The sequence below is a fragment of the Alosa pseudoharengus genome, unplaced genomic scaffold (assembly GCF_046254945.1).
Source record: "Alosa pseudoharengus isolate Yale_2024_CS ecotype anadromous, Long Island Sound unplaced genomic scaffold, YU_APseudo_1.1 YU_APseudo_1.1_scf_2, whole genome shotgun sequence".
In the NCBI taxonomy this organism is placed as follows: Eukaryota; Metazoa; Chordata; class Actinopteri; order Clupeiformes; family Clupeidae; genus Alosa; species Alosa pseudoharengus.
The window spans coordinates 30,466,489-30,610,667 of NW_027468663.1; the positions used below are offsets into that span (position 1 = coordinate 30,466,489).

At 43.2% G+C, this 144,179-nt stretch overlaps 7 protein-coding genes and 1 long non-coding RNA gene across 9 annotated transcripts in view; 3 read left to right on the forward strand and 5 right to left on the reverse strand.

The window, feature by feature from the left end:
* Positions 1–4,257: 4,257 nt before the first annotated feature.
* exoc3 (exocyst complex component 3) lies at positions 4,258–13,207 on the reverse strand. Its single transcript, XM_076294465.1, has 14 exons — positions 13,089–13,207; positions 12,292–12,449; positions 11,929–12,148; positions 10,947–11,332; positions 10,507–10,802; positions 8,980–9,094; positions 8,350–8,475; positions 7,974–8,074; positions 7,231–7,341; positions 6,876–7,017; positions 6,036–6,158; positions 5,733–5,894; positions 5,251–5,372; positions 4,258–5,026 (listed from the first exon to the last, which is right to left on the reverse strand). Exons 2-14 carry the CDS (start codon positions 12,433–12,435, stop codon positions 4,831–4,833), a joined length of 2,244 nt encoding a protein of 747 aa, XP_076150580.1. The 5' UTR covers positions 12,436–12,449; positions 13,089–13,207; the 3' UTR covers positions 4,258–4,830.
* Positions 13,208–14,654: 1,447 nt separating this feature from the next.
* ahrrb (aryl-hydrocarbon receptor repressor b) lies at positions 14,655–41,662 on the reverse strand. The gene is made up of 8 exons (XM_076293214.1): positions 41,601–41,662; positions 40,463–40,644; positions 21,632–21,750; positions 20,030–20,119; positions 17,905–18,028; positions 17,249–17,382; positions 16,080–16,258; positions 14,655–15,699 (listed from the first exon to the last, which is right to left on the reverse strand). The coding sequence occupies exons 1-8, from the start codon at positions 41,660–41,662 to the stop codon at positions 14,655–14,657; spliced, it is 1,935 nt and encodes a 644-aa protein (XP_076149329.1).
* Positions 41,663–43,222: 1,560 nt separating this feature from the next.
* On the reverse strand, positions 43,223–49,811 carry mcm6l (MCM6 minichromosome maintenance deficient 6, like). Its single transcript, XM_076294466.1, has 17 exons — positions 49,717–49,811; positions 49,478–49,624; positions 49,255–49,365; positions 48,837–49,086; positions 48,429–48,594; positions 47,767–47,912; positions 47,298–47,448; positions 46,778–46,919; positions 46,477–46,618; positions 46,106–46,213; positions 45,745–45,900; positions 45,523–45,651; positions 44,637–44,798; positions 44,284–44,392; positions 43,787–43,978; positions 43,475–43,614; positions 43,223–43,345 (listed from the first exon to the last, which is right to left on the reverse strand). Exons 1-17 carry the CDS (start codon positions 49,809–49,811, stop codon positions 43,223–43,225), a joined length of 2,469 nt encoding a protein of 822 aa, XP_076150581.1.
* Positions 49,812–50,803: 992 nt separating this feature from the next.
* On the reverse strand, positions 50,804–63,336 carry cul1a (cullin 1a). Of its 2 annotated transcripts, none has more exons than XM_076294468.1 (22): positions 63,119–63,336; positions 59,922–60,337; positions 59,266–59,443; positions 58,716–58,883; positions 58,556–58,606; positions 58,261–58,351; positions 57,536–57,699; positions 57,179–57,341; positions 56,783–56,913; positions 56,370–56,477; positions 56,004–56,110; positions 55,676–55,724; positions 55,295–55,426; positions 54,768–54,885; positions 54,049–54,125; positions 53,562–53,693; positions 53,217–53,309; positions 53,029–53,076; positions 52,838–52,920; positions 52,542–52,647; positions 51,878–51,991; positions 50,804–51,572 (listed from the first exon to the last, which is right to left on the reverse strand). In XM_076294468.1, the coding sequence occupies exons 2-22, from the start codon at positions 60,059–60,061 to the stop codon at positions 51,492–51,494; spliced, it is 2,334 nt and encodes a 777-aa protein (XP_076150583.1). In that variant the 5' UTR covers positions 60,062–60,337; positions 63,119–63,336; the 3' UTR covers positions 50,804–51,491. The 2 variants fall into 2 exon arrangements, with proteins under 2 accessions (XP_076150583.1, XP_076150582.1); XM_076294467.1 differs by having other exon boundaries at positions 53,023–53,076.
* A 2,898-nt stretch (positions 63,337–66,234) lies between these two features.
* cntnap2b (contactin associated protein 2b) lies at positions 66,235–89,863 on the reverse strand. Its single transcript, XM_076293215.1, has 24 exons — positions 89,689–89,863; positions 88,516–88,709; positions 86,921–87,068; positions 86,222–86,425; positions 85,537–85,721; positions 84,506–84,649; positions 83,956–84,214; positions 83,078–83,227; positions 82,099–82,261; positions 80,472–80,578; positions 79,305–79,424; positions 78,778–78,890; positions 78,101–78,185; positions 76,375–76,531; positions 75,437–75,564; positions 74,881–75,051; positions 73,409–73,627; positions 72,908–73,144; positions 72,340–72,570; positions 72,057–72,190; positions 70,721–70,814; positions 68,650–68,880; positions 66,532–66,606; positions 66,235–66,434 (listed from the first exon to the last, which is right to left on the reverse strand). The coding sequence occupies exons 1-24, from the start codon at positions 89,861–89,863 to the stop codon at positions 66,235–66,237; spliced, it is 3,924 nt and encodes a 1,307-aa protein (XP_076149330.1).
* Positions 89,864–123,900: 34,037 nt separating this feature from the next.
* On the forward strand, positions 123,901–132,169 carry viml (vimentin like). The gene is made up of 9 exons (XM_076295917.1): positions 123,901–124,538; positions 124,867–124,927; positions 128,381–128,476; positions 128,839–129,000; positions 129,896–130,021; positions 130,847–131,067; positions 131,290–131,333; positions 131,471–131,559; positions 131,662–132,169. Exons 1-9 carry the CDS (start codon positions 124,024–124,026, stop codon positions 131,701–131,703), a joined length of 1,356 nt encoding a protein of 451 aa, XP_076152032.1. The 5' UTR covers positions 123,901–124,023; the 3' UTR covers positions 131,704–132,169.
* A 1,317-nt stretch (positions 132,170–133,486) lies between these two features.
* The window catches only part of pde1cb (phosphodiesterase 1C, calmodulin-dependent b), a 105,476-nt gene continuing 94,783 nt past the window's right edge, over positions 133,487–144,179 (forward strand). Inside the window, exon 1 of the mRNA XM_076293217.1 lies at positions 133,487–133,745. Within this exon, the coding sequence (XP_076149332.1) occupies positions 133,487–133,745 (259 nt within the window). The remainder of the gene's footprint in view (positions 133,746–144,179) is intronic.
* Positions 141,998–143,177, forward strand: LOC143134258 (uncharacterized). The gene is made up of 2 exons (XR_012988630.1): positions 141,998–142,329; positions 142,825–143,177. It is a non-coding gene; the product is annotated as an uncharacterized LOC143134258 (long non-coding RNA).

The following is a 144,179-nucleotide window of genomic DNA, read 5'->3' on the forward strand; positions in this document are numbered from 1 at the left end:
TGCGTGCTGGATTCGGCTGCAGCCCTGCATGGCCTGGATCATAGTCACAGCATGGAGTTTGATAACCGGGTGGGGGCGGGTGGGGGTTCTGTTGTAGAGACGATGACGAGCTGCTCTTTCTCTCATCGCACTGCATTGCACCTCTCCCATCTTCTATCTTCCCCCTTCTCATCCCTCCATCCCCTTCACAACTCTCTCTTCCCCTGACATCCCTTCTGTCCTCCTCTCCTCTCATCCAGACAACCCCACTAGAACCACACGTGTTCCTTCATTCCCTTCAAGAACCAGGAAAAAAAGGCAGTGGTTATGTGGAACCATCTGCCACACATAACACAGAGGGCAGCAGCGCCGAGACGGAGGGGACCGTTCTAGTGCAGGGATCTGGAAATGCAGCATCAGCTCACCTGTCTATGGCAGCTGTGAGACTACATACACAACTAACCGCTGTGAGGACTGGGCCGTATCTTTAGCTGTCGTCATGCTCTACCCAGGGAACCGAGATGCGTGTCTGACCTAATGAAACCTCCTGGAGTGTGCTTAGGTGGCACACAGGTACGAGGCCCACAGCGAAGCTAAGCACACTCACTGACCTGAACCTTTAAGCCCACCACCAATTAAACGCTTCCCTCTAAGAGAGAGAGAGAGAGATACTCTGAATCAGTTTTATACCAGGCAGGACAGTGAGAGGTGAGTACAATTATGAATTGTCACGCAACGGATTGCTACAAGCTTACTGTCACCACGGAAATGCCGCAGCCCCCTGGCATCTGTCGGTATGCATCAGCGAATCCCCCCCACCCCCAATCTGGCATGGCCTCAGCCTGAGGTCATGAATCTGCGCAAATGACTGAAAGACCTGGAGTAGTCACAACCCTGATGACTACTTTCAGCCTATTTCAATGTTATGATGAAACTCAAGGTGCTTTCTATATGTTGTCCTCTACCGCTAATGAAGGTTCTGCTGCCATGTTTTTGTCCATGAGGATTGCTTTGGAGATTGCCAAATGACTCCGAGAAAAACCAAACTCATTTTAACTGTGTGCTTTGGTTTCTTCAGGCCTCACCCATCTCATGTCTCTCTTGAGAGGACACACAATACACTATGCAATTTAAACTCCATCTTAAGTCTGTCCTAAGCAGAACTGGCATTCCTCTCTGTCTCCATACATCGTGTGTCTAAAATACTCCAGGGGAGAGAGGCAGATGGTGCCATCAGGTTCAAGTGAAGCCGCGCAGCATGGGGTCCCCAAAAGCAGCTAAGGCACTAACAGGTCCACAGCAGATGAGTGAAAAATGGTATAGAAAATGGGCCACATCGGTAATCCATTAGTATATATAATCACTGCACCAGGAGTGGAAAGATGCACAGCTTATGTGGAAGACGCCCAGCATGGGGTCCCAGACAGTAGCTCACCAATGGCCGGGTCTTGCACTGATCGAGGCCTCTGTCCCCTCCAGGGAGTCCTGTTGACCATGGGAGAGTTGTGACCCATTTTCGCTGTATGTTACTAACTGTGCTGTTCCTGAACCAGTATTCATTTAGCATGCAAAAATATCCTAGACTAATATCTTTATGTATGTATTTTTATAGTACATATCAGACAAAAGCTTAATGATCTTAATGATCTGATGTACAACAGCATTTGCGGTCTGTAAACAATGTAAGTTAATGCACAAACAAGCATAAGAAAATTACCACCAAAATATGCAGAAGACTGTAATAAATACATCACTCAAAAAGACAAGTTTAACAAATTCCTATTTCCAAAGATAAGCTGGGTAATGTGTGGGTGACAATGTATAGAAGAAATGAGAAATGAAGGATTTTAGTAATGGAACATCCCACTTGCTCCACTCTGTCCTGATATATAGTGGTACCCTAAATATTTATCCAATTAAGGGAAATGAGAGGCCAGCGGCTCACCACTGCCAAACCTGGTCAGACCAATTAGAGTGGAGCAGAATGTCATATGACTAATATTATACATGGATGGAAAACAGCTGCATGTGTTGACAGACAGAGAAAAGGCAGAGAGAGTGTGTTCACATATGTGCGTATAGAGGTCTGAGACATGCACAGGGTGTGCAACCAAATAAAGACATTTTATGAGTCTAACAAATGAATCCATGTACACTGTGTGTTCAGGGTTGTTCTGGGGGTGAAGTTTTTCTTTTCATGCGTGTGTGTGCGTATGCATGTGTGTGTGTGTGTGAGTGTGAATGCAGAGCCAAGCTCTTTGTGTACTTGCTAGCACACAGAGGGCCAGTGTGCATTAATCTCTCTCCACAGTTCTGGCTGTGCACGCAATGTGCTGTGCTGTTTCTGCAGTATACTGTATGCACTGGCTGGAGTAGCAGCACACCAGTAGCAGCACACCAGCACTGCTAGCTAAACCCCTAAACACTCCCCTCCCTACTTCTCCTCTCCTATCGTGCCACAGGGCAGCTCCGCTTTAAATATTGAGTTAATTGCTCTTCACTGTTCCCACATCTGCCATCACAGAAAGCAGAGACAATGTAAATGTAGAGGATGTGCCATTCATTGTGGTAATAAGATCAGCACTTAACAGATGCCATCTTTTACTGAGTGCTTGCAGCAACACATGTCACTTAAGTGACAATGAGGTAGTGGCTTTTACCAGTTTTGTCATGTGAATTTTACAAGCATCTGTCTGATACATACAGCATCATATAATGAGGATGGATACTAAAATCATAAATCTATCAAAAGCATAAATCTAGAGATCATTCAGCCCACGTTTAAGAACTTCGTACTGTGGATTCTACATTATAATGGTTCAAATCCTATCTCAGGAGTATCTTCTGTGTTGTGCAAAGTTGACAAGTATTGAAGCAAAAATCTGATATACCGCAGCAGCGATCAAGTTTTGGACCTCTTTACTCTGTACGCCAGGTTTATTCACAGTCTAGTAGCTTCTCTTACAACTACCAAGCCATGAAGCAGATGATGCCAAATTCTTCCTTTTCTCCACTTAGAGGGTACCATAGTCTCTGTGTGTTTCTTCATGCAAGTAATTTAACACTGGGCAAATTGTACAGACTACCATGACCGGAGTTAAAAGTCAACCTATAGGCCTCACATCCTACATCGGTGTGGACTACGTTCTCATCACATGGAGCACCATCTTGTTTGGAGCTGTTCAGAGAGCATTTGATCATTTGGTATTCCTGGGCATTTTGGTGAAAAAGGTTAGTTGGATACAAAATAATATATTGAAATAATAAAAATGAATTTATGTTTCATTAAACCCCACTCTACACTTCAGGATTGCTTAATGCATACCCCACAACACAGTGCTATGTCCCCTGGCTCATTAACTCAGTGAGCATCTCTCAGCACTCATATTCATCTAAGCTGAAAAAAACCCCCCAGCCTGATCAGCTTAAGGTGGTTTGCTGGCTGACCAGCTTGTTTGACCACCCTATGATGGTTGACCAGCTAGACCAGCAAAACTCTTGCATAAACATACTTTCAGCTGGTTTACCCAGTTTTCGATAGTAATTCATCTGATTTTGCTTGTCGGACCACCTCAAGCTGGTCACTTTAGCTGGTGTTGCTGGTCTTACATTGCTAGTTTAACTGGCCATGCCAGCTTATGTTGGTCATTCTAGCAAACCAGCATGACCATCTTACACCAACAATGTCAAGCTTGGCAGGCTGGTCACCAGCATGACCAGTGTCCTCAGATGGTCACGCCAGCCATTTCATATTGAGGCTTGATGGGTCTACAGTTAAATCTCTGAGGATCCTAAAGTTCAGGCTAATCATAAGTACTCTTGTGGTCTAACTGTGACTTCCCAGTTGCCACCATTGTGCCCCTAAGGCACTTAACCCTGAGTTGCTCCACGGGAATGGCCCCTGTAAGTGGTCTCTGTAAGTCACTCTGGCTAGGAGCATCAACTAAATGCATAGTAAACAACAGTACAACACTAACATAAGGTTTATGGTCTTCACACCCCAGGGCAGACACCCTATGGAAATGCATCAATCTAGACAACCTTGTATGGTCCTTTGGGTTCAAATGAAGCTGCAGTAAGGGGCTGTGCTCAAGCACTACCAATCAAACTACCTACTGTACCTAACTAATGGGAAGAATAATAAACAAATGTGTGCAAAAGCTTTTCTTACACTTTGCTGGGTGGCTCAGCCTAGATCACATAACCAAAGTGCATTTAGTTGGAATGGCAGATGTGTTTATGTCATGATATGGGATATGAAAGGCAAGGAGCAGAAGATCAGGGCAAAAGAGATCACTTTTAATAGACACTTATGGACAAAAGCAATGAGTGAGAATCTCACACTCACACACACACACACACACACACACACACACACACACACACACACACACACACACACACACACACACACACACACACACACACACACACACACACACACACACACACACACACACACACACACACACACACACACACACACACACACACACACACACACACAAACAAACAATTTCGATCGCTTCGGTTTATCTTACACATGTGAGAGATCAGAAGAGTGAGCAATTGGTTGCCAAGATTAAAAAAAAGCAAGGAAACTAAGAGCAAAAGAAACATTTTAGGGGTGCGCATTTAGTGTTCTCAGTCCAGAAGTCAAGTAATCATTCATGATCGTTTTGACAAATAGTTCAAGGCAGCCTCCAGCGCATGGGGCTTTACCCTCCAATAACAGACTGCATCTGTGGCAACAACTCTCCTTTTTCCCCTCAAAGTGCATATGAAAGGAACGGTGGTGTTCCTTCTTCCTGAAGCACCCCAGACTGGATCGCTTGGCCTGGCTCCACTGAGCTACTTCAGCAGTTTAGGCACAGTCATGGAGGTCATGGATGTCATGGACATGGATGGCACGGTGATGTCCTTGAAGATGGGCTGGGTGACCATGCTGCTCGAGGGCCTGGTCTGGTTGAAGGTCTCGATCACCTTCTGCTTGGTGTCCCGACTGGCGTCCCCGCGCACCGCCAGCAAGGCCACTATGTGATCCTCCCTGAAGAGGGGCAGTCACAGGGTGGACACACGGGGTCAGGACAACAATAGACTGAGAGACTATATAACTACAGAAGAAAGAGTACATCTAAAGAGGCTGCAATAGAACATGCAAATATAAACAGTGTCCAAACAGAGTGATATTAATAATGTGTGTGTGTGTTGTGTGTGACTTGTGTTTGTGTGTGTGTGTGTGTGTGTGTGTGTGTGGTAAGCATGACTGACCTGATATCAGGGTATTTGGAGACCAGCGTGGACACTTCCAGAGAGAGCATGGTGGTGTCGCTCAGCTTGAACACCTCCGCTATGGCAGAGATGGCCTCACACAGACGGTCTGCCTCCTCAGTCTGCACCACACAGAAAAAAAGAAAACACACATCTCTACTAACTACAGAAACATAACTGGTTCAAATTATGCATTGGTATAATTCACAATAAGAAATACAAATATGACTCGCAATCCCACTTATCCAGTAATTCACAATTCCCTTAGGAGAATAGTTACATGTGACCATTCTAATTCTGAAGAAACAAACAGACACTAGCCATAGTTGGATGGGAACATTTGGAGGATCCCTAAAACATGAAATACATGAAATAAATAATAAAAAAGTGCATTAACATTTGAAGAGAAGTTCAATGAATATCTGCTACAGGGGTTGTACAGTAAGCGGGTCACTACAGCAGTATGTGTCTGTGGTACATACGCCGGAGAGTTTCCTGAAGAGCATTTTGAACTGGTCAGCCTCCTTGATCATGCGGTCAGCGCCCTCCTTGCGCTCCTCAGGATTGCGGAAGTTGATGCGCTTCTGCATGACGGCTTTCATGTACTCCACCACCACACGCCGGTGCGCCTCGCTGGTCATCTCCTGAAACGTCAGCGTGGACACACACACACACACACACACACACACACACACACACACACACACGCACACAGGTCAGCATGGGAATCAATAATTTGCCGCTCTTAAAGATAACCGTGATTGCCCAGAAAAATAGTTAAGCACCTGATTATAAGGCTTCTTGATCTTGGCAAAGTCACAGAAGTAGTCCTCCACCGTGACACAGATGGTGTCTACTGCATGGGAACCAGTCAACCATTTCCTGGTAAGCAGCTCATACAGATGATGCTGTTAAAAACAGTACAACGTTATGGCTGTTTGTTAAAGCCTATGACAATCATCTTATGGAACTAAAAACAGTTTGGTAATTAACTTGGACCCACTACTTTTTCTTTTTGTTCTCTGACGTAGTGGCTAAAATATATGCTTTAAGAATGCCTCATATACCACAACACACATAAATCTCCCTTCATTGTTGAGAGGGTTGGTTAAAGCGAAAATGTTTTTAGACAGCCAAAAGCTACTGTATCTCCAAGCCAGACTAGTTAGCATGCTAGCAAGTTTTTAATCAGTGCGGACTGTGATGCCCCTGATGTTTGCTAAAGTTTTGCAACTTTAAGCTTGTTAGTTTAAGAAAAACTCTACGGCTGCAACGGACGATTGTTTTTATGATGAATCAATCTGTTGATTATTTTTTTCAATGAATCAATTAGTTCTTTGGAAAATGGTGAATAGTTAAAAAAATGTTGACCAGTGTTGCCCAAAGCCCAAGACGACGTCCTCAAATGCTTTGTTTTTGTGAAACGTCTCAATTACCAAAATAGTTGGTGATTAATCTTGACTTCTGAATTGATCAAACTTCTCAACTGGTAAAAAAAAATAGTTGCTGACTAATAGTTGACAACTAATAAATTAATCGATTAATTAATGCAGCCCTACTCCTTGATGCTGCTCCAAACACTAATCCCCAGAGGTGATTAAAGCAGAACTAGCGATGGCTCCCACCTCTAAGTCTAGGAAGACCTCATCCAGCAGGAACTGGCAACCCTCTCTGGCCACCTCATTGAGGGTCCTCTCGATGGGCTCGTCATACTGGCTGGCCACGGGAGACTTGGAGTACTTATTCTTCAGACTGTTAATGGACTCCCTAAGGAGAGGCAGATCACATCCACTTTACAATGCCATTACTCCATTAGCAGAAGCTTCTGCTCTATCCAAACCTACTGACCAAACAACGAAGTGTACTGTATTACTGTATCTATTAGAAGTATGTGAAGTGATCTTCAAAATTACTAAATGGAACTGATGCAGAATAGAACAAAGGCCAAGCCAGTACATAGATTTCATTGCTGACACTCACTTGAACGTTTGGCAGTTGTTGATGATGGCAATCATGTACTGGACATAGTTCTGTGGAAGCTGGCGATCTTTCAAGTGCTCCTCTTTGTAGTTGATCGCCTCTTCTTTGTACCTATAAAAGTGAAAATAAAAGTATGTGAATTATTTACTATAAATTTATCTAGGACAGAGGACTTCACATTAGTATTATATACTAGTATTATATACTAGTATTATAATTTAGTATTTTCAATATTAGTATTTGTATGTAATGTCTCGTATGCAGTATGGATGTCCTTATCTCTGCCTGTATAAAACACTAGGAGGAGCTATCACATTGTACCAAAGATCCTTCACTTCAACCCTCTGATTGTACTGACTATTACAGCTGCTCTCCAGAGTAATGAAATGAAAACCATCAGTGACAAGTTTGATGGCATGTTTTTGAACACTGAGAAGGTGCCAACAGGCTGAGGCCTGGGGGCACGAGGATGAGGGAGCATTAAACGGGCTTATCTGTGGCAGGGACAGGCAAGTCCTCATAGCCTATTCATTTACAATAAAAACACTCCACACGCCACTCATCCAAACTCCAGTGAGAAAAAAAAAAAAGTGGATTTCACCTCAATGGAAGCCAATATGAGTTTGTACAACATTTATATCTGATAATTTTGAACAGTTATTATTATGCTAAAATGACCAAAATATTGCACATGTAAAGACTAATGTAAAAGAACAGGTAGTGAAATGGGTTGTATCTCTCACCTGTTTAGAAAAGAGCACATCTGTTTCAAACACTGATCCAAAACCTTCTCTTTGAACGTATCATCGACCTGGGCAGCAACCTGCAGATTCTGCTCAAACATCTGGATAGAGAGAGGGAGAGGGAGGACCAGAGGCAAAGACTGTTCAAGCTTCTAAGAATAACTCAATGCTAAATATATACAGTACATATGCAATATGTGTATATCTATATAGCTTGTAGCACTGTAGTTCGGTTGGCGTTCCTGAGTCGCCAGTTGCTTTGGATAAAAACATCTGCCTAATTCATAAATGTAAAATAAAAGCTATTAAGTTATCCTTTATATAAACACTATGAGAGAGTCCTTGTGCTTGACTGAAATCAGTGCGGCTGTCCCACCTGGAAGACGATGGCAGGGAGTGTGGTCTGATAGTAGCCGTCCTGGTCAGCCTCGGGCTCCGACTCCTTCAGCCAGTCCTTCTTATCGGTCTCCAGGGCCTTACGCAGCCAGCCAGTGATGTTGGACTGAGGAAGGTGGAGAGAAAGGGACACGTCGTCAGCTCATATGAATGAGTAGTGCACAGTATAGTATTAAAGTTTAGCCCTATACAATTGCAATAACCTTTTTAATTGGGCACATTTGTATTTGGGTTTGTCTCATCAAAATAGCAGGAGAGACCAATATGGCTATGTTCGGCAGCTGCTCGTCAAACCAAACTGCACGCCTATTTCCTGCACTTCACAAGCAAACTGCACGCCTATTTCCTGCACTTCACAAGCAAACTGCACGCCCATGTTAATTACAAATGAAGTTTCTTATTCCAATTTCCCTTTTTTCGTTTCTTACATCCTTATGACAGGAAGCATATGTGATGTTTACCAGCCTATTTAAAACATTAAAAGTCACTGTTGCAAGTAGTGCGTGTTACCAAGTGATTGATGCAGATCACACAGATATAGGAAGATCCACATCTGCCTAACAGTGAATGTTCCTAATTCTGAAGGGAGTAGTGGGTCCTATGTACTCACGGTAAAGGTCTGGATGTATTTGCTGAGGAGTTCATCAATCACGTCCTGGGTGAGCAGAGGTTCCAACTGAGTTACATCACACTCCTTCAGCTCAGGGTGGCCCATCATGTCCACACTGCGCGCACACACACACACGAGGAAATACATTTTTACATTCTTACGACTTGTGAACATGAACGACTCCCCCTCACAATACAATGTGAAACTGTATACTGTACTCCTGAATATGAAGTATGCTTTGCTGATTATACCCCCTGATTTTGTGTGTGCGTGTGTGTGTGTGTGTGTGTGTTGCAGTGTAGCACATTCGTGTTTATATCTGTTTCTCTTTTTGTGTGTGTTGATCTGTGTGCATCAACCTCTCTCCTCTCTCGATCCCTCTCCACAGTTCTGGCTGTGCACGCAATGTGCTGTGCTGTTTCTGCAGTATACTGTATGCACTGGCTGGAGTAGCAGCACACCAGTAGCAGCACACCAGCACTGCTAGCTAAACCCCTAAACACTCCCCTCCCTACTTCTCCCCTCCTATCGTGCCACAGGGCAGCTCCGCTTTAAATATTGAGTTAATTGCTCTTCACTGTGCTTGGAAAGTCTGTTGCAATGAAAGAGGAGACAATGGAAATGTCCCTCATGACAGATCAGAGTAGCACGGCCTTGCATGCAAGCATGGCCTTTTATTAGTGCTCAGGAGTAGCCACGAAGTTACTGGTGCAAGCATGGCCTTTTATTAGTGCTCAGGAGTAGCCATGAAGTTACTGGTGCAGGCATGGAGACCACTGGCAAAATATTCATTACACATTAGTTAATACATAAATACATTTGTACAGTTTCTTACAGTGCAGTTGTAACAGTGTAGTAATAATTGTATTTCCCTCAAAACAGGTGACCTTTACTTTCCTAGAAAATCCAAACCCCACCCTTTGCAACCTCCTCTCACAGCTGGTACAGGTGTAATGATTATTAAACTCATCAAAAGGATAAATAAGTCTTTTACAGTGCAAACTCTAGCAAAGTCTAGTAATAATTTGTTTGACGTTGAGACAGAATAAAATCCAAACATGACCTTCACTGTCCAATCGTCTATATGCCACGGAAGGCTCTCAACCAGCTCAAATTTTCAATGGAGCTTCAGCTGTGTTGTAGTGGCTATGTTGTTTTAATTTGTCGCCTCTTTTAGACAAATAATGTGCCATAAAGACGTCTCTTCTCCCTGTGAATATTGCATGATTTCTATATAAAAAAACGCCTTTAGTGTAGGCTACCTGTTTACACAGACCTGGTTGGGTGTTGCACCTAGTCAATGAGCACGTTAATATGGTGAAGGATTTATGCATTTATGTGTTCAGTTGAATAAAGAGTCGCCCTGTTGGGCATAAACAAGATTGTCAATGTCCGAGTGAACACAAAAGAGCATAAAAGATGCTGTTACAACCCAGCTGACGCTCCAGCGGAAATTTGGGAGAGCCCTCCGTGGCATACAGTCAATTACCCAAATCCCAGCCACCCTTTATACCCCTCTCATCTCACCTGCTATAGGTGTTGAGGACCCAGGTGAGGAGCGAGACGATCTCGTTAGCCTCGAGGTCGCCAGCAGCCAGCTCGCGCACGTTGGCGGCCACGGCGTCGTGGTAGTTGTGGAAGAAGCTGGTGAAGGTGTTGTAGTGCGGCGGGAAGCACTGCACCATCAGGTTGCTCACCACTATCAGGTCGTCCAGCACGTACTTGCGCGTGAGCTCCAGCTGACGCACCAGCCACATCTTGTCCGAGTCGCGCGTCTCAGACTGCGTGCCCTCGATGCGTCTACTCACCGTCTCCTTCAACTCCTATCGGAGACACAGTTTGCTTGTAATATCAGCCAAGCAAATGGCCATTGATGCTATAATGCACTGACAAGACATAAGTGCAGGGTGGATGGCTGGAGAGTTATACTACCGTGAAATGAAATCAAAAAAATAGTGGGCTCTGACCTCGAACATGCGCTCCTTCCACCTCTTGGGCCGGCCTGGCGGGATGAAGGTGGTCTGCTTCTGCCGGTCCAGCATGCGGTTGTCGATGATCTTCTCGCGCTCAATGATGCGCACCACCGATACCAGCATGGTGGGGTCACGGCGCACCGTCACCATGGCTCGCTGCAGCACCATCCACAGCTGCTTGGCCAGCTCGTCGGACAGCGACTGCACCTGGCCGAAGTAGCGGCGGATCAGCTCCATGTCGTGCGTGTTGCGGCTGTCCATGCGGTACTGCTCGTACATCAGGTCGTCACGCGAGCGCTCCAGGTCCATCAGCTTGCGGTGGGCCTGGAGCAATTCCCCCTGCTCGATCAGGTCCTGGGTGTCCTGCACAATCTCTGGAACTGCAGGGATGGGATCATATATGCATGAGCACCAATATAACAACAAGGTTATCTTCTTAATTGGGGTTTCATCAACAAGTCAATTAGTCGACTATCAAAGTCACCTGTAAGAGCGGCAGGGAGCAGTCAACTAGTTGTGAACAAAACAGCTAAAGGCCTAACAGGTTAGACATCCCTATGGAAGAACTTGACCTGTTCTACAGTGATATGTAAGTTGTGTACAGCTTACAGCTTAAAACAACAGGGCTGCCATGGATAACCAGCTAAAGATGAAACTGTACTGGTACATCAACTATTTATGAAAAACATAAACTAGTAAAAATCAGTAGTTGTTACCCTATGCCATCAAAGAGCTGTAGTGCTCCAATATTGTCTTGCCTTTCTGGATGAGGTATGCACAATCACAGGAAGTAATGTTTGTGTATGTTGGCAAAGAGGGGTACACATAAATTATTACATAGTATGACAGCATGGACATCCTTGCAGTAATTGCACAGGCTTGTGAGGTGAGAAGTGATTTTGACAACATAGCAAACAAGCTTATATAGAAGTCAATGTTACCGTGCTATAACTTCACAACTGGCAATCGTGCTTACCTGAGAAAATATTCTTCAGGTTCTCTACAGCAGAGGCCAGTTGGCTGTGCTGTACCACTGCATCCTTCACATCCTTTAGGTTCTCTATGGTGTTTATGCTCTGCCTCCAGTCCTTACTGACATCTGCTAGGGAGTTCTGGATGTCTTTCACGTCGCACAGAGCATTGTGAAGCTGCAGTAGTCCAGTACGGACGCCATCCAACTGGGACTGAATGGCAGCCTGGGGAATAGTTTTAAGTGTTTTATACATCCAGAAGAGAACCTATTGGCAAGCATATTAAGAGAGAGCACACCACGCTATCAAGTGCAGATATACAGGACAAGACACCGGTCTGTGTGCAGAGCAGGTTGAATTTTATTTACCTTCAGACGGGCCTCTACGGATGCTTTCTTGCGGGCTTCTCTACGTCGGTACTGCTCGACCTTGTCCAGCTGATCTGCCCGCTGCAGCATCCCTGCAACTCTCTGCACGGCCGTGGCCACGGCTTCTCGGTTAGTTTCTTCCATGGCTAGGACGCGCTCTGGTGTGGCAACAACAGTTGATTAACCCTGACGGAATTTCACAATCTACAGTTGGGACTGTCTGGATTGTCTGACGAATGTTTTCTCGATATAGGACCGAGTTTATGCGTTTTGCCAAGTTAACCATTCATCGATGTATTACGGTGCATTTCAACAATTGTCACGAATAACAGCCGACTCCAACCTCTCTTGGTAGCAAGCAGATGTGATCAGATTAGCTGCATATCAATGCGGGGACCCTGGAAGCTAAACATTAAATGCTGGTATCAACCAAAACATGATCGACAAGAGTTAGCCGCCCCTTTGCTTGGCCATCACTGCTGAACGTTTACAGTAAGCTAGACAGTTAGCATCGCCAGCTAAGTAGCATAACAAGCTAACGTTAACCTTACGATAACGTTACACCCCACAACACAGCTCTTTTTGAGAACTGAAAATTGAAGATGTAAAGCGTCTTTAGCAGATTGCTTAAAGGCAAATAGACAATTTCCCATGTCCGCCGTGTGGTAAAAATCCCCATCGACATTAGATAGCATAAGCTAACGTTTTGCTAGCGAGTGTAACTTATAACGTACAGTCCATAACAAGTGACAACCGATCACAAACTAGTACATGTAAAGTCGTCGCTGTATGCTCACCAACACAGGGTGTATCCTCCTATTTCAAAAACTCAGTGAAATTCATTGATTAAAATGATTTCATGGCTTATAAAGCTTCACTTCGACAATTCCTTCTTGTTCCTGGATCCTGCTGCACCGCCTTCACAGAGCAGCTGACAACACTGCTGACAACTCGACGTCAGAGATGCGCAGGGTTTGCGCACGAGCGCCACTGATTTCATAGCCTACTAGAGTGCAAGTGAATTCAGTTGAATTTAAAAAAAGACACATTTTTGTTAGAGCATCATCATTTATTAATGAACACATTTGAAATTATGTGTGGAATTACTATACTGAACAAAATGGCTGCTCAGCAGCATAACAGAATACAAAATAGATTCCTTTAATGGTTGAAACATTTCAGTGTTGAAAAAAGATGAAACAGTGTAGTCTCTTGATTTTGTTAAATACACACGATGCCACTACACATGAAAACATCAATAATAAATACACAGAATCACAAAAATATACATAGAAAATACAAATCCTACATTTAAGCCTAAGTGAAAGTAAACATGGGGATAAAAAAACTGCACTAGCATTTAACACAAAACTGACAGAATGACACTAAAATTTTAGCAGGCTTTGATGCACAAGTGCAGCCTGGTCAAAGTCTAAATCAACTCAATTACAACTGAACATTTTGGTGAAGACATGTTGCCATGTTAAGTCATAAAATGTTAAGAAATGTCAAAGTCATGTACATTTTCTTATTTATACAGAATAAATTCGAATCCCACAAGATTTAGTCATATTTTTTTCTTAACAATTAACAAGTTAAAACATGTTGAAGTCTGCACTAAATGAGTTAGTCAGGAACATCAGACTAATTAAGTCCGAACATTTGAAAATCACTTGTAAATTATTAAACATTATTGAGAAATGAATATTATAAAAAAAGTTATAACTACCATATTATTACATTAGATTTTACTACATTAAATACAAAAGCCATTTTTTCCATTTTTTATTCAAAACATAGGCTACCATTTCAAATTAGATAGCATGAAAACACACAATTTTTATTGTTCTTCATATCATTAGAGGAAATGGCAGTAAAGTGAAAGGTAAAACAAATAACAAAGCACACAGCTTTATTGGTATCTGAAGTTGTAAATTCCTCTGAAGAGTTACTCTTACAATGTCTGGTTCAGATTAACACACTTTGCCCAGATTAGCCTACAATGTTGTGATCTAAAAATCACAATAATACAGAAATCTAAACTGGAACACACTAGAAATATGCTGAAAGACATGGGATTCACTCTGTATCTTTCACAATTTCATACAGCATTTGAGGTAACGTTTAAGGTCAATTTAACCACTCAAAATACACAAAAAATCTAAAAATATTGCTAAATCATGTAAAAAGTGCCTCTTTATAAAAATGTAATCACTGAAAAAATGAAATGAAAATCCCATTTCACTGTCAAATTGAGGTAATCCTGAGTTTAAGTGGAAGAATTGTTTGAAGAACAAAACAACACAAAATCACTGCAAATAAAAGACTGCAAAAAAGAGAGATTATTGGCCCCCAGCTGAAGTTTACTGCATGTATATGTAGGGATTTGACTTGTGTGCAATAGCATTCATTGTGCAGTTCGCCATGATGTTCCTCTGAGCATGTATCTGGCTCAGGTCATGGCTGCCCTCCGACCAGGGGGGAGAGTCCATGGGCTCCCGCTTGATGGTGTGCACCAGGCCACGACCTCTGAACTCGTAGAGCTTGTAGTCCTGCTGCATGTAAGCCTTGTGCTCCGCCACGCCGTTGGCATACATGTGCTCGTCCACGCAGTTGCCACCCTGACTGCTGCCGAGCGGATCTGCGGTGTCTTTGTTCAGGACGCACTTCAGGTGCTTGCTGCTGCCACTGCTGCTGCTGCTGCCACTGGCATACAGGTACTTGTGGTGCCCGTTGAGGGGTGGGCTAATGGCAGCCTTGCTACGCTGGCACGCGGTGTAGTGGTCGTAGAAGCTGGACTCGTTTTTCACCTGTGGGCTGTCTGGGTACGCGAGTCCGACTCCGTAGCGTCTCTCGCTGACGGGCCAGGCGCCGCTGTGGTGCGGGCCAGTGTACGTGTGGCAACCATTCTCCGAGTCCGAGTCCTGCTCCGTCTTGATGGCCGTCTCAGGGAGCAGCATGCCGTTGTAGCACTCCCCGTGCGCCATGTAGCGGCCCTCCACCTTCTCCGCGTCTCCGCAGTAGTCCTCGAGGCCGGGGGCATGGAGGCTCTCGTACAACTTGCTGTGGGACGCCTCGCCCCTGTGGCTGTGAGTACCGTGGGGGAACGCATACTTGCCATACTTGCCAAGCTTCCCTGGAAGGTAACCAGCACCAGGACCAACGCGAAGGCCCGCGCCAGAGCACATGTCCCAGGGGCCGTCCACGTGCTGGACCTTTGGGCCGCCAAGCGAGGACAGGCAGAAGTTGAGCGGCTCGTCCTGGGAGGAGAGGTAGCCCTCACCCTTGTACTTGAGGGCCTCTTTGGAGAGCGATCGCCACGGGCTGTGGCTGGAAGAGCTGCTGCCTGGCCAGTTCAGCAGCAACAGGTCACCGCTCTCTCCTCTGGACACACGGGGTCTCTTATCACTGCCCAGTGCAATACAGGATAAAAGGACCGATTAGTTGCAAAATACAACCATACTCTTGGGTAACTGTGTAAGAGGAGGCAGGGCACTGTTTTCAGTTTATATTGTAGTATTTGGAATGTAATGTTCATTATTTAAATTTAAAGCCTTAATCAGGATACTCATACATGAGTCAGTATTTACATTTGATCTAACTGACTTAAAAACTCCATTGGGGGGATTGGAAGGGTTTGGACGGTACTATACAAATGACTGAAATGCAATTGCATTCAATTGAAATTAATATGCAAAGCAGTTAACACATCTGAACCTACATATGCCAGAGCCCTTAGAATAAAAGCCATTTTCTGCTGGTCAGAGTGGTTGTTTGAGTTTACTCACCAGTTGCCCTTCTGCTTGTTCTTGACCATCATGTTCTTCATCTTGAGCTCGTTGATGGAGGGCAGCACCAGGGGCGTGGCCACGCAGAAGAGGGCCATCTGGGGCGGCAGCAGGGCCCCGGACTCAGTCTTCCGCTTCTGGCCCTGCAGGAACTTCAGGCTGCCCTGGAACTGCAAACTCTGGGGAACACACAGACATGGGAACGAAGAAAAGAAACGAAAAGAAGAGATGAGACAATGGTGAATCCAGAGTGCTGGCTTTCCAAAGAGTGGCAGTCTAATCGTCACTGAGGTTCTACAGCAGATTTAACAGGCATATAACATCCCCAGAGCGACCCAAAACCACATCAGAGAAAAAATTAAGAGACCACTGCACATTTTCTGATCATCTTATCATCCCACGGCTGCTGAGTGACATTCGAATGAGTTGACAGTCATTTTTAAATTTGCAACCGTAGGATATGTATGTATGTTATGTATGTATGTATATACTGTGTACACACACAGAAACACACACACACACACACACATATATATATATATATATATATACAGTACAGGCCAAAAGTTTGGACACACCTTCTCATTTCAATGTGTTTTCTTTATTTTCATGACTATTTACATTGTGGATTCTCACTGAAGGCATCAAAACTATTAATGAATGCAAAGTTATTTGGCCCACAGATGAATATTTGTCAAGGTATGGCTTGCTGAATATGGTATTAAATAAAAAAAAAAATAGCAACTTTGAAGAAACTAGAATATAAGACATGTTTTCAGTTATTTCACTCTTTTTTGTTAAGTACATAATTCCACAATTCCACAAAACACATTAATAGTTTTGATGAATCTACAATGTAAATAGTCATGAAAATAAAGGAAACGCATTGAATGAGAAGGTGTGTCCAAAACTTTTGGCCTGTACTGTATATTATACATAAATATGATTAATACTGTATTTCCCTCACGGGATCAAAAGAGTATATATACTATACTTATACTTATATACGTATACGTAATACATAATACTATATTACTTCTAACTTTGTGAAATGCCACACTTATTAATCAAAGATGAAATGAATAGTTGATAAGCACATATGAAAGTGTGTGTGTGTGTGTGTGTGTGTGTGTGTGTGTGTGTGTGTGAGTGTGTGTTTCCTCACTGACCAAAAAGCCTGAGGTGCTGTCGAGCAGGCAGCGGAGCCTTGAGATGAAGCAACGCGTGAGGAATGGGACGAGTTCAGGAGGGACGCCGTCTGGCTCCTGGGCGTTGAACAGACTGCCCACCACAAAGTCCTCTCCTGCAAAAAATGACCACCAAAATCAAAGCTGCTATGCGTGACCCACCAAGGCCACCATACACCACAGGCGCAAATACATAAACTACCATTCCTGCCTACAAAAGCTCCCATTCACACGCAATCAGAGTCACCGAGGCCCTCTGATGAGGGCACACTAATTCACACACATAATCAGGCACATTTACTTGGCAATAACAGACAAACAGTCTGGGACAAACAATCAACAGACATTGACACAGTTCTGACATAATTGCTCTAAAAGACACTCGCATTAAATCAAAACCATCTGTGTCAAAACAATAGTCTCCATTAAAACTCACGCTCTCAAATTACTTTGGTAACCCAACCCTTCTACCATCCAATCCTTTACACACACATTCACTCTCTCACTCTCTCTCTCTCTCTCTACACACACAAGCAGTCACTCAACAGCGCCATCTGCAGGCTGCGTCCCTGTGGTAACATGGCCTGGTTCCCCCCGGCCGCTGTGAGGGCCTGTGTGGACGGTAATTATACACACACCGGTTCCTGAGGCTGCGTGGTGCTCCTGCTGGGCAGGGTTCATGGCCCAGTGGAGCTGTCTTCTGAACTCCTGCCGCTCGTCCACATGGATATAATCAAAGACGTTCTGGTGCATCACGTCCGTCTGTGTAAGGACAGATAACACACACACAAACACACACACACACACACACACACACAAAATGCCTTGAACTGGTGCACTCGCTTAACCCCCTCACCAGAGGGCCTCTTTGTGTTGGGTAACTGCAGTGACCCCTCCACTTAACCCCGCACACGGTCGGCTGAACCGCACACAATGGTCAGACACGCTGGAGGTATCTGGGCCGACACCGCAAGTGTTGGTCTGCAGGAGACCCGCTGAGCTTTTTGGCGCTTCTGTTCGGACGGGTCGCCCCTTCGCTCCCCCTGACGCCGCACCCCTGCCTGCCTGAGAGGGGAGGGGGTTTGTGGGGGTTTGCGGCTGTGGGGTTTGGGTTCGTGTTCGTGCAGTCGCCTCAACTGAGCTCACCCCAAATCCTCGCAGGAAAGCGCAGATTACTGCTTAATACACCCATCAACACATCGAAAACATTCCTTTTGAAAATAAGGCAGGGGATTACCAGGGCATTTCTTGGAGATACACAGCGCTCTAAAGTGGAAACACGTTTTCATCAGGACATTGGTTTAATTATTCATTTGTTAGGACACTGCAACTAGTAATGATGGGCCACTGCATTTTACATTCGGTAGGTATAGTTTAAGTGACAAAAAATCAATAGTATAATAATATGACATCAAATCAGTCTAGTGACAATTCTTCACAGACAATGCAAATGTCTAATTTTCTAAAACAATCCCTTGATAGTATACACCCTTATTAGTAATTTGGATGACCACTCACAATGTAAAAAAAAAGATATGTGTCATTGTGAACTCTATACAAAACTATAACAAATCAAAGCAATCTGAAACAGACAACCAATTCTAAGTTTCGAACAACTCAAACTGGAATGGTTCTATCAAAGGAACCGAGCTCCCTGCGCTCGCCCCCTTTCAGTGATCTGGACATGCGAGAAAGCGTGAGAGGTCCTCTTTGGCTGTTTAATCAGTGTAGTTTATGATAAGTGCCCTCTTGGGGCCCTGGGGGCTCTTTGGTCCCACTCCCTCTCCTCTCCTCTCCTCCTCTCCCTCCCTCCCTCTCTCCCTCCCTGCCTGCCTGCTATGCCAGTGTGAGCTGCTGGGACTCCAGTGTGTGCTGGCTGGCTTGTTTGCGAGTTGAGTTTGCGTGACACCAGGGCTGCTCGCATGAGGACTGAGCTGATGGAAAAAAAAAACTCCCAACGCCTGCCCACACTCGTAATTCCTCGCCCCCCCCCCCCCTCCCTCCTCCTCCTCCTCACCAGCTTCAGCTATACCCTCTGTTCATAAAACGACAAACTCCCTCTAAAATATTCAACCTTCCCATAATATCTGGGTCCGAGGCACGCAATGCAACGCTTCGCTTCGCCTCACGGAGACGCCGGCTCGCATGCTCGCAACACGCACCAATGGCATCGCAGTTCTCCCTTCAGAGGGGAGGGGGGTCTGATGACTTCTTTGTCAGATGCTCTTGTCAGGACACCAGCGGTTAATGTTCGCTAGAGAGATGAGGCTCGGGAAGGTCTGTTCGCGAGTCGTAAACTAAGTGAGGGGTGAACAATCGGACTCTATTTTTAAACCAAAGGGTGGGGATGGTGGGAATCTACTTGCGTAGATTTTCTGTCATCAACCACTACTGTCGTGAGAGAGAGTTTAACAATGTTTGGATTTCTTTCTTTCAAAGTAACTAAATGAGGCCTTACTGTATGTTTGTGCTGTATTTGATTGCTACACTGAACAAACACAATTTGTTCCTACTTATTACGTGATGCAGACCTTCTGATGTTACACACTGATACATATGTGATGGATGAATGTACATCTTCCTTGCTAAGGTGTTTAGACACATACTCTGTTAATTATGTTCCTGCAATTTCCAGACAAATTCATTTTTAATGGCCATTATAATTCATTTTTTATTCTAAAACACAACTAATCAAATGCCAACCAAATTACATAGAAATATCATGAATTGACGATTTAAAAACAGAGAAAGGCTGGAGCCTACCTGATGGAAGCCCAAGTAGTCGACAATAGACGATGAGGCGTAGAAGATTATGCCATCAGAGCTCACAACCAAAGCAAAGCCTGTGAGAGACTGAGGAACAAGACAACAACAAACCAAAAAATAAACATGTATTATACCACATACAAGCTCATGAATGTTTAAGCTTTTATTTACATTACTCTTAAAATTATAATTCTGAAATGAAACTTGTAATTATTCTCTGCATGTGCTTCTCATTATATGAATACATTTGAGATGGCATATGAACTGGGCCAAGCAGCAGTCATTTGAGCAGGCCACAGAGAACACAGTTTACTCCTGACTGGGCTGGAGGTTTAGATCTTTACCACCACTGCTCATATCTCCCTCTGTGTGGTTCGTGTGTAGGTTGTGTATGGTGGGTGGGTGTTACTGTGTAGTGTTTTTTTGACCCGTCTTCTGTATGTTCTTTGTTTTTGTGTCGATGGTTACGCTTTGTTAGTCTGCGTAATCTTTGCGCGTTGTTGAGCCATATGTTTCTGCCTACATGTACTGTATGTGCCTGTGTGTGTGTGTGCTAAGCACATGATTGGATAGTGAGCGTTTTGCTTTTTTTTGTTGCTGTTGCTGACATTTGCGTGACTCCGGCATGCTCCTTGCCCGGCTCCGTCACCCTGGGGTCAGCTGGGGCCCCCGCCCGCTCTCTTCGCTGTGACACTGACCTAACAGTGTCACGATCAGTACACCGCACCCTGCCCCAATGCTCCTCCCCGATCCTCTCAACTGTCACGCCAACAAGGGTGTGTGTGTGTGTGTGTGTGTGTGTGTGTGTGTGTGTATGTGTGTGTGTCTGTGTGTGTGAGACAATCAAGCTGTTTACGTGGCAGAGACAGGGAGGGAAAGAACGCAGGAGGAGGATGAGAGGGGGGAAAAAAAAAAACAATAAAAGAAAACAACAAAAAGGAGACGGATGGTGGGAAAGATGGAGGGAGCCAGCGAATGAGGGAAGAGGAGAGAGGTTAGATGAGAGGAATGCAAGAGGCAAGGAGAGACGGGGGGGAAGGGGGGAGGAAAAGGGGTGTTGGTCTGACGCCGCGCCACACCATGTCCCGCCCTGCAGGCCTTTTAATGGAGAGGATCGTCTGTATTCCCCAATAAATATTTATCGTCCTCGCGAGCCTGTGCTTTACTGAGCTTTGCTGGGCTCATCCCTCTCGCATGATCTGATGTGAGCGCTGCGCCATGAGTGTTTGACAGCCGGGTGGTGTGAACCAGCGGGAGTGACCGCCGACCGCTCCGGGGGGAGGTGACTCAGTGTCCAAACAGTCCTCCTTAACTGGCCAGTATCGCCGGCAAAACTCGTGTGAAATATCCAGTGGGAGTTTAATGATGACCTTGCTTGTGGTCTGGAGGGGGTGGGGGTGGGGGGGTTGGATGGCTCTTTGATTCATTCTCAGAATCTATTGTGTTTCATGGCTGTCCAAAAGCACACATGTGAACGCACACATGTGAACGCACACAGACACAAACAGACACAATACACACACAAGTACACACACACACCCTTCCATGCATTTGCACATGCACACATAAAGAGATCTGACCCCTCCATGGTTTTCTCACCTCCAGTAGGAGGTCGCTCTCCACCACACCGCACCCCGCCGGAAAGGCCTCCTTCCTGGGGTCGGTCATAGCACTGGGGGGCTCACTGCTGTGCTTGCTGCAAGGCTTCTCCTGAATAGCTGTGTGTGTGAGAGAGAGAGAGAGAGAGAGAAAGAGAGAGAGAGAGAGAGAGAGAGAGTAGAGAAAGGAAAAGCAGACAAAGAGGGAGGGAGAGAAGGAAAGAAAGAAAGAAAGAACGACAGAGAGGGGTAGAGATCAGATGAGTACACTTGGCACTTGAGTAAGGTCACCCCATTTAGAATGATACAATTATGAGACGTGACTTCATGCATGAACATAACACCTACACTGTAAGCTCAGATGACACCTACGCATCCACAAATTCACACACTCAATGCTGAACCCTGCAGAGATTTCTGAGTTATTAATGCCGTACACTTTGGATACCACAGTCCATCTCTACAGTTCAGTGGTGTGTCATCTTGGACACCTCTCTTTTGAAGGCAGCTGTGAGGACCAGGTGTCAGCCTTCTCTCCTCTACTACGTTCTGAGTCATGGCCCTTCAACAGCAGAGAGTGTGTGTGTGTGTGTGTGTGTGTGTGTGTGTCCATTCGATCATCTCTGCCATGGTACACACATCTCATGTGCACAAACTGCCACACCACACCACGCCACACCACGCGGCACGCCATGGCACACACACGCAGCCAGTCACTCGGTCCACACGCTGTCACACACAGGGTAATCCATGGGCGTGAGGGCGCTGCACGGCACTCAAATGAGATCAGGAGCAGCACACCCACCAAAACAAAGGGCTCCATCGGGCCAGTCACGAAACGGCCCTCGACGGCACACAAACACACACACACACACACACACACACACACACACACACACACACACACACACACACACACACACGCATACACCCCCCACAACCAAACTAAACACACAGACAAACACACAAATATAAGCGCATATACACACATACATGTACACACACTTGCACACATCCTTTATTCAATACAGATATAAACATACAAAGAAACACTACCCAACTGACACACTTAACCACCGTATTTTTCCCACAGACCATCAGGAGCCTGCGTGCGAAGCCCCAGAAAGCAAACATCACACACCCCTCAAAGGCCGGCGCAGACAGCTTTCGTGCCGACAGCAAGGTTTTTGTTCCTCATTTGCCGCTCCACAGATATTTGGTTTCTGATGACTTTCTCAGAAACTTTCCCCTGAGCCACTAGAGCCGCTGGACCTGCCTGAGACTGAGTCAGGAGGGGAGGACGAGGAGACGGAGCGGCCAGTCTCTCCACGACACCACAAACTCCTCACCGATTAACACAAAAGAAACTATTTTTAAATGCCTTTCTTCCTTATATTTCTATGATGTGTTCAAATTGGATTGTAGATTGGAGTTGTTCATGCAGGCCAGATGGTATTGCCTTGGAGATTTCAATGGTGTGTGTTTGTGTGTGTGTGTGTGTGTGTGTAGGTGGGGGGGTATGAGTTTATTTTATAAGGTGTATACTTCTTTTCACAAGGATCATCTCCAACCAGGAGACAATGAGATTCACTTCATCCACACTCTGTGATCAGCCCCAGTGTACTTTGTGGCGCCCTCTGTTGGACAGTGCGAGGAAGCGCGTACACCCGGTGATGGCACTCCTGAACTCTCGGCTACCCCACACCACCACACACCAACCCCCACCCCCTGTGGCAGCCCTTGCGTGTTCACAGCAGAGATATATTCACAACCAACTCAGGGGGAGGGGGGGGCTGGCCCAAAGCCATCTTATTAGCCTATCCCCGCCTCTACCCCCACCCCTCATGCTTAACCAGGAAATACGAGAGAGAGAGCGAGAGAGAGAGAGAGAGAGAGAGAGAGAGAGAGAGGGAGAGAGAGAGAGAGAGGGAGAGAGAGAGCGCATGTTGGCTGACTGACTGAGGCTCCACAGTCACGCAAGCCAACCGTCTGTCAATCTTCCCTCTTCCAGGCAGTACGGGTGGAGTGTGTGTGTGTGTGGGGGGGGGGGGGGTTAGTGTGTGCATGAGGGGGGTTGGTGGAGCTAGAGGGCTTGCGTGCAAGCTGGCAGGCAACATTAGCCAATGAAGTAATCATAATAACAACAGCTGTGAAATATTGATGACTGCGGGATAATGCAGACAGAATAAACACAAACCCCTGTGACAAGTCAAAAAACAGCTTACTTCATCGCTCAACATTCAAATTGCCAGTGCTCAAGCAGCTTTTGACACTTCCTGTGTGTAAAACCATACCAAATAATATACACACAGCACACACGCAATGTCTTTACAAAAATGAGGAGTAGTGGCCAAATATTACACACCAAAATAAACAAATAAATGACATTAACTGTTGTGACACTAACTCTAGCCCTATCACCGGAAGCTCTCAAGCCCAAGACCCCATAACGTGTGTGGTTCTCCCTCAATCAATGCTGTTTCATACTTAAACAAAGAATTATAAACCAGGAGTTAAAACTAGAAGCACACACATATGAATATGTAACAGTAATGTGCTTCAGGCATGCTATGAAAAAAGACAGTAATTACAATCAAGCTTTTGAAAATCGTGCTACAAACTGCACTCTTGGTCACGCATGTTAAGCCAAGCCCGATTGGAGGGAGTTTAAAAAAAAAAAAAAAAAAAAGCAGGCAGGAAACAAATCTGTTGCTAAGGATTACTCACTACCAAGTGACTTTCATAGAAAGAAAGCCCATAGTACCAGACACTTGAGTTTCTCTCCTCTTTTTTATTCTTGTTTGACAAAGCATAAAAGTGATGTCAAACTCGTGCTCAGGGGATAGGAAGTGGAGAGTGATATTAATAATCCAGCCTCCTACTTCTGGAAAAACCGCACCATTGCATCCCCTCATCCAGGCTATTGTAGATTGAGAAGAAAGCCCTGTACGTCCATGGAGCGGCTCAAGTGGCTGATACTGTTCAGGCATGAGCGCAGACATGAGTCTGTGTCTGTGGAGGAGCCAGGCACATTATCTCTGTGTTCCTGCTGCAGAGTGGGCTTGGGAGATGGCATTGTTACAGATAGGGAAAGTATTGTCTGACACAACATGCAAGTCAATGCTAATGGAAATCTCCAGCAAGAGTCAGAAGAATGGCCATGCAGGAGAGTTCCTCTTTAGAGTCGACTGCTGTGGAACCAGCTGTTTCCTGGAGTGAAGTGAAGCATATTTTTAGGTACTTGAGTAGTTGAGTAGATGTGAGGAGGATTAAAAATTCCCTTTTAGAATGGACAGATGCATATATACATCTTCACCCCAAACACACACACACAAACACACGCACACACACACACACAATATATGTAGGTAACAGGTTCTCTAACTTTTTTGTCTTGTTCCTCCCTCGTCCCATCCTTCCTAAAATTCCCTGTGTAGCCAGGTGCCCGTGATGCGGCTCCCGTTCCCGTTCCCCGGTGCTGCGTGATTGTTCATGAGATCGGTGGCAGCGGGAATCGTCACGCTAATCCACCGCATGAGCTCATTACCACATGCTCCAGTTGGAGGTCCTCTCCTCGCCTCCGTTCTCCTCCACCAACGCCAGCTCCCGTCACGCGAGCCCGTGGGGGGCCCAGGGCTCAGGGATGCGGCTGGAGGTTTGGTTGGGAGGGGGGAGGGCTGTTGGAGGGGGAAGGACAGGAACGATAGGGGGTGGGGGGGTTGGAGAGATGAGGTGAGGGGTATGGAGGTCCTCCTCCAGCTGATCACGCACCCCTGGGGGCGGGGCGGGGCGGGGCGGGGCGGGGCGGGGCAGGGCAGTGGTCTTTGGAAGCGGAAGGTTCGGCGAGATCTCGTGAGAATCGGGCAGAAAACCGGCCAAATGTGGGCCAAAGCTGCCCCGGAGCCAGCTGCCACTCGGGGAGAGCTCGCCTCTGCCCTGAGGGCACTAATGCAGGAAGCACACCACCCCCAAAACTCCTGGACTGGCCATTTTAAAGTAACAACATGTAGGAATTCCTCTTTTTGTCAATTGTTTATGTACCGAGTACCCATTTAGCACTAATGGGGTATTATATCCAATTGGTCTAAAACTGACGAAAAGGCTCATGCACACTGGGACAACAACATTACCTAGTGCATTACCAGGCCTTCTGGGTAAACATCAGCAATGCCAGACTCCAGTCTCCTTATTTCAAGTGTGGCATCAAAATGTTTGAAACCATTATTTCAAGGCAGAACTACACCGTGTGGCTTTATAGTATCCATTTTCAACTGTAAAACAGAGACACTGAACCAGATAGGGCTTAGAGAACTGAACAAAAGTAGTGAGAAAAAGTTAGGGATCATAACAGGGAACATCATCTACTTCCACCTGAGATCTTTCCAGTCTTCTGCAATAGTCCCTGAGAATAAACAATACTGTTAAAGTGACGATAGATGGGACAACGTTTTAAGCAATGTTACTTGGCAAACACATCACCAGTTCCATTTATTTTGTTTGGATGGTCATGACTATTTGCCTGCTGATGATAAAAGTTCTCCAGAAAATAAATTGTTGCCCAATATCAACATCTCAGAACCACAATAATGAGGAACATTGCCCAAGAAGTTGCCTCATATATCATTAGTTTTACTCTGAAAATCACCGGCATCTGCATGCCTTTCCCCAATCGTACCTCACTGATAAACTGGGAGGATGGTGGAAATGGAACGTCCTGACTAAATATGAAACTTCCACAGAGAACAATGAAAAGAAGAATGAAAAGAACTAAACGCTAATATTGGTAGAATGTCAAGAAGAAGGTCTAAATAGGAGGGCAGAGTGGTTTGAGTTGCACAAGCCACAGGGCTGACTGACACCCCGACGTTGCATGACTCATGAGCAGTTCATCAGGGCTAAGTGGAGCACCACTGAGTTCACCTGATTCATGTTAGCTGAGACAGCTCTCCATCAGGGCATGCAGGAGGAAGGGGGGGGGGGGTGGAGGGCAGAGAGAGAGAGAGGGGGGGGAGAAGGAGAAGAGAGGGAAGGGGAGTACAGAAGAGTGTGGAGGAGGGATTTCCAAAGTGTACTGCTGAGTAAATCCTCAACCTGCACGGACTCCCTGTTGCGTGTGGGCACAGCACAGCACACACACACAAAATCACTCTCACACGCACATGGACACACACACACACACACACACACACACACACACACACACACACACACACACACACACACACACACACACACACACACACACACACACACACACACACACACACACACACACACACACACACACACACACACACATTAATTTGCAGACAATGAAGACAAGTATTCCTATAATTCTGCATACACTTTGCATGATGTATCACAAACACACTCCTGTGTAAACACACATTATGTGAACACACACACACACACACACACACACACACACACACACAATATAAAGTGACAACTAATCCCTATCAGATCACTGAAAGTACAGTGCACCTGCTGTTAACAGCAGACAGGTGAGCTAGCACGGCGTCTGCCCAGTCCGCTCTGGAGAGAGCACCAGGGGAGGAGGAATGTGGGGTGAGTCAGCCAGGCCGGAATTTCACTGCTGACTTGTTTTGATGAGAGGCCTTAAATAAGAAGCAGACCCTCGCCTCTCTCCTGACAGTCAGCGGCCCCCGCTTTATGACCAGATGTGTGTTTATACCCCTGGGACTATCCTGTTTGAAGGGAATGGAATGGAGTGACTGACTGTGTGTGTGTGTGTGTGTGTGTGTGTGTGTGTGTGTGTGTGTGTGTGTGTGTGTGTGTGTATGTATGTATGAACCTAACACTGTGGTTTAGGCCATTATTCCTTCCTTGTAAAAAAAATAATAAACAGAGAGAAAAAATGCTCTCTGCCACATGCGATCGAATTCTCTCAGGTCCAACCAAAACAGACAGGCATTTAAGACGTGCTGAAGCACCATTCAAGAACAGTCATAACACCAGCCAACTGAGGACTCCACCAGACCTGACAAAACAACACTATTTGGAACACACACACACACAGTACACGCACGCGCACACACGCACACACACAAAGGCCTAAACCACACACACAAACACACACAATGGCCTAAACCACCCACCCACCCACACACACACACACACACACACACACACACACACACAATTACAAATACACCCACTCACATTCTCAGAAAATAAGAAAAACCCATCCAAAACCACAAGTGTCATAAGACAGCTGCCTGCAGATACTAGGCGGAGTGTGTGTGTGTAAATCAGTCACGAACATAGTGATTTATGAGCTCCGGATGTAGATAATGACACACAGCACGTCTTTGGGATTACGGCCAGATAAAAGGCTAAAATAGGTTAAGGCTAACATTAGTATATTATTAAGGTGGATCTACAAAGGTGACTATAAATCATGACGTGTTGACTGCTGAGGCTGAGAGTTAGTTTTCATCACGGAGCTGCCTTATGGACGACATCGTCAGAGGATGGTGGGGGGGGGGGTCAAGGGAAATGATGTGCGGTCAACCCCCGTTCCTGCATCAGGACATGGGGACAGTGCAACATTATATGAGATGTAGTCCTTTGGAACAGATTCAGACATCTCCAGAGGGGCAAACGTGGATTAAAACAAGGCATCTATGGGCTACCTGGAGAGAGGGAGAGAGACAAACAGAGCCTCTAAACCTGTAAAATGTTGTTAGCAGATGTTTGTGAAGACCGGGCAGTTCTGTTTGTTGTTTGTGGTTGTTGAGTTTGTGTTTGTGTGAAAATGTTTGTGGGGACAGGTTAAGGAGGTAGAGGGCACGTACACATGATTCAGTCTCTTACAATTACTCTGCTTCACTGGAATTCCAGTTTAAAAAAAAAAAGAAGACTGTTGTGAAACGGGATGGTTATTCGAAGTAACGATGAAGAGCTTTGGCTATCAACATGGGAGGCCCATCTCAAACTGCCAAACATACCAGCACATTCATGCTTCTCCCTAAATGACACATGGCCAAAAATCTAAACAATTTTACTCTCCATCCTCCGTCTTTGATAAACGCACACACGCACACGGATGTGCACACACACTCTCCCACACACACGCACACACACACAAACAGTTCATCCATGGCATCCTATTTCCCCCCACCCTGCTTGTCCTTAAAAGGCATTCAGACAAGCGAAGCTGTCCAAAACAATGGGAGGCATGAGGAGTCCGCCCTCACCCTGGCCACCCCTGGCTGGCCTGATGCTGCAGATAAATAATTGAAATAAGAGGGGGGATAAATGGATGCGACTGAGCTGGCAGTCAGGCACTCACTCACCCAGGCGCTCTACTGCCCCAGGGACTCGCACTCTCTGATTGTGGATGTCCCCACAGGGGGGGTCTGTGCAGGGGCCAACCTTGTCACAGGGCATCAAGCTCACACAGGTCAGGTGGTGTGTGCGTGTGTGCTTCTGTGTATTAGTGTGTGTGTGTGTGTGTGTGTGTTTGTGTACCCACTTTCTGCTTTTGTGCATGCATATTTGTGTGTGTGTGTGTGTGTGTGTGCGTGCACGTGTGTGTTCATATCTGTTTGCACACATGTTGTACACAGCATCTGAGCTCTGACAAACCTGGTCAACAAGGTAGCCTGAAGCATAAACAATACTGATGCTGAACTATAGTGAACCTCTGATTAACAAAGACCTGCACACTGGAGCTCCGCTCCGCAACCAGAGGACATCTAACATTGGAATAGGACGAATACGACAGAAACTCCAGCAAGTGCTTGAATTAGAAACCTCACAGAGATAAGCCTGGCTCTGGCCAAGCGCAGTGTCTAAATGGCCATTTAAGACAAGTGCTCCGAAGAGGCCTAGCGCTTTCTGAGGTGCATTACATGGTAACTTGGCTCATCGTCTCAAGTGGCCTCCCAGAGTAGCTCAGCAAAAGTGGAAGCACTCCATATGACTGAGCTTTTTCTCCACCAGACAGTAAGGAGAGAGAGAGACAGACAGAGAGTGTGTGTACTGAGACTAACGCACTGGGGGACGAGGGTGATAATGGAGGTGTTACGCTCCGATCGCACTGGGATCTAATGGAGGTGTCAGTGGACCCCGGGGTGGGATAACGAGAATGTTCCCACTCCAGGGAACATACCAGACAAGGGAGAGGAGGAGGAGAGGAGAGGAGAGGAGAGGAGAGAAGATAAGAGGAGGAGGGGGAGCAATGAGGAGGAGGAGGGGAGCGTGTCCGGGTACACTTAACATCCAGGGGTGTGAATGTGTGAGGCGTGTCTCGAAACGTGTGTGAAAATGAGCGTGAGCGGAGTGGCCCCTGTAAGCTGTGCGTGCTACGGCAGTGTTAGGCTGGCCTAGGAGGGAGCGGAAGGCTCAGGGTAGTGGTGGAGGGAGCGAGAGGAAGAGAGAGAGAGGGAGAGAGAGAGAGAGAAGAGAAAGACCAAAAGATTGAAAGAGAGACAGCAACCTGCTCTGTGTTTTTTATGTGATTATGAATTTGTGTGTGTATGTGTGAGTATGTGAATGTGTGTGTTGTGTGAGTGCATGTGTTTACATAATGTGTGTGTATAATGTGTATGTATGTGTGTGTGTGCGCGTGTGTGTGTACGTGTGTGTGTACGTGTGTGTGTGTGTGTGTGTGTGTGTGTGTGTGTGTGTACGTGTGTGTGTGTGTGTGTGTGGTGTGTGTGTGTACGTGTGTGTGTGTGTGTGTGTGGTGTGTGTGTGTACGTGTGTGTGTGTGTGTGTGTGTGTGTGTGTGTGTACGTGTGTGTGTGTGTGTGTGTGTGTGTGTGTGTGTGTACGTGTGTGTGTGTGTGTGTGTGGTGTGTGTGTGTACGTGTGTGTGTGTGTGTGTGTGTGTGTGTGTGTGTGTGTGTGTGTGTGTGTGGTGTGTGTGGTGTGTGTGTGCATTTGTGTGGTGCTTGGGCAGCTCTGCTGGTTTGCTGTACTGGGCGCTGCTCTGCTCCGTAGCTGATGGACAGATCGTTTTCATAAGCATCTCTCTGAGGTCAGGGCCTGGTCTGGAGAAGTCACGCAAGCCTTTACTACATCGGAGCCACACGAACACCCTCTTAAAGGGCCAGTACAAGCCTTTACTACAGCCAGCATTACACGAACACCCTCTTAAAGGGCCAGTACAAGCCTTTACTACAGCCAGCATTACACGAAGACCCTCTTAAAGGGACAGTGCAAGCCTTCACTACAGCAACGTTACACGAACACCATCTTAAAGCGTAACTCTGGTAGTTAGTTAACAAGTTCAAACTTTTGATTGAGAGCACAATACGTTAATTGGTGGAGTTTTGAGCAAAACCGTTTGTTGCAATATCACTGAATGGGCTCATAGTGAAGGCTAAAGGGGCAACTAGCATGTCAAAAAACAAACGTTATTTTATACCACTGACGATGCTCAAAATATAATTAAGCTTCCGTGGTAGTATGGTTATGGTCCCTACACACAAGCAATATAAAAGGTATAAGCTATGTGTTTTATAACATTTATAACAAATAAATATGAATCATTCTAACAGATTAGCTTATTATTTATTTATTATTAATATATTTTTGTTTTTCATCTTTTTATCCTATCATGTATCATTATTATTAAATTCAGAATAAATATTCCATATGATGTAGTGACCCTATCTTACCCTTTTTTTGACAAAAAAAATAAAATAACGGGCTTCCATAGGTATAAAATTAGGTCTTACACCAAACTTCATTCTACATACTATCTTTGTGTCTGGTACTATCAATTTAACAGACCATACATGGAAAAATATTTCATCAATGGATGTTTGGGCATGGGTAAGAAAAAGAGCGTGTGAGTGAAAAAGTGAGTTTGTCTTTACTTGCCTGTGCTGTGTTTGTGTCTGTTTGTGAATACACTTGTGTATGCATTTATTTGTGCATAAATGCATGTGAATATGTGTGTATATGTGCATGTGTGTGTACTGTATGTGATTATGTATACATGCAGTGTTGTTGTTGGTGGTGGTGGTGGCGGTTGTGTGTGTGTGTGTGTGCCTGCACACTCTTGAATCTATGCTTGTGTGTATACTATATATAAGTGTGCAAAGTCATTCATTTGACTGGTCAGCCAGTGGCGGTGGCGGCAGCAGCAGGTTTCTGCTTGAGCTGACAGTGCAGTGCAGCGGGAGCTGACAGGGGGTCAAACAGAGGTGGTGCCCGACTGTGTGTAATCCCCAGCAGGACCTGCTCCCGCCCGCCAGTGCTACTGAAGTGGACAATCACAACACGTCATGTCTCAGATACACACACCCACATTCATACACCCACACACAGACACACACACACACTCTCTCTCTCCAGGGACGCTACAGAGAACACACGTACACACATAAACATACACAAACAAACACTAACATAAACAATTACACACATGAACATACACATAAACAGGTAAAAACACACTGAGGCACAGTTACACCCATAGACACACACACACATACAGACTCACACATAAACAATGGGACATCTGGCACCTTTCCAATTGTACCTCTTCCAGCCTCAATTACTGTAGGTTTAAGGCCCGTTTGACATGTAAGCTGATGGAGGATCACTGAGGGTGAATCTGTCAGGGAACGAAAGCTGATGATGTTTTTACCCAAACAGATCGGCCATAATTATGGGGTGGGTCAGGCGGGGTAAGGGTGAAGGGATCGGGGGGTGGTGTTGGGGGGGAGGGGGGCGGGGGGCAAAGGGGCATCAAAAAGCAGAGGGGTCGATCGATACACCCCTTAAGTTCTCTAATTGAGAGGAGTTGAGCTCACGCTCTGTTTTGTGACATAAGATAATATTCACTCCAACAATCCATAGCTGCAAAGCTCTAGTCTATACAAGCTCTGATAGCGCTGTCGTAGTATTGACTTGTCATGTCCGAAACTTAGAAGAGCCCAGCGATGAAACACACACAAATACCGGTATATAACAAATCTGACAATATCTCAATATTAAATATGAAATCATTCACACATGGACTAAAAAATGCAAGGTCATTTTTGGAGGTTTTTTCTCAAAAAAATCAATACAGGCACTGTTGTCAAAGCTGCCTATGAGAAAAGAACTCCGGAGTGATCATCTGCTAATCCACCCGAGGAGATAATAACGACCACAGAGAAGAAACAGACACACACACACACACACGTTTTAACCATTTATTTATGTCCACATGAAGAAAATGGTACAGGGACACAAATATTAAGGATGCCGTAGAATGCATACGCAACACACACACACACACACACACACACACACACACACACACACACACACACACCTGAATCACAAGCCCAGATTCTTACGGTGATGGCTGTTCACAGAAAAGGTACCATGTTCGTGACATTACATCACAGTGACAAGGTACCAGTGCATGAAGAGCTCTTTGCTTATGGGGAGGAGGAGAGAAGAGAGGAGGAAAGGGAGAGAGAAAAACAGCTTCGGCAAAATGACACACCATGTCAGGCGGACATTATTGCAGTTGTCACGCAATGCTACAGAGCTTAACGCCAAACTCCTTTATGACATATTCGGGTCATTTACCGCCGGTTCGCACGGCATTGCGTGCAGATGAATTGGTTTCCAGTTGCTTGCGGAGGCAGACCCTCACATATCAATGAATGTTGTCTTTGAGGCAATCTGAATGCTCTCACACTCACTGTTAACAATGCATGTGTCAAACTTGAGTCTGATGCATTTGGATGATGCAGTACATCTATATATTTCTCTGGATTTTCGCATGCTTTGCATGTGCATTTACATGCTTGTGGAGATGGGAGGGCTTCCACATAACCACAGTGCATATTCTTTTGTAATTATCTGACCTTCGCCTTGACATGAAAGAATGTTTCATCCAGAAATTCAAAATAGAATTTCTGGACATGATGTTTTTTCCTCTGAGACACAACTACAAATGAAAACAGCTTTCAGATGGAGAAGCTGTGATTTTCTTTCAGCAGTAATGCTTAGGAAATTACTAAAAGAGTTCCTTCATGACAACAGTCTAAGAAAAAGCTTTTAATCACATGCAGAGGTGCTGAATATGTCTAAAAGAGGAATCAAATTTCCTACATCTGCTTTGATAAACATTCATTCAGGACCAAGTAGCCTTGCATACTTGAATGAGAGAAGAAAACTCAGGAAGAACTGAAACAGCCTGCTGAAAGGATGAAGGAGAGGGAGAGAGAGGGAGAGAGAGAAAAAAATAGGAAAAAAATCTGCGGTGCTCTCCAGAGAGGACAGACCAGATGTAGGGGATCTGGGGATAGACTGGCCAGAGTTGCTGCTTTCTTGGACGGAGGGAGGGACAGGGGTCAAACCGTTTCTTAGTCTTGCAGCCGATGTATTCACAGATGATGAAAACAAACACTTGAGCATTTATTGGAGGGAGGTGGAGGAGCCAGGGCCAGGGGTGGGGGTGGTGGGGGTAGAACAGAGGGGTGGAGGGAGCGACAGGAGGGTGGCGGGGGGGGGGGTGGTTTGGCTAATGGAATTTCCCTGTTCTGCACGCAATCCCGGGGAGAATCTGCCAAGAAGGGTTTAGCGGCTGCCAAACGCCAGAGGAGCTCCCTGCGCTTCAGGGGCCAATTTGAGCATGATACTGAGAAGAGAGAGAGAGAGCCTTCCGTGGCATGGCACATCTCCCCCACTGAACCACATCACACGGTGCTGGTACCATTGGCTCCAGTGCCAGTCACAGTGCCCCCCTTATGCCAGCTTCCCCTCTCTCTCTCTCTCTCTCTCTCTCTCTCTCTCTCTCTCTCTCTCTCTGGCCCCCTAAAACAGGGAAGAGACAGATGAGCCGAGTGTGGCCCTTCTGTCCCGCTGCACAGCTCTGCAGCCTCTGCCTGCTCCACTGCTGCTGGCCCCAGGGCCAGGGCCAGGGCCAGTGCCACCACGCCGGGTCAGCAGGACGAGCTGTGGGGCACTGCACAGTCCCTGGTTGGCTGGCAGTGCTCCTCCTCGGGTTTCCATTAACCCAGTGCTGCTTGCTCTGAGTGCCTGGACAGTGTGACTCATCCGCTGGACTATCATGTCGGCTTTCGGGAGCAATAAATCACAGCCTTCAACGTCATGCACCTGCAGCCGCGGGCAAAATGTCAAACAACGTGGTCGAGAGACAGAGAGAGAAAAGAGACAGAGAGACAGACAGAGAGAGAGAGAGAGAGAGAGGGAGAGAGAGAAAGAAACTTGAGCTCCATTAATCTGCCATGAAATCACAAATGAGAGCAACTGGGTAGAAGTGCATCATAGCCTAAGAATGCAACTGCTAAAAGATCTGAGGGGGAACACAAAAACACTAAAGGCGAATGGGGCTCAGATGAACTTCCTTCACACATGTCTGCAATCACAGCCAAGGTGCAGCTTTTACTGCCCTCACTGGACTAGCTGCTTTGTACACCAACGCAATGAATTGATTCCAGTGATCAAACACTCCAGTTCAACACAGTATCATGACTTACCATGGGCAAAAAAAAAACAAAAATCACAGAATTGGCCGCAGCTCTGATTCATTGCAGAAGCTTTGCATTCGAGTTCATTCATTTATTTACCAATATTTAGATTGGGGTAGCATTGCAACACTGCCCCATGTGCAGGAACCAGTGGGGAAATGGCTGAGGTGATTATAGGGAAGTGTGCTATGTTATGCTGTGATGTGCTGTGCGGTGATGTGATCTACATCATGAGGCTGCGGTGTTTTATTACACATTCCACTTCCCTTTTTTATTTGGGCTTGTTTCCGATTTGACTCATGGTCATTCACAGAAATCTGATCAGAGAGGCAGAACAAAAAAAAAGAATCCGAAAAGGAACAGTGGAAAAATCACACCTCACCACTTACTACGATAATGCCAGCAATTTCCTCTCCCTCTATCCCATTCTCCCTCTATCCCACTCTCTATCACATTCTCTCTATCCCTCTATCCCATTTTCTGTCTATCCCATTCTCTCTATCCATCTATCCCATTCTCTCTATCTCTCTATCCCTCTCATGTCCTGCTACATGAAGCCCAGCGTCTGCCACCAGCGCGGCGCATACTTGTGCATCGTGTGGTCATCAAAAGCAGACTCCAGTGTGTGTGTGTGTGTGAGGTGCCGGCAACAGGACGACTTGGGGTGTGTGTAGAACACTTGCCACACGGCGCACGCCTGGGGGGAATGAGTGCAGCTCTGCCAGGGTTTCAGTCACGCAACGTTCGCCAAAGGCTCATTGGAGCATTCATTACCCATGAGCCTCTGCTCTGTTGTCTCTCTCTCTCTCTCCTACTCTCTAGTTCAGTCTCTCTCCCTTTCTCGCTCTCTGACTATCTCTCTCTTTCCCACTCATCCACCCCTCCCTCTCTCTCTCTCTCTCTCTCTCTCTCTCTCTCTCTCTCTCCCTCTCTCCTCCAACCCCTTCAGCTCAGAGGCTCAATCACTCCCTCATGTGCTGGAGCGAGTTACAGCTTCCCACAGTCACTCCCTCCACACCAACTGGGGCTTCTCTCTCTCTCTCCCATCCTCTACTACTCAATTGCTCTCCTCTACCCTCTATGCTCTCCACGCTGTCCTCATAAGGCTCATAAAAGGTCAACACATTCAGCAGATCATCCCTCCTGGTTCCTAAGAGAAAAGAAAAAAAATCAAGATGGGTAGTGCTAACTTCTTCTACTCAACGCTGATAAATTATTCAGGGGTGGCATATGATAGAATTTTCCACTGGGATCATTGCTATGTATTCATGAGAACTGACAAAGCATGAAAGGTGAGGTGTAGGGATTTCTTTCAGGTCACAGCCCTACATCATTCAATCAGCAGCACCCTCATTACCATAATGAATGCTCGTGCACAGCTGACACTTGGCTTGGTCGACTCGCTATTGTTCTTGGACAGTGTTGTTGATGTATATCGCACAGGTGTAGTATTGAGCGTCTCTCCACATACTTAATGTCTGTATGCTATGCTATGCTATGCTATGCTAAACTAATCTCTAGACACAGTTCATAAACTGGCGGGTGGTGGATTTCAGCTGTCCTCCTGCTGGGTCCTATGTTCACTTGGCACAGTTGGCCCAGTGACACCTCTTGGCATCCCGCTAGGAGAATACTTCAGCACCTGCATGCGGCCAGGAGCATCCGATTCTGGCATGGTCTCACTCGCTGCTCTCCCGAAGACCTCTGCACTCATCTTTCACTCGCCTCATTTATTTTTGAAACAAGGTCATCCAGCGAGATCAAACCTATGCAGCACAGCACCGCTACACACCGTATGCACGCCCCAATCCTATTAGCCGTCATTCTAAGCCTATTGTGAGTGGCTGCTTGAAGGCTACGTGTGTGCGTGATGGCTAAGTGCTTCCCGTAGTGAGGAGGCTGGCAACGTAGAAGCACGGCCGTTGGCAATGAAAAGGAGGTGCACGTGGCACAGGGGTGATCGACTTCACTGGAGGTCCACCAAGGTCAGGGGACAGCAATGGCATGGACCCTACTTCATGCCACTCTAGTCTGCCAAGGAGAACAATTCAGCAACATCACTGATCATTGCCATTTGTATGCATTTTAATGTTTCTGTGCAACCCTTTGGACTAACTGGAGGGATAGCATCACACCATATACTTACTGTAGAGCTTGTATTTTAAACAGCAGCTGTACCACTTAAATGAATTAGATTTAAGTCACAATGTCCCAGAATAACCTCAGTGTCACAGTTATTGGGAAACTATCACTAAAAGTAAAATTGGAAATGCAAAAGGGGCATTTCTCCTTACATCTGTTTTTGGTCTAGAGGAAGTTAATGGTGGCATTTGTGTCTCCTGTCGTTTTTCTGCTTCCACAAGTGCTGATATTGTCAAGGCAGAGTGTGTACATGGGTATGTGTTTGGGAATATCTAGGTGTGTGTGTGCTTGGGAGTATATAGGGGTGTTTGTGTGTGTGTGTTTGCCTGATTGCGGTAGCATCTGACTTTGAGTGTAATTGGCCCGGACAGAGACTCAACAATGGTGTTGGGCCAACAAAAGGACTTCACAGGACCTCACGCTGGGTTCTCAGCTCCGACGTGCCGAGGCAAAATACTTTGTGTCGCGACCAGACACGATTTGGGGTCAGTCACTTACGGCCTTTGTCATGCAGGACCAATCTATGCAATTACTCATGTGAGACCACAGCACAAAGGCCTCTGTGAAGGCGACGCATTGAGGCTAAATGTCCTAATCCATACTCTAGAACCAATGAATTCTCCATCTCTCTGCCATGTTTCGAGATTGAGAGATTTAGCAAATCAAGCCTTTTATTCACATTTCCTATATCCCTGACCAAGCAATGTATGTCAGTTTAAGTTCATTTATAAAGCACATCAAAGTGGGTGGTAAATATGCAGAGAAAAGACCAAACAAACATAAGGACACCCAAAAGTAAGCAGTGATGACCCCTGTCCATCTATACTGTATGACCCAGAGTCACCTGATCTGAATCTCAAACCAACCTGTCACGGCTCCTCATACATCAGCTGTCTTGACATGATATATTTCATGGATTACAAGGTGACAGGATATGGAACTGAAAAGTGAGGAAAAACACACACACACACACACACACACACACACACACACACACACACACACACACACACACACACACACACGCACACCACAGGGACATACAGACATGCATACACATACAAAAACAAACACACATACAAAATACACACACCCAACCCCCACATGGCCATGCACAGAAGGCCACAGCAAGATGAATTTCAGGAAAAGGTGAGGTCTATTTGAGAAGTTCAAATCTCCAACGCCTGTATTAATCACATATCTGTTGAGGGATCAAGGCTGTGACAGAGATAATATCTACACTCAGCCAGGAGCCGAACCTCTACCAGGTCCATACCACATCTGCACCGCACCCACTGAGGTTGAGCCGTAATAATGTCGTTTTGAGTAGCAAGGGTCACATATACAAACTGCTGAAACATCTCACAACACACTGACAGTTAATCTGCTGCAATTATTTACAGGAGGAACGGGGCAAAAACCAGAGCAGACCAACAGCAAACTGCAGCGGAGGGCCACTGTGCTAAGGCGTAGGTGTGTAGAATGTCAACACAGACCCATGGCCCATCGTGGGAGTGATAAACTATGTCTGAACTAAGAGTCGCAAATTAGAGATTAGGCATAAATCATCCACCAACTAAACTATGAACACACACACACACAAACACACACACACACAGAGACACACACAGAGACACACACACACACACACAGCAGGGTTAGGATGGAGGTTTTCCTTTAAGATGTAGAAACAACTTCCCTTTGAGTGATTTTAAAGAAAGTAATTTTTAAACTTATTTCCTCTCACTCACTCTCTCTAACACACACACACACATACACACACACACACACACACACACACACACACAGACACTCACACACACACACACACACACACACACACACACACACACACACACACACACACACACAGACACTCATACACACACACACACACACACACACACAGCAAAGTGCGTGCAAGCTCTTGGCACTTGCGTTGTCCCCCTAGTGGTGTGAGTGTGGTGCTGAGCTGGAGGAGCACCTGCGTGCCACGCATACAGATCCGGGTTCCGCTCCCCTGACCCGTTCCTGCTTTAAAGTCCACTCCATGGTGGCTCCCCTGACCCATTCCTGCTTTAAAGTCCACTCCATGGTGGCTCCACACGCCACACTACTCCACACAGCATACACACAACACACACGCCATGTGTCCATGTGCATATCTAAAAACACCCAGAACACAGAAAAGAAAACATCCTTTGCCGGACAAAACTTTGAGTTGAACTGGTGAATTACTCACAGTTTTCATACACGGCTCCTGTCTCTTCCAGGAGTTGGATCTCATTTAGGCCAAGTTGCATCTTATTCGGGTCACAAATATCAAGAAACCATTTGGTTGTATTCCAAAAAATATACAAATGTAGCAAATGAGGACTTCATTCATGAGTAGGCACTAGATTGAGGTTCCAAGAGTGAAATAGTTTCTTTTCTTGGTCTTATTAATAATTGAGAGTTAATTAAAGGAGTCTTATGAAGACTTGAAATACATAGTAGACTAAGGAAAGACGACACTAAGTGGGAAAAATGATTCAGCAAATGGAGTCATTCAGCCTAGTTCCACGCCACATGAGGACATCACGAGAAATAAGAATGCACAGTAGTTTAAGGGGGTGATGACCTTTTTATATAATACCACATTAGAGAATCTCATAGAAGAGTGAGCACTTTATACAGCCTGAAGCAAAAGCATCTACCCTTCAAAACAGACAAACAAACCAAAAAACTCAGCAACAAATTTCTAAAATATCTCCTCAAGACCATTTACAAAAAGTCATTAAAGATACTTATTATGATTTGATTAAATATGAACTCACTGCAAAACAGTATACACTTCTATACACTGCATTCATGATGGATATGTTTTATGGAACATATCCACTCAGGCCCCAAAACTCTGACCAGGGATACCGTTCACATGTTCATTGTCCATCCTTAATAAACAAAGACCCCCATCAAATGCTGTTCACTTAAAGGGGCAGAATGAATGAACCCACTCACACATTTGAGTTCTTTATTTCATCAGATCTCATCTGAATAACGCTTCACATCTCCGCAGCATGGAGCGAGCGTGATATTGATTGGGCAGAGTGGGGTGGACCCGGGGTTTTGTTTGGCTGGCGAGGGTTCCCACCAAAAAATCTAACGGACTTATGCAAATGACCGAAATTCCCACGCAGCAGTTTGAGGAGAAAAAGGGAGCCCGTGGCGGCCCTTACCTTGGAAGAAGCTCTTGACACGCAGGTAGCTGACACTCAGGCGTAGCACGGAGAGTTTGTCCAGTTTGGAGATGACGTCGGGGGTGAAGGGCAGCAGACTGGCCAGCCGGTCCAGCTCTGCGTTCAGCCGGTCGCGGTGCCGCTTGGACGGGTTGGACTTCTGGTTGGCCGAGGCTGGTTTTCTGTTAAGGCAGTTCACAGATGTCAAAAATGAGGGCCTGGAGTTAGTCAACTGTGCCGTGGAATACAGATCTAATAAGGTTTCAACAAGTTTCTACTTTAAATTAAAATACAGACATACATTGGTATATACTGCTTTGGTATAAGTATAATCACAAGTTCTGATGGTTTGCGCTACCTGTGGACTTTTATGTTTTTAATCTTTTGGTTGACTGATGTTCCATTTGATTTTATGGAATGTTCAACATCAAAAGTCAGAGCTTAAAACAAACTTTTTAAAGTGAAGAACTGAACTTGGTGCCAATAAATGGACAAAGAGGAATGTGTTTAGCAGTTCTCTAGTGTTTCCGTGACTCTTCTGAAAACTGGTCTGTGTAATTCATGAGGAAGTTCAAATCTATGGAGTAAACAAGTGCCTGAATTCACACTGAGGAAAGTTTCACAAGTGTCTCTAAACCCTTTAGGCTCTCCATATTGATGCTGATGTAATACACAAATTTGCAGAATAAATTAAAGTAGTTTATGAGTAAAACTTACAAATCATCAAATCAGGAGGCCTATTTACTCGGAAATAAATGTATATAATGAATGAAACTTGAACCATGTCTGAAATAATAATAATAATAATAATAATAATAATTAAATAATCAAATATATAAATTAACAAAATGAAGAACAACAACTGGAATGAAAAAAAGACAGCCAGAATAACAAGTGAAAAGATATAGCCTACATTGTAAAGTAAACTTTTCCTGACATACATTTTAAATGGTATAAATCATTTCAGTGCATTTCACGTATTTATTTACTTAGTTATGGCACATACTGAAACTAACAATCCAGTTCAAGATATTAAAATGAAATGCATTGGTATCCACACAGTATTTCCAAAATAATAATTATTCTGTACACAATAACTAAATAATTATGTAAAAAAGAAATCAGGATAAAACTTAACTGCTTTTGGACAGGCTTTCTCCTCTTCCTCCCGGCATATAAACAGTCCCCCGGCGGAATCATGGTACTAGAATAATATCAATCAACCTTGTCAAAAACTCTCAAAATCTTATCACACAATTAATAGTTGAAGCTTATTTTCTAAAAAGCTTTGAGACTTAAGTGTGTGAGTGTAAACTAAGATAATGACATTACATTCTAGGGAAGACTATCCGGATTACATCGTGCTGCTGTGCTATTGTTTGACAACAAAGGAGCGCATGGCACTATAGGTAAATTGACAATGTCAAAACATAATTTCAAAGTTTTGAATTACACAGAAACAGAGTTTAACAAACTAGTAATAACTATTACTGAATAACTCACCACAGAACCCGGTCAGACAGCTTGATATTCCTTTCCACAAAAGTACAATAGCTGTAGTAGACAAGATCCTGAAGCTATGAAAAGAACCGGTCGCAACTGTTGACAGTTTGCATTAGTGTAATAAATCACTTCTTTGAGAGCTAATGAATCGTTTGCATTAGGTTTTCACATTCGTCTATTTCCCAACTGAACTCATGGGTTGTGTGTACATGAGTGGGCAGCCCGTTGGCAGATGTGGTGAATGCTTTATACGCGATTGGGTGGCGTTCACATCCTCGTGTTTCAGGTGGCGGATTCCTCTCAATGACAAGGCTCGCGCTTCGCACGCAACGGCTCATGGATTTACACATCCTCTCGAGCTCACTCACGCACACGCTCGTAGCTCGTTGGAAGCTACACACACACATACACACCCTTGCACACTGGGAAGCATGCAGTCGTGAACGTTAAAAAGAATTGGCGCATACTTACACTAGCCTATATTGTCTTTTTGGAATAATTTTTCGTAGCGAGGTCGCCTTTTTGGGGAACGAAAGACGTGGAAATTAATTTTTAAACAACACCGGGAGATGAATCATTTTGGGGGAATGGTGAATGGTACGGATATTTATGATTTACATCTCTTGACACATTCAAATTCTTATTTTGTCTCTAGTAGCCAATTGTTCTGGGTAGCCTATTATATCTCTGCGCATTTAGGGTAGCCTAAATGCCACTTTGAATTCTATTTAGTAAACATTTGTTTTTATGCTAGCTTGTCAGGGGTAGCATACCAATATAATAATATAATTTATATAATTACTCATAGTTTTGTTATTATTGTGTAAGCATACCTGTGAAATACAATGAGAATATGGCATAAGAGGAAGCAAGCGTTATATAATTTGACCAGGCTGTGTTAAAACTAGGTATCCCTACTTTTATTGTTTTGGTTAAGGATGAAAAAACGGGCATGCTTTCATGAGGAAAATGTATTGCATGGAAGTATGGTATTTAAAACATCTTGTGCTCAGCAACACCAATGTAACCAAAACGCATTTCCTAAAAACTCTGATCGCGGTTTACATTAGGTGCCAACCTCTCCATGCGCCTCACTCCTCAATGCGCATACAAAGGGCGCCATCTTGTGTAAAGAACTCGTAAAAACAGGCACCTGCAAAATAATCTTTATTATGTTGACAAACTCCACATATTTACAGACAGTGCATCTCCAAAAGATGACTTATATAAATTATGAGAATGAATCACAACTATGATTTAATCCTCCAAAACATAGTTTGGATTCACAACAAGATAAGGGTCTTCCTCTGTCACAGGTTCTTCTCCTTTGTCCCCAACTTTCTTCAGTCCAGTTTTTGTCAGTTCTATAATGATATGGTCCTGTACACGGAAGACAAAAAATAATAAAGCATTCAACAAAACAAATAATTTTTATTTCTATGTTTTTCCTCTCAATGTTCCTCTCAAGCTTTAAATGGAAACTGTCCAATGAGCAGGAATGTCCCTCACATAATGAATGAGTCTGTGGATCACCCGCTCAATCAAGCTCTTCTTGGCAATGAGCTCAGCCTCTGAGTCAATCTCACTCTCCAGCTCTTTCAGATACCAGTTGATCAGCTCACTCTTCTTCAGCGAGGCCTCCTCATCCACTGACACAAAGGGAGACAGAAAGGCACACAGACACAAATGTCTTAAAGTGCTATTTATAAGTGATTAAATCATAAATGGCAACAACAACTAATGGCAATTCAATTTAATAAACAATTATGTAATGTCATAAATATGGTAGTCATAGTATTCCAACAGGTGCATGGGTCTTACACTGCTCCATCTTCTGCATGTGGAGGACCAGTAGATTGGACACCCTCCGGTACTCTGAGAAGGACATGCGGAGCGCAGGCTTGGCAGCTGCAGGCTTGTCCTCACCAGGCTGCTCTGTTTCCATGGTGTGACCATTTGTTCCATTGGTGCCATTCTGTTTTTGGTGAGCCTCATTCATCACGTCGTTCTGATCTGTGGGGCAGTCACTTAAAATGATATATTTTCTGACAGAATGCTTTAAACATTTTGCAATCAATTTCTATCGAGATTAATGTCATAACAGTCACAAGAGAATATATTTTCTCAAAAGCATACATGCACACAACAAAATGTTGCCAACTCACTATCAATACACCGTGATAACTTTCACAGGGTCAGTTTATATCCAATAACAGACAATAACTAAAATGTCTAAAGCTTTGAAATGGCATCAATTGAATTGTTTCGTCAATATCAGTTGGCAGAAAAATGTCAGAGAATAATAACAAGAACTTTACCATCAAGATCCTCATTATCCTCTTGATCAAAATTGATGTCGGGGGAGTCAACACGGATGATGGACTTGTTAAGTAACCGGAAGGCTTCTTTTACATGTTTGGGTTGAACCTTAAAGTTTGGAAGTCAAGTCTCAGATTTAGATAAGTGAACACCACCATTTACATAACCTCTTGTGGCTACAGTATTGATGAAAGTGCCTTTAAGTATCTTAAATAAAGACAAAACTTTGGGCCTGGAGTCTAGCCAGTTTTTTTTACAGAAAACTGTGTCAAACGCAGTTGCAGTGTTATGTAAATGATGTGTGCCTAGACAGACTGTGGCGAAAGGTTAAAGACCGTCACCAGCTCCTGACCTCATCGGAGCAGTAGAGTCTGGCCATGGCCTCGGACAGTCTGAGCATGCTCTCCAGCTGCCTAACGGTGATGCGCCAGGATGACCTGGCCGTGCCGCTGCTGTCTCTCTGGCGCAGACGCTTGTACTGGTCCACAATAAACTCCTGGGCCTCTGACACAATCTGCGCACGCACGCACGCACGCACACACACACACACACACACACACACACACACACACACACACACACACACACACACACACACACACACACACACACACACACACACACACACACACACACACACACACACACACACACACACACACAGACACAGACACAGACACAGACACAGACACAGACACAGACACAGACACAGACACACACAGACACAGACACAGACACAGACACAGACACAGACACACACACACACACACACACACACACACACAGACACAGACACAGACACAGACACAGACACAGACACACACACAGACACACACACACACACACACACACACACACAGACACACATGCACACACACACACACACACACACACACACACACACACACACACGCACACGCACACGCACACGCACACGCACACGCACACGCACACACACACACACACACACACAGACACAGACACAGACACAGACACAGACACAGACACACACACACACACAGACACACACACACACACACACACACACACACAGACACACACAGACACACACAGACACACACAGACACACACACACACACAGGTTTTGGGTCATTTGCAGTCGCTGAGCATATCAATTAGTCAGTTCTCAGTTGCCAAGAAAAGACAGCAACAAAATACACAGAAGTAAATGGTAACAAAAAAAGTGCAGAGAGGTGTAAAAGTGTCCCCATCCTTACCTTTGGCTGGAACTGACGTGCAAAGAGAATATATCTCTGGATCTCGTCTGTTTCGTAGATCCTCTCCACTGACTCCACATTTCGAGCATGCAGGTCCACAATGCGCCTAGCGATAGCATAGTCAGTCACCTAAAGGGTTAAAGACCAATCGAGGTTATAGGTATGGGCGATGCCCTCCATACTGGAAATAATAGTGCATGTCAGTGGCGTCTCCACTCCAACCTCATTGCACTCATCCACCAGAATGAAGAACAAGTCGAATCTGGACATGATGGGAGCAGACATGTTGACATTCTGCTTCAGGGACTTGGAACGGTTGTACCGGCCATCAATGGGATTCGCTGCAGCCAAGATGGAAGTGCGGGCATTCAGGGTGGCCTACTCCAAAAGTTAAATACATATTCAAGTGTTAATCAATACCAATGATTTTACATGTTTAAGCTCCAGGGTTAGTGGATTAACTGCAAAACCTTTACAGAAAAAAACATCCCAAATACAGCTATACTAGTCACAACTGAAAAAATATATCTATATACAAAGAAGTAAATTCTCTACATATTATTGTGGATAAGGAGCACAGCACCTTGACTCCAGCCTTGGTGATTGAAATGGTCTGCTGCTCCATAGCTTCATGGATAGCAACCTGATCCTTTAGGTCCATTTTATCAAACTCATCAATACAGCACACACCCTACAGAAACAGCAAAGCCAACAAAGACCAATCTGTTTGAGGGCATACGCTCTGTCAAAGTCAAGGTCAATAAAACATTTACATATTCAAGCTTTTTAAATTAATCTGCATGAAGATTATGATTGGTCATCACCAAGACAGGATACACAGATATACAAATGAGCAGGCCATGCCAAATCCAGTATGTCCACACATCATATCAATATGGTCAATGTTATAATATGTAAGATGGATCAAAGTTGATTTGAAGCGTGTGTGAGTACATTGTCCGCCAGCATGAGAGCCCCAGCCTCGATAACAAACTCGTGCGACTCCTCATCTTTCACCACAGCGGCAGTCAGACCAGCGGCGCTACTCGCCTTCCCACTTGTGTAGACAGCACGGGGAGCAAAATCCTCAACGTGCCTATGAGATGCAAAAATAAATTATACACATCAAATAATTGCCCAGTTGAAATTCACTAAATTACAATTTCTCTATATTGCATCATAACTTAAAGTCTATACAATATTCTAATAATGATGGCGATAGCACAGCTTGAAGGAGAAGGAAACGGTAGTTTACTTGAGAAACTGGCTCTTGGATGTACTGGGGTCTCCAACAATGCACACATTAATATCCCCTCTCAGTGAAGTTCCCTCCATGGTGGTTTTGGCAACACCTCCAAAGAGCATCAGCAATATTCCTCTCTTAATCTCATCATTACCTAGTGAGTGTACAGAGAGAGAGAGAGCGAGGGAGAGAAGGAAAGAGGGCATTGGAAAATAGAAATGAAAGGTCCAGTTGTCCCATTTTATTAATTTGAAAGCTAAAAGCTTGGAAAATATCTGTGCCTGAAGAGATCAGAAACTTTCAAAGTTGTTGTACTTGTACATAATGATCCATTTTCAAATGTTGAATGGCCTGGCCCAGACTTAATTCAGGCACAGTGACTGAGAACTTTTTATCCCAGTAAATTATTTACAATAACATAAAACAGCCGCTACATAGGAAAGAATTTTTCTAATTGGCATTTTCACATCTTTCCAAAAACTGAGCGTCGATTTCTAGACTTAAAATCCTGTTCCACAGTGCCAGCAAGTACCATGAATGGTGGGGAAGAGGCTGCTGCAGAGGTTGTGGTAGAGGTTTTTGTCCTGGCTCATCTCAAACACCTTCTCCCACTCCTGAACGGTCATCTGGTTCTTCACACTCTCTGCGGTCTGGTCCTCCTGACGAAGCTCTTTACCACCAAACTAGACATGTTAAACAAACAAGGGCCTTAGGAAAACTTAACACTGCAAAAATGGGTCCAAATGTGTCAGACTTCAAAATACCTGTTCCAAATACAAAGATGTATTCCAAAATAGACAAAAGAAAAACAAACAAATGATCTTTTCATGAATATAAGTCCCCATCTGCATGAATCATTCAACTGTGTAATGATTAAACCAAATCAAAGAAAAAATAAAACAAAGAAATCTATCTATTTAACCAAATGGGGAAAGCAGCCATATTTACAATGGTTCAGTCTCTGTGTGTGTGTGTGTGTGTGTGTGTGTGTTTCACTTCACCCTGGGGTTAGTGGGGCCAACATGGCAGGCTAAGAAGGCCAGTCTGTATGACAGCTCCCTCACGCCCAGAGCCTTCAGCCCCTGGATCCCTTCCTGGTCAAAGCCCTCCTTACCAGTCACCCTGCTGCTGGTCTCAGCCCTGGTGCCTAGAGACACAGAGAACACAGAGCACAAGAGATGGGACCCATCCAGTAGCTGTGTGGACTGAGTGGGCTTAGTGTGATGCAATAGAAACTGGGATGTGTAAGAACAGGTCTCATTTTTGTTGCTACTTCTTTTCTGATATTACTGTAACTGCTTGGAGGCATGAAAATAGTCTTCAGCAATTCAGCTCCACTCATGTGATGACACTGACAGAGTCCGTGTCCATGCATTATATTCTTGGCAACATCACATACAGAATTACAAAGTGAAGATGCAGCAGATGCATCTCCTCACACAATGTAAGGCAGATTGGCCAACATCGAAACATATGGCACAGCAATGTTTAAAGCATAGGGCCAGGCTCCTAGCTGCTAGGGGATGGGACTCTGCACTGTATTGCACTGGATGCAATCAACACGATTGAGATGAGGATGCAAGTTGTACTTCATAAAAACAAATGTGACATAGCACAGCATAGAACAGATAAATCTGGCTCAGTTCCCCCCCCCCCACTTCACCTGACAATGCCATCGCAGAGACGTCCGGCACAACGATGAGGGTGCCGGTGAAGTCACAGCGGTCGCCGGCTTGGGCAGTCTCCACCGCCTCAGCCCTCAGCACCACCTCCATGCTGCGGGGGATGGAGCCTCGCGGCAGCTCTGCCTGCGTCTCCTGGATACGAACCTGTCGGGAAAGGTGAGCTCTTTCTCTCAATACCAGTACTATATTTTGAGGACACTCGATACTATACTGTAAGATTATGAAGACAGTGTTTGTGTTACTTAAAAAAAAGGATGATGGAAGCATGAAATTACAATCAGGTAAAGTGTGAAGTTACAATTATGTTAGTTCTTTCAAAGCAACATTGTTTAGTGATGCTTTACCCAAGTAGGGCTTCAAGTCAACTCTCATTTGTTCTGATATACCTTTTGGAAGTCAACAAATCGTGACTTGTTTGTGTCCAGCATGAACCTCTTGCGGTTGGCACACACCGGATTCTTGCAGATGGAGGGCTGGGTGTACTTAAACTGCTGCTCCACGTCCTTGACAACCGACTGGCAATCAAGACACAGGAAGGTGCCACTGACCAGCTCTGGATGCACAGGGTGGGTACGCACCACCTGCCCACTGATGCGTATCAAGGTGCCTATCCGAGTAGAGGTGAGTTCTCGGATCCTAAAGGACAAGTAAAAAAACTGGCCAGGTGGACTTGATAATCAACAACACAATCCCAAAGTGAACTTCAAACATTAAACAAAACAGGCATCTAGGTACTATAGGAGCGGACAACTATGTGAATGTAAAACAGACAGTTTGTTGATTAAGGCTTATAGTAATATTAACTTCAATCGAGATGGGAAATCTGAGAAGGACACATAAAATTCTTTAGATGGTGGTATGTTCCCATGGTCACGGGCAAAATGGCGCACAGCTCTGCAGAGGTATGGGTACACCCTAGAAAAAAACAAGGATTTGACTGTTAGGCTATCCCAAAAACGTTGTAAACCTAATGTGCATTGCAAAAATAAACTGCTTATCAATTAGCACGACTTTGTAATAGACTTACCTGTAGTACTCCTCTTGTATGGTGGTAGCTAACTGCTGATTATAATGCTCGATGTTGGTAAAGCTGACAGTAAGAGTATTTCTCTCAGGTCGAATCAGCTCTTGGGCGTCAGGCAGGTATAAAATCTCCCCACTTTTATCCTGAAACCTGAGAATTAGAGTTTAGACTACTGTTTAACGCGTAGCCGATATTTTACAGAAATGCAGTCAATCGAATTAAATGTTAACAAACTAACTTACTCCTCCAAGAACTCAAGGAATAATTTCTGACATTTTTCAGAGAGATCATCTTTTACTTGTACACCAGCGGCAGTCGTTTCAACAGTAGGATCCATTTGAGAAAGTCAAACAATTTGCTTACAGATACGACCAAGCTTAGAGATTGTAACCAGAGAGAGTTAAAGCGTAGTAGGCTAATCAAGTATCTTGTTGTAACTCATGCACACCTGCAACAGGTGGGCCGTGATATAGGCTAAATAGTCTCCTAGTCTGGAGCACGTGGTGACGGAAGGATGCTGTAGGCCTAGGCTAGAGCATGATGTGATTGGGATTTTCTTTTTCATAATATGTTCTTCTAAATATGAAGTATAAAAGTATGGCTAAATATAATTCTCGCCCCAAAGGCGTAAGCCCTGAACCTTCATAACTGATTGAGTTTGAGAGGCTGTAAAGGTTCAAATGCTATTAACAGGAATGGGACAGCACCTGTGACTTTGACAAAAGTAATTGGGGAAAAAAAACACGTTAAAAACTCGGTTCGAGTTTTTTTAACTGATGATTTTTAAAAAAATATACAGGCTTCCCATATGGGCAACCCTGTAGCCTAGCCTATTTTACGTTCTCAAGGCCTATGCCTAAGTCCTCACCGCAAACGCGCATCAAAGTCTGAGTTTGTCGAATGAGACTGGGCCTAGGGGAGGACTGTGTAAAATGAGCATAGGGGTGAGCTACCCCCTTTTTTTCTTCTAGGAAACCGTATACAAATTTTAGCATGTGACTGTATTAAGGACGGGGGAATTATTCCTTACAATCTGTAGAAAAGGTACAGAACATAGGGCAAATGTGGTAAAACTGTGTAAAATAAGATGTTTTGCTCTCCAAGTGGATTCCATTCATGTCGAGTTATGGCGATTTAAGAGTGTTAGCCTCACAGGTTAGAATACATGTGTGTAAGGAAAGTGTCTCCTTGATATTAGAAGAATCCAAATGAACTGTCTTGTCTAACTTTGGAAAGCTTATTAAGGAAGAACATGTACTCAACATCCATAGTTCATCTATTTTATAATTTCAAGTGTCTTTCTTAAGGAATCCACACTCACAGAAGGCATACAGAAACCTTTAATTTTTATTTACCACACATTTAAAAAAGTGAAACACACTATACAAATGATCTTCCGATAGCAGATAACAATGCAGAATACACTTCTAATGATCTGGCCAGACACGCTACCGCTCCAGAAGTGCAGCTCAAATTGCACCCATTTATTTTTATTTATCATTATTCTCCTCCTCATACTTAATTTCTGTAAACTATCGCTGCTGAACTCAGCAACAATGATGCTTAATACCCTCATCTAATATCTGACTTTTTACTTTTTGAACTTTTATTTCTTGCTTAAATGTATATAGGCAGTAGCATGCAACCCTCAGCGTGAAAGGTGTTTGATTGTTTTTATTTTTCTTGTACGTTTTTTCTTTATTTATTTTACTGCTCAGGGGTCAGGGGATTAAGGTCTCTGTCCAGTATTTACAAATCAAAGTGAAGCAATCCATCCTGTGTGATCTCCCACTGGCTGACCACTCGCTTCAGTCTCGGAGTATTGAGGTCCAGCTTGGCGGCCAACTGCCTCTCATGATGTACATGTCCTCCTCTTCCAGTTTTTTTTTTTTCCTTTTCCTTCTCCCTCTGTGTGTTCACATTCCCAACAACATAGGCCGGATGTCAAAAGGAATGATGTTTATTAAGCAAGAGACAACTTCTTAAAAAAAAAGAGGAAAATAAAAATGACAAATGTTTAGGCCAAGTAGCTGTAGGTATCCTTCTCCCCGTCCACCCTCTCCAGGTATTCCTTCTCTATGAGAATATCAATGCATTTCTGAAGAGACAAACAGCACAGGCACAATATTAATTCACATGTATTTCACCACCAGCAATTGTCCAATATCAATCAATGAGTAACAGAAACCCCCCAATCGGTAAAAATAAACAAACCCCTTGTGACAAGTTTGGATTGTTCCCGTTAAGGAAAGAAATCACAGAAGAAAAATCTGTAGAATTCTAGACTGATGCTGATAGTGTTCCCAAACCCTGTCAGATTTGCACTCATATCCTTTGTGACAGCCCTGTGGTTCACATGAACCCTCACAGCAAAGTGTATCTACAGAGAGAGGGAGAACTCACCTTGATGACTGGGACTCTGGGCTTGAACCTGGAAGAGAGTTGGTTGAGGACTTCCGCCAGGAGCTGCTGGTGCTTCAGGACTTTCCGCATCTTCATGATTCTCACGATGGCCGCCTGAGGATAGAGATAAAGAGAGAGACCAATAGGGTGGTTACAGAAGGGCCTGAAGACACTAACAGCGTGGTGACACAAAGACCCATACATACTGCATTCAATGAGATAAATGGAGTGGTGTAATCTAATGAGTTATGGTTTGTATATTATAGTATTTGTTTTGTCATCATGCTATTGATTGAATTGACATTATTGTTTATTATTGCTATTCTCCTTAATGTAGTGTTACCAACATTTTAAATTGTTCACTGTTAAATTTAACTATTGTATTGGTTTTATTTGTATGTCGCTTTGGACAAAAGCATCTGCCAAATCCCATAACCATAACCATAACCATAGGATTGGCCTGGGAGTAAGAGTTAGTGTAAGGCCATGCCAACTCAACATCAGATTCTTTCCTACAGTAAGCTGCCATCTTGGTTGTGACAATAACTATTCCGACTGCAATAAATCTGCTGCACATCTCCCATCTGCTGCATCTGAGAAACTAATCTGAATTGGCTTTTCATTATGCAGATTAGAGAGGGTTGTGATTGAGTGTGTGGTGTACTTGTATCAGTAGTTTCCGGTCCTCCTCGATGTTCTTGTGGGTTGTTTCCTGTTCCTGTTTTTGTTCTGTCTTCATGGGGACGTTGATGTTGACACGGAGCTTCTTACTATTGGGATGGCAAACATTAGAAATGATATCAGAGTCTCTTGACTCAACGCAATAATAGTTCCCCAACTTTGTAACCAATAGGCTTCTTGCACCACACAAGGGTAAATATAATCTAGTGTGAACATGACTCACATCTTAAATGAAAATTGTCCTGTCCTACTGTAACCAGGGGTGCAAAATAAACTTACTTCTTGTAGCCAAGAAACAGCTTTATCAAGGTGTCTGGTTTGAACTCGACTTCATCCACATTGGCGTTCTCATCTTCAAGGACCTGAGACAGACATTGAACAGAAGTTAATTGGGGGACGAGGAGAAATACTTATTTTTATTATGTTTTTAATAAACCAACTAATAGAAAAAAAGATACACTTACACTTACCAGCAATTTGGATTTCAATAGGATTTGTAGAACCTGCACCAATATGTCCTAAGAGGCAGATAAGGTAAACAAATTGATTAAAAAAAAAAATATATATATATCAATGTCAACATCAATCACCTTACTAGGACCAAAAACAGCACAGCTAGCATAAATAAAAGCTAGCTAATTGGTTAGTGTCAACTCACTATTTTGATCTGTGTGCTGTCTGTCAGTTGTTGGACCGTGTAGACATCCTCTGTGTTGTACTGCAGTAAAATGGCCATCTGAAAGGTGGAGGCCTGGAGGGAGCAAATAAGACATAATAATAATGATAATAATAATGCCATCAAACGACTGGAAACACATGCTTTCAAACCAGTAGTGCTCAACTATGTCAAAGCACTTCTCCAAAATGGCTTTGTTATTGCCGTAAGTATGCTGTGATGTGATGTTGCCAACATTAGTGCTTGTAGGGTGGCCTATATGTGAACTATAACAGCAGGTGTACGGCAAGAGAGGAAGTGATGGATGATGAGAGGCTGTCTGCTCACCTGTAAGGTGTATCTATTCTTGAAGCAGTTGGTGACCAGCTCTCCTTTGGACAGGTGGTAGAGCCAGGTGAGCTTGCGGCCGCTGTGTCTGCTGGCGTAGAATGCCGTGAACCTTTGGTAGCTTCTCTCCAGCTGCAACACACAGGCATAACCATGCACAAAATCAAAACATGTCCGATCTTTACCACTACCATTAAAATAACAAATATTAATTTCTGTTTATGGAGCTCAAAGGTAGAGCAAAGAGTAAACACCACCAATGTTATGGGATTGTCTAAAAAGCAACCGACTATTAAATTAATTAAACCCTCACATCTACTGTCTGCTGCTTTGAATAAAGCTGTCAACTAAAATAAATATAAAAACGAATAAATGTAAATGTATGCAAATATTGCTTCTGTTCATTTTCAGGACAAACACACTTGTCAAAGCATAGCAGGCAAGTATGCCTGCATAGGTTTTAAATTGGGGGTCTGCGTGGGCTCACCTCAGATGGCAGGGCGAATGTGCAGGACTGCTGGAAGGGCCAGGAACCTGAACTCAGCACCTGGATACTGAAGTCCACTGGATAGAGAAACACAGCACAGTTAGAGACAGTCACATCACACATGCACACACACAATTCCCTTTACTCTAATTATACAGTGCAGCCATCTGCAAAGTAAGAATTATTCATTGACACTGAATAATATTATGGCCTTGTTCCCCTATATATCCGCATATAGTACATCTTGGCTGGTTTCACCGCATTGCATTGTATGCAACATATCCTTTTGTGAATATGGAATATAGCTGCATGCAATTTTGCTACATATTCCCAACTTTAAACAGATGCAATACTCCTTTGAGAAAATGAAATGTAAGATGACCAAACAAAAGTCAATGTTTCTGAAATAGACTTTTAAAGGCACATCATTCCTTAAATAGCAAAAGATAGTCTCTGGAACAACAATTTCCTGGAGAGTGTTTTTGAACATCTGGCCTGTCTGTGAAGCACAACAGCAGCACATTTTGTTTGCCGCTTTTAACTCACTGACTGAATGTACCAAAGGAGAACTATAATAGGCTCTCGCTCTCATCACCAAGCAAGGGGAAATTGTATTTATAGAGCACATTACAACATTGTGGGCCAAAGTACCAAGAAATTATTATTATAGCACCATTGGGGCACTAATTGGGTTTATAATACTGATGTAGCATACTTACAGTCCAGGGGTTCGGAGTTTGTTAGGTGCTTCTTGAACTGCTCGTTCAAGTCTTTGCTGACGCCGATGTCCTGGAACATGCGCTGCAGCTTGGAGGTGTACTCAAAGCCACATGCTTGCTGCAGGCGACAAGAACAGTATGGTTACAGCACAGACATTTTTCTGTGTTCACAACTTTTAGCTTTGATAGGCTGACTATGCTTTCTGTTAATAATACTGTTTAATGCTCTTGTCAGTGCACAGATACTAGGTAATCTACAGATAATTAAGTATTAGAACAGATCAAAGCATAAAACTCAGAGCAATAGCGCCCCATACCTTGAGTTTGTTTTTAGTTGTTTGTTTGTTTAATTTAAAGCCATTTCAGCAACTAATGGCCAGAGCATTGTGTGTTAGAGAAGTTTAAATATGTTTTTTTTTTTTTTATCTATACTAGCAAGAAATTCTGAAACTTTCAAAGTTGGGAGTAAAGTGGGACCTTACTAAAAACATCAACCACAGAATTTTGCTGATAAAATTGCCGTCTACCTTGAGTTTGGAGATCATGCTGGCTTCAGCGTCATCACTGGCACTGTTCTGGTGGACCAGCCTCTTGGCCAGCATCTTGGCGTAAAACTTCTGGAACACGTCTTTGTCCTCAATGTACTTGAATACTACCATCTGGGAGAAAACAACCATTAGGTCTCAAAATAAGGGCAGCAACTACTGGCATTTGTTTCTATATAATAATAATTAAAGGCTAATAATCATAACACTGGCACATTTACAGAAATGTTAATGAATGTACGCCGTCATTATAAATAAATAAATGAATGAATGAATGAATGAATAACAAAATTGCATTGTATGAGATTTATATTTCTCTCGGTGCATGTGTGTTTGTGTAATGTGTATGAGGTGTGAACTGACCACTTGGTTGAGGGTGTCTTCCAGCTCAGCCTCCTCAGGGTTCTTGGAGCTGTGGGGGGTGAAGAGAGAAGACAAACTGAGCAACACAGTACCCCTAACTAGGTGCTCGTGCACACATACACAGTTACGAACACACACACAATCAAGTGCTACAATACTAACCACCCGCTCTTAATACACAGCTGAGAGAATAAGTAGTGTCAGGACATAGATGGTGCCTGGAGCAGATTGAAAATGCACACACGCACACACTTTCCTGGAAGACACACTTTCCTGGAAGACACACTTTCTAATAAGCAGACAGAAGTGTACACAGATAAACCCTCACCTCTTCTTGAGAAGAGAGTCACAGTATCTGGCCAGCAGCTCTGGTGACTTGCTGGATGACTGCACCATCTTAGTCACAGCGTTGTTGTTGATGAAGCGTCCACAGGCCTGCCACCAGAGATGGAACGGTTATTATAATTATTATTTTAGGCAGATACTGTATTCAAAGACATTGTTTTTAAATATGTATACTTTGGCAACACTGCTTTTAAAAAGCTGTGGATTGCTTGCAATGGATGGGATGGATTCATGCCAGGTCTGTTGCATAGTATGAGGCAGCTGTGATACAGGCGCTTACACGTTTCAGGCATGTCCATTATTCAGACAGGTATTCAGACCATCAAGGGTCTGAGGAAGAGTTACACACCTTATCCAGTGCCGCCACGAATCCAGCATCGTTGTTGAAGGCAGACATCACTAAAGCATTGTATTTCTTATGAACGTCCAAGATGGTCTGTACATACATTTTGGGATCCTGGCAAAGAACAAGGATGTGAATGTGAGAATACAATAAAATAAAAATAAAAAATGTAAAAAACCAAGACCACTCATTGCTGTACATAAACAGTGTTATTTGTGGGGTAGTATTTTTCCAAGGTCATAGGAGGCCTGTGTAACTCGCCTAAATAGGCTGGAATATTTAGGTCGAACACGCCACAAGGTTCAAATCACTCCCCCTTTACCCGAGCTGACCATATTGGTCCCTTTACAGGCCTGGCATATGAGCCTGTGTCTATCTTTAGCCTGGTGCAGGTTGGGCAGGGTAAAGGCACGACTCACGTTGAGGGCAGCCTCTCCACACTTCTCGATGGCGGCCAGGCCCTGGTTGTAGATGTGCGTCTCCAGCAGCTTCTTCAGCTCTCCCAAACCGTCTGTGATGCGGGACACTAGGTTGTACATCCTGCCCAGATCTGAGAGATGGGGGAGGGGGCAAACGATGAATGGAAAAAAAAGGGCACAACAGAACAGAGGAAAGGGGAGAATGATTGCAGCCAATTTATTTATATTTATTAATTAGTTATTTCATTTTTTGTGTTGGCTGCCCACTTTTATTCTTCTAGGCTTGCAACTCAGGGGCAATACAATTAAACCACCAATAGAGAATTGGATTGCTTTGCTTCCATTCCTGAAACAACATAATTCAGCACAGCATACTCATTAAGCAGGCTTCCATACCCTCATTCTTGTCAGCGTCCAGAAGGTTCTGGAACTCTGTGTGGAAGATCTCCAAGTGCTTCTCGATGAGAACCTGCTCACACTTCCTGGCGAGCTCATCCTGCGTGCTCTCGTGAAGGTAGACCTGCACCCTCCTTTTCTCCTCCAGCAGACGAGTTTCCGCCTGTATGAACACAAACAATAAACTCTATACTGATACAGTACAGTAGCACACGTTATAATTCAATACAGTAACACTTGACATTTTAAATAGAAACAACCGAATGTAGACATCTACAACCTGCACAATTAAAGCACACAAGCAGGGCTACACATCTCTCCAGGTCTGTGATCTGGGTTTGCGTAATCCCAACCTACCTTTTTCATGTACTCTGTAACAGGATTCTGTTGTAAGAACTCTGTGCTTTCCCTGGTGTAGAAGCGTTCCGTGTCAGCGAGGAACTGCGTCTCGAAGTACTCCTTGTAGACGGACAGAGTGGGGCCCTTGGCAAAGGCGTCATCCTCGTTCAGACCCAGCTCAACTGGAAGAACACAAACCTCTCATTTAACACTCTCCCCTAAGAGACTGAATAATGTGGTAACGGTCGCTACTCTCACTCTCTCTAGAAAATGTCTGTTAATGGATTGCCTGCAGAGGTTGATTTCAGATGTAGCCATATGCATTACCAGCAGAGAATGATCTTCTATGCATGCAGTGAGGAAAAATACTTATATACATCAAATATAGATATTACCTACATTATCAACACACTATACTTATTCACTTGATTATATATAAAATCTTTCACATCTTTTTACGTATTTTAGATATTGGGTGTTTTTTATTTTTTATTTCCTCGATGTCTCTAGTCTATGCATTTTCAGACTGCATTTCATACTTTTGTCAACATTAACCTTAGTGTATGAAATGTGCTAAACTCACACATTTGATTTGGCAATAAACACGCACAGAATAGCACACAACTGCTCTGCACATCATTGTGCACTGAGAGTGTGGAAATGACACATCGCTACACAGAGACTGAAGAGGCATTATCAAAAGATGAAACAAACAAACAAACAAACAAAACACAGTGACCCACCGTAGGACTGGACCACTCCGCTGATGAGTCTGGTATTGATGGGCTCGCCATTTCGCTCCTTCTCAATCAGCTTCAGCACTGCGTTAGTCACCTGCACAGGAGCCGAGTGTTAGGGAACCCACCATAGGGACATTCCTTCATGAGTCCAAACCACTATCTACCCAAGCTTGTGTGTCTAGAGCAAGCCACTAACAACATACAACGAAGACAGTGTTATGTACAAAACAAAAATACGTTCTCAATGTACGTTATGTTCAGATCAATCTGTCCGTCTCGACGGATAAAGAACCCTCACCTGTTTGTTTAAAGGCCTGAATAAGCAGTCTCTCCATGTAACAAGTGCAAGCTGTAAACAGAGACAAGGAAAGACTTTAGCAATTGTCCAAAAGATTGACAAAAAGCAAAGTTCCAGCCCAGTCTGTGAAGAGAAGACTGGAGGACAGCGGGGGCCTTACGGAGTAGATTTCGTAGATGCCTTTCCTGCCCTCGTCACACTCGCGCCGGACCCAGTGGCGGTTGAGGTAGGCACAGATACCATTCAGAACCTTACTGGAGAACCGATAGTCCTCCCACTGCTGGGTGTAGAACGTCAACACACTCTCATCCATCAGGTCCTCTCCATCCTGAGGGAAGTGGGCGGACATACATTTGTATGCATGAGTGTGCGTGCGCGTGTGTGCGTGTGTGTGTGTGTGTATGTATGTAACAGAACGGTGACTCTCTATTATCTTGTACTAGATTGATATTTTTTTGACGAATCATTACATATTATTATCTAATTGAGTTTCCATACTAAGTCCATTTTGGGAAATTTGAACTCAATGCAATGGCTGTAAATGAGATTGACTTGAATTGCATCGGCTACAACCCAACAAACCATCCATAATAAGCTTTATATAATAAGCTGTATATTATATTATTATTACAAACCATCTAAGCATCGTAAACTAGACTATATCGTAAACACAAGGGGCACTTTTCAAGAGGTCAGAAAGTGTGCATTACCTTCAAAAGATTTGTCAGGTAGTTTTTGAGGAACTCTTTGAGTCTCTTGTAAAGCTCCAGGCCCACAAACTGTGCACCACCTGGAGTAGGGGCCTTCTTGGAAGGCTTGGAGGGGGGCACACCTGCCCCACGGGCTTGGTTGGACTGGTGCACACTGGTGCAGTAATTATACACATGTCTGAGGGAGAGGGGAGTTAAGGCCAGAAACACAAACACACACACACACACACACACACACACACACACACACACACACACACACACACACACACACACACACACACACACACACACACACACACACACACACACACACACACACACACACACACACACACACACACACACACACACACACACACACACACACACACACACACACACACACACACAAAGGAGAGAAACATCGGCCATACACACATCAATAACTAAACAGGTGACGACCTGCTTGAAAAAATGAATTGAAATTAAATACATTTCTGCTTTATTTCCCTATAAAATGTACTTATGTCTTCAAATTCATCAGTTAAAAAACAGCTAACATCTAATGATTAATTCATAACCCAATAACTATGCTTCAGCGTCCAGCTCCTTTGCAAAACCCAGAGAGCAGGCAGCTGTATCAGCAGTAAGTGCACTGCTGCATAGCAGGATACGTGTAGAGCTCCATGTATCGAGACTTGGCCATGCTCTGTCTGGTGTAGACCTGCTGGATGCCGGCGCGCAGGTCGTCCCATATCTGGTCCAGCCCGATCTGCTTGAGGCCGTGAGGGTTCTGGCCGCGGTTGGACGACATGGTTCTCTTGCCGTCTCTTCCTCTCTCTGCTCGTTCTCCGTAAGATTACTCCTCTCCCTCACGTTCGGCGTTTGTCTCTGGCTGTGTCCACAGGGGAGGCGTGCGAGGGGTCACTCCTCCATAGGGTGCAGAGACGAGAGTGTGTGGTCAGGCGGAAAACGGTGGGCACAGACACAGGAACACACACAGGCAGAGAGGCCGGGTCCTCTTAAGAGAAGCGGGCAACCTCTGTAGACCCTCTCAGGTGGCGCTCACTAGAACAACTCTCCAAGAGACCTGGGTAAAGCACACACACACACACACACCATCAAGAGCGCTCAGTAAGGAGATCTGTCTAAATTCCACATTCCACTGTTCAATACCAAGATGTATATCAAATATCAAGGAACAGATTGCTTCACAGTTTTTCATTCTTCCTTTTAAATGAACTGATGCATTGCAAGCAGAGAATAAGGAAGGGCAATAGCTAATATACATTTACAGTGACAACCCCCACAGCTGATATTCAACTCAGTGGTAAAACAGTAAAAAGTGCAATACATGTAAAGTATGGTTACAATAAACAAACTAAAGTTCTGGTCTCCAGTACTTCATCTACCAATGCTGAGTAACCCAACCCCTGTGCGCCATTATTGAATTCCTGAATAATTCCGGCTTTTTCTAAGGAAAACAATGTCACAATAGAAAAAAGCAAAAGGGACAGAAACGATTGTGAAACAATAATTGCCTAACTAATTAAGATCACGGCACCATTCAGTGCACCGATGATGACCAGAGAGCCAGGCATAATGGAGGAACTGTTGCTTTCTCTTCCCAGCTTCAATCGCTTAGGTAGGCTTTCCCCAGGACAATCGTTCCTGCTACGGAAGCCCTCCTATTCATTCATTATGTCCTGGGGTTCCCTACACGTAACCATGGCAACAGATTCAGAGCACAGGCATGTAACTTGACATAGGTAGGCCGAGCAGCTGGGAGAGGAGTGGGCTGTTGCTAGGCTGGTGCACATCTTATTTCTGGTCAAATACAAGCCATGGTTCATAACATTTACATGATTGCAAATAGGATTTTGTCTGAAATATGCTCAAAGGCACATTTTTATATGGAAGAATAGCTCAAGCTGGCCCAGGACGGTATCATTTCTATGTTTTAGCAAACCACTGTCTTGAACCAATCAGGAGCTAGCAGATGTTCAAAGTGATATAATGGGCCTCTAAGATGTCAGTGAAATCACAGAATAAAAGTGATGAGCAAAGAGCAAAGACTGTGCATGTGTGAGAGAAGGGGGGGGAATCAGTTTGCTTTGCAACCCTCTGACTATCACCCCTAACATGCCACACACTGTGCCATTTACAAGACTCTCATCACCATCTAAGACATTATGACAAATAGGCTATGGTGAGTTTGTTTTTCGGAACAGTAAACTGCCCTTGATATTCACATATCAGCATAAAGAAAATGGTTTACATTGTCACTCAATCATGCTCCACTCCACAACAAGTTCTTCATTTAAACATGCTTCTAATTACATCGTGAAAAGCATAAGGCAGAGGCTGACAAGACAACTCAAGTTCTGAGTGCACACTTCATTCCGACAGTCAGGCTTAAGCACAACATGAACATCACTGGTTTCAGGGCCTCGAAATGAGTTGAAAGCAAAATGAGGTCTGTATACAAGTAAAGCAATGTTACCTCATCACAATAGTGCTATTCGCTCTGAGCAATATAGGAATGACAGGCAGATAAACTTTCCTTACAATACGTGGCTACTGGTACTGGAGTGTTCCACGTATGCCACACACTCCGATGTGGAAGCGCATCAACATTACCATCAAGCTGAACATGTAAGTCCACTGACATTAACACACAAGGAGTCGACATTAAATTGGTATTGCTATGTGGTAGGACAAAGCGACGGGTGATTAGTCAACTCTCGTCAAATATCTGACTACAACTAGTAAATAGTAATTTGGCAGATATGCCAACTGTGCATGGCCTCAGGAGGCGGATTCCCAAACATAGTATCATACTACTATACTCTACTACGTTACCCAAATTTGAGTCTGAATTCACTATACCACTATGGCATGGTTTTAAACCAAAAGATAGAGTCCATAAAAATGTGTTAAACCTAAAGGTAGCACTGAGGCCCTCTTGACAGCAGTGTGTGAATATACAGTAGGAAGTGATTTGCAAACGAATTTGGCTAGCCGCCTCACTTTCTAGCCAAATGCTACCAAGCTACGTAGTTAACGCCAGCACGATAACTAGAGAAGTGTCCGAGTAGACCACATCACCACCAGATAGTTAACGACTAGTTGAGCCAATAGTCAGTATAAAATCGTGAAAGTGTGCTGTAAAATTAGTTACAGTTCAGTGATCGGGGTAGTCTTCGTAGGAGGCTTGGCGTCTGTCTTAGCCTGTCAATGTTAGCTGAGTCAGGCAAGGAGAGATCATCCCTCATTGCTAACCTCCGGTAACGTTACAACCAAGCCATTAATGTTGATAAATAAACATCTTCCAAAAAGACTGGCACCGTGTTACATTGGTAACATTAGAACCAACAACGCATATTAAATAAACGCAGGTGTTAATGAGTTGGCACACAGGGTGACAACTAGCCGTGACGGCTAGCAAGCAATCTTTTTTAATGTTAAGCTAGCTAACAAATAACTTGTAATGTTAACGTTACCGATTATCTGCGTGCTAGCTAACAGAGCACACAGCCAAAAGTGGCACTATATTAATGTTGTACGGGAGAGAGGCCCAGCTCTCTTAGACATATTCTATAGATTGTAGCCAATATTAAACACTACATGTCCAATTTAAGTGGATACTTTCGCCATGATTTTCGTATAAAATGCGTTATCCAGACTAACTCTAGATGCGAACAAACGTAACATGCTATTCGTAAAACAGGAACGTTAGGTCCTAGCTAGCTTGCTAACAATACTAGCATCATTCCGTTAGCAAGTTGACTGTGAGAAGCTTGGTTATTGCTAGTGGTCTGAGCTAATTTTTGGAGATGTCTGATCTGTATAGCTCCGTTAGCGGTCTTACCATTGTCCAGCAATGTTCGTCTCAAACTCCAGATCATACATATGTTAAACAAACTTAAAAAAATGACCATATAATTAATCCTGAATATACATCTGAAGCTCCTTTTTCACGAGACGAACCGTCACCATGTACGGAATAACCCCAACAAAGCAGTTACGTTAGCTAGATAGCTAACAACACTGCTGCAGTAAATGGAAAAATAACATTCGTCTCCGCCAGGTTGTGCTCCGACAAAAAAATCTCCCCTTACACACATCAATACACTAATATGGTTCCGCCTGATTTCAAAGGCGTCTGTAGACAAGTTTGTTTACTGTAGCCTAGTTCTATGCTTTAAAATGCCGTTATCAGACAATTAGGCGACCTCACAATAGGCTACGACTGGTAAACGGGACATACTTTATAACATTGTAGTCTAATCTACCCACGTTAGTTTGACGTTATTGGGTTAGCCTCGAATCGAACCAATTGTGCACATGCAAGCAAACAAAATTCTCTTTCTTTCTTTCTTTCTTTCTTTTTTTCTTTCTGCTTGTCTGTCTGCGGAAATCATAGAGGCATGTATGTGTTAATTACCAGAAATACAGTTTCTTATCAAAACAGAAAGAGTTCTGATATTTATTGATGTGTGTTATGGTTTCATTATAGTGGCTTATTCACATTCACACAATAAAAGAAAGGAACAAACAAACAAACAAACAAACAAACAGCATCAGTAATACTCTCACTGTGGATCTCAATCCATCTTCTATTATCAATGACAGCCATATCCCATTTCAATGAGCTTATGAAAAACAATTGTGATTTTAAAATAATACTGACAAGTTTACAATTTTTGTAGGCTATGCTCTGAATACATGTGGGGATTTTTTTAAAAATGGTTTGCTATTCATTGTTGGTGTTACTTGCCAAAATAATAATAAAAAAACACTACTAAATCGGAGCAGGCAAATGCAGCAGCCATAGAGCATCAAAGAGAAATATTATATTAAAGATAAAGACAATGTTCCAAAAATAATTGGTCACGACAATAGCACAAAAATTGAAGGCATTGTGTAAATTAACTGCATGAGCCTTTTTTAGCAAATTAAGATGACCTTCAACTATACTGTAGCAGTACATTCAACTGAAACACAATAAAAGTATAGCTGATAACTCTCTCCCTTTAAATTGGTTAAGACGGAAACCTGGATAACTTAAACAACTTATCCTGAATTTCAACCACAGAATTTGTTACAAAACATGTCAATGTTTTTGTCATTATTATGCTAAATCCCAGAGGCACTTTAAAAGGATTTAGTCAGACAATGTATTTTGTTTTGTCAGTTGCTGGTCAGGTTACGCAACTAAAGCAAGTGTTGGATGTTGGTGTCTAATAATGCATGACAGTGATTTGTTTTGTCAGACAATTCAATGAGAGTTTTAATGAAATAAATTAAATTTATACTGTCTGAGTCTGACAAGCATAATGTTGAATATGACCAATGTAGTTCTGTTGTGTATTATGTGCTTTTGAATTACAACCACTGCAGTTCATATTTGTTGTTGTTGACAGCTATTGTTTTAAGAGCCTTAGAACTGAAGCCAGTCAGTGAATAATGTATTATCCCCAACTAAGAGTGGAACAGATATCCTTTATTGCAGTTTCCCTGAATGTTAGCCAATATTTTACATAACTGCATCAAAAACCTCATTGCTGAGTCTCTACTCTACATTATAACTCGAGTGACTCCTTTGGACTTGATTGTATAGATTATGTTACGTTTAGAATATGTATGTCAACAGCAAACTTTTTAAAGATTAAAATTGTGCTTTTAGTTTAAGAAGATTAGGGTGCTGAAAAATGATAATTGTACAACAAATATTCTGACTGAAACCTAATATCTATACATGTGCTGTCAGTACAGTGCAAAGGCACTGTACATGTATTTTTCATTGTCAAACTGGACATTTCAAGTAAAGATGTGCTGTAAACCTTTCTCTTTCAAAGAGCATAAATTGTATAAGTCTCAAATGAATTCAGTTATGTTAAATTGTTGTAATGTTGAAATCCTTTTTTGAAAATTGCTGACCAGTAAATGGCACCCTTTTGAGCACATCATTGTATCAAAAAGGGCAGTGGAGCTGGAATGCTAATTTGTGTCTTCAGTATAATGTGATTGTGCTCAGTCATACACAAATGTGTTTGTTCAATTAAGTTGAAGCACATGGTCTATAGATTTGGCGGGTGGTATATAGATGCAAAGAAGACATAGCTATATTATTATTATTATTATTATTGTTATTATGTATTGGTTTAATAACAAATGCTGTGTGGAATGTTTAAAGTATGGTATTAAATTGAATTGACACTGCTCCAGACTGTTCACATAGGCACCAACATCTAACACTACGTCTTACGTACCTGAAGAGCGGTTATAGTTTTGTTGAAAAGGTATTTTTAATGAAATTGTCACTTGAATGTTGTCTATGTAGTCATGGTGATATCAGTACAATCCCCAGTACAACTGTTCAAAACATGTACAACAATCATGGACTAGAGAACACTGAACTTTGGTAACTTGAAAAGGGAGTATCTTAAAATGTATGATATAAAAATGAAATACTATTGTCTTTTTAAAATGACATTCGATCTTCCTGGAGATATTAGCTACAGGGCCCATTATAAATACAATCAAATGTCATTGTCTGTAACATAAATAAACATAATTTGTTTGCATTATGCTAATTCTCACATAGGCAATGTGGCGCATTTATGTCTGTAAAGCAATTGCAATGCTCTATCAAAAGTGTCTTGTTGATCTTAAACACAGATAGTTCCACAATCAAATATGAGATAAATGCACAATGTATTTGGATGTAAGTCTGTGGTTTTAGGAAAAACAAAAACAAAATAAACATATGCCCTCCTGGGTGCATGTAATGGTTTAGTGGAGTAGACTGAACTCCTTGTACTTGCACACAACATAATTACATTATAGACATGCCAGCCTGTACCCAGACCAAGTCCCCAAGCCGACTGCACAGCTCCTCTGATCATTCATTGAGTAGACTTTATTATTAGGCCTGCCCTTGTGGGCAGTCCTGCTCTGCTCAGAAACTCCAGAAACCTCTGCCTAGATGAACCATTCTTTCTTGCTCTCCTCAATAGTCTCTGTGAAGGCGGGGTCATTGACTATGATGGCTGCGTCGGCACAGTCCGCCGACTCGGCTCCTTTGGCCTCGTTGGTATGGTAGGAGCCCTTGTGGCGGAACATGTGGCGGACCAGGAACACCAGGGTGCATAAGATGGTGAAGATCACCACGGCGATGATACCTGCATGTCAAATAGGCACAGTTACATTACAAGCGAACAGAAGGCAGTGATGCTAATGGCTATTGCTGCAGGATTGGTGTTGCAGCAGGATTCTTACCCCCGATGATCGCAGAGTCACGATTCAGCCCATCTCGGCCCACCCTCTCTTCATTGAAAGGGAACTGGGCACCAGCTGAAATAAAACAATTTTGTTTTGTGGTCATGTTTTGAGGAATATGACAGAGCAGATTAACCTAAAAATCTTCTATCATATATAAAAAAATCTTCTATCATATATAACAACCACCACTACTAAAAAACATCAGTCTCCCAAATGCAATACTAATTTGATATACTGTAAGTATTGATTCATAGACTGAGCCTGACATATCATGTAAAAGAAACTGTTACTATGAAATGACTATGCATGCCTACGCTTTTTACTTGGGTTTTGAGATAGTTAGATAGACAGTTTAGCCGTGTCATGGTGGGTGTACTGCATATAAATAGATGCAGTGGCTGTGTGTGTATCCCTGAACACAGGGGGTCACTGTAGAGCTCAGAGGGTGGAGGAAGGGGAGAGAGGAGGCTTGAGTGAACCCGTCTGCTCTCTTCAGCTGCCAGCTCTGTGGGCTCGCTACTGTACATGCGACAAGATGATGGGATAACCATATGAACCTTGCAATAAGGGCACACACACACACACACACACACACACACACACAGGCACACACACACTAATTTTCTCTCCTCCCTCCCTCCCTCTCTCTCTCTCTCTTTCTCTCTCTGACACACAGGCATTGCTCCGCCCTCCTACACACACACAATAACACACAAACACTCTTATTGTCTCTGTCCCACACTCCCTCTCTTATAAACACACACACACACACACACACACACACACACACACACACACACACACACACACACACACACACACACAAAGCCCAGGACATGATGCCTTTGCCAGGCCCTGAACTAATCCACTCCGCAGGCCAGTGACAGTGATCACAGATGTCTTTCACTGAGAGCAACCGTCACCAAATCTGCCACTTTTGGAAAGCAGCACAAGGAAGAAGGATCCTCATTCTAAAAGTGCTTACGTCCTCTCCAAGAACCGAGCTAGATTTCTGCCCAATCTCACTGTTTTCTGGCACACGGGAGCCGTAAACATATGTGGACCCTTTGTAAAGCTCTGCTCGTTCTCAGTGAGGTCCTTGCAGGCATTACAAGCCCCAAATGAATCGGTTTCAGGAACTTAGCAAGAACAGAGATGTACACAATTTACGTTGTGGCTGAAGCCAGAATGAAGGCTATAGATTATGGTATCCTTCCCCTGTGGTCTGTGTGGGTGTACCTTGTAAATAGGGCTTGGATCAATACCCTGACCTTTTCAGTGCCCACACAGCAATCAAACCCTCCAGGGTGGACAGCTGTTTCTGGCAAATATTTGTGAATGGGTTTCAAACAGTTTTTTTGGCTTAAGAAAAAAGAATTTGCAGAGGCACTCTGACGTTGAAAAAGTATAAAAAGCCTTTAAAATAAGTCTTTGATTCTCACTCCCGTCGCAGAAGACCACCTGAGCAAGGAATTATCTGAAGTCTCCTGAGCACTCTAAGCGCCTTTGTGTCTTCTCAGTTTTTTGGCTTATTTTGAGTTTGCTGCAAGCATCTTGTCTGTGAACACACACACTTTTTGGAATGTTTACAGAAATACATTCAAATTTGAAACTTCAATTTAATAATGCATTTGTCAAATTTGAATGCACATCTTCAGCTGACTTGAAGTGGATAATGGTGACATTTCCCAAATTAGGTGAAATTTACCTCCACTTCACAGAGAGAGAGAGAGAAAGAAAGAGAGAGAGAGAGAGAGAGAGAGAGAGAGAGAGAGAGAGAGAGAGAGAGAGAGAGAGAGAGTGGCGGTAGCATCTGTGACCTCAGTTCAGGGAGCCTGTGAATGAGCTACAGATCAGTCCTCTGATGTTGACAATAAAAATAGGCAGGACTCTCAGTTTGAACAAAAGAAGACACCTGCAGAGTTTCACTGCATTGATGCACAAGCATTGACCACTGACCATTGACCACTACTTGACAAGGAATCTGTGAAACATTCATTACATCGCATCTCATTACATTGCTACCATTATGATCAACACCATCATCACCATAATTATCTTCATAATAATCATCATCATTATCATCATCACCACCCAGCTCAGTGAGTTACTGACCTGATTCTGGGTGCCAGGGGTCGAAGGCAGCAGACATGGGTGAAATAGTGAGAGGAGACGCCCCACAGTTAGACTCCACGAGGACCCCCTGCACTGAGGCGGTCGAGGAGATGCTTGATCGCAGTGCTGCCTTCAGAGGGGCGATGCGGTTGAATTGCACTCGGGAGAGACAGCCCATGAAGCCCGGGGTGTTGTACTTCTCGATGATCACAGGGTCGATCTGACCCGTCTCTGTGAAACACATAGGAAGGAGGGTTTGGGGAACAAATATGAACTAATCAACAACCAATCCTGCAGCTTCTGTCTTTTTCTCCAGGGGGAGAGATCTTGTTGTTGGACTAAAGATTTTTGGGATGGATGCTCCATGGGAACTATGGAAATATTGAAAGAGCATTCACAAATGCATGCATAAAAAGTGATGGTGGTAGTGGAGTGGAAAAGGGTTACTATATAAAAAAAATTATATCCTAAAGGAGAAAAATGTTCAGAATGACAGTTATCTAAAATAATCACATACAAGTTTTTAAAAGTTGCAGAATCTCAGATTGAGGAGCTATCACATACGCGTCTGTCATGGAGCATTTGGCACATAAAACTGGGATTAATAGTTAAACCTTTGAGTTTCTCTAAGAGCAAAACAAATGCACACTAAGTGAGCAAATATCCACAGCTGGAGCTAGATTAAATGTTTTCCACGCAGCAGTGAAGAGACAAAACAATCACAGCATCTGTCATTAAATCTGACAAAAGCACTTCATCAGTTTACAGTAATAGTAGATGCCTATGTTGTGCTTGTGTTGTGTAACAAGGCTGCATGAATACAAAGCCTAGCCTTCAAAGTCTGCATCATGCATAGCCTACTACACGCTGTAGGCATTCACTGGCAACAAGTTAATGCATTGTTGCACAAATGCTTTGTTCTGAAAAAGACAATTTCCCTCTGGCTGCATTCTCCTTGTCCTGCTCTTCCTTGTCCTCACCTCACTAGTGCCACCTCATTACCGCGGTAACACCCATGACACACTCTAATAGCCTTGATCTGGTGCCAACACAGACTTCAAGACATACAACACCTACACAAGAAACAAAGTACAAATTGCATACAGATAGGATGCAGGATACAAATAGGACTAATGCAGCAGTGCATGCATAACATACTGTACGTCAATGACAGTCTCATTTATCTAAAACACATCAGTAATACATGCTAACTGAATGCTAGTCCTAGCCTTGTAACAGACAGTGGAACTGCACAGCGATACCTGCAGGTTGGAGAAGCTGAAGAAAACTGAAGGTTCTCTCTCTCGTACGCAGCAGAGTAGCTCTTCTGCAAGGTCTGTGGCACTTTGTGCCTTGCACCGATCTTGCCTGTCTCACTGCCTGTCTGTTGTGTGTGTGTGTGTGTGTGTGTGTGTGCGTGTGTGTGTGCCTGCAGAAATGTCTATGTGGCTCTCCCTACCTGCTGCTCCCCTCACTTCCAGCACCCTTTGAGATGCCAGCCTTATTTGTGTACCCACGTTCAGCCTGTCCCTGTCTCTAGCTGTGCCTGCCAGCCTGTCTGTGTATCTGTGTGTGCGGGATGCTCAGTTATGTTTCAGCTCTTTATGCTGCTGTGGGCGTATCGGCATGTCGCTCCTGGCAGCTCTGCTGCAGTTGGAGGAAAACCTGGACACTGGAGCTGGACCAGGAGCCTGGCCACTTCATAAGATGATGTCAGGGTTTTTAGTCAGCTAGTGGATAATAAGGGAATACAACACTGGGGAGATCTGGACAGCTGGACTGGTGCGGACCTGGGATTTATTACAGCAGAAACAGCTGAAGCAACCATTATAAAGACTCTTGTATGGTTTTTCACGACTTTTTAGAGGCACTGTGCACTGTGATTTCATTCACTGACTGACTTTTTTGAGACTATTCACAATTTTAAATCAAGTTTGCAACTAAGCAACAGTATCACTGATTTGGCACCTAGTCAAATATAGGAATATCTGTATACAGAAAGGGGAATCATCCTCAAAAGCTTTACACAGTGACACTGTAAAAAAATATTGTACAATAACATGCAGCTTACCGAAAACCTTTCCAAGGAATATTGTCTTGACAAGATTGAACTCCGTGTCTGAGGCTTCTGGTAAGATGTAACTCACTGATGGATAGTGATCCAGCTGTAAGAGAGGTGAAACATATACTAAGTCACCATTTCATCCTTTGATGGTTACAGTGCACCTAGCTATAGGTATCGTACTTCCTTCTGCCATACATGATAGAACCACCTAGTGTTTCTAGTTGTTTACCACCATCTAGTGGTGTCCTAAAGAGAGACCACTTTATCTCCACATTACACACACCGCCCCATTTTTTAAAATCATAAATCACCAGTGGCATGAAACAGCTTTTTCATCCCTTCCTGTATTTTTCTGATGTAATTAACTAAGGATGATAAGCAGAGCCTATGCACCATTGAGAGCATCCTCTCCAGCTGTATCGCTGTGTGGGGCGGAAGCTGCACTGAATACAACAGGAAAGCCCTGCAGCGCATAGTGAACACAGCTGGAAGGATTATTGGTGCTTCACTCCCCTCCCTGAAGGACATTTACACCACCCACCTCACCCGCAAGGCGACCAAAATTGTGAGTGATGCAAGTCACCCCGCTCACAATCTGTTTGATCTACTGCCCTCTGGAAAGAGGTACAGAAGCCTGCGCTCCCGCACTACCAGACTCACCAACAGCTTCATACACCAAGCTGTTAGGATGCTGAACTCTCTCCCTCCTCTCCCCCCTCCACCCTCAGCTACATAACATCCTGGACATTGGACCCACAATGGCCGCCTGCACCACTCCACTTGCACACTTGTACACTTTGCAACTTGTTGCTGTTGTCCTGAAAACACAACACTTCTGCTGCTCTTACATAACTTGCACCACTATGCCACTTTATTTCTTACTTAGGTCAAACAGAACTACCTCAGCCTCTTATTGGCCTGACTTTGCACTAGTATTTTATTTTATTGACTGTCTATGCACAATTTCAACCAAATTTTGCTGCTCTTATTTTTTCATTATATGTGCCCTCTTATTTACTTATTTACTTACTTTTTTGTTTACTTGAATGTTATGTTTGTCTGTGGACTTAAAATTGGTAAAATATGTCTTGTCTCCACCGTGGGATAGTGAGAAACGTAATTTCGATCTCTTTGTATGTCTGGAACATGTGAAGAAATTGACAATAAAGCTGACTTTGACTTTGACTTTGACTATGCAGCAACAACTGTATTGCTCGCAACTAAACTATGAAATCAGTGCAACTGTGAAAAACAAAGAATATAAAACAATTTAAAAGACTCATGAGGACACAATGGCAATATAAATATACTGTATATCTAATTGTGAGCTAGTAGTCCCTACCTGTAGGTGGATGACCCTGTCCTGTCTGGAGATGTTGACGCTGTGGGGCTGCCCGTTGGCCATGTTCCGCTGGTCCAGACTGATGGTGAAAGGCTCCCTGAGTCCCCCAAGGTTATAACGGATCTGAAGGGTACCTAGATCAAAACATGTCTCCGTTAAACACCACATGAACACCTTTACCACAATTATCTGAAAGAATAGCAGTCAGAATGAAATTCAGAATAACAAACAAATTAGTGATCTGTGATCAGGGTAAACCGTAAACCGTAAACCAGGGTCTCACCGTTGTGGCGCAGCACCACTGCCAGGTAGTCCTGTGTCCTGGAGCTGACGTAGATGAGCACGCTGGGGGAGTTGGAGGTGCTGAAGCTGAAGGTGAGCTCCTCCTGGGTCAGGTTGGCCTCGGCGGTCAGTGGAGACAGGGATCCCCTGCCTTCCCTCAGAGAAGAGGCCCCAGAGTCGGACATCAGGTCGTAACGCACCACAGTACCTGTTTCGAAGTAGCCACCAACATCTAGCAGAGGGAAAGGATGTCGAGAACAGACTTGGTCAGAGTTTAGGCAGCTAAGGTAGCTAAGCTAAGGACGCAATCACAGGCTGTCCTTAAAATGTCACACAAACAAATATAGCTCGTAGGGCCTTTTTAATGGTACTATTATTTTTAGGAACTGACATCAGTTATCCAGAGCTCTAATGAGAGTGAGCTAACAGGATATATGGCTTGACACGTCTATCTGCATCATAATTTGACTACTCAACATCAAGTCTGTTACAGCAGCATGGTTAGATGATCACCATTCCATTGTCTATGGCACTGAAACAACACATTAAGTCCAAGTTGACTATGCTACCTTCAGTGCAGAAAGGGCCATCAAATGCGGTGAGGGAGCAGTCACAGGAGTAGCCGTTGTACTTCTCCAGGCACTTTCCCCCATTCTGGCAGTGCATGCCGTAACTGCTGCAGTGTCCCGAACAGCCAGGCTTCACCCCCGGCGTGACCTCAGCCCTCCCCTCAAGGTCAAGGGTCACACCATTCATCTTCAGGGATCGAATGCATCCTAGGAAACCTCTTTGACCCCCTGATGCACCTGCGATGTTACAGCAGCAGCAGCAGTAATGTTAAACAAGAGGGTCCAATATGAGAGCGCATCCACTATTTTCATGTCAGTGGACTAACTCAGAATACTGATCAAAATAAGTAGAGTATTGCTTGGTGAATAAGGCCTGTAGTGGATAATATCTATTAGAAAGAGGAGTCATGAGTCCAGGTTTTTGGGATAACCACATTGGTTGACAGTAAGAGCACATACGGTATACAGTATAACCACAGTAAGACCATCCATCTCACGTACCCACGAAGAGCTGGCTGAAGAGCTGGAGGCGGGTGTGTCCCTGGGGTGGAGCCAGGCGCACCTCCCTGTGCCGTCCGTCCAGCTGTAGCACCGCCTCCTTGACGTTGCGCTCGGCCTCCACCCTGTGCCACTGGTCGTCGTTGAGTGGCCCGGCCGAGTTCACGGTCAGCTCCACCGGCCCGTTGCCCACGTCGAAGGAGAACGAGACAGTCGTGGGTGCTGAAGGCGAGAGAGGGGATGAGAGGGAGATGCACAGGCGGGAACGTGTATCTGCTGCACAGTTATGACCTCACCTACCCTAGTCTTACTTGTCTTGCAGTCTTACCATCTTTTGACTTGGTGTCACTGAGTCACCCAGTTCACAAATCTCAGTGAAAGACCATTCAAGTCAGTTGGAGAGCTAAGATCCACTCCTAACATCTGCACACTAGTGTGCTTTTCCTCAGTACCTTCAAAAGGCATTTGGATAGGTATAGAAATGTCTCATGTTTTAATGGGGAGCGTTCCTATGTTCCCGCTTTGTATGGGACCGGGGAACATAGGACCCACTAACCCTAGCCCTAACCCCGTGTGGGGAACATACAGTAGGACCCGGGGAACAAAGGGATGACCCCTTTAAATGCTACAATGGCTTTTCTAAGCCAGACAGTACCATGTCATTCTCCAGATGGATATATTAATAGACCTTATGCACATAAAGCTCTTAAATCAGCTCATTTATTTCTGGTGAAGTGTTAGCTGTCTTGTAACAGCATCCTCAGTTATATTCTGCATATGTTCACTCCGACACTGAATATCTTGTGTGCCCAATAATAACAATTTTAACACATGCATAAATCCTTCTACATTGTAACATGCTGATTTACTAGGTGCAACACCCAACCGGGTCCGTGTAGACCTAATTAACAATAGTGACGGCTACTGTACCTGGCTCCGAACACACCTGGCTCCCCCTGAAACAAATGAGCTGCCTAAAGAGAGCCTTCCCTGCATAAAGTCCATTCCTCTCCAGATATAGCATATGCTAATACATGGTAATGTATGGACATGGTGCAGATGTAAAATGGCTGGCTGGGTGGGCCAGATCTGGTACTTATCTGGCCCATAATGCATTCCAGCTGTAATGTGGTAGTCCAATTCCCTGCCAATTTTGAAATTCAAGATTGAATTGATCTCAGTACGATTGATTTGCAAACCTCTTGTGAGCAATGGCATATTTACTTCCATTGAATCCCCAGTAAAAGAATGACCTCATTATTTTTCAACAGTCAGTTAAAACCCCTGCTCAGTAATAACAATTCATATCTAGCATTCATGTGACTGCTTGTCAAATAAAGAATCAAGAATGACCTCATTATTTTTCAACAGTCAGTTAAAACCCCTGCTCAGAAATAACAATTCATATCTAGCATTCATGTGACTGCTTGTCAAATAAGCAGGCGAGATTATTTAAAAGCATTAAAAGCATTTACATTTGAGCTCCAGGCGGATGAAGTCAGTGTTGCCCAGGTTCTCCAGAAAGACGCCGTAAGTGGACGAGGTCTTAAAATAGAAGGAGATGTCTGCACTGGTCTCCCCTGAGAAGGTGGGGAAGTGCAGGTAGGACGCCGGTGTGTTGAAGGAGGCAGCGTTCCAGTAGTTACCTGACAGGGTGATTAAAACTCACTCATTAACTCACTGGTTTTTGTACCACATTTGTTTGTCAGTTGATTTCTTTTCATGATAGTTAAGTTGTTTTGTTTCATTCGGTGAAATGAAATTAGAATCAATTGTGTGCAGTGAAATAGCTTCTGACACTCATAGAATCTGTTTAAATACAGACTTTAAAACTCTGTGTGAATCTCTAGAATGTGTTTCATACATTCCATGCTATGAATATTACCACTTCATATCGTCTAGTTGCAGTATACACTACTTCTAAAGTATTCACTGCTACTAAAAACATTAGTACTGAGTATACTGGTAAAAGATACAAGGTTCAAGATCTATTATTATAATTTATTGATATAATATGATTAGTTTACTTACGATCTCCCTGACAACGTAAAGGCCCCACAGTGAGCCGGGCCTCAGAGCCGGACCGGCGCACATCCCCGACCACCACCTGACTGACGGGCAAGTGATCCTTATACATGAGGATTCCAGAATCTTCTCTCCTGATGAACACACAAAATTCATACTTTCGAGTAGATATCCTATTGTTTTTTTTACATCTCATCTGTGTTTATTACAAATCAGGATGTCGGGATGGGGTTTAGCGTAAAATAAATGAATTTGATGAAAGTTAGTAGACTAGAACTACAACTAAAACATTATTTTCCTTGAGTCTGTCCTGATTGAATGGTTGATGGGCTGTACAGGGTCCTTTACAATGATTTCCCACAGGACATATGCTATATTACACTATATGAGCTTGCATAAAGATTTCTGACCCCACTATCAGTTATTTTTCAAGTGATCTTAACACAGTAAACATTTTCATCAATACAACATACTGATAGCACTGGGGTACCCAATTTGAGAACTGATGAAAAGGGTCATGTTCCTTGCCTAAACAACAAAGCTACATGGTGTAATGTAGGCGTTCCAGACATGCACCGGTATTTTTTGTTTTCTTTCAAATAAGCAAGGGTTACACCTTTGCTCAAGAAAGCTAATTTCAGCTGATGTGAAGAATAATAGTCCTGTCTCCCTTCTTCCATTCTTGTCAACTGTTCTTGAGATGTTGTTCAAGCAGTAGTTTGTAATTTCCTTTCACGGAACAACTAACTAGACCTACATGTAAGCAGTCTTTAGTTTCAAGAGTAGCCATTTTACTGTAACTGTACAGTATTTAGTCTATTACTATTATTATTGTTACTATTACTATAGTCTATTACTACTATTATTACATTACTATTAAGTATATTACTACTGTTATTATGATACTACAATGCCATCTATTAACAGGAAGGTTGAGAGTTTACCACTGCCTCTGGTCTGCATCACAGTTGCAGTAGTGGCTGGGCTCAGTGCAGTTGCGTTCGATCCCACAGGCACATTTCTGGACACCCGGCCCTGAGCCCCCCCAGTAGGTGTGCTTTTCATTGCCTCTGCCCAGCCACCAGGTGAATGGAGGCCCCTCTGCTAGTCAAACACATAAAACATCACACATTAGCACACATATTCATTTACAATACAGCTATACATTTACAATACATTTATGTTACAATTATTTATATTTATACAATTCAGATATACAGTATATTTTGCATCAGTAGTGTATAAAAGCTTTACTGTTAGAATACAGACAATCTTTAGAATGAGAACTACTTCACAGACAACTAAGACATTAAATTCAAGAATTCATTAGTTCATGAATTAAAGGTGCTCTAAGCGATGCTGGGTGACGTCACTTCTGTTGACTTTCAAACAAAACAGAGAGCTAGCTCGCTACTTCCTCCCCCCCCCTCCTGTGCTGCTCCCGCGCAATTGAAACTCTCCTAAACACGTTTTTTTTTTTTTTTGCCGTTTTTGGAGCCTGGGCTGTCCACAGAGATTGTGTTTTTTTTCACAGTGTATTCAGGACACAGACAGCAGCGGTTGGTTAGGTGATGTTTGCAGTAAGTGACAAAATGTTTTAGCTTAAAAAATGTGTGGCATTGCTTAGAGCACCTTCAAATTCAAGGTAAAGGCTTGAATATGCAAACACTTCTCAACATTTTTCAATAGTGCTGTATCACAGTTATATAAGTGGTCTCTTGCTGGTTCTAACACAATATAGATGTCAAGCACTTTCAATGGCCTTAGTCTATTTGTCTATATTCAAAAACTCTCAGAGGCCTTGATGTATTTTTCTGAAATTCACAGACTTTCAAGGATTTTAAAGAGCCCCTGACTTTTAAATCCAAACTTTAGATGCGCTAATCCAAAGAAAAAAACATGGTGAATCAGTGACTAAGCATACAGCACCCAACTGTCAGCTTCCTCGCTACCTTTGTAGTCAGTAGCAGTCTAGACCAGATTAGTGTAATGGATGCCTTGGCGGCCACTGGGACAGTCTAAAGTCAAACTCCTTGCCTCTGACTGACAGACAGCATCTGTTTTAATGGGCTTGCTTGCACTGGCTGTCAAGTCATCAGCCTAATTGAAAAACACTGGCGGTGTTACGGCTGGATCTGTTGTGGGTTTGACTGTTAAGATGGTCTGTGGGCCTGGAGGCTAGACAGCACTCTTTCTTTCTCCTTTCCTTCCTTCCTTCTCTCCTTCCTTCCTCTGTCTCTCTCTCTCTCTAAGAGTAAACAAACAGAGGCAGAGGCTGGAGTGGAGGCTGTGCTGATAAACATGATGGTATACCTGCTTGCCTCTGGCTACCTCTTTCTAAACACACAAGGACATGGTGTAAGGATGGACTGCCCTGATAATGCCAGCTGTCAGCAGCTTTAACAGTCTCTGAGGAGTGTACGCCCTAAGTACATATATATTGGCTGGCAAAGTAGAAATCTAGGTCCGTGTTACTTTACTTTTTACTTTAAACACACACATGCACAAGCATACACAAACACACACACACACACACACACACACGCACACACACACACACACACACACACACACACAAACACACACATACACAAATACTTACACAGAGAGAGAGAGAGAGAGAGAGAGAGAGAGAGAGAGAGAGAGAGAGAGAGAGAGAGAGTAATGTACCTGGTGTGTTGAGTAGACGTGACATGCGGCAGGCATAGGCCAAGTATTGCTCACAGTGTTCTGCACTGCTGGTGATAGCATTAATCTGCATGGAGGAAACAATGCAGTTTAACACGATTATATGCCAGGAACTTTTTCTAACCTTGCTGGCAATCTTCAAGATTACATAGCAACAATGTCTTTGTATTGCAGCAGTGATATTTTGCATACCCAGTCAAACTCATGTCTATTATGGAATGTCAAACTCAAAACTTTTATGGAAATTCAGGAATTTGATGTGTTGAAAAAAAATGTTGTATTTGCTTGTCTTAATTAAACTTAATTAAAAGTCCTATCAATTTTATAATGAATGTCTGACTCTAAATGTCAGCCCTAGAGCTATGAACATTTTGCCTTTAGGGAGGCATCCTGTTTTGTTCTGATAACCCGTTCATTGTGGAAAGGCTGCTCAAAGGAGTTCAAGTCCTGAGGATTTGATAATAAATGCAAATATTTAAGAGCAACATAACTTTTTTCCGATTGAGACTGACGTTGAGAGTTTGTTTTGCAAATATGGTAGCCAACAAACTTTCAAGGTCTTTGCTGAGGAGTGTTCAAGACAGATTTATTTAATTTCTATGCTAATTCTCATGCTTTGGATTGCAAAACTAGTCCATCATGACTTAGCAAGAGCCCACCTGTTCAGTTGACATGCTGTAGTTGAGATCCAGCACAGTGGCTGCCTCCAACTCTGCACTCACAGGACTCTGGGCAGGCAGGTCATTGGCCACCGTTGTCCACACTTTATCCTCTAAGAAACACACACACAAACACCTCGGGGTTACGGTCTGAATGAGAATGCTAGTTTATAGCAAAACACAGCAATGGACCATTCTCTAAATAGATCAGCTCAGGTACAATGCCACTGAATGAGAATGCTCAAACATCCTGATACAGTCTTGATCTTATCCACAGTCAAAAAAAGAATACACGCTTAAAGGTGCTATGTGGATGGTTGCTTAAAACATTGAAAAATGGCCGAGAAATATTACCCTTCTGTAATGTCAAAAACATCTGTACTTGCATCTCTGTGCTTATATATATCCAACAAACCAACTAGCTCCAGGACAGCTCTCTTGAAATACCATTTTGTACATTGTTTGAAGCAGTATCAATCATGAGCTGCCTGCCACTGTGCTGTAATGCTGTTGAGAGTGTCACTCACCCGTCATGACACAGTTGACTTTAAACGGCTCCAGAGGCCCGCTGCCATCCGGGTCGATCCAGTACGTGTCGGACGTCCTCCCCAGGTGCTTGTATTCCTCACAAGACTGCTCGTACACAGCTACGGAAGGAAACATCAGGAGAAAATACTAATGATTTACAGTATAGGCAAGGCAAGGCCAAAGTGATCAGCCGACTTACAGGCCTTACTATTTCCCAAGTATTGCATACTGTAGCATAGCTTAGGCCTACATGTGACATAAAAAAGCTATTCTGTTTTTTGGGTGTTTTCTGTTTTTGTATTTAATAAAACAATAACTTACTGTTTTGAAATTACACAATACATTTTTATGAGGACCAAATATTTTTGAAATAGGTTTAGGCCTATCAGTTTTGTGGCCCATTGTTGTTTACACTGTAGCTAGTATCTGGGCATTAATCACTTAAATAATACTACTTTTTTAAGTATATAAGTATAAGTATATATACTCTTTTTATCCCGTGAGGGAAATTTGGTCTCTGCATGTATCCCAATCCGTAAATTAGTGAAACACACTCAGCACACAGTGAAGTGAAGCACACACTAATCCCGGCGCAGTGAGCTGCCTGCAACAACAGCGGCGCTCGGGGAGAAGTGAGGGGTTAGGTGCCTTGCTCAAGGGCACTTCAGTTATTTTTATAACTTCCTGATCCTGTAAAAACTATGCACACTAACATTTGTGCATTACAGATCTGTTTAGTCATGTTTTGCATGTTATAGTTTTCATGATCAATTCCCTCCTGCAGTCGACTCCTCCTGGCTGCTTAGTCAGAGAGGATGTCCTCAGAGGAAGGGCATTTCACCTCAGACAGTGGAGGGAGCTGGAGGATGAATGTGTTGCTGTGGCGATGTAAACTTATTTCTGTAATCTGCTAGTGCTCCGATAAAGGAAAACTTCCTAAAGACGTGAGTTTTAATGTAGGAGAGCGGCTGCTGGTTGCTTTTACAGTGGTGACTGTAAAACCTCATCCAGCTGAATCTCTTCATTTTCTAATTACTCTGAGAAAAAGGTAGACTACAGATATAAATGGTAAATGGACTACAATGTAAATAAAGTATACCATCCTTTTGTATTCTAATGTTAATTAGCTGTAGGTACTCATGCATTGGATAAGACCGGAGACTCACAGGTGTGGCAGGTGGCCCCGGTGTAGCCCGTCCCCTCACAGGCACAGCTGAAGGAGTTCCACGTCTGAGAGCAGCGGCCACCATGCTCACAGTGATTGGGCACACACCTGTGGAGGGAGAGAGAGAGAGGAGAGAGAGAGAGAGAGAGAGAGAGAGAGAGAGAGAGAGAGAGAGAAGTCAAGACTCAACATAGTATGAATTATTTACACAGTGTGTGTGTGAGCCCATGTGTGTCTGCATGTTTGTGTGTGTGTGTGTGTGTGTGTGTGTGTGTGTGTGTGTGAGTATGTGTGTAAATAATTGTGTGTGTCTGTATACTGTGATGGAGCTGCTGAAAGCATTTAACCAAGGGCCTTGAGGAGCAGTGTGTGGTTGAACACAGTGAGTGTTTTTTCTCGTCAGCATGGGACGACAGGCTTCAGAGTCACATACAGCACGACAGAGGATCCATTCATTATTACTTCACACAGATCACTGTGTTCACAGAGTGGAAACAGGTATGCAATCACAATTCCCTACATGTGGTCATACGTGTTTCTTAATTCTTTTTTATTGTTGTCAGAGACACATCAGGGGCCTGTGGGATCCTGACAGGCGAAGCTGCCTCCTGGATCAAACAGGGGTACGTGAGCCCCTGTCTCTGAAGTGCTGCTCCCACAGCGTGAGATTACGACTGGGTGAAGAAGGGGGTTATCAAGCCCTTCTTCACTTTTAGAGTTCACAGGCTCCTCATACCTCTCTTGTAAAGACACAACTCTTCACATCATGGATAGTGAAACATCTATATAACAACACCTCCTCGACACAAAGCCCTTTGATAAACATACTAGCGTTTTTTTCTTATTCCACACAGAGGAAGGAAACATGTCTTTGCTGTGCTTGTGTTATGTTGCGGTTGAGTGTGTTTCAGGGCTTTGTCTCACACTGAGAGGTGGGATTAACGACTCCATCGCAATGGAAATGTAAACTTGCCACAATCTCTGCTGAATCTGCTAAAGCTCCAACACTGAAATGCATTTCCATATCCCCAGAGACACAACAGTGCCCCTCGCAGTGGGCTGATAGAAAATGCAGTGTGTACATGTGTGTGTGCGTGTGTGTGTGTGTGTGTGCGTGTGTGTGTGTGTGTGTGTGTGTGTGTGTGTGTGTTTGTGTTAGGGGGGTGGGGGGCTGGGGTGGGGGTGGGGAGAGAAAAACAATAAAGAAGGAGCAAAATGGCAAGAGACAGCCGGGAGGTTTGCCATTTCTGCTTGGGTAGGATCTGTTGTCATGTTATTGTCACTGTGTATTTCTCATTATTTATGTGTGTGTGTGTGTGTGTGTGTGTGTGTGTGTGTGTGTGTGTGTGTGTGTGTGTGACAGAGAGTGTATTGTGTACATGTGCAGGATGTGTATGTCTGAAAAGTGTATTGTATGTATGTGCGTCCATGTTAGTTTGCATTTCTCTGCATGCATAACACTATTGGCTACTAAACCCCCCTCCACACACACACAAACACACACCAACCAAGTGGTTCTCTGCCGGTGTCAAGCCCCAGGTTAGATGTGGCACATGACATCTGCCATAGGGGTTACCCAGAGTGCACCAGTGCTGTGCTGGTGAGACACATGAGTCTCAGTGGCATACCGGTCTATGATGGCACACATGTCGAGGCTGACATTCTCGAAGGTCCCCAGCGAGCCCTTCTCCACCGCCTGCAGGTCCACCAGCTGCTCGTCGACGTGGATCAGCTGCATGCATCCCTGGAAGGACCTCTGTGTGGGGGACAGGTTGGTCCGGGGGAAGTAGCCTGCAGACAAACAGACAGGACACCTTGGGGGATTAAACTTGGGAGAATCAACAAAGTAGGCACTATTTACAAGATATTAACTCTCTCTCTCTCTCTCTCTTTGTATGTGTATGTGTGTGTGTGTGTATGTGTGTGTGTGTGTGTGTGTGTGTGTGTGTGTGTGTGTGTGTGTGTGTGCGTGTGTGTGTGTGTGACCACCACGACACTTTGCCACTACACAGAATGACACATGAGCTCTTAATTAAAGACTGCTAAACTGAATGTGCTGATGTACTGCAGTCATAGCTTATTCCAATCGCTAATGGAGATGGCTGTACAAATATAAATTAATTTTTAATGAACACAAGTGTTACAACACAGTTACATCATGAAACAGTGAAGTAAAGAGACCAGCAATGTTGGTACAATAAAAAGGACTTCACAGTAAAGCTAGCTGGAACTATGTTTCAATATGGCTGTCATTTGTTAATACAAGTAATATAACAAAAATAAATAAATAATGTGACCTGTAGCATTTCTCCTTAGCCCCCATTATATTGTTATTACGTAATAAGTACAGTGTAACATGACAAATAGCCTTTTTATGAGTTGCATCTGTTTGTTAGTCATGTGCAGCACTGTATTTACCTAGAATAGTGTAGTACAATTATTTAGTACGGTTTGCCATTCAAAGTAGCCCATATGAAATGTGACTGTAGGCTTTTAATGACAACAGTACACAGGAGCCAGTGCTGTTGTCATGGTGAGTATCCTTAAAATAGCATCACCATCCTAAAGATCCCTTTGAACTATCTCAGCATGCATGCCAGAACTTACCGCCAAAGTAGTAGGAGCCTCCCGTCCTGATCATGATAGGAAGGGCCGCCCGCACTGAGGACATCTCATCGCCGTTGATGGTCAGCATGGCAAAGCTCTCCAGGGCCAGGAAGTGGACACTGTGCCATTGACCATCATTGAGCCCAGACCCTGTCCAGACAAAGAGTTTCAATGACAAAGATCATGTTTAGGAACATTGTTTTTGTGTTCAGAGGGTAACAGGTACATAGTTCAGCATACTGAATATATGATAAGCTTGTTCATACAGTATTTACAGTAAATACCTATTTGGTTCACCTGAGAATAACAGAGATTCATCATTATAGGTGGCATACTTCTGTGTACACACCATTTGAAAATTGAATACACTGAAATAATCCTGTTTGTCTACAAACTTTGCAAATTAGACTGGATCCTCTCCCACCTCCAGTCCCTGGTATTTAGATGTATTAGCAAAAACACTATTGTCCATCAGGATAAGTATCCGCAGCTCTGCCTGCTACGTAGGTGTGCTTTGGTACATGTGTTTTGTGTGGGCAGATAAACTGGGAAGCTGGGTTGAGGAACAATATGAAATTTGCATCACAAGCTCCATTTTGATCAATGATTTTGGCAGAGATATGTGGAAGCCTGGGCCAGTGCCTTAAGGGTTTGTCTCTGGGTTGCATCTGATTATTACAGTATTACTGTAAGGCAGGACAGACATAGCAGTCTGGAGGTATGTGTGTGTGTGTGTGTGTATGTGTGTTTGTGTGTGTGTGTGTGTGTGTGTGTGTGTGTATGTGTGTTTGTGTGTGTGTGTGTGTGTGTGTGTGTGTGTGTGTGTGTGTGTGTGTGTGTATGAGTCTGTGTGTGTGTGTGTGTGTGTGTGCCCTCACCAGAGGATATGTCCACGCGTGTGCTCTGTTTCTGAGAGACGTAGATGTGCACAGTGACCTTCCCGTCCATCAGGCTGATCTCCACGCCTCCGTAGACCAGCGGTGAGAACAGCAGCAGCCCATTGGGGTTCCACGTGCGGAACATCAGGCTCACTGACATTGTGTCCGCATCGCTCCGCCCCGGCAGCAACACGAAACTGGTGCCGTTGAAGAACACGGGGAACATGTGCGACTCTGCGCAGGAGAACGTCAGATTGCGCTATTGGAGAACAGGAGAACAGATGTAAAAAGTGTAAATCTGGACCATTCTGCGCCGTATACATCTTTAGTGACACTGAGTGCATTCACTAACAGTGTTTATGAAATCCTTCCATGCATTCAATACATCCACACTCTGCTGGATATCAACAGCAATGTTCAATTTTACTACCTGACTTGTATAATCAGTCAATACATCTAAACAGGTGCATTGTGGTACAGCACTGTAGTACAGAAAGGGAAAAGGCTAACACAATTATATAGAAACAGCTGATTAAATAGAGATGCATACAAAGCTGGACGTGTCCAGTTTCTTCCTGCGGACCAGGCTAGTGATATTGTCTCCATTGTAAACAATGCCCTCCATGCAGCCCACAAAGTTCTCTCTGCCTCCAGAGCTTGGCTTACTGGACACCGCCATGCCTCCAAAGCTGATCTGTTAGAGGAGGAGGAAGATATATGAACAGAGAGGGAGAGAGAGAATAGAGAAAGAGAGAGAGAGAGAAAGAGAGAGAGTTTATGGGTAAAATAGAGACACAGAGAAAGGACAAGGACAATGAAGATTAGGAAGACAAAAAAAGCGAAACAGACAAAAGGAGTGGACTTGAAATACAATGAGGGTGATTTGTAAGCACCTGGTAGTATTTTTAAGGAAACATGAAGTATATTTATGTATTAGTGCCTGTGGCCTCCTCATGGACTGACTCCACAGAGAGCGTAGAGGAGAGCAGAAGAGTTAGAGGCTCGAGACTCATTTAAAAAGTCTCTCAACTCTACTCGGCCCCTTCTAATGAATACCTGCTCCCTATTTCTAAGCATTCAGTAAGGCATGTGTAGTCTGACACAGTCAGATCATGCTTTGAAAATAGCATTCCGGCATTCAACTTAGAGCAGCTTATTAGGTAACCAAGACAATTGGCTGCCAATGAGGAATGATTACTGTACATGGGTGATACACAGGAAGTGGGTTAATTTCAAATCTGAAAATGAAAATTAAGTTTTAATGAACAAAAGTGTTACAACACAGTTACATCATGAAACAGTGAGGTAAAGAGACCAGTAATGTTGGTGAAACACAAAGCACTTCGTAGTAAAGCTAGCTGGAACTGAGCTGACCAGTAACATTTCTTTTTAAATAGCCCCCATCATATTGTTATTATTTGCATGATACAGTAAGTACAGTACGATGCAACAGATAGCCTTTTGAAAATATGTTGTAAAATGAGGTGGGTTGAATGCTGCACTCATATACGTGTTATCAGACTTGAAAGTCATGAACTGATTATTGGCATGTGACTCCACAGACTAATCTCTGTCACTTACTTCGTAATCCAGGTCGAGATGATCGAACTCTCCATTGGTTCGGAAGCTGTGTATGTGCTGGTCCAGGGTGAAGTTGACACTCCGACGATAACGTTGTATGACCACGCTGTGCCAGTGGTCATCGTCAAGGAGACTACCACTGGACACAGCTGTGTGGCCCTGGATAGAGCCATACTGATTACTTCCTGGAGTTAAAAAAGCACAGGTGAAAGAGTTTAAGGATATATGGCCCATTTATCTACCTCGAATGGAAAAAACTGAGGAATGTCAAGGAGAAGTGAATTGCTCTGAACGATAAATTCTTATAGTCATAATGCAACACAAATTTGACATGCTATATTTCACAATAATCTGTTGTTATGCTGGTGTGCAAAACAAGCATGACATTCATAATTCAGCAATGCCTTTATTCAAATCTATGATCTGAAATGATAATGTAAGATCTTTTAAAGGTAAAGGCAAATATAATGTGAGGTACCAACAGAAACACAATCAGGAAAGCATCACATTACCTGGGACATTAACAAGCTTATAAAAACGAATAGTATATCTTTAATTATAAATTGGTATAATATATTTATAATAGTATATTTATATATACACCCTGAACTTCTACAGTGCTTTTCGAACAGCATACAAACAGCCAGTAAGCCAGTAATGATGGTGTGAGAGAGCCCCAGGTTACCTAGGTTGATCTGGAGCCACAGCTTGGCCCTTTGGAGTTCCAGGGAGATGTAGTCCCCTTGCTGTCCTTCTCCGTGCAGGAGAATTCCGTCCCCTTTGGTCGTCTTAAACTTCAGGGAGATCAGGTCCTTCAGGATGCGCATCTTCTTCGCCCGGAAGCGGTAGGACATTACTCCCTGGCCATCAAAGCTGATCACGTCAGACCCTGTGGAGGGAGAAAATGAGCTTTTTTTTGGTGTGATGGTTGGGTTGTCCAAGCATGGAAATGTGTTAGTAGATAGGCTAAATGTGGAAGGATGAAACTGCACAATCAGTTATCAACCCATTACTGTTATTGTCTTCACAGATGACTTTGACAATAACAAAACATGTCATAAAGGGCATACTTTGGGTTGTACACTGCCACAGGGAATTGGCCAATCAGAAATGAGTCTGTAGAAGAAGCGCGGTGACAACATAGTGTAACAAAACAGGGCTGCCTAGAGTTTAGCACCTTTCAAAATAACTGCAAGTTGATTTTTAGTAAGAAGACAGACAGTTGTACTGGGCATGTGGGGATTTTCCCTCATGTTTGTAGAGGAATAGCATCAAGATTTTCCCTTTAAAAATATCATGGTGTTCAATGATTGGATACCTTCCAACCCTCCACCCTCAGGCATGACTTCCCCTGCTACAGTAGCTTCTGGTTGGCCTCACTTACAGTAAGCACAGCCGTAGACCTCCACGCGCAGCCCTACTCGTCCCTCCTCACTCCACTCTAACGGGATGAAGCGGAGATACCGTGCCACGACGGAATACTGGAGATTGTGCCTCACCACCTTCTCGGAGTTCCAGTTTCCAGAAAACGTCTGCAGAGTCCAGGAAACCAGTTCAGTGTCACAGATTATCTCAGACATGACCACACAGTGCCTACTCTTGTTATTGTCTGTCCACTACTCCAGCATTCACAAATTCTGTGATACAGCAACTGAGAATTGAAAAGGTCAAAAAACATAAGTTAAAATCCAGAATTGTCACTGACATTTTTTAAACATAATATAATTTCTATTATCTTTTTACATAATTAGATATTATTATTTTGTACCAGATTATATTATTTTATATTATAATTTGGGGAAATTTGACATTTGTGGACATGTCAGATAGACCTTGTGAATTCCCATATGACGATCCCAGAGAACACACTGGGAGAAACATGACTGCATTCCGATCTATCTCAGCTTCACTCATTTTATCTGCCAGGCTGCAATACAGTTATTATTAGAAGACAATTACACGAGTGAATTGAACTGTGCGTTATCTCTGTATTCCTATACCGAGGCGGTAATTGAATGCACCCTGCTGAATAACACCAAACTACAAAGAGCAGGTGACATTTTCATAACAATAATGTAGTAATCATTCATTTACATATTAGCAAAACAGTAGTGTGTAGAGCAAGAAAATAAAAGTACTCCATTCTGTCATGTAGAATTCAATCTCTCATGAAATGAGAGATGAGTAAGGTTGTTTTGCAAGAAACCCATTAACCTTTTTTGACGTGCCTAATATTTAATATGATAAAAATCAATAGGCCTAGCATTAGAGTAGATGGGGGAAAGAGTATCTATGGCTGCACTATGCACTATCTATGACAGACACATAAAAGTGGGGAAGCTTCGGTAAGAGAGAGATGTGCATACCTCAGCAGCAGTGCCTGTGGCAGATGTGGACTCACCTGCAGGCTCTAGACTGCACTCCTAAGCAGGCTGGTGCTGCATAACTACATGTAGTAGACTGGACGTTAGAACTGCTCTTTAAAGTACAGGACTATCTACTCTGCCAGGGACAGTCGGTGATGATGTGTTTTTGTTACACAAAGGCATCTTACTACATTGACTAATTCAAAGGATACGGATTGTTCAGATATCATATATAACAACCTGCTATCCCCACTCCCTTGAATTCATTTCAGTTCATACACTCCCTCTTCCTGGTTTGATGCAGAACATAGCATGTCTGGGAATAGGAATGGCCATTCTTATCTTTTGTAGTTAATGCAACTGTCTCATATGGCATAGGCTGTTTTGGAACAGACTCAGGGATGGATCTGCGCCAGTTTAGGGTCGGGCGTGTGCCAGTTTAGGGTCGGGCGTGTGCCAGTTTAGGGCCAATGTTGTGTCAGCTCAGAGTGGAATTGGTGCCAGATTCATCAGCAATAGGTGACAGGAATACCCCCCCACCCCCCCTTCCTCCACCCCCACACCAGCCTGTCATCAGTCCCTCACAGCAGGCCCGGTGACGAGCTCCTCTCACCCATATGGTGCCGTCCTGCCGGTAGGCCCTCCAGTTGCTCCCTGTGTCACTATACAGGAACCTGTACTGCTTCGTCCAATCAGAACTGCTGTATCGGCCCTGCGTTGCTAAGGCAGTGATCTGTTTCCTGCCCCGGAGGTCCACTTGGAGCCACTGGTACCGGTCCGAGTCCTGCGGCGACCAGCCCCCAGCTCCTGACACAGGCAAGGGGAAGGATAGCATAACATAATGAAATCTTTTCAATTATCTGCAATCATCTTGGAGAGATCACAGATACTTGACAACCAAGATATAACTCAACTGCCATTTGGGTAGAAACAATGTTGTAGATGTTTAGAGAATAATTTCTCTACACTTCTAACGTTGCTAATGCAATGTTACATGCAATATTGTAAAAGCATGTTCGTTTGTACCCTTCCTAGGTTTATGAAGTATACAATATATACAATATATATATATATATATATATATATATATATATATATATATACTATAAGCATGGGGTCTGTAACTAAATATGATTATAATCAGCTCAAACAAACTTACTTGGGGTCCTAAATATCCTATGTTTCCTGAAATATTTTTAGGGTTGTTTCTCTGTTTACAAAATGAAAAATTCCCCAGTTTTCAGATTCAAACGGATTCTAATACAAACCCACTGCAGTCAGGTGCCATCTCAGACAAAGAGTCAAAGGACTATTTCTCTGAACCATTTTCTAACGTTTTCAGTCAGAGAGATCTGAGGAAATCATAGTCTCCCTAATGGTGCTGCAATACTAATTGGATAAATGGCCATGGGACACAAACTTTATGAGTTATGCTCTTGAGCCCTGCTTCATAAGAATAATATCACCATGCCATATGCCACTGTGCCATGACTCATTACTGCACCATGCTATGTAAGGACAGCCTAAACTTATATGTAGTGATTTGACCTGAAGTCAATTTGTTATGGCATAATATACACTATATATACAGTATATGGCTGTCATGACCATTCTATAAAGGTAGCAAGACATGGTCAAATCATCGGACATCAGCTTTATGTTGTGTATGACATCTCCCATGTCTACGATATCCATGTCCAATCTTATGAAGCTGAGCACAAGACCAGCATTAGCAATGGAGGCTGGCCCACAGGAAGTCAGGCTGGAGTATAGGAGTGGTACTCACCTCCTCTCCTGTTGAGTTTGGCATAGCCGGCCCCATAGTCACCAGACAGCACCGAGGACCCCGAGAACGCACTGTACGGTAGCGGGGTGGCCAACACCTCGTCACATTTTTCTGCAGAGAAAGACACCAGACACACACACAAGTTGAGAAGACATGCCACAAAACAAGTACCCATGTCTAGATGTAGGGCTGCATTAAAGCACAGAAGGCTACCAGGCGGCTGACTGCCTAGGAATGTGCACTTAATGAAATACTTCACAGCGCTGGCTTAAACTTTAGAGCATGGTGGGGGCACTGACATAGCGGCCTCGCAAACGAGGAGACACACATCCTCGTGAGGCGTTGAGATCAACGTGACTGCTCTTCTCCAACTATTTCACCGTGTGCTCTCACAGAACTGAAGGGCCCAGTGGAGGACGAGGCCACCGTCTCACTGCAGACAATGGCAGAGGGATGACAGAACTGTCTGGGCAGCTCTCATTTTGAGTGGCTTGACTAAATCTTTTATTCTGGCCTTACTGTGCAAGTTAGTTGCTCTCTCATTTCATACTTAAGAAGCTATTGTAACTCATTTTGGCCTTTCACTTTTTATCGGATGGATCAATAGTCCAGACAAGATACAGACTAGACTAATTATTCTGAGTTGCGCTGGTAATGATTATACGGCAGCTAAAAAAAGTTGTTACATAATGTCTGGATTTCAATATGTCTCTGTGGTTTGTAGAGAAGGTGTGGAAAGGACTACAGAGTGCAGACACTCAGGGCCAGATGTACTAACCCTTTTGCGCCCACTTCAGGCGTATTTGTTTCGCAATGTATGTACAAACAGGCCGCAATGATGTAAAAGCGCAAACTGCCTGTCGTAGGAGCTGAAAGTGGCAGATTGCGTTTGTCATGTCATGCATATGCATTCATTGGAGGATCCAGGGGAAAGTGGGAGTTTCTAATTATGTATTCCGCGGTATGTACAAAGACTGCTCCTGAAAGCGCACGTCTATTCTGCGCCTAAATACTTCCGCCTTGTAAAAGCAGGTGTTAATCCAAATTGCAGTTCAATGCGTCAATAAGAGAACCTTTCAAAGCCAACAGAATCGCTATTTAGAGCACCAGTTTTTGTGGTGAAAGTATTTGTACTACCAAAGGCAACCTTAACTTGGCCTTTCGTTGGCCTTTCAAATGTCTTACTTTCACTTTCACTTAAACTTTCCTACTTGCTAGATTTGACCAATCTTCCATAGCCTATGTGCACAAGTAGTTTGAGTAGAACTACTGATCTTCATTATCTCCCTGCTTGTTTACATCTTATCATGTATGGTATTATTTCATGATCGCTAAACGTTTGGTTATTTTTAATGTTGTCATCAGTTAACTTTATTCAACTGCGCTTGTATGTAGGCGCTGCCATTCAGTTGTGGACGTTCGTAAATTGCGTTTATGGGCGGAGAAAGGCGCAGTTTACACTAAGGATTGAATGATTGATAAATACGACGGAAACTTGGGTCTGACAGCGTTCACAATCTGCGGTGTGTCCATGACGCTGATAACTCTACGTTCGCAAATGTACGTACATCTGGCCCTCAGTGCCCACCGTCAGGAATCTCTTTTATTCAGTGGACAATGTGAGAAAGTATGTACAACTTATGGCCCTTGCAAATTCAGCTCATACTTGTCACAGCAGATCATCATTTCAACTAATGTTTTATAACAGTTGCATAGTTTTATCTACAAGAACGAAATGCATTCAATTTCTAAATTAATTTAGAAAAATACATTGTTATAGTATATCTAGAACAATTTACTATTTTATAACAACAACATGATCAACAAAAAACATTTCTCAGATAAGTTGAGATGTCAAGACATTTTATGCGTGTGCTCAGGTATCTATGTAAGTCTGATGAAGCACAACCTAGTACCCAAGTTTTTTCTCCTCTTTTTTGACATCTGACTACAATAATAAAGAAAAAAAAATGGAGGGAGCAAAAAAATAGCAAAGAGAGTTAGCAGCTCATTGCAAGCAGAGATTAGACCATGTCAATCAAAAGTGTTCCAGCCAGTGGGAGTTTTCAAGTCTGGTGACAAAGCTGGGATGGTGCGCACAGGAGCTGCCTTTGTGTGACGGACTGCTGCACAAGCCTGTCTGCCAGAGATAATGCACTGGGAGAGTGGAGAGGAAACTCGGGCTCAGAACGCGGCGCCAGTTTTTTTTTTTTTCTCCCTGTCTCTACAGGGCCTTTCACTAAAGTTTACTGAGTCTTAGAATCACATCACATCATCAATCACATCAACCGTGCAATTTGGTTTCGTCGAACCCAAGCCCAAACAGACACAACTGCTCAGACGCATGCACACAACCCTGAACAAACACACAGGCTCAGACAAACATCCAGGCACACACACACACACACCCACACACACACACACACACACACACACACACACACACACACACACACAGTCAGATATTTTGTGTGTCAGCACATCAGTCTTCATCTTGTTGGCCTTTTCCCAACTGTCTGCTAAAGCTCAGTGCTCTGTTTTCGTGACGGAGCTGAGCGCCTCTCTCTGTGAACCTCTGCTGGAGACAGATAGCCTCTTGGGGAAGTGGTTGTGTAAGCTGATGCTTATCTATTTACTGAAGTTGGGTAGCAGACAGATCAGAGCAGAGATCTGCACTGGCCCTTTCTAATAACATTACTACAGACTGGGCAATGAGGATCTACAATGCCGAGCATCAGATGCTAAACTCAGTATTGATGCTGTGTTGGGGACCCTGGTCAAGAGTATGTTTGACCTTGGTCTTTCTAAGTGTGATTGTACACAAGGAGGACATTAATTGCAACATACACAAACTTCACTTGGCACAAGGGTCATGAAGAATGAATAAAGTGTTTGGAGGTCAGCTGCTGTGTGGCTCAAAAACAGTAAACAGTAAACAGTAACGTTACTTGTTTTGGTAGTCAGTGGTGAGAGAAATGCTAATCTGACCTTTCCAGGAAGAGCGCTTTCCATATTTATGTGTCTGTGCTGCTATAGGTTTTACAAAAGGCATTCAAGTAAACCCAGCTGAGCCCTTAGCTGCAACTCTGGAGGTCACGGAAGCCGTACCTCAATTTGTCAGGACCTGTTCAACACTTCAGGGCCAAACCTCCGCCACAGCTTGGAGAGGTTGTGTGGGGATGAGTGTGTGTGTGTGTGTGGGGGGGGGGGGGGGGGGGTTCAACAACCCTGAAGAGGGCATGTGAGGTGATGCTCAAGTTGGGTGTTATGAAGGGGCTGCTGTTGCAGAAGGCAAAAGCCATCCATCAGGCCTTATGAACTGTGCTGTAAGTCCAACACAGTCTGATGTCTTACCCTTTTTTAAAAGGTCTATGAGCTACACAAGGAAAAGAGAGGAAATAGTCAAGCTAATGATTTGACCTTCATCAGGACCATTAGCTTCAAGCTACACTCTCTTAGTTTCAGTGCATTTCAGGAAATTTTGAACACATGTGGGCTTATAGCGTTTCAAAGCTAAAGAGTGGGGGTGAAAAGACTAAGACAATTTACAGTGTGTCACTCACGCTGTAAATTGTACAGCATAGCAGAAGACTTCTGGTGAACGTGATAGTAACATAACACTCTGATGGACAAATAGAGCAAATAAAAACTTACTTTAAAAGGAAGGAAGAAAGAAAGAAAGAATGACAGACAGAATAAAGGAAATACAGAATGAATAAATTAATGAATGAACGAATGAGTCTCATGATTGACCTAACCTTTCCCATATATAAATCTCTGAATCACTTATCGCCAATATTTAGCGGATGACTACTTTGCAGCAGAGTCCCAGTGCAGAGAGAGGCCGATTCTGGTCTGAGCCTGATTCTGATATGGCCCAGGTCCCTCTGAACGTGGGATAGACCAGGTCCAGCTCAGGCTCAGTACCATCTATTTTCTGTGTCCTTATTGCCCAATTGCCAGGCAATTAAAGACCAGAGAGCTGTGTATACAGGGAGGAAACACTGGGTGAATAACAGAGATAGCAGATCAGAGCCGCCGCACGCTAACCGCCAAGCTGTTGAGCTCTCAAACTCCCTCATCACTTTCTGGGTCTGTAATTGAGGTAACGACAAACACTGACAAATGTTGTACATACACACAACTCCCCACACAGCCTTCATCCACACACTTTCTCTCATTCTCTCTATCTCTCTCTCTCTCTCTCTGTCTATCTCTCTCTGTTTATGTGTGTGTGTGCATGTGCACTTGTGTGTATATGTGCGTGTGTACTCACAAAATGTGATTATCTGTCTTTTCCTATCATGAACTTTTTCATATGCTCTAAGTAGATTACACTGAACGTGTCTGCCGTTCGGTCTGCAAAGGTCAGGCTCATAAATCAGTCTGCCCTCCACTGACTGAGATTTATGCAGCTGGGCCTTTGCCATTCGCAAAGTAAGGATCAATATGCAAACGTGCTCAAGCAGAATGGGCCTCCATCCCAATCAGCTTCCTGAAGTCCGATCGGTTTCTCACTGAGTTGACTGAGTTTTTATAGACCCTTTCAACAATAAAAACAAAAACAATGCTTGAACATTCTATTTGGTTCCCAATCTACTTCCTCTGCATTAAGATAACATATGGAATGTTAAAACTGAAGCCTTGTGGGGCCAACTATGATGCTGATAATGGAACTCTCTTGAAAGGGTCTATAACAGCGGGATAAGTAAGGGATAATGTATTGTCCGCCGGTAATTATCAGAAAATAAGTCCCGACAGGGAAAACAGAACCCCGACCCCCGCAGCGGAGGGGTTTTGCTTCGACCTGAAGGGACTTATTTTCTGATAATTACCGGCGGACAATACATTACACGGCTACTTGCCAAAACGAGAAACTGAAGGGACTTATTTTCTGATAATTACCGGCGGACAATACATTATCCCGCTTATTACACGGCTACTTGCCAAAACGAGAAAAGAAACCTAACACAATGAATCTTTAAAAATGATTTTGCTACCGTTTCGTGTCTTCCGCTGACAAAATAAATAGTTCGCCACACAGATAGAACTTGACAGTTTCAGGTGTTGCGAGGCAAAGTCTTAGCTTACTTTCCCTTTCAATAAAATTCCATTGCAATAAGCGAACGGACATCTTGCGGAGGGATATGAAAGACGTTAATCAACCCGCTGCCATTGACAGCGGTGATTATATACTTTGCCGGTGATTTATATAGATTTAACATAGGCCCGAACATTGGGAAGGCCCATTCATGTGAATGGAACTTTCTGCAGCACTCTGAAGAGCTGTGTAATAAAGAGCTGTTAACAAATAGCACTCAGAACATAGGAGCTGTATTCCATTCATTTATTTTCCATGGTGTCATCCCTATGTTCCCCGGGTCCTATGTTCCCCGCCCGGGTTAGGGTTAGGGGAACATGATCTTTGGTGGAGTGGGTGACTGTGAATGCACTGGCCGATTTCGGAATTATTCGGGGAACATAGGTACGCTACCATTTTCCACTATGCTTTAGAGTTAGCAGTGCAGTGTCAGGGTGTGAGAACAGTGTGGAATATAAATCAAAGGTTTGGTCATCAGTTTCAGGAAATGTTTTCAGCTAACATAGTGTTAGTGCTTAATGAGTCTGTATTTCTTTCCAAATGTCCTAGCTCATCAGAGGAAAAGGACCTATTTCTGTACCATTAGTATGACAGGTGCAACCATGGACTATGTGTGCACAGATGCAGTTTGGCTAGATTCCACTCTGCTCTACTTGTCTTTGCCTTGTAGCAGCATAATGAAGAAGACATTCTCCAGTTAAAATGCTTCGTCCAAACTCCAAAAAAGAACAAAGTAAAGTTAGACCACGCTCTATCAGCCAAAATGTTTCTCTAAAATATTCATAGATATTTGGTAGGGAAGAAACACAGCTTTCAACTTCATTGTGTAGTCCAGAACTTATCACAGACACAGTTGAATGACAGCTTAAGCTTAGGTTTAATGTATGACTGAATTAAATAGGCAACTTTTAAATGAAGACAGAGAGAAGGGATTAAGTGTGTGTGTATGTGTGTGTGTATGTGTGTGTGTGTGTGTGTGTGTGTGTGTGTGTGTGTGTTTGTGTGTGTGTGTGTGTGTGCGTGTGTGTGTGTGATCAAGTGTGTGTATGCATGTTCAAGAGAGAGTTAAAGGAATGTTCCCAGTTCGCTTTCACTGTAAGACAATTTAGTGTTAATGCAAACGATGTCCTTGCTCAAAACTCCACCAATTAACGTAATTATGCTCTCAAACAACATTTTGACATGCACTCGCATGCATACACACACACACCACCTGTGACTTTAATTGCAGGGGTCTCTAGTTTAATGCCTAAGCTATATGCACAACCACCTTTTTTAAAAGTCTGCCATTGAGACATCATTGGTGAAGCCTGCTTATCGATCCAGGAAGAAAAGAAAATGCTCTACTGGAGCAGAGAATGAGATGACTGTGTTAACTCTCACAAACAGGTTCTTGTTTAGGGGATACTGTTCCAAAGACGCCAAGTCCCACCCCTAAGCCTGGTACACGCTGCATTTTTCTTGAAGACAGCAGACAAAAATGTCTGACTAGATATCCACTTGGATCGGAGTGGAACTATAACACTGATCATTAGGTCTTCTAGTCATGCATCATCAGCCTGCTCAAACTGCACAACAAATCGGACAGACCAGATTCAAAAGTTTGTCGGCTCCAACTGATTCTGGGCTAAAATCAGGTACAAATTGCACATTGTCTGCTTGGCATAAGTCGGCACCAATCAGAGGCTGCAGTGCATGTTGTGCTTTCAGTGTCCCTCTCTGACACGGCTGTGACTCTGTCCATCAGGATGTCTGAGTGACCACAAGCAGTGGATGAGACATTGAAGTTAAAATCCCTTGGAGATTAGTGGCGAGACACCAAGCATCAAATTAAAGCACGGCCTGTCTCTAGTCTAAACCATTCTCTGCTGTCAGAGGGCTAACTCTGTCCAAGGCCCTTTCACATACAAAGCTATTTGCGCGGGCCACTGGGTTCAGTGCAAAATAGTACCAGTCATGGAACGCCTTGGTCAATAACTTTGACCGCACTGTAGTGCGTCTACAGCTTTGTGCAATGCTGCAACAAATTAGACCAAGTGCTGCATGGCACCATTGTGGCAGGGTTTCCGGACATTGGCCGGAAAAAAAATGAAATGTCCGACAAAATTAAATCTCTTCGTCCGTCCTAATTTGACTTTGACCGGCACCATTTTTTTCTAGCGGAAACTCTGTTGTAAATAATGGGCTTTAGAGTGCCATTGTTGTGTTATGTTGTGTCTGAAGCAGAGTTTCCGCTAGAAAAAAGAGGTTTCTTTTTCCGGACATGTTGATTCTAATTCTTAATTAGTCAAATTGAGGAAAACTGGAGACAGGCTATATACATAATAAGGATGCAACGTGTTCATTAGCTTAACTTAAACATGCCTAACAAGATCTAGCCAGTAGGCCTATCTACAGGGCTGCCAACTTTTAAAAAAACCTTGGAGTGAGATTTGGTGGGGCCAACCAAAATTTTGCTGCGGACATTTTTTTTGGCTCATTCAGCATTATACCGTACAGTAAAAAAACATACATCAGTGGTTCTCAGGTGTAGGGACCAGGCATGGACGGATTATGAACTTTCGGGTCCCTGGGCCCACATGTATTAAGGGCTCCCCACTAATTGTCGCATATGTGGAAGGGGGGGTTTGGGGGTCCTCCCCCAGAATTTTTTTCAATTGTTTGATGTGATTTCCTGTATTCTGGTGCATTTTGGTAGCTTAGAAATCTAGACACACCCTAGCGGCAGCAAATTACATTTGCTTCCAGGGCTAGTCTAGCAACTCTCCGTTGGCTTGTGAGCTCGAAAAATTAAACTTCTATCAGGCCAATCAAATGGGGATGGCCAATACTAAATTCAATCAGATTCATAGCCTACATCCTGATTTGTTGATATTGAGGCAATGATTCCATGCAAAGGCTTGGGCTTCAGGGCCCCCTGACACCTTGGGCCCCTGGCTCTGGGCCCGGAAGGCCCGTGCAGTAATCCATCCCTGGGACCAAGGTCCCAGAGTTACATGAACATTGGTATCAAAGGGATCTAGCCTACTACTAGGACCATGGGCGTCGGAGGCATTGTGAAAGTGGGTGGGACATTTCAGAGGGGGGGTATGGGGGTCCTCCCCTAGAATTTTTTTTTGGACTAGATGCAATTTCCTGAATTCTGGTACATTTTAACAGGTTATTTAGATACTTCTATATAACAAAATAAAGCCAGCCTTTGAAATTAATAAAAAGTAAATCATGCATAATTTAAAAATAACTCAATAGGCTACTTGGCTACGCAATAAGGTTTCCATTACAGCACCGCAGACGTTCAATGAACGCATAAAAGCGGATGGTTTGTTTGAAATCCCGACACTCTTTCAACTACATGGAACGTAATAGTGATCATCAAATACCTCCCCAGATTTCAGTGCCCATCAATCCCAACATTTAACAATATAATCAAACAGTCCAAAGGTAAATTAAATATCAAACTAAACTGAAAATGTCATGCTTTTGAAGGCCTACCAGTATGCCGCTCCAAGAAACGCATGTCTCGAAATAAAACTCGCATAAGAAATAAAGGGCTGTCTCGAATACAATCCTGCCCCTAAAGGCCTGTACTTTGTCTTAAGACCCCGGCCATAATTTGAGGATTTACAGTATCTAAGTAGACAAACTGGCTTCAGATATCCAACAGAGTGAATAGAGATTGTGCAGTCTTAGCTGTGGTTAGTGACGTGATGCTGTTAATGGGGAGTTTTACATAGCCTAGCGTAACCCTATAGGTTATTATTTATTTGGAGTACCTTATCAAAAGTGAGGGGGATGACTGATCTCTTCAACACTGCGGGGGATTTGGTGCTTGTCACTGTGTGTGTGACAGAAGAGGAATGGGAGAATGTGTGTAACAAAAAAACAAAAAGTTTATGAGCAATCTACGCGCAAATGGGAGAATCCAATGAAAATGACAATGAAGCACTAAAACAGATGCTGAAAACAGCACTGGTATTTCGCACGGCAAAAGTGTGTGTGTGTGTGTGTGTGTGTGGGGGGGGGGGGGGGTCCAAACTAACAATTTTAAAAAGTGGGTGGGTGTTTTGTAAGAATTTAAGAAATGTTTGTATATTTTAACTTTTAAATGCATCAATCAGGTGCACTTTCAAAATAAATTCAGAGGTCAGACTTGCTTATTTTTATGGAAATATTTGTGCTGTAGCCTAAGCTATTTTGCACTTCAGAATTATAACCATGCACACACAGGTGGAATAGTTATGGTGATATTGCAATAAGTTCACAACCACAAAAACATATGCTACATTTCAAAGTTCAGAAATGTTCAAAAATGTGTGTACATTTCAGCACTCCATGAAATTATGCAGAAGTGGTCACCTGTGTTATTCAGCTAGTTTATTTAAGATAATATATTGGTCATTGTAATGGCCATAGCCTATAGCCTACATGCTATTCCTTTTTCCAGGATGTACCCATACGCATGATGTGAATGTTTGCATATGGCTTATGTCAGGCTTTATATCAATATTTGTGTCTCGTTATTTGATTTTCTTTATATTTTTGCATTAATGTCACTAGGAAGCATGCCAATATAAATATATTCATTTATCTGTAATGGGATTGGCTGGAACCTGACATAGAAGAACCATGATAGTGGGATAATCGGCTGAGTAATTTACAAAAAATGTATGTAGGCCTACTGACAAATAGTTTACATTAGAATACATTATAATTTCGCCCCAATGAGGCTATGTAGAAATGTGTTGCAATTTCAAAACCGGATTACTCAGGAACCACTTATTGCACATGCATGCTTTATATCCTCGTATTCGGTACGGTTTGCTGTTTATTGTGAAATTGGGTTTGCCACGTGTTGTGTTAAGGGTTAGTGAAATATTAAACCGAGAGTAATGGGTGTGCACTGTGTGCAAAATGCAAATATGATTAGCCTAAATTGCACGTCGGTTCAATGTTAATTTTCTCGCGAACCATTTATCACAGCAACTTGGCGCTAATATCATTGGAAAGCTTAGATTCCGCTGGTGTGTTCACGTTCACCTGATGTGATATGTATAGGATTAGTTTAGTTGAACCTCATCTGCCAGGTATTTCACCTACCAGGTTGACACTTCAGCGTGAAAAATACTCAATAATACTCAAAGCATACCTGCAGCCGGGGAAATGCTGGGGGAATGCGCCTGGGACGGCTTCTGAAGTAGCATCGCAAATGAGAGAACATTTAGAAAATTCCACAGACAGGGGGTGCTCTTGAACCCTCTCACCGTCTCTGAAAGCATAACCGTGGCTCAACAGGTAGATCTATAGATAGGCTAAACTCATTTTTCAGGCATCTGACCGACCGGGTTGACACTTCAGCGTGAGAAATCGGGGGTGTGGCGTGTGAGTGTGTGAAACTAATCAAATGCGTGTGTCTCACGGCCAATGCGTGAGAGTTGGCACCTACTGTATGCCTATCTATGTTTTCATGGACAGCAAGAGTCCGCTTCGTTCGTTGTTTTAAAAAGGCTACAGTACGTTGTTGCTGCACGTTATCTCCAGTGGTGACTAACTTGCACAGATGCGCACAGACCTCTCAAGTCTCACGCATTGAGCGTGAGACACACGCATTTCAATGACTTCACACGCTCACACGCCACACATGGCATTTCTTACAAACGTGTCACACAACGTTGCTGTCTGTGCGCTCATTCACCTCAGAGAGCTGCTGTTCAGTTACTAACCTATCGGCCAATCAAAAAATTGGATTTCTCAACTAATCAGGAAATAGTTTTGTTTTGTTGCCGGGCGAACTCTGAGTTTCAGTTTCGTGAGCAGTCTCGGCCTTCGGTGAATGCATATGGTAAACGAGGTGGAGTTGGAAGAGAACAGAATAATCAGGTCATAACTTCATTCATTTCAATCTCTCATTAGTTACTATAGTTTTCCTACTCGTTGTTTATGAACAATATAATTATGACCGCCGCTAGCGAAGCTAGCGAAGCGGTCATATAGGGATTGTCAAAGTTTTTTTTTTTTTTTTTTTTTTTTTTTTTCCCGTCATCTACTTCCTGAAATTTTGGTCAACGATACCCGGGGCACCGAAACACCAGGGCACATGAAATTTGGTGGGTATGTAGCCCCACTAGACTTTTACGGAAAAATTTCGTTTGGTCCCCGGGGGCCACTCCCCCTCTGCGCTGGGCCCCCCGAAACCCAAAAAATGCAGTTTTTCCTCAATAACTACCTGAACCGTGGCACCGAGGATGAAGAAATTTTTATGGTATGTTGGTCTCAAGGGCCCACATCAACTTAGCCCATAATCACTCATTTGTGATTTGCACCCCCCCGGTAAAAAATGAAAATGCAATATCATTCTGCTTTAATCGCCCCTCTCTTCAGTAAAGACGTTCAGAACTGCACCAAATTGTATGTGTATGATTAACCTGACATTCTCTGGGGGTATGCCAAGTTTCGTAGAATTTCATCCATGGGGGGGTCTAAAAAATTAAGTTATGTGTACATTTAGTGACTCTACACTCATTGGCCTGTAGATGGTGGTGCACACATATACACATGCACACACACACACAGGCACCCACATACTATCGGTATTAGAACGGCCGATACATAATTACAAATTCAGTAGGATTAAAAGAAAGCCAAAATAAATATTCATCATCATCATCATGGCTGCATTTCCAGTATTGGCGATAAGTAGTCGTTTGTCCACTAGATGGCGCATCGTTGCAGTGAGACGTAATTTTGTTGGAAGTTAATCTTAAATGGGTTGGAAAGACACTATGCTTCCTACAAGGACAAGACTGTAGGCTACAGTAGTTTACCGCAGAGAACGTCTAAGGGTAGGATGATTTCTGCATGACATGTAATTCCCATTTCCTCTTGAAGCCGAAATAAATCTGAGAATGTTTATCGGACATGCTTGTTTTTTACTGCAGGTAGGCTACGTTAATCCTATCAATAGCAGAACGTAGGTAAAATAATGTTACCGTTAGCATGGTTGAGTGATGGAGGCCAATTTGATTATTGATGTATTTGTAGAAAACCATAAATGCGTTTATAAGCTACCAAGCAAATCGATAACAGCACTAATTGTATCTTTCGACTGTCATCTCATTTGCTTATGACCATAACCTAGGCTACTAACAGGAGCTAAGTGAGTTAGCCACAACACGTTCGCTATGTGATGGTTTTTTAATGGAAAATATATAGGCTACCTGAAAGATAACCTGTCTATGATCCCGTGATGATCTACAATCTCCATTTAAACCAGATGTTTTAGAGCGCACGTTGAGATGTATTCAGGGCAGGGCTGTACCTACACATATTTGTTGCACGTGCTACAAAAATCATTCTTTGCGATGAATGATTTTAGTACCAACGTTACAAGGGTCAGATACAGTTTTGCCTATGGCTATTCCGTGAGACTGAGGCGCTTTTTGTTTGTTCGAAGTGCGTGTTTAGGGTGTGAGAGGGGAGTCGATGTGCTTTGATTCCAGCTTGGTAGTTGTAGTCTATGCGATTAAAAAACACGTGTGTGTGAAGTATCCAAACAATGATAACGCTTTCATTATGGCTGCTTTAGCCACAGACCTTGAGCTACTGTACAGTGGGTTGGGTTCCGTTTAGAAGTGTCCACTTCATTCGCCCTTTCCGTGATTCACAGCTACGTGAAATGTATTACTACTGATATGCAAAACTATTAACTTTTTCGCCAAGAGGTGGCAGCTTGATACTGTAAGGTGTAAGCCATTGGTTCCAACGGAGATTTTATTTGGGTCGCCAGCATAGCCTAGCGACAATTTGTGTTGTGTAATAGGCCTAGCATAGGGCCTACCTTATATAGCTTATAGTTTGTTAACAGTCACGGTTTTGTCATAACTCCCTCTATGCATTTTTGCATTTAGAATAGCTCTAAAACCGGGGGGCGAACACGTCGCAGGGGGGGCGCCAGTGCGTGGATATCTCAATCGCAAAATTAAACAATATTTCTATCGGGCGCCTACCATGGACTAGGCTGGGTGAAAATCAAAAGATTGCGTCAAAAGATTGAGCTTAACCATTGACCTCATGGTTGCAAAATGCAAGGGAACATGAATCAGCATATTATTTGCACAAACAATAACGGAGAGTAGCTCTTCAACTTTGCCCGTTAAAATGTGTATGAACAGTCTCGCAACGCATTTCATGAAGGCCCTTTGGACATGTCAGTTACTTGCACCACTGGGAAAAACGGCATTTTGTTTTAGACTACTGGTATTTCATTTGTGCATTGACAATAAAGCTGAATATCATTTGAACTAGATGACTAAACTTATGCATATGTAGAAGAAGAAACATTCACAAAAATCCATGACATGACCTCTCTTCTTGATAGCTGTTGAAAACTGCATGGAACTGACAGGGATTGTTTTGTTTAATAATAAATAAATAAATACATTATGCTGCTACCTTCTGCTTTTCCCAAATACAATGTAGCCTACAGGTGTACCTTTCATCAGTCCAGTTGCAATGGATGGACTGTGATGAACTGCCCTACTTGTGATTGTTTAGAGATTTTAAAGGTTTTATAACAATGTTACAGATTTTTTGGCCCAGAAACAAATCTATTCACCTTTGCAGCGCCAGTAGGCTACTTTGTGTGCGGAATGTGTGCAAACACACATTTCAAACAAGCATACACAAAAGTTTCAAGAGTGGGGAATGGAGTAGAAGATGGAGACAAATTCATTAATATGATTTATTTTCGCGGAATGGATGTGCAGGACTGAGCGGCGGTCATATTTTGTACCGCTACGCGGTACATCTAGTTTAAGTGTTCGTTTGAATAGTAGCTTATTGCATAGCCTCTTGTTATAGGTCACTTTTAAAATCATGTCATATTATATAATTATATCCTGGCCATGGATGCATTCATCATTGCATCTTTATTCAAAAATGTTGGGTAAAAAGCAATTAAGCATTCTCTCATTCACCCTGAGAGGAAAGCCCCCTAAAAGGTCCAGGTTAGTGGATGCTCAGAGGTGGTGAAAAGGCCCATTATGGAATTGTTAAAGGGGTGGTTCAGGATTTTGGACATAAGACCTCATTTCCAAGTAAGCAAGTGTGATATTTATCAGTGGAGACCGTTTTCAACACGTTTCATCCAGTCCTTCTAATTGCAGAGTTCGCAGGTGCTAGGCTAGCGCAAGTCAACGGTATGTGCTAGCCTGCCACTAAAGACAGTCTTACCCACTCCAAAGTACACTGGCCAATTTCAATCGGACAATTTGACCGGAGAGATTTAATTTTGTCGGACATTTCATTTTTTTTCCGGCCAATGTCCGGTAATTACCGGACAACGGAAACCCTGGTCTGAAGGAAGACCCATGCGAGACAGATGCACTGCAGGCCCACTGTGGTATTCAAACAAATAGATCCTCACGGGACACCACCGTCCATTCTTTTCCTCCACTCACAAGATATGAACATAACACACAGCAAACGATCTGGGTTGAAATGAGTTGAGCAGTGAGCAGTGCGGAGCCTGTATTTTTTTCCTGACTGCTGGGTTGAGGTGCTGAAGGAAGCAGAAAGGAGCCAGCCACCGCTCTGCTTTGTCTGCATCATCGAGAGACAGAGCCAGCTTCTCTTCACCTAAGACTGGGTCAAGCGTGGTGTGCGGGGTGAATGATTGATGTGCTGTGTGAGAATGGAGGGATGTCTGGAGCTTGCTTGCTTATCCAATTTACTGAGACTGGGGGCTCCCGAGCAGGAGAGAGAAGAAAAGAAATCACAACCTTTGTGAAATGAAAACACTGATGCTGACCTTAAAGTGACCCCTGTCCAGTGAAAACATCACCATATGAACATGCAACATTAATGGCCCCACAGTGAGGATTTGGTGCAGGAAGTTCTGAAGTGAAGACCTTACTGCAGAGTTAAATGTAGAAGGACAGCATAGTTCACACAGAGTACAGTACAGGAACATATTTTTCCTAATTATCTCGCTGATGAATATGAATATTATATTACAAATGGCATACTGGGCCTGTCGTAATTAAGGCTATTTTGCCTCTTTTTCTTTAATTAGGCCTTTGTTAGAGCACAAGTCTCATGCTGAAACTCGATAAAATTAAAACAGCATGATTCAGAAGATTTCTGGTTTTTAGCTCAAAATGGTAATGGAACATTTTCAGGGATTTCGGACCTCTACAGTATTTGGACAGTTGCAATTGCAGTTGTCATTATTAGTCATAGTAATGGCCTAAAAACATATGCAATCATGGATCCATCAGATTAACATTGCCAGTAGCATTGACAAAGAACAGTGGTACCCTTTTAGAGCTGATGCCAAGCTACTAAGTGATCCTAATCTGCAACAAACAAACACACACACACACACACACACACACACACACACACACACACCTGACACACACATGCACACACATACAAAATATCAAAACAAAAAACATTATATGGTCTTCATATGGAGGTGCTAGGGAGTAAACACATGTTGACAGTTCTATTTAGCTTTCATTTGGTCTTGCACGGATGAAGTATTTCAAACAGAAAAACGCCCCCAGTCTCCTCATTGTATTATCTCATTTATATTCCTGGAAAAGCATCATTGCCTGTGGGGCATCCAAACACACTTTATCATACACATTACACACAAACAGAGAGAGAGAGAGACAGACAGAGATAGAGAGAGAGAGATGCTGATATGACCACCATACCAGTCCTTTTCTTCCACACATGTTAAAAAATGCCTTTGAAAAACTGAGCCCAAACAGTGTCTCTGAATATTTTAAACTTAGTACATTCACAGGAGGATGTTTAGCACTGTGTATTTACAGTAAGTGCATTCCTGAACAAAAGAGAACATTTCTGGAACAGATGGTTCCGCTGGGATATCGGATGTGGTTCCCCCGGATGGAACTGACCAGTCGCTGGGCCCACTCCATCGTCAGCTGTTTTTTTCACAAGCACGGTTTGCGTCATGCAGAATCACTCAAAGTCTTGTTGCAGGCTGCGAACTATGAAGCCTAATCCCCAAGAGCGCCAAGGTAGCCCTGAGTGCTGTAATTTCAGATGCATTACTGGCTCCGGCAATGAAGCAGAGAGTCTTATGCGGCAATGAGGATGAATCAGGAGTATCACATTAAAACCAATAACCTCAATCTCATCTGGAGAGAGGAGATATGTGGGGGAAATTAGAGCCATCGCTGTCGATTAGCAATGATAATTTTAGCTGTAACTTTAAAAAACATCAGGACATAATGTGATGTTTTTCAACTTCTGCAAGATAGCATTGAATAGATTTTTTTTTAAGCTTAGTTAAGCATTCAGCTAGAGACAACCGAGAGTCGGGAAGTAATTCCGAAAGGCTCAGGAGAGTGTGAATGACCTACTGGGAATATATAGGTTTTAAGGAAATGGGAAGAAAAGCTCTTAAATGTTTCATGTGAAACCCTGCAGCTCTCAATCACGCCTAGAGAACATGCGTGCGAAGCTAACAAGCACACAACACAGAACTAATTAGGCTCCTATGGGGGAGAGGGGAGACAGCAACGATACAGTCTACTTCTAAGGAGCCCATTTATCATCTATGTCTTTCCTAACACAGATTGGTGCAGGGCTGCTCAAGCTGTTATGGCTCTCAGCCTTAGCTCTGACGTTCCTGGGATGTTTCTGGGCACTTGCGCTGGGCTCGGGTATCTGTGTCACGGTGGGCCCTCTCGGGACCTCCCGTCCCCGCCTGCCATCGGGGGCATCACTGCGGCTGTCTACAGTGGTTACACTAAAAGCAGTATTAAGGTCAGGCTGTGGCAGGGACATGCATGAGAGTGCCATGCCAGACGTGGAACCAGAGCCACACACACGGCTTTAGACAAAGACGATGCAGGTGCAACACACACTCTCTGTCTCTCTGTCTTTCTCTCTCTCCATCTCTCTCTCACCCCCCCCCCCCCCCCCCCCCCCCCACACACACACACACACAGACACATGCACTAACCACTACTAACACTGAAGCAGCATAGCATTGATACAGATTTGAGGGTTTCCCATAGACCCAACTGGGTCTCAGCATGAGAAGCCAACGAGGATAAGGAACCAATGTATCAGGTAACAGATCCAGGCTGCATTTAGTTCAATACTTTGTTGGGCTACAGCCAACAGCTGAATGTTGAGTAAAGGTTCTGTTCAAAAGTCTAATCCCAAACACTTTTTGTCAAATTCAGTGACCTGTTCCTCTTGGTCCTCTAGCTGTCTGCTCAGTACTTGTACTCATAAAAGTCTTCTTCCTCAGTCCAGGCTATGTAAACAAACTGCATAAACAATTCCAGCCAATTACTGTAATAGGGTGTTTCAGGAGCGTGGGAGGGAGAGATGTAATTTGATTACCTCTTTAGCTTAGATATCGACAACTTTTTGTGAAACTGAATCTTAGATTACATCTTTAAAGAGCCTTTCCTTCTCAACACTTTCTCTGAGCTGCTTGGTAAAACCCAACATAGCCTTTGGGCAGTGCAACTCCAGACCATTCAAAGCTGCATGTGGTCCAGAATCGGACCTGATTTCAAACCGGCTGTTGCCCCGGTGACAAATTACTGTGAGGCCAGTGGGTGGCTATGGTAACCTGCCATGGTAACCTATGATGCTAATTGACAAATGAGCTTAACACATTCACTAAGTTCCTGTCTCCCACGCACCTCTCAAGCACCAATTCTCAAATCTCATTTGCTCTTGTGCATCCATATGCATTAACTGGTGTCAGATATCCACTGGCACTCATTGATCAGGAGCACACTTGACTTTTCCTCTGCCTTAGACGAACTTCCTTTAAGACACTGAGAGCACAAATTGGACCTCTTACACTAAATGCAATGCTGAAATCTCATTAATGACATTTACCTCACTCTCACTCACTGTTCTACCTAACACATCTGTAGGCCTGCACGTCATGAATCAATAGCACAGAAGAGATTTGTAGCCTCAAATGTCATCTCCTTCAAACAAAAGAAATATGGAGCTGTCTTAAAGATCATCTGAAGATTTGTAATTCTGAGGTAAGAACTAAAGTTCGAGAGTATGAGTGTGTGGATTAGTGTTTTTCTGCTGCATTGTCAAAACCAACTGCTTAACCATTCCACTCTATAGGCAAAGGAAAGAAGAAGCTTTTCTCCCTTTAACTAGATAAACTTGAGCATCTCTTAACTTTCACTCCATGCATAAACTTCTTATGCATTCAATTAATAACCAGTTGGGGAGTATGAAATGTGCTGAAATGACTTGAGTTGAAAGAAAATCATTCTCATTTTTCTGTACACAAGAAAAGCAATTCCTCTCCTGTCACTTTTAACTGCCACCACAAACACACCCTTCACCAGCACCTCAGAGCTCAGCGTCATCAGCCAAGCTCCAACAACCAGATAAAGACACAATCCCAGAAAGCTGTAGGAAACGGCACCTCCATCATCACTTTGAATGTCTGACAGTTCTCAGCCAGCCACAGCGCATGTATGCAGCAGACCACGTCCAACTGCACACATAGAAAATATTATGTGTGCCACACACAATAGACCTCTACGAGCTTCATGTAGTATGTGTGTATTTCAGGGGCCAGTCTCACTAGATGCACATCTACATCCACATCAACAACTATATGTAATGTGTGGCAGTGATGTACCACGGGAAGCTTCAGCTAGCACATAGACTCTCTTATGCGGTGACTTGCCTCTCTGTCACTCCCAAGCCTAACACAATAATGTAGGTGTTAAGAGGCAATAAAACTTCTAATGAGAGCTTTATGGCTTCATCCAGGCTGCCCTGTCTCAGCAGCTGTTGCCAGTTGGCACGGGTGATTACCTTTGTTGTGTAAGCTGTCAATTATAGGCCTGAAACCAGCGCTGTCCTCATCTTGTGTTAATGAGTGGACAGGAGTCTGTGACCAGCACCTCTCTACGGGTGCCCCCTCTTCCCCCTCCTTCTCCTCCTCTTTTGTTCACACCACAGAAAGAAAGCGAATGAGGTCGACAACTGACTCAGTGGTGTGTGTGGTGTGTATGTGTGTGTGTGTGTATGTGTGTGTGGAGTGTGCCTCCCTTGAATGAAAAGTGATTTACATATGACACAGCCAATCAGAGAAAGTAGGGGAGGGTCGGTTAGGCATAGGGAAATGGAGAGAGAGAGAGAGAGAGAAAGGAAGAGAAAAAACATAAGGAGAGAGAAAGCAAGACAGGGTGAGGGGAGCAAAGGAGAGGGGGGGGATTGAGAGAGAAGTGAGAGACAGAATGAGAAAAAGAGAGAGAGACAGGGGAGCTAGAATGCAGACTTGAGGGCCCCCATTTGTTGTGTTGTGTGTGAACGGCTGGTGAGTCAGTGCAGCCTGCTGGGGGTCTGTAGAGCTGAGAGGGAGCCTAATGGAGAGCCTGATGTTCGCTGTTTTGTCAGTCCAAGGCCACCGGAAAAAAAATGCATTTCTTATTGTTGTAGGAAAAAATCTCACCATGGGTTTATTTGTATTTTTTCTCTTTCTTCTTTTATCTCTCACTTGATGTTCCATTTATCTTCAGTGAGAAATAGTCTATATCTGGTTATTTAATTTAAGCATTATTACTTCATGAGGTTCAGGGATCTCTACTGAGGAATCCCCATCAATGGAGAAAGGTGATTTGGCTTAAACATCACTTCTTCAAGGCTTGCTGAGGTAATCCATAGTGCGGTCCCCATCAACTCTGCGTGCGGCCCCTCAATGGTCTTTGTTCGGAGGTGTCCATCAGCAGTAGACAGACAAAGGGAGGGGCCAAGGCTTGTGTGCGTGTGTGTGCATGTGTGTGTGAGAGGGGGGGTTGGCTTGCCGGGGGGAGGGGTCTTACAACAACCCCCGGCGTCATATTGGTTGACAAACGTTCACTGGCAGGTGCCCAGAATCCCAATGAGCTGTGGGGTTCATTAACATAACAAAAAAAAAAAAAAAAAACAGAGGAAGGAAAAAAACAGCACAGCTCAAGACTGAAGGCAGAGTGAGCTGGATGGGCCTGCCAGGGAGCTGGTGAGACTTCTCTCACATCCATACCTAATCAGAGTGGGAGGCTGGGATTACTGTAACATACGAGGGCGTTACGTAACGCACCGCTGCTGTACATCCTGGGAGCATGCAGGAAGTGGAACGGACAAGAATGTGAAGAGGCACTGCAGTGAGCATCGAAAAAAATCAGTTTGGCAACTTGCTCTTTTATAATGAGCATGATTTGGAATAAGGAGAGTGAGCTGCTAATTTTGAGAGAGAGAGAGAGAGAGAGTCTCAGAGGTAATTCCACATCCTGCTCAACACAAGTTAGAAGAGTTGTTTAGTTTCGTGTTTACTCCTGAAAATTAAAGCCCTTTATTTGGTGCTCCTGATCATATTTCCCTGAAGAGCCTTTGTATGGGAGTTGTGTGGAAGCAAATCAATCGAATTAATGAAGTGGATTTCTTTTGGGCGCTGCAATTGCTGAGCAGGAATTGGGTTATTAAACTCTCTGGATATCTTCTCTCATTTGTCAAGCGTGCACAGTTAATTGGAAAGCTTGAGGTTATTATAAAAAGTCAAATAATTGTCTTCTGTCTAAGGGAACAAAACACACACACACACACACACATCCCACACATACATCCAAACAAAATGTGGCTAATCACTGGGTCTCAAGTGTTGATCGTCAGCTATCGCCAGCTATCACCCATGAAAGTGAACATCACCGTCAAATTGCTTTTGTTTCACTCCAAATCACAACTGACTTCAGAGTGCATCTCTGGGCCAGACTCATGCAACCATCAGCTCCCATCTCTTAGAGCACAGTCATGCAGTGGTCTTATATTACTGCAATTTCCATAAAGAAGTGTGTTTGGGGTGAGTGGTGTGTTTTATACACAAGGTGATGACACAGATGCAAGTGGAAGTTAATGAAATTATGATGACCTAATGCAGAAGGATCAAATAAATGCTGATGCAAGTATCTCAAACATGCACACATTCACATGCATACAGAGTGCAAGGGAGAGAGAGAGAGAGAAGGGAGGGGGGGGGTCAAAATGAAAGTTAGTGCTGTGAAAAGTGGTTACAAAGTGCACATTCAGCGTCCATATGAGGGTGACTAAGTGAAACAAGTAAAAACCAGCTCAGCTGCAAGAAGCACTGTGAATCACAGGCACCGACTCAATTATGAACCAGGAATTAATTTCCAAATTCAGCTGCAGCTGGGGTCACCAGAATGACAAATGTAAGCTCCATAGCCAATAAAAGCACAGCCTAACTTTGGAAGTGTGGCCTTGACTTCATATTCAATGATGTTTAGAGGCATGTGTCTAATGCATGTCTTCATAAAGACAACAGTTTATAGACAGACTGCCTAAAATTCTCAGCTACTCAAACATGAATTTCGGACGTGTTTTTAACAGTTAAGATAACATGAAGGCTATTTCATGTTAATTATACTTAAATATATCTTAAGTTATAATGACTGGGTTAACTTCGTTTTGTTATGAAGACATGTTCAGTCCAGTGTGTCCAGCTTCCTCTGGTTACCAAATATTTCAGGCTACATAAACAAACAACTTACACATTTAGAACATCTATTTCAGGACTTAAGGATTTAATAAAATGAACTAAAATCCACGCAAGATAATCCAGCATGACCAAAGAGCATGACTCAACATAGACTGTAAACATTTTGAAAAGTGAGGCCACAGTTAAACTCACCTTACATTACCATTACCATTACAATAATCTCAACCCACAAAAAGCTCCCAGAACGGAGCAATGGATTCCACGTGATATTTTCGTAATTTACATTCACAGGTGAGGTGAAGCGATTAAATAATTGGTAAGGTAATGGGACACTGGACTGTCGTTTGCCACAGAAATCAAATAATTTCAAATCAGTAAAACAAAATCATGAAATTGGTGGTGAAAGAGATGGAGAGCGAGCGAGACACACACACAACGGGTTGATATACGTTAGCGCACAACAACATCCCGCAATGCCCTGTCACCGTAAAGGACTACAAAGCACCAGCAGTAATTTCCTCTCCGCGACAGCGTGTAGGCTACTTACGGGATGCTGAGCGCGCGGTGCTTAGGTTGCCGAGGACTCCAAGTATCCACAGCAATAACGTTACCCCAGGTATGGGGAAGCGCCACATCTTCTCTTTCAAAGCGCCGTCAACAAAGGCGATCGTGGATATTTTCTCTTCCACTGTACGTCTGGTAGACTATCACACCCCTCCCTTCGCGGAGGCAACCCACAAGGCGGTAGCACAGTTACGGTTATATGAGCAGCAGTACTGGGGCTGCTATCAAACAAATGCTCTTCGAGCTGGTGCGCAATTCAACCACTATCACCCAGCAACAACGGACCTTCCTTGACAAAGAGCGCTGGGTTGTTTTTCAGAACAAGTATTCACATTGCATTGTTCCAAAATATGTTGGTGTGTTTCCTCTGTTTGCATTGTTAGAGTGCATATATCCAATTTGAAACAAGGCCTCCGAAAGGGTCGCTGTCCAGGTGCTGAAGTTAACGTCCCGATGTCCCCCGTTTGTGTATGAATTGGTATGGCCCACCAAACACACATGGGGGACACGAGTCGAAGAAAAGAAAACGAGGAGGGGTTCTTAAGTGGTTTAAGGTGGATTCAACCAAGTAAGGCTTTTTACGTATACGTACAGGCTATGGACCAGCACAACCTATTTCCATTGTCTTTCTTTCCAGTACACATTGATTGCGCACATGTTTCATATTGCTTCACAAATTAGATAGGTTTTTGTGCCTAATAAAGGTAGCATCAATAATTGTTGTTGTCATGAAAATAAACATCACATGTATTGGATGTATTGTGATTTGCATATATAAATGCAAATATATGTTTTTTTAATAGATCAGTGCAAACGCATAGCCTTTAAAAACACGCACCCCACTCTCTCATGCAACACAGTGCAAAACGACAGGCTGAGAAACAAGAAAAAAGATTATCGGATTTGTCCGGAAGGTGTAAAAGCTCAAACAAACCCCAACAGCAGCCTTAGCCCTACAAAACACCCTATTTCGCATTTTATCGGACATCATTAGCTAGGCTATGTACCAACGGACCTGAGGAGTAATTCCGTATCAAGCCTAGTTGCTAATGACTGTTTAGTTTATTCTTAATAGCTGACTAGTTTATTCTCATTAGCACAAACATACACTCTTAAAACGAATGTGTTGAAAACTCTGTGTCCAGATAGGGAAAACACATTCGTTTTAAGAGTGTACCAAAATATAAGCTCTCAGAATAATTATGATATAATTGTATTATTGTATAATTATTGCCACAATAATTATTTTTATAACACGGTCTTGTAGGCTGCAATTGACGACGTATAAATATGGTAAGATATGTTCTTTTCGGAAATAAGTAGGCTACTGTGTAGACACACCTATATTAAAATCAGTTAACGTAAAATTGGAGTATCGATAATGAAACATGAGATGGGAATGTGTTGTAAATAACTTCCATGTGTCTGAGAGCTCAATTGTCCATGTGGCCTGTAGATGGAGACATTCTGTCAAAAAACAAAGATCATCTTGTCCTCCCAAACCCATTCCGGGACGCTACGATTGTGGATATAGACCAGATCTGGGCAAATCCGGGTGATCTGCAAAAGTAGGTATGCTATATTGCATATTTTGTTTCCCCCAAAATATGTCTTGTGTCGTTGCAGAATAATCTAGTTCATTATGTTTGAAGAAAACGGTAGAATAACTGCAGGATTAAAGTTCCTCTACACAGCAAAAGTGGCAAATAACTGAATACCAATATGGCCTGTCTGCTTAAAAACAGTACCTCTGTACTCAAACAAACATGCCTGAAACACTTTAGGACACCAACTCGTGAGTAAGTAATGACATTCCCAAATGTAACATTTAAGACATTAGCCTAGCCCACAATGTCTGACAGTGGGAAGACATTATAATAAAAATGCAATTGATCAAAAGCATCCGGCTTCACACGAGCCATATTTTCATGGGCCCTTCTCGATAGCTGGCACTTACTCAAGAGAAAAGTCAACTTGAACTGAGCCAGCTGTCAGCCCTGGAGGGGCCGGAGAGAAGGGATGGGCCAGACTGGGCGTCTGGCCTCCTGGCTCCTCTCTGGGCCCTGTCCCTGCTGCTGCTGCTGGTGCTGGGGATGCTGGTGCTGCTGCAGCAAAGCCGGTCTGCTAAGCTGTGATTTCCAGCTCACTTCTGCCCGGGTGACTCCATTCATGCACTCAGAGGAAGTCAGCATTTCAGGAGCCCAGGCCATCGAGTCAGATGAGTACTATGTGGCTGAAGTTACAGAGACTGAGCGAAGGGGTTGGAATATATTAGATTAGTTCTATTTATGGGGTGTCAGAAACAGAGAGAAAGCTAGACAGACACATACAGTGCCCTCCTCATTTATTAGCTCCCCAGATAAAATTCAATAAAAAGCGCTAGGCCCCTAGAAAAAAAGGCAAATAATCTTTATCTTACAATGAAAACAATCAGGAAAATACAATATTGAAGGGAGGTAAACAATGCATCCTAAACAATTAATAAAAACATATGTGCCACAATTATTGGCACCCCTGAAAAATCTTAAAAACATCATATAATGGAATCTTTTTTCTATTTATAATCTATGTCTTCAAGTTAATCAAAACATTTCCATACAGATCACTGTTGGAGACAGAAAACAAATCTTGCAGTCACCAGGTCTCAAAGAAAAAAAAGTGACCTCCATGCTAATAGATTATTTTAAAGGCATGTCAGGATATATACCTTTGCTGTATTTTAATTACAAATGTAAAAGACTTGAAGAGTTATATGCTATCGGGACTTTGCATAAAATCATGTTGGAATGAAACTTTAGCTTTTTAGCAACAAATTCCCAAGATTGTTTTGGCATACAATAGAAGGATGACTATACTGAGAAGAACCCCATTCCTCCAGTAAGTATGAAGGAGGGTCTGAGGTATTGTGGGGCTGTTTCCCCCCCAAAAAAAACCCTAGGAACCTTATTAGGGTGCATGGTGTCATGAACTCCATGTAATTCCAGGTGAAGAGAGAGGGCCTGGGCATATGGATGATCTGGAGAGATTCTGTTAAAAGGGGGATGTTCTCAAATCCCTTTGTATTCTCCAACTTTCTCAGAATACATTTTACTCAACTTTACCAGGGGGTGCCAGTGAATGTGGAGGGTGCTGTGCATAAAGAGATAGATAGATAGATAGATAGATAGATAGATAGATAGATAGATAGATAGATAGAACAAAAGAAACAGTCATATGAAGGGAAAACTAGAGAAAAGATGCTGTTACTCATATTAAACAGCATATCATAGACTCCTTGGTCATTCCTTATGTTCCACAAGAAAATGTTGCTTTCATAGAACACAGCGAATGTTGTTTTTAGCACACAGACTCCTGCCAGCCATTTATCTGATCTCCAATGCCACCCTTCACATAGAGGAATGTCTGTGGTGAATTTAATAAATGTGAAATATCATCAGTCTGTGGGGAATTATTTTTAATGCCCAACCCACCCTCAGGGCTCAATTCCTTAGTAACTCTGTTATGAAACCATCATGCTGAAATATGGACATTTTACAAAGAGGAAAGACAATTTTTAATTGTATTTATGTATCCTTTGTTCCTTTTAACCAGGGTAGTAACATTGAGACAGAGGTGAGCCCTGGCCAAAAAAATAAGCACCTATAGGGGATAAACATAACAGAGTAAGGAAAAATGGAAATATATCAACAATTAAGAGGTACAAGAGGAGAAACCAGCAGTGTGACTGTGGCAAGTTTAGAATTTAGTTCAAGTCCATCGGTCATAAAAAAGAAAAAAGAAAGAAAGCACAAAAGGTTCTTAGACCTTGAATTAACTGCTTGTATATTTTACCTGATAGAAAAAACAAAAAAAAAACAACTGATGATTCCTTGCCTATTGGCTCTGGATGGCGCACTAACTCTTGTGTCCTCTAAGAATGGCAGACAGTAGAAAATCAATTCTTTGACATGACCGATGTCACAACAAATCTGCTAGTAAACAATGTTTACAGTAGGGTTCAGCGGAGGACCTCCTGAAGGAGTCCCTATATGGATTGCATACAAACTCACACTCCTGGTCTGACCAGGTGAGTGTCTGACAGGTGCGTCTGTCAGTTAGAGGCAGGTGTCCAGTTGACAGGAGGACACCTGCCCCTGACGGCTGAGAAACAGAGCCACAGCTGCGGATAAACAAGAATGAGGTGTGCAGTAGTGTAAAATGTCACCAACACAGATATATGTAAATGCATCGACAGCATATGAGAACAAATCTATAAGAACAATGTAGGTCTTTGATAAAGAGCAAATACATTGGGGTTTCCAAAATCTCTTAGGCAAGAATAGTTATCTTAATCATCTTATCTTAATTTAGATCCACTCAGTGAAAACTGCCTTGAAGACAAAAGACAGACTAATGACTTGGTTTATCAGTTCTGCTAAACAGAATTTTTCATTGTTGTTTACTATCAGGTAAAAAATGAAACTGCAAAAGGTTCAGAATCTGACAGAAATCTTCATGCTGTGTCCATATTTTCTGAAATGAAATAAACAGTCAAACAAAAAAGGGAATATCTTAAGAGATGAAAGATATAAATGACCTTTCTCCCCTTCTCAGCCCCAGCAGACACATGCACACAGGGTCTGTTTGAAAATACCCACCCAAAAGACCCTCTGGCAGTTTTTGCAGACTGTCCTGCTCTATAGAAGCCCGAGTTGGACTCCCTCCACAATCTTCTGTGGTTGTCATGACAATGTGAACAATGGCCCCCACCTCACCAGTCTTTCCTCGTGGGCGGGGGAGTGCCGGAAGGAACTCTGCCAAAACAAAAAATGAAAAAAAACAAATGAAAAAAAAAAACAATGCTGACCCCACCAAAGGCCCAAAATCCCCACCAAAGGCTGGCCCATCTAGCCCCACTATCTCACTCCTCTTTAGTCCACAGTACAGTATGTCCTAGCTGCCCTACAGAAAGTTTGTCACTTTTCAAATGGACAATCAATGCAATGCAATCATCATTATTCATACTCATTCATCTTAGTGTCTTTATAGATACTATACTACCCCAAGTGGACACTAAGTTGATGAGGCTCAGTTGTGTGCAGATGAACAATATGTCCACTGTTTTTTTCATATGAATTTCCACCTGAAGGGAACTCCACCTGGTGCACTACACAGAGCCCACTCAGATACTTTGTGGTGAACTGTGGAGACTCAGCATCACTCACGCAGTGCTCTGACCTTATATCTGTGTTACAAAGTGACAGTTTTGGCTGTGATGTTTCCCTTCTGTCTCTCAGCCAGTGTGCTTCACTAGACTGCATCTGACTGCTGACCTCTAGAACATGTGGACTGTGTAGCAGAGGAGTTCGATGCATCCAAAAACATCAGACTAATGGCCAAATCAGATATCAGTGACAAAATAATTGAGATCTCGAGACTCCTTAGGCTGCTTTTACAAATTGAAACGACACCCATAGGGAAGAAGACACAAAAATATTTCCCATCTCATGTCTCTTACTACTTGCCCATTTTTGTACAGAAGCAGCTTTACTCAGCCTCCAGAGGTGCCTTATAAGCTGCGTAATAAAGAGGGATTTTATTCAGTGTGTACAACTCAAAACAGCCCAAAGATCATGTGTGATACAGATTAGGTACATATACAAATGGAACCTGAGGTTAGCACTGACTGAGACTTACCCACTGGTTCACCTGTCAAAATGATAACATGCAAATGATTGGGTGGGATTTGGTAAAAGCTGAGGAGAGAGATAGCTGTCAGGATAAGTATTTACAAACAGCAGGGCTACGTCAGGGCCTCATCTACTTGCACTGGTAACAAGTTAAGGGGAACAACAAGACACCCCAGAGCAAAAAGAAAACAGAAATGACTTTTTAAGTATATTTTTTGAGCTTTTTGCCTTTAATTGGAAAGTACAGTGAAGACAGACAGGAAGTGAGTGGGAGAGAGAGAAATGGGGTGGGATGGTATAGACGCTGAGGCCTGTTGCGCCACGGCGCTGCCCAAGATACTGAAGTTTTCATGAGAATGGTTGGATAGTAATGTATGCATTCCTGCTCTGCACAGTTTGTGACTACCCCAACTGCACGGTTTCATGAAAGAGAGAATATATATTTCCCTCTTTGTACTTGTAGCTGAACACACAAGGGTCACATGATCTTTTGTGAAGCTCTTTGAAGCTGCCCATTGGGGTCCTTTATAAAGGTTTTACAGATTTACAGTCTCCTATATTTCTTTCAAATGTCTCCAACGTACATTCAATTCAAGCAACACTACCCTAGCCATACATCAGTCCTCACCACCACAGCCTGAAACATGCAGTCTCAAAAGTCTTAAAAGCCGTGCATACATTAACGATGACTTTTTCCTGTTGACATACACTGCCATAGTTACCATTTTATCTTACGCTCCTCTGCTGAAGTATCTGTCAAATTATACATTCTTCACTGCAACTTCACTGTGAAACAATGTAATAAAGATTAATGAAACAACATTTATGTGTTATATATTGTAACTAAATATGTATCACTGATTTTACCCCAAAGGTCAGTGGGGGAAGATCAGTGAAGAGCATTTTAGCGGGACTCTCCGGTTCACAGCAAACGGTAACTATGTTGTCACAGATTGCTCTGCCCGGGAAGTATTTTGGTCCGGTCGCCGTGGTTACTGAACAAGCTGGCCGGTGATTCAAAGTCACGGGAGGCAAAAACAAAAGAGCTTTTCTCACAGCTCAGGCCCCAGGTCTGGAGCCATGATCCAGGGATAAAATGCCATCCCCCAAGACAAGGCAGATGACATTAGAAAGGCTCTGGCACAAATCTGGCTGTAGCAGGCCAAATCCATTTAGGAGTTAGGAGATGGTTATACTCTGAAGTGAAAATGCAGCACATTTGATAGTAAATATGAAAATTGGATACCCCAAACCAGCACAAAGTAGTGCTATAAATGCAATTAAAATGTTATTAATAGTTATAAATTAAAAATATTTTTAAAGGTACTCTAAGTGAAAAAATGTTGTGTCACATACTGTACAGCAAACATCACCTCACCATCCACTAGCTACCTGTGTCCTGAATATACTATAAAAAACACGGTCTTTGTAGACAGCCTAGGCTCCAAAAATGGCAACAAAAACAACCTGGTCCAGCCTGGACCATAAAAACATAGCAAACTGTTCCAGCAAATCACTGATGAGAAGGCATTAAGGAGAGTTTAAATTGCACTGGAGGGAGGGGGAGGGAGTAGCGAGCTAGCTTTCTGTTTTGTATGAACGTTAACAGAAGTGACGTTAGAGCACCTTTAAAAAGTACGCTTTTCTGTTATAAAACAATTTCTTTATATGAGATAAGACCAATGAGTAAATCTTTATCGTGATTAGAAGACACCAGTTCTCCACCAGATTTTACACAGAAATACATCCATCCATTCATTCATTCAATATTCTGCATACAAATCCGAATGCAGATATTTTCATGGAGTTAAGAAATGGCATCAAACAGACACTAGAGAACAGAACATAATCATCATCCTCTCCTAAGCTTTAAACGAGTCCACTCGACACTAACCCAGCCACCCACGGGGTGAAAGAATGAGTCTTGAGCACACCTCTCCTTGTGCACCGTGCCCATGTCTCCTATTAGATTAACCTCTCCTGAATCACACTTCTGTAGTAGGCCTCACAGAGAGGGAGTCTAAAATAACTTTGAGAAAACTCTTTGTGGAGGTTGGACAGAAGGCGCCCTCATCTGCTTGATTGGTAAATGCAATTAGTCCAGAGTATGCTGTGAATGAAGATTTATATCATGCTTGTGCTGCAGACATGCATGGGTCATCACAACCTAGCAGTGTGCTCTGTTTTTAAACACCAAAGAATTTGTTTTAGTTGCCAAGGGATAACTAACATTCCCTATTGCACTCCACTTCAAACTTAAATTCCGATTTTGTGAAGCAGCTGTGCCACCACAAAATGATAATAAATAAAAAGGTTTGAAGGTGTTGATCTTAAGATCCTATGAGTTCCAGAGGATCACATCAAGCTTATCAGCTCAGCTTATCTGTTGGGGATACCTATACCTATATATCAAAATCAACAAATCCGTTGGTAGAAAACAGAAGAGATAACACAAATCATGATTTTGGTGCTGGTACAACTCTGGATTTCCTCTCAATGTCTTTTAATCAAAAGTCACTGCAAACAGTTTACACAGACAAATGGCAACTCCGAGCATTTGAGGTGAAAGGTGAAAACTACTTAGGAGCATGGAGTTGGGTTGTTAAACTATTTAGGAGCATGGAGTTGGGTTGTTTGGAGAGCTGAGAGCCCTCGGTTTCTTGTCTCACTTTGTTCAAGAGAATGCAGGTTGGTCCACAGGCGTCTGCTTTCTATTAGGCTGGAATTAGTTCTAGCTTGCCTGGGACAGCATTACATAAATTAAATACTGGCGCTCACTTGAAAAGGTGGATGTCTCAAACAGCACCAGGTTTGTTACCAAGGGGACAGCCACAGAACCAATGCAGTAGTCCTCTGAGTCAAAACAGTGTATCCTAAGCCATTGCTTTACTGAAGAATTTTCAACACACTAGTATAATAAATTGTCATCTCAGTACAATCAGATTATTACAATCATCATGTCATCAACATAATTGATCACATCCATAGAAATACTATTTTAAAACATAGTGACATGGCATTAGTTGCACAACTTCTTCTTGTGCAGTTTTGTGTTACTCTAAGATGTTACAGGTGCTCACCAAAGTCCTGTACAATAATAAAGAACGGTAAGGGCAATGCTCATTTTCATAAAGGAACCATAAAAGTCATGAATCATCTGATAGGCAAGGCATCAACAGTGTCACAAACACAGGCTGTGCATTTAGCAATGCAATTGCTCCCTCTGGGTCACTTTCCTTTTGATTACAACAGACACATAAACACTATCAAATGTTTTCATGGTGGTCAGCACATCAGTACCATCACAGCATTACCATAACTGTCAGGGCACGGTCTGGTGAGGTAGGCTTTTGTTTGTATGCAGGGAGACATTTAAGCTGATCTCTTTATCCTGCCCTTGTCTGTTGAACTGATGGCAAACAATCCAATAAAAAGCCTTTCGCAGTTTGCAGCTGTTGCTCCATCAGGTTTCTGCTCACCCGTGGGTGAGTGGCAGGCAGAGGCCAGGCTAGGTGAGTGTATGATGTTGCAGAAAGGGCAGACTCATCTAGGGGGCATGGTGGATAGTAACTTTGTAGGCAACACCACTGAATAATTAAAAAAACAAAAACCATGCTATTGGAACAGAATTACAGTTGATCAAATTATAATTACTTAGGTCGAAGTGTTTAATGGTGTTTTAGTGTGGAACACAAAGACTGCTGTCAACAACATAATCAGTTAAAGCACAAGGGAAAAGGGCCAAGTACATAACTCTGATACTCTGCATAATAACCATAGCATTCTACAGTTACAGGTAGGAATTTAAACATAAAATATGTTTGCCATCACTGGAGAAAAATGTAGTTAGAATGATAAATGTAGGTAGAAACATAAATGAAAATTATAATTGTGTTTTAGTGTAAATTTAAATGAGAAGTTATTTAGCTGCAGATCTTATATTTAACACAACACAGCAACGATCTAAGACAGAAATGCCTGCTAGTGCATGACCAGACCGGGTGGGTTTGCTGAGGTGTTCAGAAGCAGCAGTTGCTGAAGCACACAGGGTCAGCAGCACAATGACAGGCCAGGCACTGCTGCACTTTTTAGATTGAGGTGTAGAATTGCAGTGTCTCAGCACTCTCTCTCTCTCCCTCTCCGTCTGTCTGTCTCTTTGCCTGTCTTTCTATCTTTCTGAAAATCTGTTCTCGTCCCTTCTCTCTCTTTGTAATTCCCCCTCTCTCACACATGCTTCTCTCTCTCTCCTTACTCTCTCTCTGGTCACTTCATCACTTCGGTATTCTGTCTGGAGAATCAATGCAGTTCATACGGCATTAACTTTCATTAAGCAATAGAATTTCAATGGAAAAACCTGCCAATCAATAATGAGTACTAAACTGTCAGCCATGGATTTTGGATCATAAAGACACAGAAGGCATTTGAGGATGATCCTGGTACAGACAAAGAGGTCAGGTGGGTTAAAAGCCTGTTATTGGCTATTATCACAGTGAGATTTTAGCACACAGACAGTTCTGCCGTTCAGGCTTTTTCCACCTCACATGTGCAATACCAGAGACTTTCTAATGTGGAGACACAGCACTCAAAAAATACTCCATAGAAATGCATGGGGCTAGTTTGTCACGCCAATATGGCCGTTGTCTACACATATCCCACGGCAAAACGTCGACATGTGAATACATTGAGCCAATCATGTGGTGTGATGTGAAGACATCGTGCCAATCGTGTGTTGTGATCTCGCCACTGGAGCAAGATTGGTGTCGTGAAGCCTTGCGCACGCGCAGTTCGACCCAAAGACTGTGCCCGATGAGTGCCCATAAAACGTTGGTATATGGCCGCCGAGTGGAGGGACTTGCCTAAAAGGACTTTGGCAATACCCACTGCTAACTCTACTGGTATGAGGCTGGTTGGATCTGGGTCTAGGGATTGTTGATAACCTGTAAAACACTACTGTAGTTCAAGGTGCAGTCCTCCATCCTGGTGAAGGTTTGTCGATACATGAACTCGACAGCCATTCAAATTACTTTCTTCCCTTCTACAGTCAGGTTGATTGACTGGGATAGTGTATGGCTCGGTCTGACTCACTCTGTTGGAATCCTGTTAGTAGAGTCGGGACTGTGTATGGACGCGGGAATGGACGGAAGGGGAAGCTAGAGGAGAGGGAGGACAAGAGAGAACAAGCCAGTCTGGTGATAGTTGTGAAGTTTACCAATATCAAAAACTGCCAGACAGAAATAATCAAACCCTTTTACCCCCTGTGCCACTGTCTGTGTATACTTCACCATAAGTTGCCCCAGTGCACATTTGCAATGACAGTAATGATGAAATGTCAGAACTCTATGGATCAACTGTCAGTCAAAAATAGATAGTTGTCTGCATTGCTGCTCAGAGCTAGACGTGGAACATGATTTTGGGGAAATCAATCATAAAACTGACCTAATGTCTGACACCAGAAAACCTCTATCAGCAATGAATGAGAAAGATTTAAAACATATGCACCAGGGTGGAAGAAGATTATAGGGTAGGACCTGAATAAAAAAGCAATACATATGACTGATGGGTAGTCAGTGACTGACACTTAAAGGTAATGCCTCATTCAACTGGTGTTATCATTATGTTGAAACATCCTTCAAAAATGTAATGGAAAGCCCACTTCGATGCACCATGTGCAAGAGGAATCACATGAAGGTGACACACAAATCCTACAAATGAGTTTCCTGGAAAATCAGATTAGGAAGTTTTAGATAACAGACATGCTAGGAGCCATAGAGAGCGCAGGATTTGTCTAGTAAAACTGCCTCTAAGGCTAAGACAATGGACTACTTCTGAAGGGAAAAGATGCTAATGAATTAAACTTCTGAATGGATTCTTTGTCTTGTCTTGTGTTTTTCTTTAGGGGTTGTTCATATATTTATGAATTAAAAATATGTAGATAAATAAATAAGGCGAAAAACAAGGAATAATGCAAAGCACAACAGTGAGAATCAGTCTGCTTTAGGGTTTAAATTTTGTTAGTTAATGGGTTTCTACTCATTTCTCTTCTTTAACAACAACATCTGGACTAGAAGAAGAATAGCCTTAGGCTTTTTCATTAATCTTGTGATTAATATTCAACTGACCTTTTGCAAATGTCCAGTGCAGGATTAGACAATATTTAATGGGTAAACTTTTGTAAACTTCTGAATTGCCATACAATAGAGGGTGGCAAAATCTTATTTCTTTAAGGATTCGTCTGATAGGACCTGAACAATGTCACTCAAATCCTGGGATCCCTTTTCATTTGCATAAGAAGCGCGGTATAAATAGCGTTCCTCATCCTCAGTCCTCGTCGGGGAAATCTTGTTGGGGAGTTCTGCCTGTGCGCGAGAGGACACAGTCGGATTTTCATCCACGTTAGGCGACAGTTGGTAAAAAGATTCAAAGAAGAGGCACGGAAGAGGTAACAGTAAGTGTCGGGAGTACCAGTCAACATGTCTTCCCAGTCATCCTACAGAAAAATGTTCGGCGGGGAGAGACCTACCGCCAGGTCCAGCTACTCAAGTCGACAGTTCTCAGCCCCCGTGCTGCGCTCTCGGGTGTCTTTTGGCGTCTCCTCTGCCCCGACCGTCTACGCCACCAAAACTTCGCGGGCCCGCACTAGCGCATCTATGCCCCGACTAGCCTCAGAAAACTTGGATTTTTCACTGTCAGACGCCATCAACACAGAATTCAAGACCAACCGGACCAACGAGAAGGCACAAATGCAGCACCTGAACGACCGCTTCGCCAGTTACATTGAAAAAGTGCGTTATCTCGAGCAACAGAACAAGATACTGAGCGGGGAACTGGAACAGCTGCGGGGGAAAGGCACCTCTCGCATAGGCGACCTGTACGAAGAGGAGATGCGCGAACTGCGACGCCAAGTTGACCAGCTGACCACTGAGAAAGCCCGAGTGGAAGTCAATCGTGACAATATGGTAGAAGACATCGAACGCCTGAAAGCAAAGTATGTTTTTTTGTTTCTTACAATGTTTAGCCTACGTGTTACGAGTAAAATCCAAAAACACAACAAACAAACAAACAAACAAACAAGTAAAACAGCAACTAATAATTTTGCTAAAGTATAATATGCAGGCAGAACATCTGCTTTGATCTTGTAGGCTTAATTGTCATATCTTTGCATTTGGTTGGATAATACACAATGATGAGGCCACAGCAAACATCTGTAACGCTTATTATGGATGTGATGTTTTCCACTCCCTGTGTCCGGTCCTCTATAGTGTAATGAGTTAGGAGTGTCAGCTGTACCGACTCTGTCTCTCTCTTTTTTGTAGGCTCCATGATGAGATTCTCCAGCGCGAGGAGGCAGAGAATAACATGCAGAGTTACAGACAGGTACTAGGCCACCTCATGGCTTGCATTAATCCTTTATGTTCCATTCTCCAAATGTGTGCAATGCTCCTCAGATTTCCAATGAAATGCATCATCAAAAACCTTTGGATTTCTTTTTTTGCTGACTCAATAACTTAATTCTCCATAATTCTCATGACAACTTTAATTTACACTCTAATTTAAAGTAATAAATCAGTTCAGTATAAAAAATTCTGTCCCATGGTCAAACAACTGCAGAGCCGCTGCCTTGCTGCAAGCTCAGTAGAGAAAACTCTGAGCTGTGTAGCAGCGCTAACGGGCCCATGTGTGAGAGGGTTCTTGGCCACTTTTGAGTCAGTATTTTGAATACATGGGCAGCGATGTGGATGGACGGTCAAAATAACGGATAGACTTCAGGGTGTACAGAGGCAATGGGGCAGTGTCAGGGTCGACTTTTAGGCCAGTGGTTCTTAAACTGGGGGGTGGGATCCCGGGCCTACAATTCACAGTGTTTCCATGACATGTCTCTGAAAGTGGATGCTCTGTTTACACTCAAATCTCTACCTGCGGCTCTAGCAATAACTTTTGAGTTGGAAGATGCGGTGAGAGAGCTTAGCAGTGACAGAAGACTATGCAGCCTTCTTTTGCAACAACTGGCAATTACAGAGTGAATGAGTACTTGTTATTACTTGAATATTACATGAGATTGTTAAAGGCTGCAATGGACATTAATGCCTTTGGCGTTGACAGCCTACCTATCAGAGAAAACATTTTCTGCCTCCGCTGCCAAATTTCACAACATTATCCAAAGTGAAACAAAATTTCTGGCCAATCTTTTTTGGGGGTCACCAGACAAAAAGTTGTAAGAACCACTGGTCTAGGCCTGTTGTTTTGCTGTGGTGAAAGATAAGTGAAATTAGACATTTATTAAATCTGTTATTTACTCATACCTGGATACAATCCATTCCTCATACCTGGATGATCAAATATCATTACTGTTTGGTATGGATCAAATGTGGACTCACGTTGGTTGGTCAGATGGTTTCCTCTAAATACGTGCTGTTTCAGAACCAACTCACTCCTCATACTATTTGTCTATTTGTCTTACACATAAAGGACCATTATTCATATTGCACTGAATGTGGGCATAATATAATTAAACCTATCAATAGATGAAATAATAACAAGAACATTCCACAAATATGACCTATGACCTGAAACAACATAATTAAGATATAACAATTATTTTTGCTGCATTCCATTCTGCAGCAGTGCACTCGTTTAGTCCTGAACGCACACCAGCGCACCCCTTTGTTTTACAGTGGTAATTGCTGTATAAGTTGTCTTCTTTTTGCATGTATTTTTTCCAGGTGAATAGTATTTCAAATTCAGTTAATCTACTCTTCAGTGTTTAAGAGTTTAGAAAATGACTGATATTTCCAAAATCATTGACTCATTTTGTCTAAACACACACACACACACATACACACACACACACACGGGCTACCCCGATCCCACCCACCCTAATTAGAAAATTAACTCTTTTTCATCAACTGTGTTGTTTTTGGCTGTCTTGTCCTGCTCCGTTCCCCACTCGATCTCACTGAGCAGGGATTTAGGCGTGAGCTGCTTTGCTGCCCTGGCACCTCTGTGTGGTAGCAGTAAGGCCTGAAGTGACCTTAATGACACCTCTGCCACCAACCTTATAGTGTTGACTCTATTACTGTCTGTTACAGTTACCATTGCCACACACACACACAGACACACACAGGCCACGGCCTGATCTATTACCCTCTATTGATTTCCTAATAGCCGTCAGCAGCACACACACACACACACACTGTTCACACATACTGTACACACACACTGTACACACACTACAGAAATGATAAAGGTCTTCTTACTTCCCTGTGTGTGTGTGTGTGAGTAACCTCTGACCCTTGAGAGTGGGCTGGATGAGGACTTTCCTGCTCCTGGATGTGTGGGTTCAGGGGAGAGGACAGACTGTACACAGCAGGCCAATGTCTACTGAATGGCTGGCTTTGTCTGGGGTATTAGAGTTGGGCAAAGCTGCTTCGCTGCCCAGAGCCCTCTTGCCATGGCCTGACAAATCAGGCTGTTTATGCCAAAGGCTGTTGCCAAGAGTTAGGGTGTGTTTGTGTGTATATGCCTCTGTGTGTGTGTGTCTGTATGTGTGTGTGTAGCCTAGAGTGTGTGTGTGTGTGCATCTCTTTATCTATGTGTGTGTTTAGCTTTCTGTTCCGTTGTTTGTGTGTATATATCTATCTGTGTGTGTGTGTGTGTGTGTGTGTGTGTGTGTGTGTGTGTGTTGTGTGTGTGTGTGTGTGTGTGTGTGTGTGTGTGTGCATATGTCTGCAGGGTCAGAAGAACTGAGAAGAAGGGGAGACCACACCACCCACGCTCTGTGTGTGTGTATGTGTGTGTGTGTGTGTGTGTGTGTGTGTGTGTGTGTGTGTGTGTGTGTGTGTGTGTGTGTGTGTGTGTGTGTGTGTGCATATGTCTGCAGGGTCAGAAGAACTGAGAAGAAGGGGAGACCACACCACCCACGCTCTGTGTGTGTGTATGTGTGTGTGTTTGTGTGTGTGTGTGTGTGTGTGTGTGTGTGTGTGTGTGTGTGTGCTCATGAATGTGTGTGTTTGTTTGGTTGTGTCCGTGGCCGAGGGCTGCAGCTCAGGGGAAAGGCCCTGTGACGCTGTTTTGCCAAGTGGCCTCGCTGCCCCAGGCTGGCTGGATTTGGCTCATATATCAGAAGGGTTAGCAGCCACAGAGATGGCTGGGTAGTGTAACAGGGAGATGGCTGGGTAGTGTAACACAGATATGGCTGGGTAGTGTAACAGGGAGATGGCTGGGTAGTGTAACACAGAGATGGCTGGGTAGTGTAACAGGGAGATGGCTGGGTAGTGTAACAGGGAGATGGCTGGGTAGTGTAACACAGAGATGGCTGGGTAGTGTAACAGGGAGATGGCTGGGTAGTGTAACACGGAGATGGCTGGGTAGTGTAACAGGGAGATGGCTGGGTAGTGTAACAGGGAGATGGCTGGGTAGTGTAACAGGGAGATGGCTGGGTAGTGTAACACAGAGATGGCTGGGTAGTGTAACAGGGAGATGGCTAGGTAGTGTAACACAGAGATGGCTGGTTAGTGTAACAGGGAGATGGCAAATGCGGCCCACATCTGGCTCACATCAACACCAGATCCTGGCCAGGCAGCTGTTTTCTGGCATATTCTAAATCCCATTTTACTAAAATATATTCATATATTATTCACAGAGGAGTTATACATACTCTCTCTCTATCTCTCTCTCTCTGTCTGTCTCTCACTATATATCCATCCATCCATGTGTTTATATGTATATATTGACATATGTATTTATTGACATATGTCTGCATTGCATGTATGTAATTATACTTCTGTACAGTTTTTGAGAATAACTGGTAGCTGTTTTTCTTGTGTCTAGGATGTGGATAATGCTGCCCTGTCTCGGTTGGACCTGGAGCGTAAGGTGGAGTCGCTGCAGGAAGAGATTTCCTTCTTGAAGAAGCTCCATGATGAAGTAGGCACTGCTCAAGTCGTGACCTCTTGTCTTCCGTCGTACCCATGGTTGTGTCCAGTACTCTCCTTTTATGTTCCAGACAGTTGAAGCTCTTGGATGAGGTTCAATCTCCGCTGGCCTCTCTGGCTTTGATGTGGATCTAATCACTGCTGACCATATGATGGACACAGACACACACACACACACACACACACACACACATACACACACACACACAATAACACACATACACAAACACACACATACACAAACACACACATACACATGCTCACACACACACACACACACACACACTCACACACACCCACACAGACCAGTGGAGCACAAACTGACCCCACCTTGCCTTCTGTGTGTTCCTGCAGGAGATGGCAGAGCTGCAGCTCCAGATCCAGGAGCAGAATGTCCAGGTGGAGATGGACGTGGCCAAGCCCGACCTCACAGCTGCCCTCCGAGACGTGCGTCTGCAGTACGAGAACCTGGCCTCCAAGAACATCCATGAGTCTGAGGAGTGGTACAAGTCAAAGGTCCGCACTAAAGCACTAGGCTGTTGTTTACATAAAACACTTCCTTTAGTGTATATGATTATAACTAAAGCAAGTATGCAAATGTAATAATTTTAGAAGATGCTGGCACAAAACTGTTGTACTGTACAGCCCTGCAGACCTGTGAATGAAGGCCAAAAGATCACGCTGTGGTAGAACTTTGAGCAAAGTCTTTGATCTGGTTACTTTCTCTGATTCGACAAATCTCTCACACAGATGTCTGTCTGCACCCCCACCCCTCAAACACACCCCCACCCCCCAAACACAACACACACACACACACACGGTTGCCTCACTCATCTCCTTAGCCATGTCCTCTGTCCTTTCTCTCTAAGCCTCCCCATATGCTTTGCAGTGTCACTGTCTAATCCCTCTCTGATTGTGTGTGTCTGTGTGTGCGGCTGTCTCTCTCTCTCTCTCTGTGTGTGTGTCTGGTTGTGTGTGTGTGTGTGTGTGTGTGTGTGTGTGTGTGTGTGTGTGTGTGTGTGTGTGTCTGGTTGTGTATGTGTGTGTGTGTGGTTGTGTGTGTGTGTGTGTGTGTGTGTGTGTGTGTGTGTGTCTGGTTGTGTGTGTGTGTGTGTGTGTGTGTGTGTGTGTGTGTGTGTGTGTTTGTTTGACAGTGTACATGTCCATACATGCCTGCTTGTATGAATGTGTGTATTTATTCATCTTTTTAGTAATGGTCACAAATATTGTTTTTAAAAATGACACAATTTCGAGCAGGGAATAACAGGCACCATGTTGGACTGTAGAATAGAAATATAGTATTGTATATCACCAAAAGTTTGAATCAGAAGTGATTCTGTTTTTCACATCTCTCTCTCTCTCTCTCTCTCTCTCTCCCTCTACTTCTCTCTTCTCCCTCTGACCGGAGCAGTTTGCTGACCTGACTGAGGCTGCAGCCAGGAATAACGAGGCCTTGCGTATGGCCAAGCAGGAGTCTAATGACTACCGTCGTCAGGTGCAGGCCCTTACCTGTGAGGTGGATTCCCTTAAAGGCTCTGTAAGTGGCTAACATCACCACGGAGAACTGCTATACCCTAGCCTGACGAGCCAGACCCACATCAAGATGTAGGGTCTGGGAACTCACTATTGGCAGTGCTCAATCCGAAGGGGCGGGATAAACGGTTGTCTTTCAAATTCCCTCTGCACGCAATAGGATAGCGCTACAACCCATGAGTCCCATGTGTTTTCCCACCAGTGGAGCTAGTTGGTAGATCAAACTTTTGCTAACTTAAAAAAAAGCTTAACTCGAGTCGCAGCCAAAGCCGATTCAAAGCAGCATCCATCTTCTTTGTTTTCAAGTAGCAGGGAATTCACACGGAACCGTCGCAACTCTGCTGTCATTATGTTAAGCCCTCCCACCAACTCTATACACGATGTGATTGGCCTGACTAGAGTTTGTTTTTTCTAGTTACATTCTAATTACATTTGCTGCGGCTAGGGTGCGTCTAGATTTCTAGGCTAGCCATACCCCTGAAGCCCAATTATTGCAGCCTGGGCATTGAGTGTCCCAAATAGCACAGTACTACAGGTGTAGTATCACTACATTGTAGTAAATGGGGGTAATGAATAAATCAATTCATAAACACAAAGTGAAGTGAACAAATATTAGTCTGTTCTCATTAGTGTCATCTAAACTCGGACTGCTTTGTGAATGTAAGTTTGAGGAATATACAAGTAGTCATGTAATAATTTGTCTGTTTTACCGAGCATATTCAGTGGTTTTATAATTCATACATAATTCACACTCATAATTAGGCCTATACTGTTGTGTTCATATGCACTGGACTGGCTCCTTCCTCATGCCCCCATCTCTCTGATCCAGAACGAGTCTCTGGAGCGGCAGATGAGAGAGATGGAGGAGAACTTCTCCATGGAGGTGTCCGGTAGCCAGGAAACCATCGGCCGCATGGAGGAGGACATCCGCAACATGAAGGACGAGATGGCGCGCCACCTGCGGGATTACCAGGACCTGCTCAATGTCAAGATGGCACTGGACATCGAGATCGCCACCTACAGGAAGCTGCTGGAGGGAGAGGAGAGCAGGTGCCTGTGTAGAGTGCATAAAGATGTGACACATAAAGATGAGACACACACACACACACACACACACACTTTTGATTTGAGACAGAGTGAAGTGTATAAGTGTATAGTTAAATAAATGTAGTGGTATTATCTGTTCTGTATTTGATGCTGTCTAAGTACTCTCATATTGAGCTTTATTGATGAATTCTACTTGATGGAATCTGTTCTGTTCATTCTTCACAGAATTTCTACCCCCATGCCAAACTTCTCTTCTCTTAATCTAAGAGGTCAGTTGACTCAATGCCTGACTTTTCTGAGTACCCTCCTATTTTTCACATGTTTTTTGACCTGTAATTTGAAGTAATTTGACCTCTGCAACTTCTGGTTGAGCCTTGTCAACTTATTGTCAATCCTGTCACCACAGAATCTATGCTGGAGTCCAGGCCACTAGAGAGCTCAACCACAACAACCAAGAAGGTACTCATCAAGACCATAGAGACCAGAGATGGACAGGTAAAGTTGCCACATTTACATCCGCACGTACAGCTTACAAGAAAAAAAATGAAAGTGATCATGTACATTGCTTTATTTGCTTTATCTCCTCTTTTATCACAGGTGATCAATGAGTCAACCCAGAACCATGATGACATGGACTGAGCGTTTCTTGATAGACGACATCCCTAATAAACATGCTAGCCAGAGAGGGAGAGAGAGGGAGGGAGAAAAAGAGAAGTGGATTCCCTTTTTGAGCCGTAGAAGCCAAGCTTCCTTTTGCTCCGCACACCAAACCCAATACAAACAGTGCACAGCAAGGTGACCAAGTCACAAACCTGAGTAATCAAACATCCTGCTTTAAAGAAGTGCCTTTCTGCTACTGATGGAGAAGAATGAAGCAAGCCAAGCCAGTGTGGTGTATAACATGTAGAACATAGAATTGCCCCCTATAGAGAGAGAGAGAGAGAGAGAGAGAGAGAGGGAGACAGAGAGAGAGAGACAGAGAGAGAGAGAAATCCATGCTCTTGGGACCAGCACAGTTACACTGACACAATGCTTACGCTTTGACAGTCTTAGCACAAACATAGAAGACTCTTTTCTGTGTTACCAAACCTTGGAAATAAATGGCTATTTCCCTCTCATTTCAAGTCTCTCTTATTGCAAGGCTGTCTATGCATATTGTCTCTATAGCCTTGGTATTCTAGCCTAGAAATCTAGACGCGGTCTGGCTCGCCAGGCTATTGGTATTCACCTCTGAATTAAAGTAATAAGCCTACTTGCTAGAATTTCCTAGTCAATGATTATTGATTATATTATATTTGAACATCCTTATGGCCTACCTTTTATACAATATATTTAATACTTTTATATATATTGAACACATTTCAAAACTATAAGATAGGCCTATAAAGCACTCACTTATGTGCCAAAGTGTACATCACATAAAAGTTCATGTTCAAAGGGAAGCACATATAGGCTATCGCAACGAGATGTTTTAAGCACGAATGTCAAAACAGCCTAAACCTAATACTCCTTCCATAATAATATGTATGTAATAATATGATGTACTTGAATTTCCCCTTGAGGATCAATAAAGTATCTATCTATCTATCTATCTAATAGCGGCTAACTGCTTGGCAGCGCTCACAGACGAGAGGACGAGCTTTGTAACTTGTCACTGCCACCTGATGGCCACCCATGGTTAAAGCAAGATGGTAAATTTGACCAAGAAACTACATTGTGACATCGAGTATAGTATACAATTATTTATTTAGATATTTTCAGTCACTCGAGGTATGTTTATATTAAAGTCAGATATGAGTGCTATAATTCACCCGAAAGGAACCTTGAAATACCAGCCAAGGCCCATAGAGGGTGTTTGGCCAATGCGTGTTCCTTTTGCCACCGGTAAGACTTCCTTCTGTCCCCCAGACTCAAAAACAACAGGTCGTATGAGAGTACACTTCAACTTTTCGAGGCTCCTAAGGCAACGCACACCAAGAGTTGTGTTCGACCAGGGAAATCACCGTGTGAATGTAAAGAGCTATTTTTGAGCACAGTGTGTAAGGGACATTAGTCAGAGAGGAGACGCATTAGCCTGCGTTGACGGTGCTCCCGAGCGACGGTGTGTGACAGAGACTGCAACTTTGTTCGAATGACGACATCTGCCATGGAAAGAGTGATGGTGCAGATTCAATTTCAAGCCATCCGTGTTGGTTTTCGGACTTGTAAAAATGCAGACAGACGTGATAATTTCTAGTGGACTCAAACTGATCGATAACCATTCTCTGACTTAACTTCTGATTGGTTTACAGGTTACTTTTGTAAGGTTTCCCATCATGTCTCCGCTTAAAAGTTCAAGCCGAGATTGTTTAGTTTGAGAGAGCGCTTGAACTTTAAGAGCATTGCAGCTAGTGGGTTGTTTTGAGGTGCCTCCGGCGTAGGAATGGGCTCGGTTACATCCGCTCTAACACGGACGCGCAACGCTCTTATCAAAGTGGGCTCGGAACCGCAGGAAGAAGAGGAGAGAAGCCAGTCCGCACCTGAATCGGTTCATGGAAGAAAGAAAACTGCACGCTCCCATGTGTTCCGAAGCCGACAGAGCACAAAACAGTCGCTGTCCGAGGTACTGAATGTTGCGGACAATGGTGCAAGAGTACAAACTTCCAAAGGTGTTCAGACCGAAAGTGACGCTTTTCCAGAGGGTAAGTTTGAAAGGTTACATGTAACTTTCTTTTAGGATTTCTTGACCGTTCTTTCACAGCTCTAAGTTTTGAATAACATATGTCATATATTCAAATATTCAACGGTATGTCAAGTTACATTGTTTAAAGAAAAGCATAAACCTGACTTCGAGGTAGCCTACATCTAATACCCCCAAATGAAATACTACTACTACTAATAATAATAATAATACATATCAGTCATTAAGGCAGAAATATCCTATTTGATTTGCTACATAGTAAAACAACAATTTTTGTAATGAGCAGTAGAACAGCTCAGTGCTTTACTTGGTCAATCAATGTCGCAGATTATACAGAGAAAAACACTTCACAGGAAAATGGCGAAGCCGGTACAATAGAAAACGCTACATTCTGCTCAAACATGAATAGTAGCTAGCGATCCTTTGAAGACCAGGGGCGCGTGTGCCCAGCGGGCGCTCCCCAACTTTCAGCCAAACTCTTTGATGTTAGAATTGCAGCGTCTATTGATGTTAGACCAGGCTCAAGCGCGTGTGTAACATATGCATGTATCAAAGCGGGACATGTTTGTGTGCACTGGCCCGCACCCCCGCAAAACACACGTGTAACATAGTGTTTTTGGTGAGTTATTTCAACACGTTTTATTGGTTTAAGAGTAATGCTTGAAGCTGATGATTAGAAGTACTCGCATGCAATGCACATTAAATATCTTTGATACAAAACAACAAGCAAGGTGTTTCTGAGCTACTAATTAATACATCAAACTACATCATATTGTAAATCAGAAAGTAACAAAATAAATCTTGGTTTGCCTCTAAACGTTTCCTCAAACTATTTATTTATTTCATAGGCAATACAAATGTAGACCTATGAATATGTAAGAAAAATAAATTAGGTTATATTATATGATTGTGTTTAAGAAAAAGGTAAAGGGAATAGTTGGAATAGTTGACCTGTATAAGTTCAGTAACTTATACAGGTCAACTACCTGATCTGCAGATATGTTTAATAGAAAAGTTATTTTCCTCAAGAACTTATACACTCAGCATGGATAAAGCAGTTGTCTCCTTGTCTCTTTCTGTCCCGTTCTTCCTCACACCTTTTTCTCTCTCATCCGCCACTTCATCTTTCTCCACCTCTTCCTGCTGAAGGAAGAGCCTGTCCCTTGGTGGCTCTTAAAATACCTCCAAGAAACCCCATGTTTACTGGTTGCCATAGGCACGCGGCACTGAAGCCTCATATGTGTTTTCCTGTGTAGCCACAGGGAGGTCTCGCCTTGCCTCCGGGAACTACCACGATTGCCAGACTGTGGGGAGACTCCATTCAAGCTGCTGGGTGCTGTATGCTGGGTGCTGGGTGCTGGGTGGCAGAGAGGGCGAGTGGTTCGCCAAAAATATACAGTAATGTGTGATCTTTTAATTTGATCCTGTAGGACCACAATGTTTGGTACCAGAGGAACTTATGTCCTCAAAGGGGTTTTGGCTATGGAACTTGAGAGTTAACTCACTCCTTGGCCCAAACATAAAAAAAGTGGAACAGGAGAGTGGGTCTTTGAGTAAGGGGGTTTCTTGAAATAATAGTTTTGGCCATAAGTTGCTGTCTGTGATCACCTGGATCACATAAATCTCAACTACTTTCCACTCTGATTAGGTTTGCAGTGTAGAAGGATGTTTGCCAAGAACTGCAAAGAGTATACATCTTCAGTATCCAGTCCTAACGGAAAACCGAGAATTGAGACTAATTCCACAATGCTCAGTCAGGAAACTTTCTCATCGGCCCTTTCCCAAACAAAACATTTAAGAAAATAAAAAGAGATCCACAAGCTGATTTTTGGTCAAAAGGGGATCTGAGAGAGTTATAAGTGAACAGCTGGTTGTTTTGGAAAAATTATGATTTTAAACTCTGACTTGTGTTTATTATTTTTGTCCAGTAAATCAGTATTTTCTCTTCTATAATCATTCTCTTGTGGGGTAAATCATACAACACAGTAAATCTGCCTGTGTGTGTGTTTGTGTGTGTGTGTGTGTGCAGGGCCGAGACTGATGTTCAAAGACATGACGTGATAGGATGTGAGAGTCCTGGCAGAAGTGGACTGAAGGTCTCTCTCTCTCTCTGTCTCTCTCTCTGTCTCTCTCTCTCTGTCTCTCTTTCTCTGTCACACATTGCTGAGCAACTACTGCCCACTGGAGAGGTTATAAAAAGCCCTATTGCACAACATGGATAATTACCACTGGGGTGGATATCTGTGTGTGTAAGGGAAGAGGGGAAGAGAGTAAGGGAGAAAAGAGCGAAGAGAAGAAGGGACAGAGGAGGAGAGGAGAACAATAGAGAAATATGAGCAGGAGGAGGAGAGAAGAGGAGAAAAGGTTAAGGGTAGGGAAGGAGAGCTGAAGAAAGGAGAGGAGGTGAGAGGATTTCATAGGAGAGGAGAAGAGTAAGTGAGGTGAATGACATGATGGCAGCTCCCTGAGGAGGTGTTCCCTGTGCCCAAAGGGTCACATAAATAGCAGGAAATTGACACTTCAGTGATAAATAGAGGAACACTTGACTGAGTGCCTGATTGAGTTTCCACAGCGTCTTGGGATGGAAAGAAAAGTGGATGGACGGTGGGGTGGGGGAAGTGTGTGGGGGGGCAGGAGGAATAAAAACACAATAGGAATTGGATTGTCGTGTGTGTGACTTATCATTGATAGGAGCACTTTAGCCAGATACTAAGATGAACATTGAGATGAACATCCATTCAGGATTCCACAAACCATCATTTAGGCTATTAATTTTTTCACTATCTCACTCTCTCTCTCTCTCACTCTCTCTCACTCTTTGCCACCAATTTCGATTGGCTGTTGCGGGCGAATGCTTTTCTCAGTTATTCCAGAAATATTTGCACTGATAAGGCATGGTCTGAAGATGGCCTGTGCCAATTTTGGTGAAGATCAGATGAAATTTGTCACCTGTGAAAACTTTTTAGTGTTTTTGATTAAATTCAATATGGCGGCCGAATCAATTATGTTGATGTCACAAGTTTGCCTGTGTCGGCCTAAAGAACTCCCACAGTATTACCAAACACCACTAGAAAGTTTTAATTCCAAACATATCAACAACTACAGGCCAAAATGCAGTTTTGCTAATTGCAGTGGCTCCTAGAGATCAAAGGTCACAAAAATGTTTGTGCATTCTCCTAATGGGGTTATGAGTCTATGTCATGGGCGTAGATTTAGGGTGGGACGCTAAGGACTAGTCCTAATCAATATTTTAAGATGACAAAATTGTCCCCACCAATATTTTAGCGAACTTATTTGTGCTGCTGATCCTTCCGACAGCCAGCACAACAGTACAAGAAACGTCGTCATATGATTTGCTGAAAAACAGAGGGGGAGGGGGAAGGGTTATCTGACATGCACGCTACAGTAGGCCTACACGCATGGAGTGTCAAAGGCTACTGTACTTGTTTGCACCGGCAGTCAAGCGAGCGGGTGTGTCAACGACAACGGTAAGTTAGGGCTGTCTGCCAATACATAGCCTATCCCAAAAAAAGCCAGAGTAAAACATTGTGATATTCCCTTTGCCCTTCAGCATGTAGGCTACATGTTTGCCCTTTTTGTGGTTTGTAGATCAGCTTTACCACCCCAAAATACGAAGCTTTTTCATTGCAGTCTAGGCAAAATAATTAGCCATACAAACTGACAACTGGTGACCAGGCTTTCAAATGCGTATTTTACTGTGTAAAATAGCATTAGCTGTTAGGATATTACCCAGGATATTGTCACAGCTAAGCTAGCTTCTGTAATCTTTCAACCAAAGTTAGAGTCATGTTGAATAAGGGTGTGCCGCACGGACAGTCACATAGGCTATTTTTTACAGTCTACTATGGCTATAAGTCACCATCACTGACTGTTAGGCTAATTGGGCTACCAATCTTGCAGTCGCAATAAACAATGGATCAGAGACATTTTCCTGTTCCTATGTAGGCTAATGTCGGCTAATGTAGGCTATTTGTGAATGTAGCCTGCACAATGCAAAGAAATAAAAGATAAACTGGTGCATTTCCATACTCATAGAAATGAACATTGCGAGACACTTATCTCTTCTATGATCTCATCCCAGAGATTTTCTTTGACTTGTTAGTTTTTGTAACATTTATTTTATCTAATGACATAGCAAACAGGCTGAATTGAATCCACATATCCTTGCACTTGCGAAACTATTTTTCAGCATTCACGTTCCTCTTAAAGTGACAGGCACTCAATTAGATTTACACACCAAATGTGATAATATAGACAAGTGTAGCCTAATAATTTAAATATCAATATGATGTAATCAAATTGCTAAATATGTTATGAAAAAGAAACCTATGACAACCATCACTTTCTATGTGTGTTTGTGTGTGTGTGTGTGTGTGTGTGTGTGTGTGGAGGGTCAATCAAATTCTATGATTGCCACTGATGTGAATGATGTCACAAATCACACAAACCAAATCAAATTTTAAAAAATTGCAATAGTATCAAAATCGAGATTCTTTACTTGCTATTGGTATTGAAACAATAATGTTGGTATCGTGACAACAGGAGTTGTGGATGTGTCCCTACCAAAGCTGAGACCAAACCTACACCCTTGGTCTATGTGCTAAGTTTGGTTATGATATATGAAAGGGTTGCTGAGATATGAGCTCACTTCCTGTTTTGCGGCTTCGCCTTCAATTTTGATTGGCTGTGACGCTTTCAAAGCTTTTGAAAAATGAATATGCAATGGGATAACTTTTGTGAGGCTTAGTCTGAAGATGAAGTATGTCAAGTTTGGTGTCGATTCCAACGATACCTCATTTTTGACAATCAGGTCAACGGGTCAAAAGTTACGTGCATTAACGCACTTGGTGAAATTAATCATGGGACTGTCCCCAATCAGTGTGCCAAATTTCATAACTTTTCGCCAAACGGTTCTATGGGCTGCCATAGATTCCAATGGCAGATAGAAGATGCATAATAATAATAAGAAGAAAACATAGAAACACAATGGGGCTTCGCTGCTTGGCCCCCAATAATACAAATAATGATTGTAGCGAAGGGAGAGAGCAGTGACCCCGGTCTTGAACCTGGGTCTCCGGGGGAACTAATGGCCCTTTCTATTTGTCTCGTAAATCCGCCGTACGACCTTACGACAAACATGGCTGAGCCCATAGTTGAGATGAGATGACGTATTTTCTTTGCATTTGTACTGTGTTGGTCATTTTAATGTCGATGCAATGCTCTTACACACTAGATTACATTGCTGCTTCAATCCGGTCACTAATTCATGCATTGCACGGTCTTGCTGTGCATGCAATACAATGTAACGATTTGTTTTCCAGCCGGTTAGCTAGAGCAGGGGTTCCCAAAGTGGGGGTCGCGACACGGCGAGGGGTGGGTCGCGAAATGATTTCCATAAATCAAAAAATGTGGAAAAAATTAAATTCTGAAAAATTATGACTGGATAAGATCACCATTCACTGTAACCACCGCAAGTCATCTGTCAGCCGGCATGGAGGACGCACTGGTTGAGCTGTCATGTGACCGCACTTTAAAGACAGATTTTAATTCCAAGACGCTTGCTGAGTTCTGGATTTCAGTCGAGAGGGAATATCCACAGCTATCCAAGGCCGCGATGGACGTACTGACGCCGTTCTTTGCACTGACATATATTAAAAACAAATACAGATCGCGTCTAAATGTGGAGGATGATCTCCGTGTGGCCGTCTCCACAATTAAACCAAGAATGGACTTGCTGTGTTCCGCGCATAGCGCGCATCCATCTCATTAGATGAGATTAACGCTGAAACGTAGTTGCCAAAATGTAAATTTGCGCAGCAACAATGTACATATGTTTACAACAGTTTGTGGATATTACCCTGACTGAGATATTCTTCTGTAAAGCAACACCAAAGAATTTTTTGTACATTAAAATATTGTTTCCAAAATCATCAACTCGTAACAGGGTGAACGGCACTTCTGCATTCTCTTCGCGACCCTCTATCGGCTATAACCGCACTATGCAAGTTTGCCAGATCGGGTAGCGGATCTGTAGTTCTTGCTTCTGATGTCGCAATACATTATACTTTCATAAAATCATGCAACGTACTCTACCTTGTCTGTAGACATCGTTATTTCCAAAGCCAGTGCTGGATAAACAAGCGTGCGTGCGACAGGAAAAGTGCTTTGGTGTTGCTTTAAAATGGAAATTAAAGTAATGTTTCAAAGTTAAGTTTGCACATGACAGCAATAATGTGCACTCATGGATATTATTTTTTGACTAAGGTATTCTGCTTTTATCATATAGTAAAGTTCTATATGTAAAATCATAACAGGCTGCTCTGTTCTTTTGTGTTGTCGTTAAGCCCATGTTTGGATAAGCCTATAGTGCGTATGGCCGGTGCGCACATTTTTTTTTTTTTTTTGAGTCACATCCAGGGATAGTGGGGGTCGCCAGTCTCTGGCACGGTTATTTTGGGGGTCGCGGGTTGAAAAGTTTGGGAACCCCTGAGCTAGAGACTACATGTAGCACAAAATAATAACAATGATTAGCCCCCTGCTAATGCCCCTCGTGGCTTGAGAGAAACGCGACAGCACTTGTTGAAATTGAAATAAGCGAAATTGAGTTACTAAAAAAAGTTTTTATTATTATTTCACATTGACCATACCCAACAAGGGAGAATGAGGGACGTGTTCTCGTGTTCTAGACAAATGTCCAGCACTAACGAGACTGCTGCCCTGGTGGCATCCATGTACTTCCCAAAAATACTACAAACCCCAGCGTTCGCGCTAGCAATTCATTCGTACATGTTGTACGGGTGAGCATACGAGATTTACAAGTCAAATGGAAAACGCCATAATCCTGCAGCTTGACCACAACGCCATAGAGCCAGGCCTGTTGGTATGGCAGTCAGAGCGCATACTCAACTGTAGTGACGGTACTCCGTCACACTGCCCTCCCCTTCGGGAAGCTTGCCCATGCACCTCAGGCACACTGGCGTCCCTCGTGCAACCACCAGCCGTACTTCTCCCATCCCAGGGTGCCCCACACACGTGCTTCACCCATCTCTGGGGTCCTTCACACTGGGGTCAAGCAGCTAGGTGGACACAATTGTCTACTTCCCCTAGGAGGAATGATAGTTTTTGTTAATTTTTTTCATTCATTATTTGTTGAATGAAATGAAATTTGGGGCAAAATATTCTTCCCTTATAACCTTGTATCTTTAGCCTTGCCAGGTTTACCTGTACGGGCCTACGGCCACTTTTGTATGGCGAGGCTATGGTCGCTGAGCCTGTACCTCGTCAATAGCTTTCTATAATTTTGAATTTGAGTTAAATATGGTGCCAATTTGTAATCAGATTTTATTCATTTATAAACATTGAGTTTACTTAGCCAGGAGGTTAAGCCCTGGGGAAGAAGTTTTTTCGATGTTGGTGGCCAAATCATTTATATAAAGATTAAATAAAGTTGGAATAAGGCAGCAACCTTGTTGGACTCCTTTGGTCTGGTCTCTCTGTCTCTTTCTCTCTCTCTCTCTGTCTCTCTCTCTCTCTCTGTCTCTCTCTATGTTTGTGTATCCATCTCAGTTCTCCCTGAATGTCAAAACATTTCCCCACAGGAGAACATGGAAAGCCGACATTACCTTAAATGTCCCACTAATAAGGCTATAGGTGGGGAATAGAGCCGTCCCCGGCCGCATTACGCATGTGTGTGTGTCTGTGCGGTTGCTGTGGCAATCCACTTCCCCTGCCAGAGATGAGACTGTTTTTCCTATCGGTCTTTTTCCTCTCCTCTTCCTTCTCCAGCTACACCTGATATGCAGTAAGTGTTAGTTGAGGTGGTAATGAAGGACGGGTTAATTGAGGAGGCTGTTGTGTGAATAGAGAGATAGTGGGAGAGAGTGAGAGAGAGGATAGAAATAGAATGAAAGGAATAGAAAATTGCTTTTCCAAAACTGAAACAAAACAAAGATTTTGGGATAAATACAGTTGAATAAAGATTATGTTAGAATGTCTTTATAAGGTTCCGTTCCACCACACACACACACACACACACACACACACACACACACACTTACAGTACACTGACAGGAAATATAGTGACTGATGTGACAATAAAGTTTAATAATATTTTTCCTTTAACAGTGTTTCAAAAACCATCAGTCTTATCGCTTTGAATGTACAGTTCCTCCCCTTCTGCAACCTGCACTCTATGCGAAGCGCAGGTTTGCAATACAGTGTCAATTCATAAATATCAGCTGATGTCATAGACGTTCACAGACGTTCGATAAAACTCACCGACGCCATATTGAGTACCTTGGTACCCACTGACAGTCTATGTATAGAACGCATTGGTTTGGGTACCAAGTCCGACTCCGAGCTCGCTCGTCAGCCGCTATACCTAAACAAAGATGCCTTCAATCTGTTGTGCTGTGGGATGTAGCAACAAAAAAGGGGACCAAACGTGTCATTTTATAGACTTCCCAAAGACGAGGATAGACGTCAACGATGGCTTGCAGGGATTAAAAGGGCAGAATGGACACCCACCGGTAGCAGTCGACTTTGCAGTGCACATTTTGTCTCTGGTGAGTAAGGATTTCATAACATAGCGAGCTAGCTACTGTCTATGGCTAGCTATCGCGAGCTAGCTATCGCGAGCTATGCTAACCTAGATATTTGTATACATATGTTATAACATGACAAATGTTAAGCATTAAGAAGGAATTAAGACACTGTGTCTAACAGAAGCACAAGGTTAGAGTAGTAGCTCACTGTGGGCTTTACAATGTAGCTTTCTCAAACTAATGACACAAGCAACTAGTGTTAGTGTCCAGGCAGGACAATCTGTTTTCATCATGACAGCCTTATGCTTGTAGCCACTGTTCTGCATCAACTTTATGTGGTGAATACCATTCATTTGAATGACATTGGATATTTTTCTAGTAAGATATATATAATAGTGACTACTGTTGCTGCTCTGAAACAGTTAGGCTTACTATTCATAACCTAAATTCTGCCTTGTATTACCTTGTTTATTCATTCTGTAATGTCAGTTGTGCTTCCCACCTTTGTCTTGACAGGTGGGAAAAGCTCAAACCCTCTGTGCCCCGACTTTGTTCCAACCATATTGTGCAGCTTCACCCAGCTGAAATTGAGTCGTCTCGGGGACTGGCGGCTGTGCGCATTCACATAGAAAGGGTAATAGGTCTTGTAAGGAATAAGTACACCATTCTGCAGGGAACCATACCCTTATCACTGTGTTACGCATCTCCAGATGGACTCTGTCCACTGGACAAGATGGTGAGAGTGTGTTGTGCCCTATGTAATTTTTGTGCCCCTGTTGTTCCATCAGAGTGATGGCCTGTACATCTATGACTTCTGTCAATTACATAGTATATGTTTCTATCTATTAAAGAAAGTTTTGAGAACAGAGGATTAACGTGTAGTCAATTTGTCATTTTACTTAAATACCCATGTTGGGACAGAAGAAATCACATGGTAAGACAAAATCACTATTTACAGATTGCATTTCAAGTGGTAAGGTCCCAATATATCATCACAATAACATTAGACAACTTAAAATATAAAAAAAGTGCTTCATTTTTTCTGTATTTTCCTACATTCACAACATTTCCACACCTTAGGAATTCTAGTCAGCTGCAAGCAAGAAACATGAACCCTCTTTTGCACTGTTTAGATGCACAGATAACCACATTCTCTGAATCACCATCCGGTTCACCACAGTAGCATCCTGACTGGGGCTGTTGCTCTGAGCTTGAAGAAAACACTGTGCGGGGTACTGTGTAATACTTTCCAAGAAGTTCTGGCAGAATCTTTGTTTTAACAAATCGCTCTACTCTGCTGTATGTCTCGTTAAAAAAACACTTCATCAAACTGAATTCTTTGTATGAACATCTCAGTGGGACTCCAGACAACAAAGTCACAATACTGTACCCCTGCAATGCACATTTGGACTTGGACTTGTGACATGTACTTGTGATTCGGTTTTAGGGCTATGACGTTGTCCTTCGCCAATAGACAGAAATTGGTGTCAGTGTTGCAGCTATTCATAACAGAGTCTTTATTAAGTGTAAAGGGGCACCGATCCATGGCCAAGATGTGTTGATGATCAGGCCTGATGTCTGCACTTGAAGATCTGTGTGCCCTTGCATCGCTGTGATGTACTGTGTCCTTGCTGTGGGCTCATTCTTATTTCCCCATCTAGAAAAATACAAAGAATTGTTTAGACAGGCTTCTTATACTTCACTAAAAAACTACAGTATCCCACGTCACTTCCAAACTACTGTGTTAACTCTTCTCTATGGAGAGCATCATTTATATGATTCACCTTTTAATTGTGTTCGCTATTGCTTATCCTAGCCATTAGGGGGAGTATTGCACAGGGTGTGGCACATCACATGGGTATTAGGCTCCT

Bases quoted from the DNA above. Each gene is read 5' to 3' on its own strand.
- ahrrb (XM_076293214.1), bottom strand. From the start codon at position 41,662: ATGATTCCGCCGGGGGACTGTTTATATGCCGGGAGGAAGAGGAGAAAG. The intron at 20,120-21,631 runs GTGAGAAAACCA...CTTGTTCCTCAG, and splicing joins AGAGCGACCTCCTACTGGAG to TCTCTCACAGGCTTTGCTTT. The intron at 16,259-17,248 runs GTCAGTGAGGAA...TGTGTTCCCCAG, and splicing joins ACAGCACCTCAGGCTTTTTG to AGTTTGCAGTTCCAGGGCAG.
- cntnap2b (XM_076293215.1), bottom strand. From the start codon at position 89,863: ATGGGTACTTGTTTTGTGGCATGTCTTCTCAACTTGTGTGTGTGTCTG. The intron at 82,262-83,077 runs GTAAGTTCTGGC...GTTTGTCTGCAG, and splicing joins AGGCTCCTACTACTTTGGCG to GCTACTTCCCCCGGACCAAC. The intron at 79,425-80,471 runs GTGAGTCTCCGG...TTCCTTCCGTAG, and splicing joins CGGGGCCACCTGCCACACCT to CTGTGTACGAGCAGTCTTGT.
- mcm6l (XM_076294466.1), bottom strand. From the start codon at position 49,811: ATGGATCCTACTGTTGAAACGACTGCCGCTGGTGTACAAGTAAAAGAT. The intron at 49,625-49,716 runs GTAAGTTAGTTT...TCTAATTCTCAG, and splicing joins TTCCTTGAGTTCTTGGAGGA to GTTTCAGGATAAAAGTGGGG. The intron at 49,366-49,477 runs GTAAGTCTATTA...GTTTTTTTCTAG, and splicing joins ATACAAGAGGAGTACTACAG to GGTGTACCCATACCTCTGCA.
- viml (XM_076295917.1), top strand. From the start codon at position 124,024: ATGTCTTCCCAGTCATCCTACAGAAAAATGTTCGGCGGGGAGAGACCT. The intron at 124,539-124,866 runs GTATGTTTTTTT...TCTTTTTTGTAG, and splicing joins ATCGAACGCCTGAAAGCAAA to GCTCCATGATGAGATTCTCC. The intron at 128,477-128,838 runs GTAGGCACTGCT...GTGTTCCTGCAG, and splicing joins TGAAGAAGCTCCATGATGAA to GAGATGGCAGAGCTGCAGCT.
- exoc3 (XM_076294465.1), bottom strand. From the start codon at position 12,435: ATGGAAGAAACTAACCGAGAAGCCGTGGCCACGGCCGTGCAGAGAGTT. The intron at 7,018-7,230 runs GTGAGTGTCAGC...GCCTCTCCTTAG, and splicing joins AACAACTGCCAAACGTTCAA to GGAGTCCATTAACAGTCTGA. The intron at 6,159-6,875 runs GTGGGAGCCATC...TGTTTTTAACAG, and splicing joins AGGTCTTCCTAGACTTAGAG to CATCATCTGTATGAGCTGCT.
- cul1a (XM_076294467.1), bottom strand. From the start codon at position 60,061: ATGTCGTCCAACCGCGGCCAGAACCCTCACGGCCTCAAGCAGATCGGG. The intron at 58,607-58,715 runs GTAAGGCCCCCG...CTCTGTTTACAG, and splicing joins GCATCTACGAAATCTACTCC to CTTGCACTTGTTACATGGAG. The intron at 52,921-53,022 runs GTAAGTGTATCT...TGTCTGTCTCAG, and splicing joins AATCCAAATTGCTGGTAAGT to GTCCTTGAAGATGAGAACGC.